Source organism: Rutidosis leptorrhynchoides, chromosome 3, assembly GCF_046630445.1.
Source record: "Rutidosis leptorrhynchoides isolate AG116_Rl617_1_P2 chromosome 3, CSIRO_AGI_Rlap_v1, whole genome shotgun sequence".
Lineage (NCBI taxonomy): Eukaryota > Viridiplantae > Streptophyta > Magnoliopsida > Asterales > Asteraceae > Rutidosis > Rutidosis leptorrhynchoides.
In genome coordinates, this window is record NC_092335.1 from 194,065,404 (window position 1) to 194,209,582 (window position 144,179).

General features: G+C 33.0%; 2 protein-coding genes and 1 non-coding gene across 4 annotated transcripts; 2 read left to right on the top strand and 1 right to left on the bottom strand.

Annotated features, from left to right (window-relative positions):
* The first annotated feature begins 9,655 nt into the window (after positions 1 to 9,655).
* On the top strand, positions 9,656 to 10,905 carry LOC139897137 (uncharacterized). Its single transcript, XM_071879792.1, has 4 exons — positions 9,656 to 9,793; positions 10,142 to 10,280; positions 10,362 to 10,455; positions 10,548 to 10,905. The coding sequence occupies exons 2-4, from the start codon at positions 10,167 to 10,169 to the stop codon at positions 10,670 to 10,672; spliced, it is 333 nt and encodes a 110-aa protein (XP_071735893.1). The 5' UTR covers positions 9,656 to 9,793; positions 10,142 to 10,166; the 3' UTR covers positions 10,673 to 10,905.
* Positions 10,906 to 12,323: 1,418 nt separating this feature from the next.
* TRNAF-GAA (transfer RNA phenylalanine (anticodon GAA)) lies at positions 12,324 to 12,396 on the bottom strand. Its single transcript has one exon. It is a non-coding gene; the product is annotated as a tRNA-Phe (tRNA).
* A 2,983-nt stretch (positions 12,397 to 15,379) lies between these two features.
* Positions 15,380 to 72,485, top strand: LOC139897138 (pyridoxine/pyridoxamine 5'-phosphate oxidase 2). 2 transcript variants are annotated; one of them, XM_071879794.1, is made up of 8 exons: positions 15,380 to 15,397; positions 70,438 to 70,541; positions 70,621 to 70,670; positions 70,769 to 70,826; positions 70,905 to 70,937; positions 71,045 to 71,140; positions 71,970 to 72,140; positions 72,225 to 72,485. In XM_071879794.1, exons 2-8 carry the CDS (start codon positions 70,452 to 70,454, stop codon positions 72,321 to 72,323), a joined length of 597 nt encoding a protein of 198 aa, XP_071735895.1. In that variant the 5' UTR covers positions 15,380 to 15,397; positions 70,438 to 70,451; the 3' UTR covers positions 72,324 to 72,485. The 2 variants fall into 2 exon arrangements, with proteins under 2 accessions (XP_071735895.1, XP_071735894.1); XM_071879793.1 differs by having other exon boundaries at positions 15,388 to 15,397; positions 70,435 to 70,541.
* Positions 72,486 to 144,179: the final 71,694 nt, after the last annotated feature.

Consider the following 144,179-nt stretch of genomic DNA (forward strand, 5'->3'; position numbering starts at 1 on the left):
GTAACTATTTCCGGCTAATCTTTCCAACATTTGATCTATGAAAGGTAAGGGAAAGTGATCTTTTCTGGTGGCGTCATTTAATTTTCTATAATCAATACATACATGCCATCCTATTACAGTCCTAGTAGGAATAAGCTCATTTTTCTCATTTGTAATGACAGTCATGCCACCCTTCTTAGGCACGCATTGAACTGGGCTTACCCATGGACTATCAGAGATTGGATAAATTAAACCTGCATCTAGCAGTTTAATAATCTCTTTCTTAACTACATCTTGCATATTAGGATTTAGTCTTCGTTGGCGTTGCACATACGTTTTATGACCTTCTTCCATAAGGATTTTATGTGTGCAATACGAAGGACTTATTCCTTTAATATCATGAATCTTCCATGCAATGGCTGGTTTATGAGCTTTCAACACAGAAATGAGTTGTGATTTCTCATTTTCAGTAAGAGAAGACGATATTATTACAGGTAATTCAGATTCACCATGTAAATAAGCGTATTCTAAATGGTTTGGAAGTGGCTTTAACTCTAATTTCGGAGGTTCTTCTATCGATGATTTGTATCGATATCTATCTTCTTCTTTTAGCATTTGAATTTCTTCTGTTGTTGGTTCATATCCATTAGCTATAAGTGTAGCTAACATTTCAGCTTCATCAATTGGTTCATTACCTTCTCCTAAAGAACATTCTCCTGTTCCTTGTAATTCTGGAAATTCTTCTAATAATTCTGCATGTGCATCTATAGTTTGAATATAATAACATGTATCATCTGCAGATTGCGGTTGTTACATTGCTCTATCAACTGAAAAGGTAACACTCTCATCCTCTATACTTAGGGTCAATTTCTTACCGAACACGTCTATCATTGCTTTAGCCGTGTTCAAGAATGGTCTTCCTAATATGAGAGGAACTTGAGAATCTTCTTCCATGTCCAGAACAACAAAATCTACTGGAAATACTAAAGTACCAACTTTAACTAGCATGTTCTCCATTATCCCTCTAGGATATTTTATTGATCTATCGGCTAGTTGTATGCTTATTCTGGTTGGTTTCAATTCTCCAAGGTCTAGTTTAGTGTATAGTGAATACGGCATTAAATTTATACTAGCACCTAAGTCTGCCAATGCTTCTATTGAACTAAGACTACCCAGAAAACATGGAATTGTGAAACTTCCTGGATCAGATAATTTTTCTGGTATCTTATTCAACAGCACTGCTGAACAATTAGCATTCATAGTAACAGCCGAGAGTTCTTCCATTTTCTTTCTATTTGAGATTAGATCTTTCAAGAATTTAGCATATCTAGGCATTCCTGAAATCACATCAATGAAAGGAAGATTTACATTTATCTGTTTAAACATATCCAAGAATTTAGATTGCTCGGCTTCAAGTTTCTCTTTCTTCATTTTACTCGGGTAAGGAAGTGGTGGTTGGTATGGTTTAACATAAGGTTTATCCTTAACTGTGTTATCTTCATTAACCTTTTCAACTACCGGTTCTTTTTCCTTATCTTGATCAGGTTGTGGTTCTTGTGGAGTAGGAATAGCTTTATCAGAAGCTACAGGTATTTCAGGTGGTTTAAGTGTTGTACCACTTCTTGTGGTAATGGCTTTAGCTGTTTCATTCCGGGGGTTAGCATTTGTATCACTAGGTAGACTTCCCGGTTTTCTTTCACCTATTAACCTTGCTAGGTTACTTACTTCTTGTTCCAGATTTTGAATAGAAGCTTGTTGATTTCTAAATGCTTGAGCATTTTGTTCATTGGTTTGTTTCTGAGATGTGAAAAACTGTGTTTGAGTTTCAACTAGCTTTGTCATCATATATTCTAAATTCGGCTTTTTATCATCGGTTTGTTGTGGTGGCTTGTTTTGAAAATTCGGTCTTTGCTGGTTGTAAGTATTATTGGATACTTGTTGATTGCTAGGACCTTGTTGGTTGTTGTATGGAATATTTCGGTTATAATTCTGGTTTTAATTGTAACTCGGTCTTGGCGGTTGATAATTATTCTGATAATTATTTCCAGGCCTTTGGTTTATGTATGAAATATTCTCTCTTTGTTCCATTGTTAATTCAATACTGAGACAATCTTTTGTCAAATGTGGTCCTCCACACTGCTCACAACTAATTCGTATTGAGTGAATATCCTTAGTCATCTTTTCCATTCGTCTTTCCACAGCATCTATCTTTGCGAAAATGGAATCTAAGTCATGGCTAGAATCGGCTCTAGCTGCTTTAGATGATCTAATGATATCTTTTTCTTGGTGCCACTCATGTGAGTGGGAAGCAGTGTTATCAATAATTTTGTAAGCATCAGTTTCGGTTTTCTTCATAATAGAACCACCAGCTGCTATATCTATGTCTTTCCTTGTAGTGATGTCGCATCCTTGGTAGAATATTTGTACTATTTGACAGGTGTCTAAACCATGTTGCGGACATCCTCTTAACAACTTTCCATATCTTGTCCATGCCTCATATAGAGTTTCATTCGGTTTTTGTGTGAACGTAACAATTTCTGTTTGAAGTCTTACGGCTTTAGATGCAGGAAAGAATTGTTTAAGAAATTTGTCAACTAAAACATCCCATGTATCAATCGCCCCTTCAGGTAACGATTCCAACCAATCTTTGGCTTCTCCCTTTAAAGTCCAGGGAAATAACATGAGATATATCTGTTCATCCTCCACTTCTCGGATTTTAAATAGTGTGCAGATCCTATTAAAGGTACGTAGATGTTCATTTGGATCTTCCTTCGGCGCACCACTAAATTGGCATTGATTTGTCACCATGTGTAGAATTTGTCCTTTGATTTCATAATCTGGCGCATTAATGTCTGGATGAGTAATTGCGTGACCTTGGCCAGTGCGTTTAGCTCTCATTCGGTCTTCCATACTTAAAGGTTCCAGATTCTCCATAATTGAATTTGTTGAATCGGAATCACTAGAGGATTCTGATTTAATGGTTCGTTCCTCAACAATCTCTATTTGAATGATTGGTGGTTCCGGAGGAAAGTTTAATGGTTCAGAATCTACGAACCGTTCCTGAATATTCTCCGGATTCTCAATTGTGAGGTCGGGTTCAAAAAAATGGATTATCGGAAATTTGAACTGAATTACTTGGTCGACTGGATGACGATTTTAAAGAGAAATCAACGGTGGTTATATTTGCTAAATGTCTTGATCTAGTTACAGGTGGTGAACGTACAAAAGGTGGTGAACGTCTTGCTCGGTGCATTCACTGAATATCCTATTAGTTTTTAAAAGGAAAGAAAAATTATAATAAGTTATCCAACCAATAGACTTTTCTGATTTTGCCCACGTTTCAAATAGCCAAAAGATGCAGCAGAGGGGCAGGATTCGTTTGGTCTCAATATAATTGAGGACTGTTTGGCTCCAATAACCCGGTCCACGTACAAATCCAACTATTACTACGAACCAGAAAATTTTGATGTCTATTAATTTAACCACTTAAAATAAATTTTTGTAATTTTAAGAAATTTAGATAAGAAGTAGAATAAAAATCTATGTCCTAAAACTAGAATAGCGAGAAATAAGAAAGAAAAAGAGTTCGTCGAAAAAGGTCGAAAAAGAAAAATGGTTGAAAAATAAAAGGTGACGGAAAAATAAAAGAAACTTATAAAACTTAAAAATACTTGACTAACCTAACCTTATTACTACAACTAACTTAAAATTATAATCGCAAATTGAAATTACTAATTGGAATGATAATTGATACATAGTAAAAGGTGTCTAAAAATATTAAAGCTTACAGGAAAAACTAAATCCCAAATGGAAATAACTTAAAAAGAAACTAAAACTTAAAAAGGCGTCGCAAAATTCTAAAGCACTTAAATCTTAGTCTAAAGAAAAAGCACTTAAGGGATTTTACGGCAAAGCCTAAAAATCTAGAAGTAAAAATAACTATGGCAAAAACTAAGTTTAAAATTAAATATGAGCTAAAAATACAAATATTACGCTAAAACAATTAAAAAGGGACAAAATATATAAATATACAAAGAGTTGTAAAAATTACAATTTTTATAAAAATATTATTTTTATATTATTTATTTATTAAAACTATTAATTTAATATTTTAATTAAACTAATTAAACAAAATAATAATAAAAACTAAAATTAATAATTAATTAAAACCTAATTAGGGTTTTATATTAATAATTATAATATAATCCGTAATTAATGTGAAATTAGGGTTCTGTCAGCGTGTCAGAGCAGCTCCGCGAGTTGCGGTATTTAATGCATCAAACCCCGCGAGTCGCGGGGTTCAGAAATTCAGATGACAGGTTTAATCTTCGACGCGTTTTTCTTTATTTATTTATTTTTTTTTTTTCTGTTTTCTGTTTTTATATAAATAAAAGATATTTAAATAAAACTTATATTTTTATAAACTAAAATAAAAATAAAGAAACTTATAAAACTTAAATATTTAACAAAATCTTAAAAATACTTATATTTTTGTTTTTCTTTTTATATTTTCGAATATTTAAAACGTTTTTTTACAAAAACGAATTTTAATAAAAGTTAACTAAAAATTTTTATTTTTTTTTATATATTAGCGTTGCGCTTCCGGCGTTTAGAAAGTTCCCCGGCAGCGGCGCCAAAAATACTTGATGTGCAGCGGGGTAGTATATAAAATAGCTTATATTTTTGCAGAAAATACTATTAAATACGATACAATTTTATACAAGATATTTATTTATTTAGAGAACGGATATACTTAAACCTTGCTACAACACTTATAGGCAGTGTACCTAATCGTACAGTAGTGTAGTTTTTAGTAAGTCCGGTTCGTTCCACATGGAATCTTTTTTTTAAACAAAGCTCAACGCTATATTAGTTTACTTCTATAAAAATACAAATATATATATAAGTAATATTATTATTATAAAGGGGGATTTTTACCGTTTAATGACCGGTTTGTCGATTTTAAAACTTTAGTCGCAGTTAAAACCAAATGTAAAATAATAAATAAATACAAGACTTAATTTTAAGCGTAAAGTAAATAACGATAATGAAATTGCGAATAATAAAAGTGCGATAAAATAAACTTGCGATAATTAAAAAGTACGATAATTAAAAGTGCAATTAAATAACAATAAATAAAAGTGCGATAATTAAAAGTGCAATTAAATATAAAATAAAGGAAATTAAATATGAAATAAAAGAATTATGCTTATTTAAACTTTCGTAATCATGATGTTTGACGTGTTGATTTTAGTTTTATGCCCATGGGTTAATTGTCCTTTGTCCTGGATTATTTAATATGTCCGTCTGGTTTTTGTCCATAACAGTCCATCAGTCATAAATATAAAGTGCGAGTGTCCTCGTCAAATTATTCTTATACCCGAAGTTAAATATTCCAACTAATTGGGGATTTAAACTGTAACAAGATTTTAATACTTTGTTTAATAATTACACCAGGATGTCTACTGAGTGTAACCCAAGATTTTAATATTTTGTTATCAATTATACCAAGTGTCCTTGTACATAATTTCACCCCTGTTTTAATTATTCTAGTGGCTATTAATCCATTCCCGTGTCCGGTTAAATGAACGATTATTCGTACATAAAAATACCCCGCCCATCGTGTCCGATTGAGTGTATATGGTAATTTATAGGGACGCCCAATTGTAAATCTTTATATTAACATTAACAAACTATCATTTAGTTAAGCAAATATAAAGTCCATTAATAGCCCATAGTCTAATTTCCACAAGTGCCGTTCTTTTGTCCAAACCCCAATTATGGTACAAAGCCCAATTACCCAATTTTAGTAATTAGCCCAACATCATGATTACTTCGTTTTAAATAAGCATAATAATAACTTAGCTACGAGACATTAATATAAAAAGGTTGAACATAACTTACAATGATTAAAAATAGCGTAGCGTTACACGGACAGAATTTCGACTTACACCCTTACAATATTCGCTAACATACCCTTATTATTAGAATTATAATTAAAATTAAAATTAAAATATAAATTATAAATATAAATATATCGTATGAATGAGGAGAAAAAAAGATGATGATTTGCGATCAGAATTCGGTTGCTTTTATAGGGATTTTCGACTTTTGGGGCTCCGTGACTCGCGGAATTTTTGCCTTCAAACTCCGCGAGTCGCGGAGAATGAAATAACAGCTCACAACTTTGGAGTCTTTCTCTGCCGACGGTTTTTATTTATAAATATAATATATAAATAATTATAAGAATTATTTAAATATTATATTATATTTATGTGCATAGTTGACTTGTAATTTTTAGTCCGTTGCGTCGAGCGTTGAGAGTTGACTCTGGTCCAGGTTCCGGATTTTCGAACGTCCTTGCGTACAATTTTATATTTTGTACTTTGCGTTTTGAATCTTGTACTCTTGTAATTTCGAGACGTTTCTTATCAATAATTGGAACCTCTTTGATTGTCTTTTGTACTTTTGAGCTTTTTGGTCGTTTGCGTCTTCAATTCGTCGAATCTGTCTTTTGTCTTCACCTTTTATTATTTAAACGAATATCACTTGTAAATAGAACAATTGCAACTAAAAGCTTGTCTTTCTTGAGGAAAAATGCTATGAAATATATGTTCGTTTTTAGCATTATCAGTTATGTGTTTGGTTTGAACGACAAGTAGAAACAGACGGTTAGTAGCGGTTAATCTTGGGTTTGGTTTGAAGTGGGTTTAAAATGATGAAAGGTGGGGGTCTTTAGGTGGTTATTCGTGTGAGGTTCTTGGTCAAGACATCAAGTAAAAACAACAGCCGAAATGGTTTTGAGTTTGGTGATTTCATTCAAAACAAGAAGATGTAGCAGGTGAAGAGTTTGAAATAGGTGTTGATGGTTTAGTGATCGAGTACGAGTGTATACATGTAATATATATATATATATAGAATTGAATTTTAGATAGAAACAAAACACTAAACTTATTCAATTTAATAATAATAATAATAATAATAATAATAATAATAATAATAATAATAATAATAATAATAATAATAATAATAATAATAATAATAATAATAATAATAATAATAATAATAATAAATATCCTAATCGTATGAGAATAAGAAACAGTAATAAGGCATAGTAATCTCCAATTTCATCAATTAGACACAGTACCAAATAGTTAGCAGCCATTAATAATTGTAATTACTCTACCGACAGTTTATTAGAGATATTATATCGTACCCCGTTGTAAATCAGTGATGGATAAAAGTCCACCGAAAAATCCCATATTTTTAAATTAAATTCCTTTATTTATTTCGGTCATTAAACGCTTACAATCATTCATAAAAAGTTGAGCGATTTTTAGCGCTCAATCCCAAGTAAAATGTACGGAGTGTTAGAACTCAACTTAAGATATTTAAATATATTTTTAGAACTCTAAAATTTATATAACTTAATTACAGACCAACGTTTATTATTAAATTTTCATAATTTCGTATTTTTGCTTGTTTAATATCAATCGAATGACAACCAAGTGCTACTATAGTTCACTAAATAAATTTGAAATCATATATATATATATATATATATATATATATATATATATATATATATATATATATATATATATATATATATATATATATATATATATATTCATTTTAATAATAAAATTTATTATATCTCATTATTTTACATATTTATTTCTAACAATTAAATCGTATTATATTTCAAATTATTATATATATTTAAATATATATGTATCTATTTACAATTAATTGTTCGTGAATCGTCGAGAACAGTCGAAGGTCAAATGGATATATGAAAACAGTTCAAAATTTTTGAGACTCAACCTAACAGACTTTTCTTATCGTGTCAAAAATATTAAATCGTATCAAGAGTTTGTTTTAAAATTAGTCGAACTTTTCCGGATCGTGACATTTTGCTCTAGTTTGTAGTTCATCAGTGTGACTTGGGGTTTATGCAAATTTAATCCACATTCGAACGCTGCCGCCAATGATGTGTTAAGTTACAAATCACGTTTGTATGCAATTTTAACTTAATTCAAAATGTGTGTTAAAGTAAACAAAATGTGATCGATTATTTGTTGGACCGGTAAAATTTATTATGTTCTATTTATTTTTTTAACTTTTTAAGAAGATTAATAGGTAGAAGAAGAGAAATAAGGGGGAAAAAAGAGAATGATTTGTTAAAGATAAATATAACTATTCAATGTTAAAAACTTATAATAATATAATTTGATAAAAAGAAAGTGTTTAAAATTTAATTTATTTTTTTATTTTTACTTAATAAAAAATTTATAACTTTAACAAATTTTAACAATTAAATTGAATTATAACTTTACCAAATTATAACAAATATTAACAATTAAATTAAATTATAACTTTAACAAATTTTAATAATAGTAAATATTATTTTTTTAATCCTAGTAGGTAATAAACTTACATAAAGATGTCACTTTTTTTTTTTTTTTACTAAAATAACCATAACATTAAAAACATAGTCTTTTCATCAATAGATGAAATAGACAAACAAAGATACAAACTCAACAAAAGCGCCACAAGGCTCGAAGGTAGTAAACGATCCCTAACACTAATCAAAGATAGCTAACTAAGTCCGAGCCTTGAGCAACTAGATCTCTAAACTGATTCCGTATCACCATTAAAAACAAGAACCAAAACAATAAACCACATCTAACTAAAAATGTCAAACAACGTAAAGATGTCACTTATGTGCTAATTTGACATAAATTTTTAATGTCAAAATTTTATTTATATATATATATATATATATATATATATATATATATATATATATATATATATATATATATATATATATATATATATATATATATATATTATAGATAGATTCATTTGAAAAACACAAAACGACAAGAAAATGGAACTATTTATTTGAATTTTTTTTACAATTTTGTCACCTTACACCCTCGGTCTTTACATTATGTTACATTTCACCCCCTTTTGATTACCTTTTTAATTTTGCCCAACCCTCTAATTGTAAGGGATATATATTAAACACTGTAAAATAATAACACAAAGACATAAGTGGCTGGGTAGCTTGGTGGCCTTTATTGTTTCCAGATGGGTGCAGGTTCGATTCTTGCAGGGGGCGTTTTTTTTTTTCTTCTTCTAGGCTAGCGATTTTGGGTCCAGCGTAGCGGGCCGACCCGAATACTTGTTATACATAGATTCAAATAGAAAACACAAAAGGACAAAAAAATGACACTATTCATTTGAAACTTTTTTGCAATTTTGTCACCTTACACCCCAAGTTTTTACATTATGTTAAATTTCACCCCTTTTGACTTTTTTTGCAATTTTGTCACCTTACACTCCCGATTTTTACATTATGTTAAATTTCACCCCTTTTGACTACCTTTTTAACTTTGACCAACCTTCTAATTTTAAGGGATATATGTTTAAACAAGCTATAAATTTATTAGAATGAATATGTAGATTAGTTGGTAAGGATATTTGTTGAAATTTGAAGGGACGCAGGTTCGAAACTTAAAGTTGGCCTTTTTTTTTTCTTCTTTCTTTCAGACTAGCGATCTTGGACCCAGCGAAGCGGGCCGACCCGAATACTTGTATTAGTAATGACACATGAAATAAATAGAATGAACAGTTTTGGGCCAAAACTTAAAATACGGCACAATATATATGAACAAATTTCACGTTTTATGCAATTTTAATCCACATTCGAACGCCGCCGCCAAAATAACCACCGGAATCACTGCCACCGCCCCTGCGTCGCCGTGCTTTTGTTACATTCAATTTGTAAAATAATCATATACAGGTAACTGACACAAAGAGACTAAAATTTGTGTGTTTGTACGCCAACCACTTACTGTAATTCATTCAACCTGTATACAGTATATGTTTATGTGTATTAATTTTTGATTTTTGCCTATTCGATATCTCTAATGATCGTATCACAGTCGTATAACATTATGCTATATATCCGATTCTATGAATTTCATGAATTATGATTATGCACTCATGGTGTTTGATAATATGTCAACGAGACTGATCAATGTTAATAACATTTATATTCATTTATATGACTTCTGATTGATCGATTTTAATTGTAATCTTGATTAGTACATGATAAAGCACATTTAATAACTGAATTATGTCTATGTAGAGCATAAGTTACAAGGATTATAGTGATGGAATTTTGTCCAACTTGTGGGCTGCTGTTGAAGTATGAGTTGCCAAAAACGTCTCATCCTGCTCGATTTTTCTGCCCGATGTGTCCTTACGTTAGCCAAATCGAGCCAAAGGTAGGTTACTTATAAAGGTTACACTATAGTCCATTGATTCACATTGTAGTTAAATGCATTGCTTTTTTAATCTATAAACAGGTTCAGATTAAAAGAAAGCAAAAATTGGTTAAAAAAGCGGTAGATCCTATCATCACAAAGGATGATATGACTAATGCACCGAAAACCGAACAAGGTATCTATATGGTTAACAGATTGCTGCCATTTACTTATTTGATCTGTTTTGGATGTTTTATATCTTAAATTTGATTTTTGTTTGTTTTGTAGCACATTGCCCTAATTGTGGTCATAATAAGGCTGCATACATTCAGTTTCAAACAAGGTCGGCTGATGAGCCGATGACTATAAACTTCACCTGCGAGAAATGTAGTCACTGCTGGCGTGAGGATTAACTTTCGTCACTTATGATTTTGTATCGTGCGTGCTCAGAGTTTGCGTACTTTGGGTTCTGGTCTTCTTATCATAGAACGGTTAGTTCTGATATAGAAAAGTTGATTAAGGATTCACTTCGATGGTGTTATAAGTACCGAATTTATTGATTTTGGCTAAGCTTATAAACGTTTTTGTATGTCACACAAGCAGACATATAACTTGTGATTGATTATCTGGAAAATAAAACAGTACATTGTACCAAAGGTTAATCCTTTCTACTTCAATTCAATATGTTAAATTGTTCACTGTTCGAGTCAGCAGTTTGCATGTTCAAATTGATCGAGTATTTGTTAATGGGTCGCCGGTTGGTTGTATCAGAATCTTAGGCTTTAGAAATAGATCTTCTAGAAGCTCTCTTGTAGACACTTAATTTTAGGATCAGTGACTTTGTTAAGAGAAGCAGGCTTAATACCCTGTTGATTTGATTAACCCATCATTTAAGAAGTTCAACGATCGTTATATTTTTTGGAACGGCAAATTATAGTGTAAAAAAGTTCAACAGTCTTTATACACTAATGAATTGACCAAGGGAAGTTAACTCGCAGCAGAATCTTGTAGATTTGAGCTGTAATCTTCCGCTCGCCATATGTGTACTCAAAAGTTGTTGCCTGTTGTATTACAGTTGCTAATCCAAGGTCCCCAATCTCGATTTCACCATCGCTTTCATTAACAAATATGTTCTCACCTTTAATGTCATGATGAATTACTGGAGGGCTTTAACGGTGAACGTAGTCAAGACCATGAAGAATCTGTCTTGCGCAATTCTGATAGCATTCATATCGACACTTTTATGTTTGTTTCGGTATAAAATGATGCATAATATGTACGTGTGAGTACCGTTTTTTTTAAGAGACGCGTCTTTTATCCCAACAAAAACATATATATACAAAGACACAGTTAACAGATCTATTGTTAGGGCTGGGTTATGCAATTTTGTTTTGAAAGGATTATGTGAAGTAACACACTCGAATGGATGTGTTTTGTTGTGAAGTTGTGATAATTAAATAAACATCTGTTTGACTGAATAACAATTATTTGAGTGGTCATTCCGAAATGTGCTTGCATCTATAGTCATAAAATTACATAATCACCGATAATTTTTTATAACTATTTTAAAGCAATCTGTTTCACACTACCCTCAAGTTGATTATGCAATGATTAGATAAATCACTTTTAAAACATAATACACAAAACCCAAATTCAAAATAATCCTTTTTCTGCGCGCGTGTAGCAAAACTGGTAATGGAACTTTAGCAAAATGAGCCCAAAGTTTAAACATTAGATGTCAGATTATTGTTGAAGATGAATAGACAAAAAATAATGCGGTGAGTGGTCATTCCGAAATGTGCTTGCATCTATAGTCATAAAATTACATAATCACCGATAATTTTTTATAACTATTTTAAAGCAATCTGTTTCACACTACCCTCAAGTTGATTATGCAATGATTAGATAAATCACTTTTAAAACATAATACACAAAACCCAAATTCAAAATAATCCTTTTTCTGCGCGCGTGTAGCAAAACTGGTAATGGAACTTTAGCAAAATGAGCCCAAAGTTTAAACATTAGATGTCAGATTATTGTTGAAGATGAATAGACAAAAAATAATGCGGTGAACGTGGATCGAACACGTGACCTTAAGATCTTCAGTCTGACGCTCTCCCAACTGAGCTATCCCCGCAGATATGACACTTTATATAATTTGAAATATATTTTAAGAATAAATTTTAGGTTTAACAAAACTGTAACCAAGCCTGTTTTAGCATGTTTGATGTACACTGTAATCGCGATATCACTTATATTGTGATTAATTGGTAAACATTTGTTGTAGGTGTCACTCTCATAGTACTTTACTCCTTTTCATAAAAAAAAACTCCGTAATAATAAAAATACCATTATTTAGCATAAAAAATTTACAAGTGAGATTCAAATTTGTAAAAAATTGTTCCATTGTGGACTCACCGAAAACTTTTGTTTTGGATTTTGATTCAAAAGATTGTATTTTGGAATGTCAAATAAGTTTGTAAAGTGATTTTTTATAATAGATAATGGTTATATTCGAAATAACTTGCTTATATTTATGATAGGTGAAGTTAGGCAAGTTACAAAGTCTTCATGTGAGCAAAATATACATGTTCATTTTGAGTTTCAGTTACATCCATAGCGCCGGTCAAGTTATTATTTCACTTTTTCATCCCTTGAAGTACAAAATCGAACAAAAATACATTGTACGCAAAGAAAAATGATTTCTTTATAATATATAAGATAATATAAGATAATGAACTATCGATACATGACTTGAACCCCTATAATATGTACATGACATTTGAAATGGCAACTGTAACTGAAAAACGCTGACATTTTTGATCAAACTATAAATATATACTAGGTCAAGTTAATTGGCGGTGACATAGACGGTAATAAATAATATTCATACATAAACAATTTATTTATCAAATTGTGACATTCAAAATAGAATAATAAACAATAGATTTGGAACGAGAGGATTATTCTTTAAAATTGTCACAACTCTCCCGTAACATTGGAAAAGTTAGGTTATTTATTTATTTATTTATTTTTTATGTTTTTGTCTGAAAATTTGCATGTTTGTATAGAAAATGTGGCCTAAATATCTGTATACCAAATAATAAACACCTTTTATTTTTATGTTTGCAAAATAAATGTCTGTAGCAATAACAATTCATAACACATTATTTTATCTTATGTCTTCAGAAAAATAAACAGTTTGTAGTAAAAACGTCCACGGAGACATATGACATACTCCCTTCATCCTAAATTTATTGTCCAATAGTCCATTTTGAGATGTCCCAAATTAATTGTTCACTTCCATAAATATATAATAATAAAGAGATAAATAAATTTTCTCGAAAAGCAAATTTATATTAAACACGAAACGGGCCAAGAAGAGGGACCAACCCAATAACAGCGTAGCCGCTTGGGCTGAGATAAAATCAATCGAAAGGACTAGTTGCCGAGAGTGCAGCTGCGATGCTAGAAATTTAAGATACAAACATAGAATTCTAACATACTACACGATATATGAAGATGGCCTAGTAAGTCATTCGAGCCATTCGATCTTTAGATCTTTTGCTTTATTCGATATTCATTTGAACGATTTTAGTTGAATATCCATAATAGGCGTAGGTCAATTCCAACATTTGTTTGAGAAGACTTTTGAATTTCATTTTCGCTAAGTTAAATAGGCGCACGTCCGTTCCAAAGCTTGCCAAACTTTCAAACCCATCGTTGACATTGACATATAACTCGATCCTCGAAAAGCCTCGTTAATACTCAAATTTGACACTGGACCCAATCCTCACCACATGTATATTCTTTCGCAAACATTTAAGGAGTGTCGACAAAGAAACAAGGAGTGGTCAATTGTTTTCAAGTCATCATCGCATAGTGGGCAACGAAGATATCGGGATCTACCCCTCTTTTGTCGAAATCTATACGCGTAGGTATACGTTTCTTTAAACCCTCTAAATGAAGACTTCGACTTTGCTTCGTACCAAATTGGTCTTGCGTGTTTCTTGTATTGTGTTGTTGCTTGTGAAGATTCGGTCGTCAATGAGACTTGCTAACTTTTTTGTTGTAAAAATCCCGCTTGAAGCCAAGTTCCAAATCCATGCATCTTTGCTCCTGTCACATTTAACATAAGAATTCAAAGCATTAGATAGCTGAACTAGATCGTCTTGTAAGAATCCCGCTTGAAGCCAAGTCCCAAATCCAAACTTGCACGAACGATGTTTGACCAAACGCTACTTCTTCCTTGCGGTTTGTTATGACCTAAAGGAATAAGCAGCCCATTTGGCCCATAAATACTTTTTAAAACCGAAATCCATTAGGAATTGGGTTCCAATTTTTCCCACCAAAACTATTTTCCAAATAGAGCTAGGTTTTTAGCCCGAATCGATCCAATGAGACCTCCTTCATCGTAAGGTAGAAGAGAGTCATCCCATTTGACCCATGTCAATTTTGAACTCTCACCCGACCCACCTCAAAAGAAGTTACAACTACTACGCTCAAGACAAATCATAACACTCAAGGGATCACGAAAGAGGGAGAAATAATATATCAGTAAACTATTAAGGATCGATTTAACAAGCGTTAACCTTCCACCAAAAGAAACCATGTTTGCTTTTCAATCCGTTAGCCTTGAATTGAATTTGTCAACTACGGGCTTCCAACTTTCAACACAGTCCATATTACGCTCAATCGGCAGTCCTAGGTAAGTGAAGGAAAATTCAGCAACGTTACAACCTACTTGAGCCGCTAGTATATCAACTTCTTCTTTATTAACACCCAAGTCAAAGAGATGACTCTTATGAATATTTATTCTATGCCCCAAAATTTTCTCAAAACAACTAAGAAACTTCACAAGATTGCAAAACTTTTACCTACTTCATTTCTCGGAAAAAAATGGTATCATCCGTATATTACAAAAGGTCAAAAGTTTTATACCTTTATAGTCTTTATATAAGCCAAAAAAATAAGTGTAAAATAAGGGGTAAAACCAGAAAATAAACCAAAAATACACTAAAAAAAATATATGATCATTTTTTATTTTTATTTTTAGATATGGGACGAAGCAGTAATAAGAAACATTTTTTGTACACTTCACCTTAGTTAATTAAGGCATTTCCGAGAAAACAGTAATCAGGAGGAGGAGCAAATGGGCACCGTAACAGCGCCATGGAAACAGCTTCTTCTCAACTCACTTCACTCCAATTCCAACATTTGTTTGAGAAAACTTTTGAATTTCGTTTTCACTAAATTAAATAAGCGACGTCCGTTTCAAAGCTTGCCAAACTTTCAAACCCATCGTTGACATTAACATATTACTCGATCCTCGAAAAGCCTTGTTAATACTCAAATTTGACACTGCACCCAATCCTCACCACATGCATATTCTTTCCCAAACATTTAAGGAGTGTCGAAAAGGAAACAAGGAGTGGTCAATTTTTTCCAAGTCGTCATCATATAGTGGGCAACGATAAAATTGGGATCTACCCCTCTTTTGTCGAAATCTATACGCGTAGGTATATGATTCTTTAAACCCTCTAAATGAAGACTTCGACTTTGCTTCGTACCAAATTGTTCTTGCGTGTTTCTTGTCTTGTATTGTTGCTTGTGAAGAGTCGGTCGTCAATGAGACTTGCTAACCTCTGTGTTGTAAAAATCCCGCTTGAAGCCAAGTTTCAAATCCATGCATCTTTGCTCCTGTCACATTTAACATAAGAATTCAAAGCATTAGATATGTAATGACCCGGAAATTTTCGACTAATTTTAAACCAAACTCTCGATACGATATAATATTTTGACACGATAAGCTAAGTCTGTTATCCTGAGTCTCAAAATTTTTGAACTATTTTTATACATTCATTGGACCTTCGACTGTTCCCGACGATTCATGAATAACTATTTGTAAATAGATATGTATGTATATATATAAATAAATATATTTAAATAATAAATATTATTAATCATTTGTATGAGATTATTATTATAAATAAAATGTAAAACAATATATAGAATAGTTAAGTTATTATTAGAATAAATACATATATATGTATGACTTCTATAATATATGTATATTGTATTATATTTAACACATATAAATATTAAATAAATAAAAAAAATGTTATCATATAACATAAATATTATATAATTAATAGTATGTAAGGTTAATATACGAAATCTTATTACAAATTGAAATATAGTTGTTATAGTAATATTATTATTACTTTCATTATTATAATACTAATATTAATATTAATATTAATATCAGTATTAGTTATATTATTCTTTTCAATAGATAATATATAGACATGAAATTTAGTACGTTTAACTTATTATCTTTACTAATCTTATTATTATTACTTTCATTATTATTATTAAAATAAATATTAAATATTAATATTAGTGTAATTATATAAATATGAAATTTAATATAATTAGTTACTAATATTATTGTTATAATTATTAGTAGTAAAATTATAATCTTAATTATTATTATGAATATTATTGTTATTATTACTGAAAAATTATTATTTTTATTTAAAATTTTCATTATCAGGATTTTTATTACTTTTATCATTATTATTAATATTACAAGTATTATTTTAATATTAATAATATTATTTTTACTAATAAAATTAAAAGTATTATTATTAATAAATATCTTTTAATTAATACTTATTAATATCAAATATGATAGAAAAATAATTACGTGAACCTGTTAACAACCCATTCAACTTTTATATAATTTTGTTTCTGTCTACAATCTGTTACCTGTCGAATTCATATCACAATACATCCAAAAGCATCAACTTCAACTATATAATTTTTTATTAATATTATCTGCTTTAATTCTTTCTACTACTGCACAAATTAGATTCCCGTCTATAATTTGTTACACGTCGACTTCATAAATCATTTGGGATTTACCTCAAGTCTTCAATCCCTCTATATATGATACTGACTGTAAATGTAAATGAAAAGAGAGAAAAAGAAAAGAGAAGACAGTTACAAAATTTGTTATACATTCAAATCAATCATACAAATCAAACCCCTATCAATATCAATTAAGCGTACAATTTTGTTACAGGACATTAACTGTTTTGAATCTTTTTCCTGTCCTTCCTTCCCCTGCTCAAGATTCTTGGACGACTTCAATGAACACTACAAGACAATCTCGATCAAATTCTGTTAGCCATCCTTATCTAATTTATCTTTTTATATTACTAATTAAAAATCTCATGTACTTGTTGTCGGATCTTGTTACTAGTCGACCTCAATAAGCACTACACAATAAACTGATCAAGTATAAGTAATAACATTCATTCATTTACTCAAAAGGAGAAAATCAAATAGAAATATTAATATACATATACAAATATTACACATATAAAAGCCCACCATAAAATCCTTTTTCCACTGCTCGTTCCTGAGTTGAACCGGAGACAAACAACCATTGAAAATCACTATAACCATCACCAAAAATCGAGTTAACTGCTACTGCTATGATCATGTACTCCAGTTGCACGATACCTCCTGTTTCTCTTGATTATCAAACACCATCTTTGTTGATGATAATCATCACCACCTTTCGTGTTTCTTTTCACGATCAAACCACTATCTCCAACACACACACCCCATCGGCCAACCATATCAACAATGTAAAAAACCACAACCACTTCCTTTTTATTTTATTTTCTTTTCGTTCTTGCTTCCTGACCAAATAGCAGTGTATGTTGCCTAATTTCTGATCGAACTAAATATAGCCAAACCTTGCTGCTACTGCGTTTTGCAGCTATCCAACACCACCACCACAGACTCCTGTTTAACTGCTGTAACCTAGATAATTGCTCCAGCTACAAGCCAACTGCCATTACACCACTTCTTCTATTTCTTTCGCTATAAAACACGCCACAACAGCCTTTATTAAACCACTCCTGTTGCTGCAATTGTGTGTCTATTTCAGCCAGAAAACAATCACCAAACACCGTTGGAATTCTGAACAAAATCGATGAATATTGATCGCTATTATAACTGGGCCGTTTTATTTTCTTCTTTCCATTTGAAAACACCACGCAACCAATATATATATTCAAACCAAAGTTGCAATTAATGATTCAAATTGCTTTGACGTATACTTTTTTCATTGATGGCCGACATCCACTAACAAAACAAAACCCCACATTTTGTCTCCCATTAAACATCGATTTAATCATGTATGTTAAAGGCGAATTGAACTTGATCGATTTGCTTTTCTTGGACTACAATGTTTCGAATGGGCTCTTCTTTTATATTTGGATTACTTGGGCTTACAAGGTAAAATGGGCCACGAATCTCAAAGCCATCGATTCTGTTTAAACTGATTCATACTCGACTGCAAAATAAACACACATGCATTAGTAAGGCAATTATGATGATGATTAGGGTGAAATAATGATATTGATGATAGTGATTAGGATTATGAAGTAATGGAAATGATATTAACGGTGTTAAAATGGATAATGATAGTTATGATCATGGCACATAGATTGATTACGATTATGATATAGACAATGATAGGATTATAGTATTGGTTGATGATAATGATGATATTGATTTGAATATGATGATGATTATTTACGTGAACTGATAAGATGATTAGGATTAGGATATTATAGAATGATGATTATGATCACAAGATTGATGATGATCGTGATTCATGGAAGGGATGATAATTAACAAAAGATGATGAAGACCGAGAGATCGATGATCCATAATGATGTTAGATTAGGTAAAGATTGATGTTTAGTTTTGGATAATGATTATGATTATGATTATGATTAGAGGACGATTATGATTAAGACTAATGAGATGATGAAGTGATAATGAAGGTTATTATGTTATTAATGATGAAAGATGAAGATGAAATCACATAAAATAACAAGGAGTTATGAGCATTTAAATTACTAGGGAAATCAGAAAGCAACCATCAGAGGAATGGTTTGGACGTGCGATTCTTGAACAAGAGGTCTTGGGTTTGAGCTCGGGCTCGGACATTTTTTTTAGAAAAAGAAGAAGAAGGATGTAAAAGTAAAGGTTAAAACAAGTTGGGGATTATTTCAGAATTGAAACACATAGCGTGATGGTTAAGGATATTATCGGGTTAGCGGGACGTCGCAGGTTCAAACCCGGACTTGGGCATTTTTTTAAGGGCTACTTCTTTGAGGTTCGTGAATCCAAGGCTAACCCTGCATTATTCGATTCCGTCGTATGCATATTTTTACTACAAAATATCATATTGTGAGTTCATTTGCTCCCTTTTTACTCTTTACATTTTTGGGACTGAGAATACATGCGCTGCTTTATAACTGTTTTACAACTGCTTTATTAAATGCTTTGAAATCTATATTTTTGAACTGAGATGCTTTTATAAATGTTTGACCAGATAGACACAAGCGAAACATTCCTCGAATGAATTATTATACAGACAGAAGTTCTGTTGATTATTATTGAATTAGGTGGACATGATAATTGCCACCAATTGATGAATATATTTTCTCCTGATTATTATTGCTTGGTAACCTAAGAATTAGAATCGGGTATGACCCTAATTCACGCGAATTCTAAAGGTAGCTACCGGGTTTCACACCCCCACCCAGAATGTTCACTAGACGGAAGAGCTAGTGGGCGTGGTGTTTAGTACTTCGAAGTTTATATATTATATAGACGAGATGTTATGTTTTGGGGATATTATTGATGCGCATTATATGTTAAGGTCGGTTACCATGTTGAGCAATGAAATCGAAAAGAATGTTATGTATCGAGAGAATGATTTTTATACACAGGTTATGTGTATTAGTTTTATGCACGAGATATGTGCACGATTATTTAAAAATTGCGAGGTGAAACAACCCAACCCGTACTCCGTACGATAAATTTTTTTATATTTAAAATATAATACACATTTACGCGCCAATTAAATATGTAACCCATTTCACACGATTCGTCAAAACATATTATGAGTTTAATGTTTACAAAAAGGCACAAAGGCCATTAACGAATGTGATACAAGTTTGACCAACAACAAATGATAGTTTATAATCCAAACGACACTCGAGCATGGTTTGGGGCTAAACTACCCAAAACGTTTGGCCAATTCAAAAGCTATCCCAAAAGCATCCCCTGTCAACACAAACGGGAGACAACTAATCCAACCATATGCCCTTACCCTTGTCCAAGCCGGAACCTATAAAATGGTAAACAACGAGAGGGTAAGCAATGCTTAGTGAGTGCAACAATTATACATACATATATATAACCAATCCATTTGCAATCACAATACCAAATACCTCATACGAACTTGTAACTCAAATAGCATGTCAACATACCCGTAACACTAACAAGTCGTACATTATCACACCACCTCATTAGCATATACTCAACTCAATATATTTTATATGCTAAACAAACAACAATCTCAATATGGTTAACCAATAACGCTATGGTGCTACCGGCTCGTGGTTCACACCATATGCTTTTGAGTCATACTCGTTTATAGTGCTACCGGCTCGTGGTTCACACTCGATGCTACCGGCTCGTGGTTCACATCTTAGTTTATAGTGCTACCGGCTCGTGGTTCACACTCGATGCTACCGGCTCGTGGTTCACATCCTATCCCACACATGTTATGGCACTACCGGCTCGGTGGTTCATACCATAACATTCACAAATAAATACGCTATATACACATACGTATAATTACTCCACTCACCTTGTCACAAGGATGATGATTTAGTACTTCCAAGCTTCAATGCAATGTACCTAAATCATTAAGTGCAAATTCAATTTCACAACTAGTGGGATTAACCACAATACTCTCACTTGAGCATTTAATGACCTAATTTGCATTAAATGACTCAACTACTCACAACCGCCCATAAATGACCAAGACTCGACTTTAATCACTAAGACTAGTGAATTAAAGTCTATTAACTTCAATTAACACAAAACTTAGGGTAATCCATACCCATTTCATCTAATTAGGCCAACTAGTACATTTTGACCCATTTTATATCACTTAAACTCACAATCGTGTCAAACTTACCCATTAACACTTATTTCATAAATCTTAAAGTGCATTAGTGACTAACAACACCAATTGACACTTACAACCTCAAATCACAAGGCCAAAACCCTAGATTGTGGTTATTAGGGTTTCATTACAACAACATAATCCAACTCACCCATTTTACCCTCAAATGGGTCATACAAATCTCTAGTAACCCAAACCCTAGCCATTACCCAATCAAAACTTAAAACATAAAGTTAGAACTTACCAAGACTATCTTCTTGTAGCTAGTAACAAGGAGAACAACTTTAAATCTCGCTCCTAGGTTTGATTCACAAATCTCTAACTCCAAATCTCAAGATTAAACTAAGTAGGTTTTGTGTTTTGGGAGAGAAATAGGAAAGAAAAAGGAAAAGGAAATGAAATAAATGGATGTGTGGTGGAGAGTTAATGCCCCCATCAGATTTACATGTCAAATTACCATTTTGTCCCTTAAAGTCATTTAATTTAAGCTAAAACCGGAATCAGAACTGCAGAATTGCCGCGGCGCGACGCTAAATGTCGCGGCGCGACGTTACAAAGGAAAAACCACCACTCTTAACTCATGTTCTGATCCAGATTTGCTTTGCTTGTCGCGTCGCGGACCCATTTCTCGCGGAGCGGCAGTGGCCTGATCCTGATCCCTTCGACAAGTTAGCATAAAATGATGGCTCAAACCACTAACACACCTCGTTCACTCTTCTTATGCTCGTCTAAGCTTCAACCTTAAGCCTCATACGACTCAATACCAATGCGACACATATACATATGTATATACATATACATATATATATATATATATATATATATATATATATATATATATATATATATATATATATATATATATATATATATATACTCGTTAACTAACACTAGGCTCATTTACAAACGTGCTAATAATTAAGTTTGTACCTTTAGACGTGCACAGGAAAACGGGGTGTTACAACTCTCCCCCACTTAAATCGGAGCGCGTCCTCGCGATCCAAGCCGCTTGACAAGAAGGAAGATAAACTAATACAAACTCTTCGGGCTCCCAAGTAAACTCGGAACCCTTACTACGATGCCATTGAACTTTAAAAGTCCTAACCTCTTTATGTCTCAACCTTTTGACCTTCTCATCAAGTATGGCAATCGGTTCCTCGATATACTCTAACTTATTATTTAGCTCAATCTCGTCTAATGGCACCCAAGAAGAATCATCCGCAAGACACTTACGGAGGTGGGAAACATGAAATGTATTATGGATCCTCGCAAGCTCTTCGGGTAATTCCAAGCGATACGCGACTTCACCAACACGAGCTAAAACCTTAAACGGCCCAATAAACCGAGGAGCTAACTTTCCTCGTTTTCGGAATCGAATAATACCTTTCCATGGCGAAACCTTAAGCATCGCCATGTCACCTTCCTGAAATTCGATCGTTCATCTACGTTTGTCAGCATACGACTTTTGCCTATCTTGAGCCTTTTTCAAATGCTCTCGAATCACATCAATCTTGCTATTCGTCTCTAAAACCAAATCGGTACTCCCGATTTCCTTTTGTCCCACTTCACCCCAACAAATCGGGGTTCGACACCTACGCCCATAAAGCATCTCATAAGGTGGCATTCCAATACTAGTATGATAACTATTATTGTACGAGAATTCCACCAAAGGTAAGTGCTCGTCCCAACTACCACCAAAATCGATAATGCACGCTCGTAACATATCTTCCAAAGTTTGATTCGTACGTTCGGTTTGACCGTCCGTTTGAGGATGATACGCCGTGCTCAACTTCAATTGAGTACCCATATCTTCATGAAATTTCTCCCAAAACCGAGGCCTAAAACGGGTATCTCGATCCGAAATAATAGATATAGGAACACCGTGTCGAGAGATGACTTCCTTGATAAACAACTTAGCCAACGTCTCCGACGATATCGCTTCCTTAATGGGAAGAAACAAAGCACTCTTCGTGAATCGATCTACTATAACCCAAATCGAATCAAATTGGGTTCTCGCCGTTTTAGGTAACTTTGTGATGAAGTCCATGGTAACGTGCTCCCATTTCCATTTCGGGATTTCTAATAATTGTAACTTACCATAAGGCTTTTGGTGCTCGGCTTTAACTTGCAAACATGTGACGCATTGCTCAACATACTTCACAACATCACGTTTCATGCCCGGCCACCAATAATCTTTCCTTAAATCAAGATACATTTTTGTCGCGCCCGGATGAATGGAATACTTTGACTTATGTGCTTCATCGAGTAGCACTTGTCGGTAATCACCCATCTTAGGCACCCACACTCTTCCTTGAAAAGACAACAAATCACGCGAGCCCATAGTAATGAACTCCGATTGTCCCACAATTCGCTCCGCATGCTTGTTGTGAACGTAAGCCTCTATTTGAATCACACCGAGTTTTTCAAGAAAATCGTTAGTAACAATCATACGTAACAATCCCAATCGTAACGCCGGGTGATGACTCTTTTGACTTAACGCATCCGCGACCACATTCGCCTTACCCGGATGATAAAGTATTTCACAATCATAATCTTTCACCACATCCATCCACCTACGTTGACGATAATTCAAATCTCATTGATTAAAGAGGTGTTTCAAACTCTTATGATCCGAATAAATCGTACACTTGACACCATACAAGTAATTGCGCCAAATTTTTAACGCATGCACAACCGCCGCCAACTCAAGATCATGAGTCGGATATCTGGTCTCGTGTTCCTTTAATTGTCGAGAGGCATAAGTGATGACTTTACCTCTTTGCATTAGAACACACCCGAGTCCATTTAACGAAGCATCACAATAAACCGTCATGTCTCCACTCCTTCCGGCAACACTAACACCGGAGCTTGACATAACTTCTCCTTTAACAATTGAAAGGCAACTTCTTGCTCGTTCTCCCAAACAAACCTCGCGTTCTTCCTCATCAATTTCGTCAATGAAGAAGCGATCTTAGAAAAGTCTTGGATAAACCGACGATAATAACCGGCCAATCCGAGAAAACTTCGGACCTCCGTAGGCGTAGTCGGTTGTCTCCAACTCTTCACCGTCTCTATTTTCCCCGGATCCACTTGAATACCGTCTTTGTTCACAATGTGACCAAGGAATTGAACTTCCCTTAGCCAAAATTCACATTTGGAGAACTTAGCATACAACTTCTCCTTTCGTAACGTCTTTAATACTTCACGCAAATGACGTTCATGCTCGTCCATACTTTTCGAGTAGACTAGTATGTCGTCAATGAACACAATCACCGACTTGTCCAATATAGGTTGGCACACCCGGTTCATAAGATCCATGAATGCCGCTGGTGCATTCGTAAGACCAAAAGGCATAACTACGAACTCAAAATGCCCATAACGCGTTCGAAAAGCCGTTTTCTCAATGTCTTCCTCACGGACCCGCATTTGGTGATAGCCGGACCGTAGGTCAATCTTTGAGAAGTACGTCGCACCTTGGAGTTGGTCAAACAAATCGTCAATCCGAGGCAATGGATAACGATTCTTAATCATCACTTTATTCAACTCCCGGTAATCGATGCACATCCGCATACTACCATCCTTCTTTTTCACGAATAATACCGGAGCGCCCCATGGCGAAGCACTCGGTCGAATAAAACCCTTCTCAAGCAACTCTTGGGTTTGATTTAACAACTCTTGCATTTCCGTTGGTGCTAAACGATAAGGAGTTTTAGCAATGGGAGTAGCTCCCGGAACCAACTCAATGCGAAATTCAACTTGTCTTTCCACCGGAACACCCGGTAACTCGTCCGGAAAAACGTCTTCGAATTCGCTAACCACCGGAATTTCACGAATAGGTGGTGACTCATCACGAGAATCAACAACATGGGCAAGAAAAGCCAAGCCACCACTAACAAGAAAACGACGTGCCCGTGCAAAAGAACATATCGGCACAAGTCTTCTTCGTCTATCGCCATGAATAATCAACTCTCCCCCACTTGGGGTCTTCACACGTATAAACTTTTCATGGCATGCAATATCGGCTCTATTTCGATCAAGCCAATCCATACCAACAACGATATTAAAATCGCCCAAAGTCATAGGGATGAGATCAATTTTAAAGTTTTCGGCACCAAAAACGACATCACAATTCTTACACACATCAACCACTAGCACCGTCTTGCCGTCAGCTATTTCGACTTCTACCGGATGACTTAACTTAGCTAACGGTCTATCAAGTTTAGGCACAAATTTTGGAGACACAAACGACAAATTTGCACCGCTATCAAATAAAATCCTTGCCGGATTAGAATTAACCATGAAAGTACCTGAGACTACTTCGTTTGATTGTTTGGCTTCGTCATTGGTCATCAAATAGTTGCGACCCCTAGCCGTGCCTGCCGCTTTCTCTAACCGCTTAACGTTATCATTATTCAAATCGGGGCATTCCTGCCTCTTGTGCCCCTCTTTACCACAATTAAAGCAAGTGACTTTGGTTGACGCCTTGGTGCAATCACGGGCCATGTGTCCTCTTTGATTACAATTATAACACGTGGGCCCGAAACCTCCGGAAGCACCCTTCTTCACACTATTAACGCTTTCGAAGCCTTTCTTGTTCTTTTTATTGGAAAAGTTCGAATGACTCGAACCTTCAAACTTTCTTTTAGAAAAAGTGAAATCACTCTTCCTTGGAACCTCCGACTCAAAACCCCGAGCCAACTCAAATAGCTCTTCGAAAGTCTTAGCCATTCCCCGGCTAATCTTACCCTTTAACTCGTCGCTCAAGGTAAGGTAGAAATCTTTCATTAGTTTGTGATCGTCACCAACATATTCCGGGCAAAAACGAGTCTTTGCCAAAAAGGTAGACTTGAGAGTAACCAAGTCCATTGAACCTTGTTGCAAATGATGCAACTCGTCCCGGATTCTATCAAGGTCGGAAGAAGTTCGGTATTCTTGGAAGAATTCCTTCTTAAACTCCTCCCATGTCAAGCTCATGCATTGCTCTTCACCATATAAATTGATTTTATCGTCCCACCACAACTTGTCTTCTTCACGTAACATGCTAGACCCATATCTCGTCTTCTTCTCGGGAGGACATTCCGCGGTACGGAAAGCTCCCTCGATATCGGAAATTCAACAAGTGCTTTTCAATGGATCCCTCACCCCATTAAACATCGGAGGTTGAGTATCCTTGAAATTTTTGTAGTGGAAGTCCCGCCTTCCACCCCCACCATTACCTTCACCCCCTTCGCCTCGAGGATAAATGTTTCTAGCCTCTAAAGCCTCCTCTATTTTGGCTTTCATTCGATCGTTGATCATTTCGGTCACTTGCCCATCGACCGACTCTTGGAAGACCTTTCGAACATCGTCAAGAAAATCCTTCTTTAACTTTTTAAAGATGGCCTCAACCTTGGCCGTGAGTTCAACATCCTCACTCGTACCACCGTTATCATTATCGTGTCCATTTCTCATCTTCATTCTATAAAACGGAAAGGATTAAACAAAGAACGAAAAGACATAACATGTAAGTATATACATGTACACCACACTACTCCATCTTGCTCGACAATCGTCGTACATTACTTGTTTGACACGATTTGCACCCGTAACAATGGTAGCTAATCGTTGTTGCGCGAGCACGTCGCATTAACTCGCTAGTACAACGTCCGTCTTGCTTGATGATTGCTAAACACAATACAAAACAATTAGCACAAGGTTAATTCACATAAACCAAAGCACTAACAATTCCTGATTAGACCCAAAGTTCTACAAGTCCCGCATAAAGCGCTCACACAATAAAGTCCAAGTCTAGGCACCTATCTCAAGTCGCCTAAATCCTTAGACCATGCTCTGATACCACTTGAAACAACCCAACCCGTACTCCGTACGATAAATTTTTTTTTTATTTAAAATATAATACACATTTACGCGCCAATTAAATATGTAACCCATTCCACACGATTCGTCAAAACATATTACGAGTTTAATGTTTTCAAAAAGGCACAAAGGCCATTAACGAATGTGATACAAGTTTGACCAACAACAAATGATAGTTTATAATCCAAACGACACTCGAGCATGGTTTGTGTCTTACCCCGTCCAAAATCTTTCTGAACGAATACAATAACATCTGGTACCATTGCGATGAACGGACCTCTATATGCCATGAATGACTCCCAGTAATGTCTCTTAAATGAGCAAATGCACAGCGGAAGATTTCTTTCATACCTGAGAATAAACATGCTTTAAAGTGTCAACCAAAAGGTTGGTGAGTTCATAAGTTTATCATAAAACAATAAAATTCATCATTTTGATAGACCACAAGATTTAAATGCTGCATGGTACAAATGGGCCCGAATCCTATACCCACCTGTAATGTACATGCGATATCTTTTAAATACAGTACACCTTTCTCGTGTACGAAATCATTTTTCATAAATCTTAGTAACCGTACACATATCTCGTGCACAAAATAACATACACATAACCTGTGTATAAAATCATTCTCTCGATACATAACATTCACTTTTCATTTCTTTCATAGCTTGGCTTGGTAACCGACCTTAACATATAATGCGCATAATAATATCCCCAAAACAGAACATCTCGTCTGTATAATAATCATATAAACTTCGAAGTACTAAACACCACGCCCACTAGCCCTTCCGTCTAGTGAACATTCTGGGTGGGGGTGTTAAACCCGGTAGCTACCTTTAGGATTCGCGTCAATTAGGCGTGCACTAATTCTCAAAATTAGTGATGTTCCCTAATTATTAGGTTACCAAGCAATAATAATCAGGAGAAAAATATTCATATCAATTGTGGCAATTATTGTAGTGACCCGAACTTTTCCATGTATATATATATTAATTGAGATTGATATTTACATGATTAAATGTTTCCAACATGTTAAGCAATCAAACTTGTTAAGACTTGATTAATTGAAATATGTTTCATATAGACAATTGACCACCCAAGTTGATCGGTGATTCACGAACGTTAAAACTTGTAAAAACTATATGATGACATATATATGGATATATATATATAGTTAACATGATAATATGATAAGAAAACATATCATAAAGTATATTAACAATGAACTACATATGTAAAAACAATACTACTAACTTAATGATTTTTAAACGAGACATATATGTAACGATTATCGTTGTAAAGACATTTAATGTATATATATCATATTAAGAGATATTCATACATGATAATATCATGATAATATAATAATTTAAAATCTCATTTGATATTATAAACATTGGGTTAACAACATTTAACAAGATCGTTAACCTAAAGGTTTCAAAACAACACTTACATGTAACGACTAACGATGACTTAACGACTCAGTTAAAATGTATATACATGTAGTGTTTTAATATGTATTTATACACTTTTGAAAGACTTCAATACACTTATCAAAATACTTCTACTTAACAAAAATGCTTACAATTACATCCTCGTTCAGTTTCATCAACAATTCTACTCGTATGCACCCGTATTCGTACTCGTACAATACACAGCTTTTAGATGTATGTACTATTGGTATATACACTCCAATGATCAGCTCTTAGCAGCCCATGTGAGTCACCTAACACATGTGGGAACCATCATTTGGCAACTAGCATGAAATATCTCATAAAATTACAAAAATATGAGTAATCATTCATGACTTATTTACATGAAAACAAAATTACATATCCTTTATATCTAATCCATACACCAACGACCAAAAACACCTACAAACACTTTCATTCTTCAATTTTCTTCATCTAATTGATCTCTCTCAAGTTCTATCTTCAAGTTCTAAGTGTTCTTCATAAATTCCAAAAGTTCTAGTTTCATAAAATCAAGAATACTTTCAAGTTTGCTAGCTCACTTCCAATCTTGTAAGGTGATCATCTGTAAAGACCTCGACCTTATCCTCCCGGACGAAGTCTTCAACAGTTGATTCCATTGCGATGATCGACTCCAAAATATCTTTAATTTGAGCTAATGCACAGCGGAAGACTCTACCCGTACCTGAGAATAAACATGCTTTAAAAAGTCAACATAAAGTTGGTGAGATATAGGTTTAATGCTAACAACGTTATAACTATGGACCACAAGATTTCATATTCAAAAACATAATACACTCGCAAGTGTATGAAAAGCATTCCAAGCAATGGGCACCCGGTAACTAGCCTTAACAAGAGTGTGTACCCCTGAGTCATAATAATATGTGCACCGAATCAAGTGCGTTCCGTTAACCTCGAAGTACTAAACACCCGTTCTTCTAGTTTACTAGAACAACATCTGGGTGGGGGTGTAAAACCCGATAGATCTATCTTTAGGATTCGCGCCTACCAGTTCATAAACCAATAGTTAAAGTTACCAAGCTAGGGGATTTTTGATTCAAACCCATGTAGAACGTAATTTAAGTCACTTGTGTCCATAACGTAAATCATTTATAAAAAAAATAGCGCATGTATTCTCAGCCCAAAAATATTTAAAGTTTAAAAGGGGACTATATACTCACCATACTGTATTTTGTAGTAAAAATACATATAACATCATTGAACAGGTGTAAAGTCGGCCTCGGATTCACGAACCTATATTAATTATTTCTATATTAACACATATAATGGGAATCGAACAAAAATTTATATTATTAGTGATATATTGGTTATTTTAGCAAATTATATGTTATATGTATTAAATATTATTTTAGATAACTAATTGTTATTTGGTAAATTAGTATTAATAAAGAGTTGTGTTAACTTATAATAATAATAATAATAATAATAATAATAATAATAATAATAATAATAATAAAAATATTTTTACAATAATAATAATTATATTTGTAATAATAATATTATTATTGGAAAATCAAAATAATGATAATAAAAAATATTGTCAGTAAAAATAATAATGATGATTATAAAATAAAGATACATATATTAATAGTAGTAGTTTTTAAATAAAATACTAAGTTTAATAATAACAATTAATGAAAATATTAATTTTGAATATACTACTTAATACTTAATAGTAATGATAATAATAATATTAATACAAATAATAATGATAATAATTAAAATCATGATGATATTAATAATAATAATTTTATATATTAAAATAATAACAATAATAACAATAATAAAAATTTGGTTTAGAAAAGCTACCTCAAAGAGCTTTTTTTTAAAAAAAAAGGTTGACATCAACTGGACTCGAACCCGTGACCTCTCGATTACCCAACAACGCATCAAACCATCTATCACTCTTAATACTTTCTGTAGTACTTTTTATCTTAAATATATTTAACCCGATATTGCATCTGTTGCTAGAGCCTGCTACAACCCACTATCAAACTTCACGGCCCAACTAGTTTCAGCCCAACAGAATAATATAACTCGGCCCAACATTAACAGCTTCTAGTGTGGCTAAAAAAAAAAATATATACGCTGTAGCTTGGTTTCGAACACACGACCTCACGTTACTCACAAACACCCTTAACCAATCGACTCACTTAGTTTTTCTGATTTAAAACATTCCTTAATTATTTTAACTCCCTTTTTAGTTATCACCTTCTTCTTCATAGATTTCAATCGACCATGACTCCAACACAAATAACAACGATTTCCAAAACTTAAATTATATTAGCAATCGAAACAGAAACAATTATCAAATGCCTAATTGGATTAAAAGGGTAAAAAAAATATATATATATAAATTGCTATTGCTGTTCGGAATAAAATGAAAACAGAAATCAAAATAAGAAATTTATACTTGAAAAATTTACAGAGAATATCATTAAATCGTTCCTAACCACACTATATTTACAGATTTTTTTCTAATTGATTCGGAATTGAACCTTTGTAAAGAAAAAGAGTCGCGTACAGGGTGTTTGGTTTTGTTCGATATCCCTCTCTGTTTTTCCTCACAAATAGATTAGGATGTATATATATTAAACGCGTTTGTAATCAATCACATACAGCATCAGATTCGATTAATTGTCTTATTGCTAAAACTCGTCGACAGAAACCTCACGGGTCAACAGCAATTGTTTTGTCAGATAGGTAATGAATTAAATAAATATCCAGTATTCCTTATCCTATATATATCTGTGTATTACCTAATTTGATTTTTATACTTATCTGTTATATGTATGCGTATCTATGATGTATATATCTAATATATCTGTAATTTATTGTTTATCTATTATACAAGACTGTCTTTGCTTATACCTATGTTTCTAAAATATATACTCAATATTTATAATAATTATTTATATAAGAAACAATAATAATCTTATATAAAATAATAATAATAATACTTATAATCATAAAAATTCTAATTATATTAATAATAGTAATTATTATTTATAAAAGTATTAATATCAATAACAATAAGTTGTATTATATTAACATTTATTTTAACAAATTTAAATTAAAAAAAAATATGTTGGTAATAATATTAATAATAATAATAATAATAATAATTAATATTTACACATTATAACATAGTACAATACACATATAATTATCTTTTAATTCCGTCAATAACTATATCGATCAATTATTAAAACAAACGCGTTTATGTAAAGTATCAAATATCTAATATCTTGTTAACATTTTTAATTATCAAGAATATAATATATAAACGTATTAGGATACACATAAATGTTCGTGAATCGCCAGGCATGGTCAAAAGGGTAACTAGTCATCCAAATATAAATTTTAGACTTTCTAAACTCAACATTGAGGTTTTTGCTTATCGTGTCGGAAATATATAGAGTTTAAGGTTTAAATTTGGTCGGAAATTTCCGGGTCGTTACAGTACCCACCTGTTAAAGAAATTTCGTCCCCGAAATTTGATAGAGGTTGTCATAGATAACAATAGGAATGTTTTCATGACGAATATGAATTGATAACTAGAGTTTTATCACCATTTAGTAATAGTGGTAAAACAATTCGATTATGTGAAACGTACGAATGAAGCTATCACAAAAGAGTGAAATGAATAATTTGGAATTGTTTTAACCGATGACGTAGCTACTATTGACTTCCGGATTTTAAGGGACTTAAAGAAAATCTTACGTAATAAGATTTGGTTCTTCGGCGATCAGGATCTTCTTTGATTTAATGCGGCAATCTGTTTCGATTTCTTTGTCGGATATTTCAATATAAATCCACTTCCTTCCCTTTCTTACTTCCATACCTCCCATCTTCTATCCTTTCTTCCTCAATTCATACCTTAGAATATTCTTTAAAATGCTTCATCCCATTCTGATCCTTGATATGCTCTTAATTTTCACATTTGTCATTCTTCTTTTTAATTTACCACCAGAAGAATCTATTTACTTCTACTATTTTCTTGGGATTATAGTGTTATTAGTTCTCCCGTGCCTTTACGTGGCAATATATATTGATATGCACGGTTTGTAGTTTCAGGGTTGCTATTGGGTTTTATATCTTCACTTATATTTCAATGTCCCTACTTCTGTTTTCTATAATCATTGTCATCCATAGTTAATATCTCCTCCTATTTGCTGCGATTTTTGTCCTAATTTCTATTTCGGGGCCTTGTCCCTTTTGTTTCTTCTTCCCGTCCTCGAGTCAAGCGAGTAATGGTCCGGAATTTGTAGGTATGAAATTTCGGAATGAACATAGCTGATGCTCTTAGAAAGAAATGGAAATGGCACGATTTTGATTTGTCAAATTACCAAAATATCCAGAAAGATAGAACTATCAAGATGATATGTTCTTGATATGTCTGGAGATTGGATAGAATGTAAGAGCCGTGTAACATGGCACATGATGATGGTACTGTGAATCATCACATTCCATTAGAAACTTAACATAACTTACTGTAATATAATGAAGTTGATCAAGTTTCATTATATTATACTAATTCATGCATCAGTTCCTAACACTACTTCAAAACATTCTTATTTTTAATTCGGAGGTTTCAGAATTTAGAAACTATCACAGTTTCTTTTATGATGTGATACAGATAGCGCGAGAAGATAGATGATTTCCGATAAGAATAGTTATAAAAATATCTTCAGAAACATTGAGGATATTTATAATGAAAGATATGATAATATCTTGGAACTTCTAATGCCGAAGGATGATGATGAAGAATAGTGTCAGCAAAGGTTTTAGAGTAAGGAGCAGGGTTTGTACTAAGGATTTCAGCAGGCACTGAATCTTTTAAATTCTTTGAAGTCAAACTTATTCTTTGTGGTTTGTCCACGGCTTACTTCATAGTTTCGCATAATCCGCTTTTCGGTACTAAATTTTCTATTGAGTGTTTTCAATACTCCGTTCTTTATCATCAACTTTTGGCTATTAAGACCATCTACAACATGCTGCTTCGTCAGCATTCTCAAAGTTAACGGATCTGGGTCATCGGTTATCCAACTGAGGTAGTTTCAGGAGAATTGTATTTTTTTAGATGGTTAAACGCTGAGTATGGAATATAAAAGATTCTCCGGTAACGACAGCGAAAGAATAACGTGTATATATATCGAAACTAACTTTTCTGAGAAGTCGAGGTTAACTTGCTGGAGCTGTAACAAAATTGGCTAATTTGAAAAGGGATTGCAAAGTTATTTTGGGTAATAATAACACTAAAGAAATTAACACTGCTGCGTGTTAAACGTTGACTCAGTCTTCGAGAGTTTTCGAGTGCATAACTATATGCAAGAATCTTTTCTTCCAGAGATGAGGTGCGGTTGATTCATTCTATCGATCGAAATGTTTTCAAGAATTATGAAAGTTTTAAACGCGAATTGTAATTGTCGAGGTATAAATGAGGTTTAGAATGAAATCAAGTGGCAAACTTGAAGAATTGTTTAGTTTCATATGTTATAATCAATATTTTAATTTAATTCATTTTAATTGTCCAAAGTTAGCAGTCCAATAGTCCGATGGTTCAATGATTCATATATAATTTAATATATAATATTCGAATTAAATAATACGTATCGTGACCCGTGTACCGGTCTCGGTGTCGATCACAACTCAAACAATATATATATTTTGGAATCCACCTCAACCCTGTATAGTCAACTATAGAGTGTCTATGGTCATTCCGAAATATATATATAGATGGGTCGATATGATAGGTCGAAACCTTGTATACGTGTCCCGTTATTTAAAGGGCGTAAAAGTAAATGACAGAAATTAAATGACGATAAATAAAATTGCGAGAATGTAAATTGCGAAAATGTAAAGTGCGAGAATATAAATTGCGATAAATTAAATGTTAATCAGTTAGCTGGGAACAGTTAGCCGGAACAGTTAGCGTGTAATCCTATCTCAATTTCAATTAATTAATTCGTTTGTTTCTAACACTTTTTATTTTTGTCCAATGTTTTCTTCGTTATGCCACTTGTTGGATTCTGATAGGTCAAAATCCAAATAAGAAATTTGAATAGAAAAGGTTATTCTGTGGTGAACGGATACGTATATCGGTAGTTGTAAGTAGGATAGTAAATGATCGTTGAATCAGATTCGAAGAATGTACAGTGTAACTTATTAATGTGAGTTCTAAATATTCCTCGGGTACTACCCACCCGTTAAAATATTTTCATCATTAACAGTTTGTACAAAAGAATTTTTAATTACAATCTTTATGAAAATATACTTGCATATATATTTTCGTCAGATGAAATTATGGATTTAATGAGTCAAAAACTCATCTGATTTATCGTTAATACTAGTTTACATAATCTCTAAAACTTTAGAAATTACATAATTACCATGTCGAACGAGGAAAAATGAGGTAGAACAATACGTAGAACGAAATTAATCGATGTAGAACGATATGTAGAACGAAGATCATACTCGAAGTACAGATGGTGATATGGATGCGTGTAATGTTGATATTCGAGGTACAGGTTACTATGTTGAGGTTGACAACGCGGTTATGGTATAGGGATAATAAGGGTACTATCGACGTCGATGATGGTGGTACTAATTATGCTACTGGTGCTGCTGCTGGTATTCGTAACCTTCGCACCAGATTCTCCAAAGTCGTCACACGAGCGCGTAGTTCGTTAATTTCTTCTAGTACTACGGAATGATTGACGGTTGTGACGAGCGGTTGAGTAAGATTCGAAATATAGAATATTATATAATCGTGACGGGATATTCTAGAAATGAGAGGGTAAATGGTTTCTCGAACAGGTTCGCCGATAAGTGCTTCAGGTTCATCGCCAAGGGGTAAATGGATGGATGGAAAGGATCTTCAATGTGAGATGATTTCCGGATATCAGATGATATTCTAACTATATAGAATATCTTTATGTAATACTAAAGATTTCGTAGGCTACAAAGGATGTTACGGCATATATCAGGCAAATCTACAGATACGCCAAGATAGGAATTATCAGATACGCTAAGATATGAATTTCGTCTATACACTATCGATGCACTAAATGCAGTAGAACGTGTCTAGACTTGAGAATGATAGGCAAGCAATTTCCTAAGGATGATAAGCAGGTGGTTTCCGACTAGAAATGATAAGCAAAACTTTTTGACAGGTAGACACGGTCAAAGTCCAGACCCACTAATGCATCTATACAACTAACAGTCAGACACACTAATGCAAGACCTGGTTCACTAAGACCAACGCTCTGATACCACCTGTAAAGACCTCGACCTTATCCTCCCGGACGAAGTCTTCAACAGTTGATTCCATTGCGATGATCGACTCCAAAATATCTTTAATTTGAGCTAATGCACAGCGGAAGACTCTACCCGTACCTGAGAATAAACATGCTTTAAAAAGTCAACATAAAGTTGGTGAGATATAGGTTTAATGCTAACAACGTTATAACTATGGACCACAAGATTTCATATTCAAAAACATAATACACTCGCAAGTGTATGAAAAGCATTCCAAGCAATGGGCACCCGGTAACTAGCCTTAACAAGAGTGTGTACCCCTGAGTCATAATAATATGTGCACCGAATCAAGTGCGTTCCGTTAACCTCGAAGTACTAAACACCCGTTCTTCTAGTTTACTAGAACAACATCTGGGTGGGGGTGTAAAACCCGATAGATCTATCTTTAGGATTCGCGCCTACCAGTTCATAAACCAATAGTTAAAGTTACCAAGCTAGGGGATTTTTGATTCAAACCCATGTAGAACGTAATTTAAGTCACTTGTGTCCATAACGTAAATCATTTATAAAAAAAATAGCGCATGTATTCTCAGCCCAAAAATATTTAAAGTTTAAAAGGGGACTATATACTCACCATACTGTATTTTGTAGTAAAAATACATATAACATCATTGAACAGGTGTAAAGTCGGCCTCGGATTCACGAACCTATATTAATTATTTCTATATTAACACATATAATGGGAATCGAACAAAAATTTATATTATTAGTGATATATTGGTTATTTTAGCAAATTATATGTTATATGTATTAAATATTATTTTAGATAACTAATTGTTATTTGGTAAATTAGTATTAATAAAGAGTTGTGTTAACTTATAATAATAATAATAATAATAATAATAATAATAATAAAAATATTTTTACAATAATAATAATTATATTTGTAATAATAATATTATTATTGGAAAATCAAAATAATGATAATAAAAAATATTGTCAGTAAAAATAATAATGATGATTATAAAATAAAGATACATACATTAATAGTAGTAGTTTTTAAATAAAATACTAAGTTTAATAATAACAATTAATGAAAATATTAATTTTGAATATACTACTTAATACTTAATAGTAATGATAATAATAATATTAATACAAATAATAATGATAATAATTAAAATCATGATGATATTAATAATAATAATTTTATATATTAAAATAATAACAATAATAACAATAATAAAAATTTGGTTTAGAAAAGCTACCTCAAAGAGCTTTTTTTTAAAAAAAAAGGTTGACATCAACTGGACTCGAACCCGTGACCTCTCGATTACCCAACAACGCATCAAACCATCTATCACTCTTAATACTTTCTGTAGTACTTTTTATCTTAAATATATTTAACCCGATATTGCATCTGTTGCTAGAGCCTGCTACAACCCACTATCAAACTTCACGGCCCAACTAGTTTCAGCCCAACAGAATAATATAACTCGGCCCAACATTAACAGCTTCTAGTGTGGCTAAAAAAAAAAAAATATATACGCTGTAGCTTGGTTTCGAACACACGACCTCACGTTACTCACAAACACCCTTAACCAATCGACTCACTTAGTTTTTCTGATTTAAAACATTCCTTAATTATTTTAACTCCCTTTTTAGTTATCACCTTCTTCTTCATAGATTTCAATCGACCATGACTCCAACACAAATAACAACGATTTCCAAAACTTAAATTATATTAGCAATCGAAACAGAAACAATTATCAAATGCCTAATTGGATTAAAAGGGTAAAAAAAATATATATATATAAATTGCTATTGCTGTTCGGAATAAAATGAAAACAGAAATCAAAATAAGAAATTTATACTTGAAAAATTTACAGAGAATATCATTAAATCGTTCCTAACCACACTATATTTACAGATTTTTTTCTAATTGATTCGGAATTGAACCTTTGTAAAGAAAAAGAGTCGCGTACAGGGTGTTTGGTTTTGTTTGATATCCCTCTCTGTTTTTCCTCACAAATAGATTAGGATGTATATATATTAAACGCGTTTGTAATCAATCACATACAGCATCAGATTCGATTAATTGTCTTATTGCTAAAACTCGTCGACAGAAACCTCACGGGTCAACAGCAATTGTTTTGTCAGATAGGTAATGAATTAAATAAATATCCAGTATTCCTTATCCTATATATATCTGTGTATTACCTAATTTGATTTTTATACTTATCTGTTATATGTATGCGTATCTATGATGTATGTATCTAATATATCTGTAATTTATTGTTTATCTATTATACAAGACTGTCTTTGCTTATACCTATGTTTCTAAAATATATACTCAATATTTATAATAATTATTTATATAAGAAACAATAATAATCTTATATAAAATAATAATAATAATACTTATAATCATAAAAATTCTAATTATATTAATAATAGTAATTATTATTTATAAAAGTATTAATATCAATAACAATAAGTTGTATTATATTAACATTTATTTTAACAAATTTAAATTAAAAAAAAATATGTTGGTAATAATATTAATAATAATAATAATAATAATAATTAATATTTACACATTATAACATAGTACAATACACATATAATTATCTTTTAATTCCGTCAATAACTATATCGATCAATTATTAAAACAAACGCGTTTATGTAAAGTATCAAATATCTAATATCTTGTTAACATTTTTAATTATCAAGAATATAATATATAAACGTATTAGGATACACATAAATGTTCGTGAATCGCCAGGCATGGTCAAAAGGGTAACTAGTCATCCAAATATAAATTTTAGACTTTCTAAACTCAACATTGAGGTTTTTGCTTATCGTGTCGGAAATATATAGAGTTTAAGGTTTAAATTTGGTCGGAAATTTCCGGGTCGTTACATCATCCAACCTCAAGAAATCTTTGTTTATTACAGTAGGTTATCATTCTAATACAAGGTAATAATCATATTCAAACTTTGGTTCAATTTCTATAACTATAACAATCTTATTTCAAGTGATGATCTTACTTGAACTTGTTTTCGTGTCATGATTCTGCTTCAAGAACTTCGAGCCATCCAAGGATCCATTGAAGCTAGATCCATTTTTCTCTTTTCCAGTAGGTTTATCCAAGGAAATTAAGGTAGTAATGATGTTCATAACATCATTCGATTCATACATATAAAGCTATCTTATTCGAAGGTTTAAACTTGTAATCACTAGAACATAGTTTAGTTAATTCTAAACTTGTTCGCAAACAAAAGTTAATCCTTCTAACTTGACTTTTAAAATCAACTAAACACATGTTCTATATCTATATGATATGCTAACTTAATGATTTAAAACCTGGAAACACGAAAAACACGGTAAAACCGGATTTACGCCGTCGTAGTAACACCGCGGGCTGTTTTGGGTTAGTTAATTAAAAACTATGATAAACTTTGATTTAAAAGTTGTTATTCTGAGAAAATGATTTTTATTATGAACATGAAACTATATCCAAAAATTATGGTTAAACTCAAAGTGGAAGTATGTTTTCTAAAATGGTCATCTAGACGTCGTTCTTTCGACTGAAATGACTACCTTTACAAAAACGACTTGTAACTTATTTTTCCGACTATAAACCTATACTTTTTCTGCTTAGATTCATAAAATAGAGTTCAATATGAAATCATAGCAATTTGATTCACTCAAAACGGATTTAAAATGAAGAAGTTATGGGTAAAACAAGATTGGATAATTTTTCTCATTTTAGCTACGTGAAAATTGGTAACAAATCTATTCCAACCATAACTTAATCAACTTGTATTGTATATTATGTAATCTTGAGATACCATAGACACGTATACAATGTTTCGACCTATCATGTCGACACATCTATATATATTTCGGAACAACCATAGACACTCTATATGTGAATGTTGGAGTTAGCTATACAGGGTTGAGGTTGATTCCAAAATATATATAGTTTGAGTTGTGATCAATACTGAGATACGTATACACTGGGTCGTGGATTGATTCAAGATAATATTTATCGATTTATTTCTGTACATCTAACTGTGGACAACTAGTTATAGGTTACTAACGAGGACAGCTGACTTAATAAACTTAAAACATCAAAATATATTAAAAGTGTTGTAAATATATTTTGAACATACTTTAATATATATGTATATATTGTTATAGGTTCGTGAATCAACAGTGGCCAAGTCTTACTTCCCGACGAAGTAAAAATCTGTGAAAGTGAGTTATAGTCCCACTTTTAAAATCTAATGTTTTTGGGATGAGAATACATGCAGGTTTTATAAATGATTTACAAAATAGACACAAGTACGTGAAACTACATTCTATGGTTGAATTATCGAAATCGAATATGCCCCTTTTTATTAAGTCTGGTAATCTAAGAATTAGGGAACAGACACCCTAATTGACGCGAATCCTAAAGATAGATCTATTGGGCCTAACAAACCCCATCCAAAGTACCGGATGCTTTAGTACTTCGAAATTTATATCATATCCGAAGGGTGTCCCGGAATGATGGGGATATTCTTATATATGCATCTTGTTAATGTCGGTTACCAGGTGTTCACCATATGAATGATTTTTATCTCTATGTATGGGATGTGTATTGAAATATGAAATCTTGTGGTCTATTGTTACGATTTGATATATATAGGTTAAACCTATAACTCACCAACATTTTCGTTGACGTTTAAAGCATGTTTATTCTCAGGTGAATATTAAGAGCTTCCGCTGTTGCATACTAAAATAAGGACAAGATTTGGAGTCCATGTTTGTATGATATTGTGTAAAATCTGCATTCAAGAAACTGATTTCGATGTAACATATTTGTATTGTAAACCATTATGTAATGGTCGTGTGTAAACAGGATATTTTAGATTATCATTATTTGATAATCTACGTAAAGCTTTTTAAACCTTTATTTATGAAATAAAGGTTATGGTTTGTTTTAAAAATGAATGCAATCTTTGAAAAACGTCTCATATAGAGGCCAAAACCTCGCAACGAAATCAATTAATATGGAACGTTTTTAATCAATAAGAACGGGACATTTCAGTTGGTATCCGAGCGTTGGTCTTAGAGAACCAGAAAATTTGCATTAGTGTGTCTTATCGAGTTTGTTAGGATGCATTAGTGAGTCTGGACTTCGACCGTGTTTTATTTAAAAATGATTGCTTAACATTTTTGTTGGAAACTATATATTTTTAACATATGAATATTATGTGATATATTAATCTCTTAACGTGTTTGATATTATGTGATAGATGTCTACCTCTAGAACAAGTCCCATTGACTCACCTAATAATAATGAAGAGTCAAATGTAAATTGGAATGATTTGTGGACTGATTCACAAATTCCCGAAGAGGAACCGGAAGAAGAGTCGGAACCGGAAGAAGAATCGGAACCGGAAGAAGAATCGGAAACGGATGAAGAAATAGAACCGGTGGGGGAAATAATAAAACGGTTAAGTAAAAGAAAATCCTCAACCAACCGACCAAAGTAATTATGGTCAATGGTGTTTCCGCCAAGGAAGCAAAATATTGGGAGGATTACCAATTCTCCGATGAATCGGATTCCGACGAGAATTCCGATGATGTTATAGAAATTACCCCAACTGAATTTAAAAAGGCAAAAGAAAATAATAAGGGAAAGGGCATAAAAATAGAGAAATCTAATTCCAACCCCGATGAACTTTATATGTATCGTCAACCCCCGAAGTCCTTAAGTTGTAACAATGACCCGGGAACCTCTAAACCACCAGGTTTTTCTAAACCAATGTGGACAACGACGGCTCGTATTAGGGGAACATCATATATCCCTAGAAACTTGGCAAAACGAACCAAAACCGAAGAAGAAGAAACGAGCGAGTCGGAATAAGATAGTTGTATTCGTGTGGTGTAATATATGTAATATAGTGTTCTTATGCTTTATGATATATGTAAAAATTGCTTGTATTAATAAGTATTTTTTTATGAAACTAACTCTTGTCTATTTTACAGTTTAAAAACACAAAATGGATAGACAACCCAATATTTTAAGAGACCTACCCGGAGACATGATTGATGAAATCTTGTCTAGAGTCGGCCAGAATTCTTCGGCACAACTATTTAAGGCGAGATCAGTTTGTAAGACATTCGAAGAACGTTCCAAGAATGTCTTGGTTTATAAGAGACTTTCGTTTGAAAGATGGGGGATATCACATTGGGAAACCCATAAGTTACGATGTGTTTACTTTGACGCATATATTGCAGGGAACCCAAATGCTATTTTACGCAACGGGTTAAGAAATTATTTTGACTCAATATATCCGAATATTGGACTTCGTGATTTAGAAAAAGCGGCTAACATGCAACATAAAGAAGCATGTTATGCTTACGGATTAGTAATGTTCGCTTCTCACCAAAGTGAGAACAAGAACATCGGGCTACAACTATTAAACAAAACGTTTCCACAAGTGACGGAGTCGGTAATTGGGGTAAGAAATGAGGTTTTTAGATTATTACGGGACTGTTGGACATTACGTAACCCTCGTCCCTTTGATGACGTTACAACACGCTGTCTTATCAACGGCCATAACGGTTATGTTGCACAAGACCAAGGATGGGAAGTAGTCCTAGTAAAACCAGAATGCATGACTTGTTTCTGGACGTATGAATTACGTGTCTTTATTGCCTTTGCCGAACGACTTGTGTACTAGCTAGAATTGTCTTCACAACTATCTTGTATCAAAGTTATTGTGTGCTATATTTCATGCTTTATGTAAAATAAGCGGTATTGTAAGTTTGTAAAATATTGTATAAAAGTTTGAACGCGAAATATTATTACAATCAGTTTTTCATATAGAATTGTAGTAGTTGAATTGTATATTAGCTACTAAGTATGAACTTAACGGGTAGGTACTACCCGAATTTAAACTTATAAAACGCTAATATGAAGAAAAAGCTTTTATAAATGAGTTCATATTATGCTACGAAATACTATTAACTACTCTTAATATTCTGTATGATTAACTTGTTCCATTTAACTATTTTGAAGGAAATGGCACCGACTACTCGACACACCGTGAATATGAATGAAGAGGAATTCCGTACTTTTCTAGCTTCAAACATAGCCGCAGTACAGGCTGCGCTACATACCAACAATAACCTTGGATCTAGCAGTACAGGAAATCGTGTAGGATGCACCTACAAAGAATTCACTGCCTGCAAACCTTTGGAATTTGATGGAACCGAAGGACCGATCGGATTGAAACGGTGGACCGAGAAGGTCGAATCGGTGTTTGCCATAAGTAAGTGTACTGAAGAGGACAAAGTAAAGTACGCTACGCATACCTTCACAGGTTCTGCGTTAACATGGTGGAATACCTATCTAGAGCAAGTGGGACAAGACGATGCGTACGCACTACCGTGGTCAGCATTCAAGCACTTGATGAACGAGAAGTACCGTCCCAGAACCGAGGTCAATAAGCTCAAGATAGAACTTAGAGGGTTACGAACCCAAGGATTTGATATTACCACGTACGAAAGACGATTCACAGAATTGTGCCTATTGTGTCCGGGAGCATTCGAAGATGAGGAAGAGAAGATCGACGCGTTTGTGAAAGGATTACCGGAAAGAATCCAAGAAGATATAAGTTCACACGAGCCCGCCTCCATATAACAGGCATGTAGAATGGCTCACAAACTAGTGAACCAGATTGAAGAAAGAATTAAAGAACAGACGGCTGAAGAGGCCAATGTGAAGCAAGTCAAAAGAAAGTGGGAGGAAAACGGTGATAAGAATCACCAATACAACAACAACAGCAATTACAACAATAATCGCAACAATTATCCCAACAATCGCAACATCAATCGCAACTACAACAAACGGCCCAACAACAACAACAACAACAACAACAGCAACTACAACAATCATCCCAACAACAATAATAACCGCAACAACAACAACAATCAGAAGCAGCTATGCCAAAGGTGTGAAAAGAATCACTCGGGGTTCTGCACCAAATTTTGCAACAAGTGTAAAAGAAATGGTCATAGCGCGGCGAAGTGTGAGGTCTACGGACCAGGGGTTAATAGAACGAAAGGAACAAATGGTGTCGGAACGAGTAATGGCGGAGCAAGTAGTGTCGGAGCAAGTTATGCCAATGTAGTTTGTTATAAATGTGGAAAACCAGGCCACATTATTAGAAATTGCCCGAACCAAGAGAACACGAATGGACAAGGCCGTGGAAGAGTTTTCAATATTAATGCGGTAGAGGCACAGGAAGACCCGGAGCTTGTTACGGGTACGTTTCTTATTGACAATAAATCTGCTTACGTTTTATTTGATTCGGGTGCGGATAGAAGCTATATGAGTAGAGATTTTTGTGCTAAATTAAGTTGTCCATTGACGCCTTTGGATAGTAAATTTTTACTCGAATTAGCAAATGGTAAATTAATTTCAGCAGATAATATATGTCGGAATCGAGAAATTAAACTGGTTAGCGAAACATTTAAGATTGATTTGATACCAGTAGAGTTAGGGAGTTTTGATGTGATAATCGGTATGGACTGGTTGAAAGAAGTGAAAGCGGAGATCGTTTGTTACAAAAATGCAATTCGCATTATACGAGAAAAAGGAAAACCCTTAATGGTGTACGGAGAAAAGGGCAACACGAAGCTACATCTTATTAGTAATTTGAAGGCACAAAAACTAATAAGAAAAGGTTGCTATGCTGTTCTAGCACACGTCGAGAAAGTACAAACTGAAGAAAAGAGCATCAATGATGTTCCCATTGCAAAAGAATTTCCCGATGTATTTCCGAAAGAATTACCGGGATTACCCCCACATCGATCCGTTGAATTTCAAATAGATCTTGTACCAGGAGCTGCACCAATAGCTCGTGCTCCTTACAGACTCGCACCCAGCGAGATGAAAGAACTGCAAAGCCAATTACAAGAACTTTTAGAGCGTGGTTTCATTCGACCAAGCACATCACCGTGGGGAGCTCCTGTTTTGTTTGTCAAGAAGAAAGATGGTACATTCAGGTTGTGTATCGACTACCGAGAGTTGAACAAACTTACCATCAAGAACCGCTACCCACTACCGAGAATCGACGACTTATTTGATCAACTACAAGGCTCGTCTGTTTATTCAAAGATTGACTTACGTTCCGGGTATCATCAAATGCGGGTGAAAGAAGATGATATTCCAAAGACTGCTTTCAGAACACGTTACGGTCATTACGAGTTTATGGTCATGCCGTTTGGTTTAACTAATGCACCAGCTGTGTTCATGGACCTTATGAACCGAGTGTGTGGACCATACCTTGACAAGTTTGTCATTGTTTTCATTGATGACATACTTATTTACTCAAAGAATGACCAAGAACACGGTGAACATTTGAGAAAGGTGTTAGAAGTATTGAGGAAGGAAGAATTGTACGCAAAGTTTTCAAAGTGTGCATTTTGGTTGGAAGAAGTTCAATTCCTCGGTCACATAGTGAACAAAGAAGGTATTAAGGTGGATCCGGCAAAGATAGAAACTGTTGAAAAGTGGGAAACCCCGAAAACTCCGAAACACATACGCCAGTTTTTAGGACTAGCAGGTTACTACAGAAGGTTCATCCAAGACTTTTCCAGAATAGCAAAACCCTTGACTGCATTAACGCATAAAGGGAAGAAATTTGAATGGAATGATGAACAAGAGAAAGCGTTTCAGTTATTGAAGAAAAAGCTAACTACGGCACCTATATTGTCATTGCCTGAAGGGAATGATGATTTTGTGATTTATTGTGATGCATCAAAGCAAGGTCTCGGTTGTGTATTAATGCAACGAACGAAGGTGATTGCTTATGCGTCTAGACAATTGAAGATTCACGAACAAAATTATACGACGCATGATTTGGAATTAGGCGCGGTTGTTTTTGCATTAAAGACTTGGAGGCACTACTTATATGGGGTCAAAAGTATTATATATACCGACCACAAAAGTCTTCAACACATATTTAATCAGAAACAACTGAATATGAGGCAGCGTAGGTGGATTGAATTATTGAATGATTACGACTTTGAGATTCGTTACCACCCGGGGAAGGCAAATGTGGTAGCCGATGCCTTGAGCAGGAAGGACAGAGAACCCATTCGAGTAAAATCTATGAATATAATGATTCATAATAACATTACTACTCAAATAAAGGAGGCGCAACAAGGAGTTTTAAAAGAGGGAAATTTAAAGGATGAAATACCCAAAGGATCGGAGAAGCATCTTAATATTCGGGAAGACGGAACCCGGTATAGGGCTGAAAGGATTTGGGTACCAAAATTTGGAGATATGAGAGAAATGGTACTTAGAGAAGCTCATAAAACCAGATACTCAATACATCCTGGAACGGGGAAGATGTACAAGGATCTCAAGAAACATTTTTGGTGGCCGGGTATGAAAGCCGATGTTGCTAAATACGTAGGAGAATGTTTAACGTGTTCTAAGGTCAAAGCTGAGCATCAGAAACCATCAGGTCTACTTCAACAACCCGAAATCCCGGAATGGAAATGGGAAAACATTACCATGGATTTCATCACTAAATTGCCAAGGACTGCAAGTGGTTTTGATACTATTTGGGTAATAGTTGATCGTCTCACCAAATCAGCACACTTCCTACCAATAAGAGAAGATGACAAGATGGAGAAGTTAGCACGACTGTATTTGAAGGAAGTCGTCTCCAGACATGGAATACCAATCTCTATTATCTCTGATAGGGATGGCAGATTTATTTCAAGATTCTGGCAGACATTACAGCAAGCATTAGGAACTCGTCTAGACATGAGTACTGCCTATCATCCACAAACTGATGGGCAGAGCGAAAGGACGATACAAACGCTTGAAGACATGCTACGAGCATGTGTTATTGATTTCGGAAACAGTTGGGATCGACATCTACCGTTAGCAGAATTTTCCTACAACAACAGCTACCATTCAAGCATTGAGATGGCGCCGTTTGAAGCACTTTATGGTAGAAAGTGCAGGTCTCCGATTTGTTGGAGTGAAGTGGGGGATAGACAGATTACGGGTCCGGAGATTATACAAGAAACTACCGAGAAGATCATCCAAATTCAACAACGGTTGAAAACCGCCCAAAGTCGACAAAAGAGCTACGCTGACATTAAAAGAAAAGATATAGAATTTGAAATTGGAGAGATGGTCATGCTTAAAGTTGCACCTTGGAAAGGCGTTGTTCGATTTGGTAAACGAGGGAAATTAAATCCAAGGTATATTGGACCATTCAAGATTATTGATCGTGTCGGACCAGTAGCTTACCGACTAGAGTTACCTCAACAACTCGCAGCTGTACATAACACTTTCCACGTCTCGAATTTAAAGAAATGTTTTGCTAAAGAAGATCTCACTATTCCGTTAGATGAAATCCAAATCAACGAAAAACTTCAATTCATCGAAGAACCCGTCGAAATAATGGATCGTGAGGTTAAAAGACTTAAGCAAAACAAGATACCAATTGTTAAGGTTCGATGGAATGCTCGTAGAGGACCCGAGTTCACCTGGGAGCGTGAAGATCAGATGAAGAAGAAATACCCGCATCTATTTCCAGAAGATTCGTCAACACCTTCAACAGCTTAAAATTTCGGGACGAAATTTATTTAACGGGTAGGTACTGTAGTGACCCGAACTTTTCCATGTATATATATATTAATTGAGATTGATATTTACATGATTAAATGTTTCCAACATGTTAAGCAATCAAACTTGTTAAGACTTGATTAATTGAAATATGTTTCATATAGACAATTGACCACCCAAGTTGATCGGTGATTCACGAACGTTAAAACTTGTAAAAACTATATGATGACATATATATGGATATATATATATAGTTAACATGATACTATGATAAGAAAACATATCATAAAGTATATTAACAATGAACTACATATGTAAAAACAAGACTACTAACTTAATGATTTTTAAACGAGACATATATGTAACGATTATCGTTGTAAAGACATTTAATGTATATATATCATATTAAGAGATATTCATACATGATAATATCATGATAATATAATAATTTAAAATCTCATTTGATATTATAAACATTGGGTTAACAACATTTAACAAGATCGTTAACCTAAAGGTTTCAAAACAACACTTACATGTAACGACTAACGATGACTTAACGACTCAGTTAAAATGTATATACATGTAGTGTTTTAATATGTATTTATACACTTTTGAAAGACTTCAATACACTTATCAAAATACTTCTACTTAACAAAAATGCTTACAATTACATCCTCGTTCAGTTTCATCAACAATTCTACTCGTATGCACCCGTATTCGTACTCGTACAATACACAGCTTTTAGATGTATGTACTATTGGTATATACACTCCAATGATCAGCTCTTAGCAGCCCATGTGAGTCACCTAACACATGTGGGAACCATCATTTGGCAACTAGCATGAAATATCTCATAAAATTACAAAAATATGAGTAATCATTCATGACTTATTTACATGAAAACAAAATTACATATCCTTTATATCTAATCCATACACCAACGACCAAAAACACCTACAAACACTTTCATTCTTCAATTTTCTTCATCTAATTGATCTCTCTCAAGTTCTATCTTCAAGTTCTAAGTGTTCTTCATAAATTCCAAAAGTTCTAGTTTCATAAAATCAAGAATACTTTCAAGTTTGCTAGCTCACTTCCAATCTTGTAAGGTGATCATCCAACCTCAAGAAATCTTTGTTTATTACAGTAGGTTATCATTCTAATACAAGGTAATAATCATATTCAAACTTTGGTTCAATTTCTATAACTATAACAATCTTATTTCAAGTGATGATCTTACTTGAACTTGTTTTCGTGTCATGATTCTGCTTCAAGAACTTCGAGCCATCCAAGGATCCATTGAAGCTAGATCCATTTTTCTCTTTTCCAGTAGGTTTATCCAAGGAAATTAAGGTAGTAATGATGTTCATAACATCATTCGATTCATACATATAAAGCTATCTTATTCGAAGGTTTAAACTTGTAATCACTAGAACATAGTTTAGTTAATTCTAAACTTGTTCGCAAACAAAAGTTAATCCTTCTAACTTGACTTTTAAAATCAACTAAACACATGTTCTATATCTATATGATATGCTAACTTAATGATTTAAAACCTGGAAACACGAAAAACACGGTAAAACCGGATTTACGCCGTCGTAGTAACACCGCGGGCTGTTTTGGGTTAGTTAATTAAAAACTATGATAAACTTTGATTTAAAAGTTGTTATTCTGAGAAAATGATTTTTATTATGAACATGAAACTATATCCAAAAATTATGGTTAAACTCAAAGTGGAAGTATGTTTTCTAAAATGGTCATCTAGACGTCGTTCTTTCGACTGAAATGACTACCTTTACAAAAACGACTTGTAACTTATTTTTCCGACTATAAACCTATACTTTTTCTGCTTAGATTCATAAAATAGAGTTCAATATGAAATCATAGCAATTTGATTCACTCAAAACGGATTTAAAATGAAGAAGTTATGGGTAAAACAAGATTGGATAATTTTTCTCATTTTAGCTACGTGAAAATTGGTAACAAATCTATTCCAACCATAACTTAATCAACTTGTATTGTATATTATGTAATCTTGAGATACCATAGACACGTATACAATGTTTCGACCTATCATGTCGACACATCTATATATATTTCGGAACAACCATAGACACTCTATATGTGAATGTTGGAGTTAGCTATACAGGGTTGAGGTTGATTCCAAAATATATATAGTTTGAGTTGTGATCAATACTGAGATACGTATACACTGGGTCGTGGATTGATTCAAGATAATATTTATCGATTTATTTCTGTACATCTAACTGTGGACAACTAGTTATAGGTTACTAACGAGGACAGCTGACTTAATAAACTTAAAACATCAAAATATATTAAAAGTGTTGTAAATATATTTTGAACATACTTTAATATATATGTATATATTGTTATAGGTTCGTGAATCAACAGTGGCCAAGTCTTACTTCCCGACGAAGTAAAAATCTGTGAAAGTGAGTTATAGTCCCACTTTTAAAATCTAATGTTTTTGGGATGAGAATACATGCAGGTTTTATAAATGATTTACAAAATAGACACAAGTACGTGAAACTACATTCTATGGTTGAATTATCGAAATCGAATATGCCCCTTTTTATTAAGTCTGGTAATCTAAGAATTAGGGAACAGACACCCTAATTGACGCGAATCCTAAAGATAGATCTATTGGGCCTAACAAACCCCATCCAAAGTACCGGATGCTTTAGTACTTCGAAATTTATATCATATCCGAAGGGTGTCCCGGAATGATGGGGATATTCTTATATATGCATCTTGTTAATGTCGGTTACCAGGTGTTCACCATATGAATGATTTTTATCTCTATGTATGGGATGTGTATTGAAATATGAAATCTTGTGGTCTATTGTTACGATTTGATATATATAGGTTAAACCTATAACTCACCAACATTTTCGTTGACGTTTAAAGCATGTTTATTCTCAGGTGAATATTAAGAGCTTCCGCTGTTGCATACTAAAATAAGGACAAGATTTGGAGTCCATGTTTGTATGATATTGTGTAAAATCTGCATTCAAGAAACTGATTTCGATGTAACATATTTGTATTGTAAACCATTATGTAATGGTCGTGTGTAAACAGGATATTTTAGATTATCATTATTTGATAATCTACGTAAAGCTTTTTAAACCTTTATTTATGAAATAAAGGTTATGGTTTGTTTTAAAAATGAATGCAATCTTTGAAAAACGTCTCATATAGAGGTCAAAACCTCGCAACGAAATCAATTAATATGGAACGTTTTTAATCAATAAGAACGGGACATTTCAATTATCACGTCCACATAATTCAATGATGGCAATTATCACGTCCACATAATTCATTCAAGGAATGTTTTGCTTGTGTCTATCTCGTCAAACATTTATAAAAGCATTTCATGTGTTCACAGTTCAAAATGTATTTCAAAAGCATTTAATAAAGCAGTTGTAAAAGTAGCGCATGTATTCTCAGTCCCAAAAATGAAAAGAGTAAAAGAGAATCAAATGAACTCACGCATATAAATATTGTAAAACAGTTATTAAAACAGTGCATGTATTCTCAGCCCAAAAATGTAATGAGAAAAAGGGAGCAAATGAACTCACACATATAATTATTGTAAAACAGTTAATAAAACATTTGCATGTATTCTCAGCCCCAAAAATGTAAAGAGTAAAGAGGGGAGTAAATGAAACTCACGCATATAAATATTGTAAAATAGTTATTAAAACATTGCATGTATTCTCAGTCCCAAAAATGTAAAGAGTAAGAGGGAATCAAATGAACTCACAATACGATATTTTGTAGTAAAAATATGCATACGACGGAACTGAACAATGCAAGGTTGGCCTCGGATTCACGAACCTATATCATTTATATATATATATATATATGTATATATATATATATATATATATATATATATATATATATATATTAACACATATAATTGTGATCGAGCAAATTTATATATACTATTATTAATGATATAATTTTTTTTATTAATAAATTATATGTTATTTTATCTATTTAAATAAATAACAATTTTAATATAGTTAAGTGTTATATTATATACCTTTTTATATAAACAATCTTTTGTTTACATAATATAGTTATAATAATACTAGAATAAATATAATGATAAAAATAATAATTTTCTTAATAATAATAATGGTAGTATTAATAATAGTTTTTAAAAAAATACATATATAAAGAAATGATACTTTTTAGTGATGATTATATTAACTTTTATTAATAACAGTACTGGTTAATGATAATTATTTTAATAAAAGTGATAACATTAATAATAATACTTATGTCAATACTAATAATACTAATAATTATAAAATGATACTAATATTAATAATATACTTATGTTAATAATAAAAGTTGTAATGTTTATAAAATGATAATAATGATAAAAATTTTAATACTAATAATATTACAACAATAATAATAATAATAACAATAATAATAACATAATAATAACTAATAATAGTAATGATAGGAAAAAAAAATAAAATTAAGAGTGTATACCCTCATAAAAGCTTTTCCTAAAAAAAATGCCCTGGACCAGGCTCAAACTCGCGACCTCCCGCTAACTCAACACCCTCATGAACCGTCCCTCTATTCTTGTATATCTGTTTATTATTAGAGCTTTAATTTAGTTAACCCGATACTAGTCTGTTTCCTTTTCTCTCCTACTTAATAGAACTCGTTAACCAGGCCCAACAAACATGTGGCTGCCCAACGTATGTTTTTAATGGATTAATCGGCCAAGAGTACAGTTCATGACCCAATACAAATTGGGGTTTTCGTTTTTTTTTTTAAATCATAATCGCGTCACCATCATTCATGTATCATCATCCTCATCATACTCTACGGCAATCATCATCATCCCTATATCATGATCATCTCTATTATCATGATATCATAATCATCATGTTCATTTTATCATTTCTTGTTTTGTCCACAATATCGTCACCTATTTTAACATCATCATTTCTATATTCTTGGCCCAAGCAAGAAATTCTTCAATTCATTTATATCCTAACAAATCATGGCCCCACTTTTAAATAACTACATGGCTCGTATTAGAAAGGTGGCATAACTAAAATACAGTAACTTTTGATTTCCTTTTTCTTTAATATGTCAACTAGTGTGCAATCATTATCAAGTGGGGTTAATTTAGTGGTAAATGTTGGCCAATAAGTAAAACAGAAAAAAAGAAACACGCACCATAACTGTATTGTTTGTTTATTAGTAAGTGGATTGTGAAGGTGGTGTTTGGATTTTTGGTTTGCAACCGATTAGAAAATAGAAGAAAAGGTTTATGATGGTGTTTGATGAATGATCGAGTAACAAGAAACCGTAAACAGCAGTAGCAGTAGATATTTATGTCGAGCAGAAACAGTGGTAATTAGTTTATGAATTGGTGTTGTTCAATCCACAAAATAGAAACGTATTCGTAGTAGTAACATAGGTGATTGCAAGTTCATAGCGACGGGCTGCAGTAGAATAGCAGCTCACAAGCAGCGGTTTTGAAGTTGGTTTCAAATAAAGAGAGAGGAGAGAGAGAAATAGGAGGTGGTGATCGACTTACAATGGTGGTGAGGTGATCAAGGTGAAAAGGGTGGTGGTTGCTTCAGTTTGCCAGAGAAACAAGAAAAAAAAATGGTGCATTCGATGTATATGTATATGTATAATAGCTAGAGAGATAGGGAGATAGATGTGGTTTGAATGAAGATGGTGGTGTGGGTCGTGGTGATTGAATATGATGGTGGAGTCTTGTACTCGATGGTGTCTGATCAATAAATAGAAAAACCGTAGTAGAAGGGGTGGTGTTAGTGATGATTTTAGTTGATGGTTGTTATGGTTCTAAGTGGTTATGGTGTGTATTGTTTATGGGTTGCAACTGAAAATAGTAGCGGTTTTTCATGATGGGTGTTTGATTAGGTTATGGTGGTTACAAACATAAAACACGAAATTGGTGTTGGATAGTTGTTTTTGTGGTGTTCTTCGAATATACAAAACCAAGGCTGGGTTTGTGTTGCAACTGAAAGTAAACAAGTATGATGATGGTCTAATGGAATGATCAATGGGTGATTCAAGGGGTGACGATTCAAGTAGACGAGGGTGGTAGTGGTGATCATGGATATATATATGCATATATATCTTGTATGCATAAGAATATATATATATATATATATATATATATATATATATATATATATATATATATATATATATATATATATATATATATATATATATATATATATAGGATAGAGAAGTAGATAGATGATTTAGTAAAAAAAAATAGTGATTTTAAATAGTAATCAAATAGTAATCAAATAGTAATCTCATAATTCATTTGCACACAGTACTGGCATCGAAATTCTTTTGGGACAGAGATGTTAAACCGAGAGTGGTTTTGGAATTTACGCACATATAATTAAATCATATAATAATCAACTTAGTGAAAGACAATTAACACATGTGAGTCGATAGTAATTAGATGGCTACTCTTTAAATTTATCTGCCGACGGTTTTATTAAGAATAGTATTTTGTACTCCGTTGTTAATTAGTGACGGATAAAAGTCCTCTGAAATATCCCAAATTTTTAAATTAAATGTCTTTATTTATTTAGGTCATTATGATATAAAATTTAGTCATTAATTTAATAAATAAAAAGTACATCAACTGTCTCTCTCATTTATGAGTAAAATATAAAAAGTGTTAAAATTAAATAATTAGATCCTAAATATACTTTTAATAAGACTATAACTTATATAACTCATTTTCGGATCACTGTTTATTTTAAAATCATATAAGTTTGAATTAAACTCGCTTAATATTAATCGGGACATCAAACGAGTATTACAATTATTAAATATTTATTTTCAACATACTTTATTTATATATATAGATATATTTTAAATAATAATTATTATTATACTCTATTTTTATTTTATTAAATTCTAATAACAACAACATATAATACTTTAAATTATATTTTGAATTATTATTTATATATACATACACACATATCTATTTACAATTAATTGTTCGTGAATCGTCGAGAGCAGTCGAAGGTCAATTGAATATATGAACATCGTTCTAATGTTTTCTAGACTCAACATTACATACTTTGCTTATCGTATCGAAATCATATAAAGATTAAGTTTAAATTTGGTCAGAAATTCCCGGGTCATCACAGTTTGGGGCTAAACTACCCAAAACGTTCGGCTACTTTAAAAGCTATCCCAAAGGCATCCACTGTCAACACAAACGGGAGACAACTAATCCAACCGTATGCCCTTACCCTTGTCCAAGCCGGAACCTATAAAATGGTAAACAACGAGAGGGTAAGCAATGCTTAGTGAGTGCAACAATTATACATACATATATATAACCTATCCATTTGCAATCACAATACCAAATACCTCATACGAACTTGTAACTCAAATAGCATGTCAACATACCTGTAACACTAACAAGTCGTACATTATCACACCACCTCATTAGCATATGTGACGACCCGGGAATTTCCGACCAAATTTAAACTTAATCTTTATATGTTTCCGACACGATAAGCAGAATCTGTAATGTTGAGTCTAGAAAGTTTGAAATCTATATTCGGATAATCAATTACCCTTTGACCATGCCTGACGATTCACGAACAAGTGTTACAAATATATATATATATATATATATATATATATATATATATATATATATATATATATATATATATATATATATATATATATAGGTACTGTGACGACCCGGGAATTTCTGACCAAATTAAAACTTAATCTTTATATGTTTCCGACACGATAAGGAGAATCTGTAATGTTGAGTCTAGAAAGTTTGAAATCTATATTCGGATAATCAATTACCCTTTGACCATGCCTGACGATTCACGAACAAGTGTTGCAAATATATATATATATATATATATATATATATATATATATATATATATATATATATATATATATATATATATATATATATATATATATATATATATATATATAATTTGAGTTGTGTTATTATATTATTAATGTTATTATCATCACTAATAATAGTAATATTATTGTAATTAGCATTATTATTAGATATTATTAAAATTAGTAATATAATCATATCTGTATTATTATTGAAATTTATTTTGATATTATTATTATTATTATTATTATTATTATTAATATAATATTTAGTATTATTATTTGTATTTCGATAGTATTATTAATAACTCATTAGTTCTATTATTAGTATTAATATTTTATAACATTATCAATAATAAAAATTTATGAACTAAATGTATTTAATCAAAAATATAAATAGATATATATATAATTACATATATATACTTATAATACAAATATACATATGTAAATGAATATATATATATAGATTGTATATATATATATATATATATGAATATAATTATAACTAAATATATATATATATATATATATATATATATATATATATATATATATATATATATATATATATATATATATATATATATATATATATATAAATACAAAGGATTTTACTTTAAGCCTCAAATCACTTCCTAAACTGTGGAAGATTTGGAGTCTTTCCCTAATTTGGTACGAGTCTTTATCTAATCCAGTACAGAAATATTCGATTCCATCAGATAGGTTAAAATCAGTTGAAGGTCACGATCTATTTTATTTATATATTTTTTTTCTTCTGTTGCTGATTGATGCTTCTGTCGATGAGCTGGCAGTATAAACAAACAAGTTATTCAGTGGATTAGTACATTCAACCAACTCCACTGATATATTTTTATAAATGCAAGCGTTTTTTTTTAAACATATCGATACCTCTGTTATGGTAACTTTAATGCCAAAACTCAAACTCGAAAACCATTTCAAAATCCATGAATACAATTTTGTTAGAAATCAACCACTTAAACTATCTGCAAATTCTGAGCCTCCAATTCTTCTTCTTGATTTCGAATTTGGGAGTCAAAGTTTAAAAATCTAAAAGTCAACTGATTTGTTCATCCTAAAATTTTAATTCATTTTGATGTTATTGGATAAATTGATGATTTCTAAAAGTTTCAGCGAACGATTTAAAACCTTTTTCGTGTTGAAGTCATGATCCAAAACAGTATAGAAATCGGATTTTTGAGATTGAAGTTGTTTTTTTTTCTCTCGTCGCTAATAACAGCTACTGCTGTTGTATTTGTATTTTTTTTCCAATTAATTCATGAACTATTATTGGGTTATTAATTTCGTTTAAATGTTTTAAAATCGAACAAATAATCTTCTGGATGGATGAATTGGGTTTCATCGATTGATTATTGGGAAGAAGATGAAGTTAAATAGAAAACCTGTTAAATAAAATAAAATCGTAATAAGAATCAGATAAGCAAAGATAGATGGGTGGTGAAAGGTGTTAGCGTTTAATGAGAGGTCGCGGGTTCGAGTCCCGGCCTGGGCAGTTTACTTATTTTTTTGAGCCATAAAAGGTAGTTCCACTTTCAATTCATTTATATTATTATTATTATTATTATTATTATTATTATTATTATTATTATTATTATTATTATTATTATTATTGTTGTTATTGTTATTGTTATCATTAATTATTGTTATTATTATTATGTAACATAAATATTATGGTTAATAATATTAACATTTTTGTTATTAAGAAATATCACTAAGTATTATTATTAGCGTAATTATTAGTATTAATATTAATATAATTATTATTATAAGTAGGATTATTATTATTATTGTTAGTATGAAACTAATACAAATTTGTATCATTAATAATATTATTCGTATTATTTTTGAATTATTATTATTACTATTAACAAAAGTATTATCATTAAGATTAACATTAGTAATAAGATTGATACAATTATTATTGTTTTTGTGGTTAAGTTATGTATTACTATAACTATCATACTATAAATTATTATTATTATCATTAAAAATTAATTTTAAGATTTCTATTACTACTACCACTAATATAATTATAAGAATCATCATTGATATTATCATGTGTAATAACATTATATAATTACAAAAATCGTTATCATAAATATCATTAACAATGAAATTCATATTTTACAGTTATAATTACGATATTCATTATCATTACCATAACCATTAAAATAATTATTAACATTATTATCTTTATTAGGAATAATAAGTATTATCATTATCATCATTTTACCATTACCAACATTATTATAGGTACTACATTATTTTTAACAAACAAATTATATAAAAATATACTCAATACATATAACATAATGAAATTTATATTTTTCTATACAAAATGAATATATGAAATATATATATATATATATATATATATATATATATATATATATATATATATATATATATATATATATATATATATATATATATTATTAATATAAAAATGATATAATTAATAAAATTATATATATATTTATTCGATTACAATTATGCATATTAATAAATATACCAATGATATAGGTTCGTGAATCCGAGGCCAACCCTGTATTGTTCAGTTGTTCAATGTCGCCATATGTATTTTTACTACAAAATACATTAGGTGAGTTCATTTTCCCTTTTTACTCTTTACGTTTTGGGACTGAGAATACATGCGCTGCTTTTATAAATGTTTTACGAAATAGACACAAGTAATTGAAGCTGCATTATATGGTTGGATTATCGAATCGAATATCACCTTATTTAGTCTGGTAATCTAAGAATTAGGGAACAGAAACCCTAATTGACGCGAACTCTAAAGATAGATCTATCGGGCCCAACAAGCCCCATCCAAAGTACCGGATGCTTTAGTACTTCGAAATTTATATCATGTCCGATGGAGGATCCCGGAATGATGGGGATATTCTTATATACATATTGTGAATGTCGGTTACCAGGTGTTCAATCCATATGAATGATATTTTGTCTCTATACATGGGACGTTTATTTATGAGAAATGAAAATCTTGTGGTCTATTAAAATGATGGAAATGATTATTTATGTTAAACTAATGAACTCACCAACCTTTTGGTTGACACTTGAAAGCATGTTTATTCTCAGGTACGAAAGAAATCTTCCGCTGTGCATTTGATCATTTTAAAGATATTACTTGGAGTCATTCATGACATATTTCAAAAGACGTTGCATTCGATTCGTTGAGTTTATCAAGATTATTATTAAGTCAATTATAGTTGGATTTATTATGAAATGGTATGCATGTCTGTCAACTTTAGATGTAATGAAAGATTGTCTTTTCAAAACGAATGCAATGTTTGTAAAATGTATCATATAGAGGTCAAGTACCTCGCCATGTAATCAACTATTGTGAATCGTTTATAATCAATATGGACTTCGTCCGGATGGATTAGGACGGGTCATTTCAGTTGGTATCAGAGCGATGGTCATAGCGAACCAGGTCTGCAATAGTGTGTCTAACTGATAAGTCGTTAGAATGCATTAGTGAGTCTGGACTTCGACCGTGTCTGCATGTCAAAAGTTTTGCTTATCATTTAGTGTCGAAAAATTAATTGCTCATCATCCTTAAATTCTAGACACGTCTTACTGCCTCTATTGCATAGACAGTGTATAGATAAATTCATATCTTAGCGTATCTGTTATTGTTACCTTTGCCTGACAGATTCTGTAGATTCCTCCGTAACTTATGGGATTTTAGTATTATATAAGCATATGTAAACTATGTATTGCAGGGTACTAATCTACATCCTATAATCTATTTCTTATCGAAAATCCTTCATCCGATCGTACGAGATGAATCCTTAACTAGATCGAGTCCCTCAGATTCCGACATCTATTCCTATAGTTATTCCGACAATTATTCAGTATGGATAGTCATCTAAGCTCCGGAAGCAACGACATCAGAATGAATCAACCAATCATCCATCCCCAATTCATCTGATGGATTCATAGTCGACATAATCAATGGAGACGCGAAGAAGACGAGCCTTTCCATCCACCAAATTGCCCTCGTGGTGAAGAACCTGAAGCACCTACCGGCGAATCTATCCGAAACACCATTTTCAGCGTCATATCAGAGTAGTTCGACACGATTATATTCTATCCACAATTCTAAACCTTATTCATCCGCTCGTTCCGACCGACAATCATCCCGGAATAATAGAAGAAGTTAGCGAACTTCCCACTCGAGTAATCAATTTGGAGAATATGGTACAAAACGTACCAGCTTCAGCAACGGCATCAGCATCAACGGTACCATCAGTAACAGCACCAGTACCATCAACAATCCATGCCTCAACATCTCATTCTGTACCTCAAGTATAATCATCGTTCTACATATAGTTCTACATCGATTATCTTCGTTCTTATGAAGATTTAGTAATCTCTAAATGTTTTAGAGATTATGTATTCCAGTTCTAACGGTAAACCAAATGAGTTTAATATCATATTAACTCAATGAATCCATGATTACATCTGAAGAAAATATATATGTATATATATGTTTTCATAAGGATTGTAATTAAAAATTCTTTCGTACAAAGTGTTAATTGTGAAAATATTTTAACGGGTAGGTAATACCCGAGGAATATTCAGATTTCACATTAATAAGTTACAATGTACATCCTTCGAAGCTGATTCAATAGTCGTTTATTATCCTAATTATATTCATCGATATACAAATCCGTTCACCACAGAATAATCATATTAATCCAATTTCATATTTGGATTTTTATTTATCAGAATCCAACAAGTGGCATAATGAAGAAAACATTTGACAAAATAAAATTTGTTAGAAACAAAAAAATTAACCATGAGAATTTTGTTAAGAATCCACGCTAACTAATCCTAGCTAACGGTTACTAGCTAACAGTTAATTCCGTATTACATTTTATTTATAGCAATTTAATTATCGCAATTTATTTTATCGCAATTTAATTCTCGCAATTTTATTTATTGTTATTTAATTTCTGTTATTTACTTTACGCACTTTATTTATCGTTATTTAATTTCTGTTATTTATTTTACGCACTTTAAATATCGGGACACGTATTCAAGGTTTTGACATATCATATCGACGCATCTATATATATTATTTGGAATCACCATAGACACTCTATATGTAGTAATGATCGAGTTCTCTATACAGGGTTGAGGTTGATTCTATAATAATATATATACTTTGAGTTGTGATCGAGTCTGAGACGAATACGGGTCACGTTACGTATTAATTAATTCGAGTATTATATATTAAACTATATATGAATTATTGAATTGCTAACTGTGGACTACCAACATTGGACAATTAAAATGAATTAAAATATTGATTAAAACTTATGAAACTAAACAATACTTCAAGTTTGCCACTTGATTTTCATCTTAAACCTCATTTGTATCTTGACGATTACAATCTGCGTTCAAACCTTTCATGATTCTTGAAAACACCTCAAACGTTAGGATGAATCAACTGCACTTCATTAACGGAAGGAAAGATTTATGCATATAGTTATGCACCTGAGAAACTCTCGGAAACTGAGTAAAAGTTTAACACGTAGCTGCGTCAGATCCTTTGACATTTATTAACAAAAATAACTTTGCGATTCCTCTTTTTAAAGTAGCCAATTTTGTCACAGCTCCAGCAAGTCAGCTTCGACTTTTCATTCGAAGTAACCTTACTATAATCCTGATATATACAATTACCCTTTTGATACCGGAGAATTCTTTTATATTCCACCATATTACCAGCAGACGTACCAGCAACCTCATTGCTTTTGGGCTTAAATCTCTCTGATAAATCATTATATTTATTCATTGAAATCCTATCATATACTCATCCGCATCTTATAACGAGAACTGCAATAACAATTACCGGGAATCAGCAATCAGTACTTTGAAAACTCACGGCATATCTACATCAACAGTTATATATATGACATTTATCTCTTAGAACTATGATCTCTCATTCTGAAATTCTGAAAAGCACTCAGTCACAAATCAATACTCTGAATGTTGAAAAAGCTGAATGAAGCAGCAGAAACTGTAGATAACTGTAAACGACCATAATCATCGAAAGTTTGATGATAAAGATTAGTATGTTGGAAAAGCTCAGAAAAGTTGGAACTGGAAAGCGGATTGAGCTAACCATAAAGGAAACCAAGGAGAAATACAAGTAACATACCCTAAATTCATAGAATCCAGATAAATCTAGATCCGTTGAAATCTTTAGAGAATATCTTGCTCCGAAGTCATGTTAAAATCTTGCGGAAAAATCTTTCTCCATCAACCATCGAACTTAGAAATTCCAAAATATAATCATCAATATCTTCGATATTTCTGAGGATATTTTCATAAATATTCTCGTCCGAAATTATATACCTCTTCGTGCTTCTTGCGTATCATTATATTGGAAACATTCAATAGAAAATTTAGTACCAAAAAGCAGATTATGCGAAACTATGAAGAACGCCGTGGACAAATCGCAAAGAATAAGTTTGACTTCAAAGAATCCAAATGATTCTGTTTCTGATGAAATCTTTAGCGAATACCTTGCTTCCGAATCTAAACCTTTACGGATAAATCTTCTTCATCATTCATCGATATTAGAAATTTCAAGATATCATCGTATCTTCCATTATAAATATCCTTCATATTTCTGAAGATATTTTCATAACTATTCTTATCTGAAATCATTAATCCCTTCGTGCTATCAGTGTTACATCATATAGAAACTGTTAGTTTCTATATTCTGTAAACTTTCGAGCTTAAAATATGAATGTTATTGAAGTAGTGTTGGAAACTGATGCATGAGTTAGTATAATATAATGACACTTGATCAACGTGATTATATTACAAAAAGTCATGCTGAGTTTTTAAATGGAACATGATGATTCACAGATTATAACATCATCATGTGTCATGTTACATAACTCTTTCATTCTGATTAACTTCTGAACACATCAAGAAAATATATTCTTGATAGTTCTATTCTCATTGATTCTGGTAATTTGACAAATCAAATCGTGCTATTACGTTCCTTCTTATTTAGAACATTAACAATGTTCATTCTGAAACTTATATCTGCGAATTCTGGACCATTACAAGAGATGCCAAATCGCCAGAAGAAGAAACGAAGGGACAAAGCTCTGAAATAGAAATTGGAGTATAAATCGCAGCAAATAGGAGGGAGTAATAACTGTGGATGACAATGATTATAGGAAACATAAATATGGACATTAAAATATAAGGGGAGATATAAAGCCCGATAACAACACATAAATTACAAACCGTGTATATCAATGTTTATCGCAACATAAAGACACAGGAGAATTATAAGTACTATAACCCCAAGGGCAAAGTAGAAGTAAGCAAATTTCTCTGGTGGAAGTTGGAAAAGAAGAATAATTGTTGCGATAGTAAGAATGAGGACAAGGATCAGAACCGGATTAAGCATTATTATAATCTTTTGGATATATGAACTGAGAAAGAAGGCATAAAAGTGGTGGAAACTAATGGAACGGAAAAGGTAAATTTATAATGGAAATATCAGACAGAGCAATCGAGGCAGATCACCGTATTTAATTAGAGAGATCTTAACTTCCATAAATCCCGAAGAATCAGATCTTACAGATCTTTAAGATTTTCTTTAAATCCCTTGAATTCCGGAATTCAATCGCGAATACGTCAAAAGTTATGGAAAATCTCCATTTCTTTATCTCGATCTTTTGTGATAGCTTCATTCGTGCTCTTCGAATAATCGAATTATTTTATCTGTATTATTCAATAATGATAAAACTCTATTTGTCAGCTCATATTCGTCAGGAAAACATATTTATTGTTAGCCATGACGACCTCACTCAAATTTCGGGACGAAATTTCTTTAACGGGTAGGTACTGTGACGACCCGGGAATTTCCGACCAAATTTAAACTTAATCTTTATATGTTTCCGACACGATAAGCAGAATCTGTAATGTTGAGTCTAGAAAGTTTGAAATCTATATTCGGATAATCAATTACCCTTTGACCATGCCTGACGATTCACGAACAAGTGTTGCAATATATATATATATATATATATATATATATATATATATATATATATATATATATATATATAGGTACTGTGATGACCCGGGAATTTCCGACCAAATTTAAACTTAATCTTTATATGTTTCCGACACGATAAGCAGAATCTGTAATGTTGAGTCTAGAAAGTTTGAAATCTATATTCGGGTAATCAATTACCTTTTGACCATGCCTGACGATTCACGAACAAGTGTTGCAAATAAATAAATAATATATATATATATATATATATATATATATATATATATATATATATATATATATATATATATATATATATATATATATATATATATAATTTGAGTTGTGTTATTATATTATTAATGTTATTATCATCACTAATAATAGTAATATTATTGTAATTAGCATTATTATTAGATATTATTAAAATTAGTAATATAATCATATCTGTATTATTATTGAAATTTATTTTGATATTATTATTATTATTATTATTATTATTATTATTATTATAATATTTAGTATTATTATTTGTATTTCGATAGCATTATTAATAACTCATTATTTCTATTATTAGTATTAATATTTTATAACATTATCAATAATAAAAATTTATGAACTAAATGTATTTAATCAAAAATATAAATAGATATATATAATTACATATATATACTTATAATACAGATATACATATGTAAATGAATATATATATATAGATTGTATATATATATATGAATATAATTACAACTAAATATATATATAAATACAAAGGATTTTACTTTAAGCCTCAAATCACTTTCTAAACTGTGGAAGATTTGGAGTCTTTCCCTAATTTTTGTACGAGTCTTTATCTAATCCAGTACAGAAATATTCGATTCCATCAGATAGGTTAAAATCAGTTGAAGGTCACGATCTATTTTATTTATATATATTTTTTTCTTCTGTTGCTGATTGATGCTTCTGTCGACGAGCTGGCAGTATAAACAAACAAGTTATTCAGTGGATTAGTACATTCAACCAACTCCACTGATATATTTTTATAAATGCAAGCGTTTTTTTTTTAAACATATCGATACCTCTGTTATGGTAACTTTAATGCCAAAACTCAAACTCGAAAACCATTTCAAAATCCATGAATACATTTTTGTTAGAAATCAACCACTTAAACTATCTGCAAATTCTGAGCCTCCAATTCTTCTTCTTGATTTCGAATTTGTGAGTCAAAGTTTAAAAATCTAAAAGTCAACTGATTTGTTCATCCTAAAATTTTAATTCGTTTTGATGTTATTGGATAAATTGATGATTTCTAAAAGTTTCAGTGAACGATTTAAAACCTTTTTCGTGTTGAAGTCATGATCCAAAACATGATCCAAAACAGTATAGAAATCGGATTTTTGAGATTGAAGTTGTTTTTTTTTTTCTCTCGTCGCTAATAACAGCTACTGCTGTTGTATTTGTATTTTTTTTCAATTAATTCATGAACTATTATTGGGTTATTTATTTCGTTTAAATGTTTTAAAATCGAACAAATAATCTTCTGGATGGATGAATTGGGTTTGATCGATTGATTATTGGGAAGAAGATGAAGTTAAATAGAAAACCTGTTAAATAAAATTAAATCATAATAAGAATCAGATAAGCAAAGATAGATGGGTGGTGAAAGGTGTTGGCGTTTAATGAGAGGTCACGGGTTCGAGTCCCGGCCTGGGCAGTTTACTTATTTTTTTTGAGCCATAAAAGGTAGTTCCACTTTCAATTCATTTATATTATTATTATTATTATTATTATTATTATTATTATTATTATTATTATTATTATTATTATTATTATTATTATTATTATTATTATTATTATTATTATTATTATTATTATTATTATTATTATTATTATTATTATTATTATTATTATTATTGTTGTTGTTGTTGTTGTTATTGTTATTGTTATCATTAATTATTGTTATTATTATTATGTAACATAAATATTATGGTTAATAATATTAACATTTTTGTTATTAAGAAATATCACTAAGTATTATTATTAGCGTAATTATTAGTATTAATATTAATATAATTATTATTATAAGTAGGATTATTATTATTATTGTTAGTATGAAACTAATACAAATTTGTATCATTAATAATATTATTCGTATTATTTTTGAATTATTATTATTACTATTAACAAAAGTATTATCATTAAGATTAACATTAGTAATAAGATTGATACAATTATTATTGTTTTTGTGGTTAAGTTATGTATTACTATAACTATCATACTATAAATTATTATTATTATCATTAAAAATTAATTTTAAGATTTCTATTACTACTACCACTAATATAATTATAAGAATCATCATTGATATTATCATGTGTAATAACATTATATAATTACAAAAATCGTTATCATAAATATCATTAACAATGAAATTCATATTTTACAGTTATAATTACGATATTCATTATCATTACCATAACCATTAAAATAATTATTAACATTATTATCTTTATTAGGAATAATAAGTATTATCATTATCATCGTTTTACCATTACCAACATTATTATAGGTACTACATTATTTTTAACAAACAAATTATATAAAAATATATTCAATACATATAACATAATGAAATTTATATTTTTCTATACAAAATGAATATATGAAATAAATAAATATATATATATATATATATATATATATATATATATATATATATATTATTAATATAAAAATGATATAATTAATAAAATTATATATATATTTATTCGATTACAATTATGCATATTAATAAATATACCAATGATATAGGTTCGTGAATCCGAGGCCAACCCTGTATTGTTCAGTTGTTCAATGTCGCCATATGTATTTTTACTACAAAATACATTAGGTGAGTTCATTTTCCCTTTTTACTCTTTACGTTTTGGGACTGAGAATACATGCGCTGCTTTTATAAATGTTTTACGAAATAGACACAAGTAATCGAAACTGCATTATATGGTTGGATTATCGAATCGAATATCACCCTATTTAGTCTGGTAATCTAAGAATTAGGGAACATAAACCCTAATTGACGCGAACTCTAAAGATAGATCTATCGGGCCCAACAAGCCCCATCCAAAGTACCGGATGCTTTAGTACTTCGAAATTTATATCATGTCCGATGGAGGATCACGGAATGATGGGGATATTCTTATATACATATTGTGAATGTCGGTTACCAGGTGTTCAATCCATATGAATGATATTTTGTCTCTATGCATGCGACGTTTATTTATGAGAAATGAAAATCTTGTGGTCTATTAAAATGATGGAAATGATTATTTATGTTAAACTAATGAACTCACCAACCTTTTGGTTGACACTTGAAAGCATGTTTATTCTCAGATACGAAAGAAATCTTCCGCTGTGCATTTGATCATTTTAAAGATATTACTTGGAGTCATTCATGACATATTTCAAAAGACGTTGCATTCGAGTCGTTGAGTTTATCAAGATTATTATTAAGTCAATTATAGTTGGATTTATTATGAAATGGTATGCATGTCTGTCAACTTTAGATGTAATGAAAGATTGTCTTTTCAAAACGAACGCAATGTTTGTAAAATGTATCATATAGAGGTCAAGTACCTCGCGATGTAATCAACTGTTGTGAATCGTTTATAATCGATATGGACTTCGTCCGGATGGATTAGGACGGGTCATTTCAGCATATACTCAACTCAATATATTTTATATGCTAAACAAACAACAATCTCAATATGGTTAACCAATAACGCTATGGTGCTACCGGCTCGTGGTTCACACCATACGCTTTTGAGTCATACTCGTTTATAGTGCTACCGGCTCGTGGTTCACACTCGATGCTACCGGCTCGTGGTTCACATCTTAGTTTATAGTGCTACCTGCTCGTGGTTCACACTCGATGCTACCGGATCGTGGTTCACATCCTATCCCACACATGTTATGGCACTACCCGCTCGGTGGTTCATACCATAACATTCACAAATAAATACGCTATATACACATACGTATAATTACTCCACTCACCTTGTCACAAGGATGATGATTTAGCACTTCCAAGCTTCAATGCAATGTACCTAAATCATTAAGTGCACATTCAATTTCACAACTAGTGGGATTAACCACAATACTCTCACTTGAGCATTTAATGACCCAATTTGCATTAAATGACTCAACTACTCACAACCGCCCATAAATGACCAAGACTCGACTTTAATCACTAAGACTTGTAAATTAAAGTCTATTAACTTCAATTAACACAAAACTTAGGGTAATCCATACCCATTTCATCTAATTAGGCCAACTAGTACATTTTGACCCATTTTATATCACTTAAACTCACAATCGTGTCAAACTTACTCATTAACACTTATTTCATAAATCTTAAAGTGCATTAGTGACTAACAACACCAATTGACACTTACAACCTCAAATCACAAGGCCAAAACCCTAGATTGTGGTTATTAGGGTTTCATTACAACAACATAATCCAACTCACCCATTTTACCCTCAAATGGGTCATACAAATCTCTAGTAACCCAAACCCTAGCCATTACCCAATCAAAACTTAAAACATAAAGTTAAAACTTACCAAGACTATCTTCTTGTAGCTAGTAACAAGGAGAACAACTTTAAATCTCGCTCCTAGGTTTGATTCACAAATCTCCAACTCCAAATCTTAAGATTAAACTAAGTAGGTTTTGTGTTTTGGGAGAGAAATAGGAAAGAAAAAGGAAAAGGAAATGAAATAAATGGATGTGTGGTGGAGAGTTAATGCCCCCATCAGATTTACATGTCAAATTACCATTTTGTCCCTTAAAGTCATTTAATTTAAGCTAAAACCGGAATCAGAACTGCAGAATTGCCGCGGCGCGGCGCTAAATGTCGCGGCGCGACGTTACAAAGGAAAAACCACCACTCTTAACTCATGTTCTGATCCAGATTTGCTTTGCTTGTCGCGTCGCGGACCCATTTCTCGCGGCGCGGCAGTGGCCTGATCCTGATCCCTTCGACAAGTTAGCATAAAATGATGGCTCAAACCACTAACACACCTCGTTCACTCTTCTTATGCTCGTCTAAGCTTCGACCTTAAGCCTCATACGACTCAATACCAATGCGACACATATATATATATATATATATATATATATATATATATATATATATATATATATATATATATATATATATATACTCATTAACTAACACTAGGCTCATTTACAAACGTGCTAATAATTAAGTTTGTACCTTTAGACGTGCACGGGAAAACGGGGTGTTACACGAGTCAACCTACGGGGAAGAAAAGGATACGAACCTACTATGCTAAGCATTATGAAAAATGGTTTCGTATACGAGATAGGTGTACTGTATTTGAATCTTATGGTCTATCAAAATGATGAATTTTATTGTTTACGATAAACTTATGAACTCACCAACCTTTTGGTTGACACTTTAAAGCATGTTTATTCTCAGGTATGAAAGAAATCTTCCGCTGTGCATTTGCCCACTTTAGAGATATTACTTGGAGTCATTCATGACATATTTCAAAAGACGTTGCATTCGAGTCGTTGAGTTCATCAAGATTATTATTAAGTCAATTATAGTTGGATATATTATGAAATTGTATGCATGCCGTCAACTTTCGATGTAATAAAAGTTTGTTTTTTAAAAACGAATGCAATGTTTGTAAAATGTATCATATAGAGGTCAAGTACCTCGCGATGTAACCAACTATTGTGAATCGTTTATAATCGGTATGAACGGGTCCTTTCAAGATAGCTGAACTCGATCGTCTTGTAAAAATCCCGCTTGAAACCAAGTTCCAAATCCAAACTTGCACGAACGATGTTTGACCAAACGCTACTTCTTCGTTGCGGTTTGTTAGGACCTAAAGGAATAAGCAGTCCATTTGGCCCATAAATACTTTTTAAAACCGAAACCCATTAGGAATTGAGTTCCAGTTTTTGTCCACCAAAACCATTTTCCAAATAGAGCTAGGTTTTTACCCCGAATCGATCCAATGAGACCTGTTTAACCGTAAGGTAGAAGATAGTCATCCCATTTGACCCATGTCAATTTTGAACCCTCACCCGACCCACCCCAAAAGAAGTTACACCTACTACGCTTAAGACAAATCATAACACTCAAGGGATCACGAAAGAGGGAGAAATAATATATCAGTAAACTATTAAGGACCGATTTAACAAGCGTTAACCTTCCACCAAAAGAAACCGTGTTTGCTTTTCAATCCGCTAGCCTTGACTTTTATTTGTCAACTACGGGCTTCCAACTTTCAACACGGTTAATATTACGCTCAATCGGCGATCCTAGGTAAGTGAAGGAAAATTCAGCAACGTTACAACCTACTCGAGCCACTAGTCTATCAATTTCTTCTTTATTAATACCCCAGTCAAAGAGATGACTCTTATGAATATTTATTCTAAGCCCCAATAACTTTCTCAAAACAAGATTCAAAACTTTTACTTACTCCATTTCTAAAAAAATAAAAAATAGTATCACCGTATATTACAAAAGGTCAAACATTTTATACCTTTATACTCTTTATATAAGCCAAAAAAATAAAAAAAAAATAAAAATATAAGTGTAAAATAAAGGGTAAAACCAGAAATAAAACCAAAAGTACACTAAAAAAAATATATGTGATCATATTTTATTTTTATTTTTAGGTATGTGACGAAGCAGTAATAAGAAACATTTTTTGTACACTTGACCTTAATTAAGGCATTTCCGAGAAAACAGTAATCAGGAGGAGGAGGAGGAGGAGGAGGAGGAGATGGGCACCGTAACAGCCCCATGGAAACAGCTTCTTCTCAACTCACTTCACTCCAATTCCCACCTTAGACACTCTACCTATTTTCAACTTGTATGTATTTATATATAAGTTTTATTTATTTATCTATAAATCTATGCGCTCTATAATTTGGGGTTTTATGAAATTACAGGCGACAATATCACCCAATGGCATGCCTGCAAATCGGACAGTCGTTTTCAGGTTTTATATTTCACACTTAAAGTTACTGTATTTGTTAATTTCATAGTACAAATTTATTTTATGGTTTTTTTTTTTAATATCTGTTAATGTTATGCCAGGGGATTTCAAGATGAAACAAATAAAATTCTAATTAACACGGATTGCAGAACTCAAAAGGTTTAATCTTTTAGTTGCTACATACCAATCCTCTAATAAAATTCGAATCTTGATTTTGGATATAAATTTTGATTGCAGATTGATGATCTAAATCATTGGCCATTTGCTGAAGTATGTATATAGTTTGAAGCCTAAATAATAAAGTTTTTTTTTTATTTATTTATTTATTTATTTTTTTAGCATTGTTCAACATTTGAAATTGTTTGGTTATGATTTAGATTTGTTGGTATTTCACGGATTCATGGGAACAGTTTCGGATAAATGGTGCAGTTGATGTTGTTGATGGATCAAACTCTGATCCCTTCAAACTTCAGGTAGTCCTAATTTTTAAGTGTTTCTAAATATATATATATATATATATATATATATATATATATATATTCCATAATACCATTGGCTGTTTGGGATTATAAATGTGCTTGGTGTTTTAAGCGTCAAGCGTCTTAGAAAAGAGTACTTTTGCCCTATTATCAGTCAATGTTTTGCCAGTCTAAGGGTGTGATTCATAAAATAGAATGGCTAAGCGTTGAATGGTTCAAAATCTGAATGGTGTTTGAACAAAAACAATAACTTGTTTGATAATCATTCTGAATGAACTTTGTGAATGATGTAAAATTACTCTATTAAAAAAAGATTATAAGTGTTTGATAAACGTTTTAGATATTATTTAAGGAGTATATCATAGGAAATGATTGTGCTGAATGGTTAAGAGATGAATGATTAAGAGAGTATTTCATATCTAACATATTGCTGAACGGTTCAACATCATATGTCATTCATATTCATACAGTGAATGCTAAACTCAACATTTAGTGAATATTGAACCAAAGAGGTAATCAAACGCGCCTTAAAATAAGCTATTTTGCAGGTATCTTAACACTTCAAAGTGTGTGTGTGTTTTTTTTTTTTTTTTTTTTTTTTTTTTTTTTTTTTTTTTATACAAAAAAATTGAAATATGCAATACCAAACCCATACATTGATGTAAACTTGAGAATGTCATTGCCCAATGTGATTTTTGTTTCAACTTTTCATATTTAATTTAAAAAGTATTGCTGAACGTTACATGTGTTTCTGAACGATCCTTCAATATAAACTTTAGCAAATATGTTCTTTTTATGGTGTTTTGAATCTATCTATGGGCAGCAAAGAGAGAAAGCTTGGTTTGATAGTTCACCAAAATCCAGGCTCCAGTACTTGGGACCGAACCCGAGGACTCCATCTCTAGGGGACCAACTAACTCAAGTTCCAAGCTCATTGGACCCGTCATCTGGCCCAGTGGAAGCTTTTTGCTTGTTGGTTCTAGACCCTGATCAGGTCCATATCCTTTCCTGGTTTTAATTTTTATAATACTGAGTAGTTGTTTAGTTATTATAATTGTAGGATGTACTCTGCACACAGGTTGACTACTTAAATTTGAAAAGTAATGAAAGGATAACCTTTACGAGGAAGATTGTGAATGAAGAGATCTCTTGGATTTCAGAAAAAGTCAACCCGTGATCCTTTTTCCGTTGTTGGTTAAGCTATAAATTACTATAAAAAATTTCATTAATTAAATAATTCCTTATTGGCGTTACTTTTTAATTGTCGCTACGATCTGTATTTAGTTACTTGTACCTTTTTGATTATGAGATTTTATTTTTATAATACTATATAAATATATAAATATAAATATAATGTTTAGGTACAGTAAGCACTAGCTTACACTAACTACAGTACTTAAATTCATTTCTCTACCTGTAAATGTCACATAACAGAATACTTGAAATATTATTAGAACTTTCAATTTATTTTACTGAAAGCTAATAGATGAACCAGGTGGTTTTCAGTTTTAGTTCACTGAAAGTTAAAAAATGCCGTTTGCGGGTTGTAGTTTTGCTGCCATACCCAACCACACAGAAGCCATACCCATTAAGATGAATCAGCTGGTTTTTAGCTGTCAATGTTCACGTGTCCTGCATTATAAGTTGCAACCGGCTCCCGTAATTAATAACTTTTGTTTTAGTTCTGCTCGTTGAACCTGTATTATTATGAGAGGTGTATTTGGTGCCCTGTTAACAAAGTCGTAAAACTTTAGTGGATACCCAGGAAATCGTCCGTGAAATGTCCATTAATATGATTGTAATAAGCTTGTCGGAGTGTAATTTTAGGTCTAACAAATCTATTGTTGAAACCATAGTGTCAATATATCGTTTATGTTGTGAAGAACAGAAGAAGGCTTTGAGAACGTTGAGATCAATATGTGGTTGCATTGTGGCTTTGGTTCAAGTTTTTGTTTTTCGAAAGAAAACTATGAAGCTTTCAAAATTTTTAGTTTGCAACCTTTCTTGCTTTAAACCCGTAACAAAAGAGTTCTAGGTAGACGAACGACTCAGTGGAAATTGTTGGTTTACCCCTATGTGCTTGGGGATCATCCGCTTACAAAAAAGTAGCTACGTTGGTGGGTCGTTTTATTTCTTTTATGAAAAGATGGCATGTTACCTTTGAGCAATGGTAGAGTATGTGTGACGACTAAGTCACTGTCTCGTATCTCCAATATCGAAAGAATCAAGGTTGGTGGTGGCATCCATGAGGTTTCGATTCAAGAATTAGGCACATGGCATCCATGTACGTTTGCAGCATTTAAGTCGAAAAATTAGTCTCCTGGTTACTTGAAGGAAACTGGCGTAAAGGTTAATAATGATTCGTCCATTCAAGTGAATAGGTGATCACTCTTTGATCTTACTGACACAACAAAAGGTGGAATTCGGTCCTTTACCTTTTAAGTTATTTAACTCTTGGTTCATAAGAATTGGTTTTAAAGATACTGTAAAAAATGTTTTTCCAGATTATAATGCACAGGTTCATCGACATTCTTTCAAGTCAACACCGAAATTTACGAAGGACAAATTTGAAATAATGGATTCGTAACACTCGTGCTAGGGAATTGAGTAGAAAACAATAGATTGAGATTCAACTTGTTTAATTGGACGATACAATTGATGAGGGTTCAGCTAGCAAAGATGAGCTTTCTGAACATGCTAATTTGGTTGAAAAAGGGATGTTTTTGATAGTATTGAAGCTGCTAACCTTTTGAAAAAAAATCTAGAACTACTTGAATTAAATCAGGTGATGAAAACTCTAGTCTTCTTCATTTCTTGTTGAAACATCAACGAACAAAAAATGTTATTAACGGCATCATGTCTGATGGATAATGGCATACTGACCCTATTGCTGTCAAAAATAAGTTCTTCGAGTTTTTTTTTTTTTTTTTTTTTTTTTTTAAAAGGCAAGCTTGCATCAGTCCGGACCGAAGCCTAGTCATCATTTGCACACACACGCGCGCTTTCGGGCAGGAAACCCGAACCACACTCTGAGGATCCGACCCTTTAACCATCCCGAGGGGCAGGCGGGCCGGATCTTAGTCCCGGAGCGGGTCGGTAAAACCTTCCCTTTGGGCCACCTTCAAGGAATATATTTCAATTCCTAGAGCGGGTAACGAGGCTCGAACCCGAGACCTCTAGCCCTGCGAGTACACAAGTGTAACCGCGGTACCATTGAAGCAATGCTTCGTTGGTAGTTCTTCGAGTTTTATGAGGCGAAATTTGATGAAGTCGACTCTGGTGCAGTCTTGGATTTTATTCAGCCGAACAATGTTTTTTGTAGTGAAGATATGGCTTGGTCGGAGGCTGAGATTCATGTTAAGAAGTTAAGAATGTTGTGTAAGGGTGCGGTAGTGATAAGCCCCGGGGCCGACGGTTTTCCATTTTGGTTTATTAAAACTTCTTGGGATTTACTCGAGTCTGACATTTTTCGGGCCGTGAAAGAGTTCTTCGATACAACTCCACTTACAGGTGGTGCCATCTCCGCTTTTGTTGTCACTTATTCTAAAGTTACATAATCCGACTCATGTTACAGATTTCCGACCAATATCTCTTATTGGTGTTCTGTACAAGATCATACATAAGATATTATCCAACCGGCTAGCTCGAGTAATTTAAAAAATAATTGGCCCGAAACAATCAGCGTTTTTAGGAGGGAGACAAATGTTGTATGAGCCATTGGTTTTACTGAAGTAATTTCGTGGTTCAAGAAACATAAAAGTAAGTTGATGCTTTTCAAGATAGACTTCAAGAAAGTATACGGTTTAGTAAACTGAGACTTTATCGCTCACATGCTAACTGTATTGGGTTTTGGTGTTACGTAGAGAGGTTGAATCAAAGGTTGTCTCAGCTCGGCCAAGACGACCAGTTCTCATCGATGGTAGCCCTACTCGTGAGTTTCGAATCAAAAGAGGTATTCGGTAAGGAGATCCGTTGAGTCCATTCTTGTTTATCATTCTCATCACTCATGGAGGGTTTAAACTTAGCTTTAAACAAGTCTGTTGGTAATAATCTTTTCAATGGAATATGTTTAAATTCTCCGTGCCATGAATTACGCCCTCTTGTTCAAATGGATATGGAGGTTTTCAAATTCTCCTAATGCGATATGGGTTTCGGTTTTGCAAGCCTTGTATGGTACAAAAGCGGGTTTGGACGGTACACCAATTTCATGTAAAGGCAATTGGTACAATATCATAGTGTCTTTTTCCAAAGTGAAAAACAAAGGGCTTTTACCGAATAATGTCCTTAGAGTGAAAGTTGGAAACGGGAGATCCTATCCTTTTTTGGAAGGATAATTGGATTGGTAATGGTCCGTTACGTGAACAATTTGGGAGATTATTTCATTTGGATTGGGATGAAAATTGTACCCTTGCGGACCGATGCAATTCCGAGGGGTGGAGATGGTCGTGGAAACGAGATATTGGCACGAGGAATTCAGGTAAACTAGCCGAATTAATAACGCATGTAGGTGACTTGGTGATGTCGGATGAAGTTGATTGTTGGCAATGGTCACTTGACAATGCGTCAAATTTTACAGTTAGCGATACTAGATTATTTATAGATGATCGGTTACTGCCTACTCATGATATTGCTACTAGATGGTGTAAGTGTATCCCTCGTAAGGTAAACATTTTTCTTTGGCGGGTGGCGATAGATAGACTCCCTACTCGAGATAACTTATTGAAAAGACAGGTAAATGTTGCGGCTGTCAATGTGGGTTAGAGTCGTCGAATCACGTTTTTTTTATGTGATCTTGCATTGGAGCTATGGCGTAATTGCAGAATATGGTCCGATGTTCAAATTATGATGTTTTCTAATTGGTTTGAGTTTGTGGATTGGTTTGATGCATGGAGTGTTAATGAAGAATATAGGTGCAAGTTGTATTCGATTGTTGCTGCTCTAATTTGGCTACTATGGAGATTCAGAAATAGTGTCGTGTTCCCCGGCGAAGATATGAAGAAATCTTGTTTATTTGATTCGTTGCGTAGTTTTTCATTTTTGTGGTATTCTTGTAGAGTAAAATGTAAAATTTCTTGGAACGATTAACTTGTAAAGCCCTTGTAATGTTTGAGGTTTTGTGCTCTCTAGCTGCTTGCTAGAGAGTAGTTTTTTTAATAAAAAGTTTGATGTTCCAAAAAAATGGAATATGTTTAAATAATTTAGGAGTCAAGCTTTCTCACCTCATATATGTGAATGATGTGATTATATTGAGTGAACGGAACCAGAAAGAGGCCAATATCATTCGTACGTATGTTTGACATTTTTCATTTTTTTTTTTTAACGACGATTTTTTGGCATCAGTAGATCATTTATTTCAACGACCCTCATCATTTACACGTAACACACACGTTCGGGCGGAAACCCGAACCCAATCGACGTTGCCCGGGGAACACATCCATTCGGGCAGTGGTCCGGGTAGAGGTCCGTGAACGAATCCGGTAAAACCTCCCTATATGGTCAATATATAACACCATTATTGGTGTTCAATTGGTTTAAAGAAAATCATGTCATCCCTAAGGATCGAATCCGTGACCTCTCCCTATCCCATGACACAAAGTACATGGGGGGAACCATTGAGACTCAATATGGGAAAGTCACACATGTTCGGTCAAGGGGTCACATATATGAGAGCTGCTACAGAATTTGGATGTCGAGTTGGTCATTTCGCATCGAAATACTTGGGTGTCTCGATCGGTGCCAACGTGAACTTATCTTAGAAATTAGAAGGATCTATTATCAAGGTTTCGCAAAAAGTTTGCCCCTTGAATATGAAATTTATCCATTGTGTAATACCGTGATTATTGGCCAAAATCAAATTGATGACTTTGTATTATTTTAATTTTATAACTTAAATATGATATTCAAATTATGTATATTACGTTTCAAAAAGAATACACGGTATACACCACACGGTTTAATGTTACGATTAATATTTAAGAGTTACTACATCAGTTTAACGTTACGATTAAAATTTAAGTTACTAATTCATACGCAATGTGAATAATACACGTCCATATTTTATGGAATTTAGAGAAATACTAGTAAAATGACTTGTGGAACCACAAGTTTGTTTAAACGAAACAGTTTAATGATATGTTTTAGGTATTAAGTGAACGTAAATGCTAAAGTTATTTAGTTTAATGATCCGTGGAACCACAGAGTCCGACTAAGAAACTCTTCAGCTGAACATTTCATCAAACACCTAAAATGCGTAATAAACAATCCACATCCAATTTTAAGAGATAATATTAGTTGTTATTTTATTTTAAAGGTGTAAATTAAAATATAAATTTTGAATTGGTTTCATTCTGCCTAACTTTAAACCTTCTCGTAATCAATTTAAAATAATTATTTAAAATTATTTAATTTTAATAATTAAACTAATTATTAATAAGATTTGATAATAATAATAATTAATTAATAAAATTTAATTTTAATTTAAAATTATTTAGATTAATAACATCACTCATCATGTTTAGATTTTTTTTTTAATTTTTTCTTAACAAAGAAATTAGCTTAATAATGACATCATTATTATAATATTTTAATATTAAAATATAGAAGATAAAAAAAACTTTCGTTTTCTTGAATTCAATGCCAATTTGCCCGATTCATATCCTCAAATATTTGTTTGGGTCCCCATAAGATCTAGTGAAAGACTATATATTTGAAATTCCACCTGCCATTGAACAGAATTTTCTTTCAAAAAATAAATAAAAAATGAAGTCAATAAACACTTTTGACCATGAAGTTGTATATGAAAAACTCATTTTTTTTAACGGCAAGATTAGAGTGATTGACGAGGATTATCAAAAGAGTTCTCAGCACATGATCATATATATTTCACGTGTTAAAGGATGTTCCATCGAACAATTGCAATACGACAGGCTCTTCAGGCTCTTGAAATTCGTTACAGAACTAACACCCACCCTTGGAAAGCACCCCATTAACAACTATCATTAAACAGAGTCAGACAACAATGTCTCTAGAGGGCTCCATAACCAACTACAAAGCAAATTGCATTATGAAATCCCAGGTGATACTGGAACTTGAGACATTAAGCTAGACTTATGCTTTCAGATGTTTCTGCAACCGTTTAATAAATTTATGCTTACCAAGCAGGCTTGCTTGAGTGGCAACGAATTGCCCAATGAAGCACACCACCCGGGTTCAATTCCTAGCTATGCTAAATTGTTCAAAAATGGAGTGTAACTAGAGGGTGCGCATAATGCGCAATTCACCAGGTACCAGATCTTGCGCTCGTGGGCTTAATTACCCGAGGTTTTACCTTCTATGAGGGAGCCAATGTGCTCGTTCGTAGGAGGGTTTCCTCACTTACAAAAAAAAAAAAAATATAGAAAGACGGTAACCACTCAGCTAAATGAAAAATAGTTAGATGAAAAACTCGTTATCTTTTATACTATTACTCAAGGTTGAAAAAGACGCGAGACGGAGCTGAAACGGTAGCGACCTTCGCAACGGAAAAAAGGGGCCGAGACGGGGTCGAAACGGGGTCGAAACGGATGTTGACTTATATATATATATATATATATATATATATATATATATATATATATATATATATATATATATATATATAAATATTTACACATATTTTAGAGCTAAAAACCTTCGTTGACAAGTTTGTACCTATAATTGCCATTAGCGTGAATATAATACAAAATGGAATACTAAAATAAGTCAATTTTGATTGATTTTACCGACTTATTACCTATTTTAACAGAATTTATGACTTTTGAACGGCGTTGACCCAATTTTTCCTGCATTTGACCTGACTTTTGACCGTTGATCGGCTTATAAGAAAACGGGACGGGGTCGAAACTGTTTAGTCACCAAAACGGCGCAACGGGCGTCGCCACGGACGCAACGGACGCGGGGTGAATAATAGCCCTATAATTCCTTTAAACATTTTAACCTTTTCTTTTTATTTTTTGAAATAATAATTAAAAATTTTCTAATAAACTTTAGAAGAATATACATGTCTTTCTTAGCTACTCCGTATTAGACTAGTTAAGGGGCTAAGGGGTGAATAGTAACTACAATAATTTTTCAAAACATTTTTATACTCTTTTTCGTTTGTTACTATTAGTTTTCTTTTTATTTTTTTAAACTTTTTTTATTTTAAAAATAATACTTTTTAAAAAAAGTTTTTTAAACTTTAGAAAAATATATATGTATTTCTTAACTTTTAATTTAATAAAAGATTTATACAAATCGTATTTAAATTGTAATTATATGTATATTGAAATCATTTTTCATAGAATTGTGTGGGTTATTTATTATGAAGCTATTTATTTAATTACAAAATTACATAGTCGTTTCATTAATGATCTAGCATAAAATATTCGGATTGAATTTGGTCCATGTTTGACATCAAAGAAGGGGGATTTAAGGGTTCACTGAGTTTAACTCTCCGGTCAGGAGTACAGTGAATAACCCCTTGCGAGATGAGGATCTCAGCGGGGGTGGTTAAACATAGACCCACCATCGACAGGAAGTCCGGTTAACGATGGCTCGCGCTGGGTTATAGGGTTTATGTTCAGAGAACGCTAGCTGTATATCAAGAATGTCTAGTGGAATGCTATAAGTCCGGTAGCGCGGGTATAATCGCGCTATATAGATAGCGCGGTTAGTTCGTACCTTAATACCTAAAATAGTATGTGTGTAAATCCCAGAAATGGAATGCCCCTGCATTGTGATTCGAGTCCGTTATTTATAGCTACAATGTCGTTTGTTTATTGGTGCCACGTGTTCCCTGTTGCTTTCTTGTCTGTACTGCCTGAACGCTTAGGAGAGGGGACCAGGGAACAGTACTATTACTTTTTATGCTGGCTGTCTGTAATTTGCAGAGATCGTAGTAAGTACAGGACACGTCATCCGCTTTCAGCGTGCGCTAGACGCACGTCATCCTATTTCAGAGCGCGCTAGACGTAACTAGCGCACATTTACTTGCGCCTGGAGTGCCATAGCGCGAGGGCTGTGCACACATGGTGCAAGTGTGATGCGCAACACGAGCTAATCGGGTATGCGTATCATTAAGTCCCCCCCAGTTCGATATTATGCGTAAGTATTGCGCATGGTGTCGAACTCAGCTATTGTTAACTCTATAGCAGATGTGACGTGACAGCCGTCACATCACCTGTTTTACTGCATTAAATTCTAACATGTTCTGACACGTGTACGGTAAGGATGATTTACAGTCATCCTTTCTTCTTCTATAAATAGACCTTCCCCTTTCATTTTTCACTTTCCCTTTACTTTCAACTTTCGACATGTCTTCTTGCGCGAATCTTTGCAATGTTGCTTTCATTCCTTCATCCATCACGCCTCAATACGTAGCGCATCTATCGAAGCGCTATCCTCCAATGGGGTCGTTATCACCCCTTGTTCTTGGCCGTGTAGATCGAGCCAACCGCTCTCCTGTTGGGAAGGTGGCTGTATATAGCGTAGACTAAGGTGAATTTCTTTATGCGTAGTTTTTGAGCGAGGGAATCTGCGCATTCCGCCAACAAATTTCTTTATGCGCGTTCTTTCACATTTTAACATAGGTATGAGTCAGCTAGACCCTGATAGCGCCTGTCGTCTTATCATTTTCCAAATGTGGTGTAGATCGCATGACTTTATTCCGACGGTGAATTTGTTTAAGAACATATTTCTATTTGAACGACTCGATACTGGCTGGTTCGCTTTTCGTGACAACGTTCGTTTTACCGCTGGACCAGTGGAGGAAACTCCGCCAAACTGGAAAGAATGCTACTTCTTCGTGGATGATACGTTTATCCCACTGGAGTTTTCAAATGTGGGTTCTTGGCAATATGGTTTTGACGAGAGTTTAAATTCAGCGCCATCTCTAAGTTCCAGCGAGCAGTCGCTGGGTAAGTGTGTAGGTCGCGCCATACCGTTGCTTGCGTTCAAAAATAACGTTTTATACGCGGGTGGTATATCCAAGCATTGGCCAGACCCCAATTACGATCCTCACTTTAGCCGTCATCTTCAAGGTATACAAGGCTTTCAACTTACCTTATCTAATTCTTCTCCTTAATGACTTCGTTTATTTTTACAGCGATATCATTTGCTGAGTATCTTGAGTTCTCATTATGCGCATCTGTGGCTGTGGATCGTATGCCTGTGGGGAAAGGTTTTTCGGCTAAATTCCCGGTTACGGCAGCTTCTACTTCTAGTTCTTCGCGCAAGAAAAAGAAGAAGAAGAAGGCTTCAGCGCAGTACGCTGATCTCCCAAAACAATGTTCTCGCGGGAAATTTGTCCCGCCGTGATTCCACGCATGTTCAGAAAAGACGAAAGAGATTGACCGCTCATTCTTCATCAAAACGCGCTCGTACTGGTATGTATTGTGTCTCTATCTTTATGTGATCGTTCATCCATTTACGTTATTGATCCTTGTTTTTTCGATCAGATGGTGGTGGACCTAGCGCAAAAGAGAGCGCCGATGGACCTCATCCGTCCCATATTCAGGTGGATAGCGATTCTTCTTGGGAAGCAGGGCGCACCAGCCCCACGGGTTACCCGAAGGGTAAGAATGTCCAAAGTCCTGGTCCCTGTGATGGGTCTTCTGGCGATGAGATGTCCATAATGAGGGACACGATGATGCGCCTTTGTGGAAAGCTTGAGAAGGCGCAACAGGCCAACGAAAAAATACAGATAGAGCTAGATTGCGTGAATCGCCAGAGTAACGATCAAGACTTCAAGAGGAAACTATTCGCGTGCTGAAGGCTCAGTATGCCGATCTAGAGCAGCGAGTATGCAATTGACTAGTCTTGAGTTTGGGGTGCTAAAGGCAGGTCTCCCTCGCATAGTGGACAATGCTTTGAACAGCGATACCGTGAGTGATCGTTATGAAGACGCCTTGAAAGCCATCCAGGATGTTGAGCGTCTCTACTTCTGGGATATTATAAAGGAGCATATTCATATGCCTGCCATTCTCCCTAAAGCTATTCAAGATTGCCTCATACCCGAGGCGCACGAGAAGGCTAGGAAAGCTTGTATGGCCCTGCACCACATTCCTATTCCTCACCTGGAAGAGTTGCCGCGTGATCCGTGTGTGACGGCACGAGATTTAGTGAATTCAAAATTGTAGGCTTATCTTGTAATGTAATAATGCGTTATGGCGCGTGTAATATTTTGTAACATGTATTTTTTGAAAATAAAAAATATACAATTGTGATGTAACTTTGTGATACATTGATTGCTCATATTATTGCTTTGTTATCTATGACGTTGTTATTTTTACCCTTGGCGTGCTATCGCTAATCTTTATGTGCATTAATGTGCACTCAACGCACACTCAGATCGCATGCTCATAATCGCGTCTAATAGTGTTCCAAACGTAAGTTTGGGACTGTGGTCAAGCGCGACCAACGCTTTTTGTTTATAGTCATGACTTGCAGATCCCTAGGACTGCTCGGGTAGAACTAGATCAACCCAATGACCATCGCTCTCTGGTAAATAGTCTAGTCTGTCGCCAAACAGACTTCTGCCGCACGGGAGCTAGGGAAAGTCATCCCTTGAAGAGGCAGGAACGCGCTAGTATATTACTGTGCGCGTTCAGTTTAAGTCGTATATCTATTCTTCTTTTAAAGGTACGAGAAATAATTGACTGAAAATGACTTGTTGCTTTAATATAATCGAAAATACGATTTTATAATAACGCAGTACACGGTCGACCTAAAAGGCGCATTGTTTTAGTAATTACATGTAAATCTAGACAAAGTAGGTGAGTGATCAATTCTCCTAATTTCTATATTACATGTAACATTTCTTAAGAGCGGTAGCATGCCAGGTCCGCTTAATTGGATTACCCTTGAGCTCTGCCAGTTTGTAAGTTCCGGTGTTTCTGATCCCAATGACCTTGTAAGATCCCTCCCAGTTTGGCCCCAACTTTCCATTGTTTTAGGCCCTGCTCGCTTGATTGTCGCGCCACACAAGATCTCCTACTTTGTATACTCTTGCCTGTACACGCTTATCGTAATATTTTGCGATGCGCTGTTTGTTGGCTGCTTCACAAATCGCCGCCATTTCTCTGCGCTCTTCCGAGTAGTCTAAATTGGTGCGCAGCTTTTCATCATTTCCTTCTTCACTGTATGACAACATTCTTTCAGTTGGGACGGTTATCTCTGCTGGGATCACCGCTTCAGAGCTGTATACCAAACTAAACGGCGTTTCTCATGTGCTGTTCTTGTGCGTTGTTCTATGCGCCCACAAGACTTTTGGCAATTTGTCCACCCATCCTTTGCGCTTCATTCCTAGCCTTGCTTTGATAGCGTGCATGATATCTCGGTTCGTAACCTCGCATTGGCCCGTGGGTGCGCGACGGAGGTGAAACTCTGCTTAATGTTTAAGTCTTGACACCAGCTGCGGAAGGGGTTACCTTCGATTTGCTTACCATAGTCGCTGACGATTCTGTTAGGTATTCCAAACCTACATACAATGCTTTCCCAGAAAAAGTCTCTGACCCGCTTACTGGTTATGGTGCGCAGGGGCATCGCTTCTACCCATTTGGTGAAGAAGTCAATAGCGACCACCAAATACTCCGCATTGCCTGCGGCTTTTGGGAAGGGTCCCACTATATCGATAGCCCATTTGCAAAATGGCCATGGTGATGTGATCGGAATCATAGGATACTGGGGCGCCCTGCTAACTGGCGCGTGTAATTGGCATTCTTGACAAATCATTATCCTTTCTGCTGTGTTTGCGTACATCCTTGGCCAGTAATACCCTAACCGCTTAATCTTTTTGGTGACTGTCCTGAAGCCTTAGTGTAACTCGCATGATCCTTTATTGTGATGACCCCTCCAAATCCATTTGGACGAATACATCATTCATTGATTTCATAGTGAGGTTTTGACGTCTATATGATACGTTTTGTAAACATTGCATTCTTTTGAAAAGGTACACCATAAATGAATATATAAATCCAAGGTTTTCGACGTCTGATGATTTCTACGTATAGACAATCATTGTATATAATAGTTTCTAACAATGCATCCGTTAACAATACAGTCAAATAAGATACATGGTGATGATTTTGTGAATGCAAAGTTTTCTCGAATAAAGCATGTATGACTCCATGCACATAGCTTGTATAACGTATAAGCAAAAAGTGGAAGACTTCTAGGAACCTGAGAATAAACATGCTTAAAAGTGTCAACAAAAAGGTTGGTGAGTTCATAGTTTTAATGTTGCGCATAATCTGTATATAAAGGTGGATCACAAGATTTCAGTTGTTTCATCCAGAAACGTTTATCAAAATATTCTACAAGATTGAGCACCCTGGTAACTAAACTTTAACGTTATAATAAGTACCCCTGTTTTAACATACATGCAACCAACATGTACAATACAAGCAAACCAACGTGTACTAATCTCAAATAGTATACGTCTGTTTTATAGTTCAGGCTAGGGTTTCTATACCTGGAACAGACGGGGATGTCAAGCCCTATGGATCCATATACAACTACTCGCGCCCACCACTTCTTATAACTAGCAGTTACTAGTTACCAAAGCTAAGGGATTTTCGGTTCAAAATCAGTGTAGAATTTAGTATGTACTTGTATCCATTGCATTTAAAATAAAGTGCATGTATTCTCAGACTAAAAATATAGATTGCAAAAGCATTTAAAAAGGGAGTAATGAAACTCACCTTAGCAGAACATAAGGTCATTCACCGAAATGTGACCGAAACTCGGAATGCAAAATAACCGTAGATCTCAACCTAGAGAACATATGTTGGTCAATACATGTCTAACAAGCTAGGTCAGGTCATAGTGTATCACAATCCTAATGCTCGAGACCGACATACAAAAGTTAACAAAAGTCATCTCAAAAGTTAACCTGACCCAATATGATCTTTAAATCTCTACATGTTTATTAACATAGTATAAGTCTTGATAATTGAACGAATTTATAGTTTTCAAACTCAAAATATTATTTATTTCAGGAGTTGTATTATATTTGAATTATCATGGCAATAGAAAATATTTTATTATTTCACATAGTTTTCCAATACTTGTAAAATCAGATCATAGTGTTTATAAAGCTTTAAAACATGATAAGACAGTAAACCCTGACAATTGTTCAACAAAACGAGACGTGCTTTATATAGAAATTCATTTACTTGATTAGTAATATTTGAAAATCCAATTTATCAATCTCATAAACAAGTTGTTTAAATATTAATTTATAATTTCAAACACAATTTCAATTAACGTTAACCATAATTCAGTTGACCATATCTTTTAATCCGTTCATCGAAATCACGCGATTTCTAAATGAAAAGTTAATAATTTTTCGCCAGATTTTCAAAAACATGCATATCATATACTTTATATCAGTAGCATATGTATCAAATTCGCGATTCATCATAAACTATCTAACGACAAATTAAAGCATACAAGCATGCATAAACATATATACTCGAACACTAGACATGGATACACTATTAATATATAAAAGATAAGATGTGAATGCTCACGTATCAATATTGTGATTCAATATTGTAGGAAAGTACGTAGACGCAACGGAGAAGATAAACATTAGTTTGATCTCACGAGCAATACCCCCGAACCATACCCATCACCTCCTTAGCTATAACCCATAATTTCCTTAGTTCTATCCCGCTCGAAAAAACCCGTTTTGAAATAATACGCTCATGACCTCGTCGTAGTATTTTATGTATAATACTAATAATAACGGTAACGATATCTGATAATACTAATAATAATAAGATTAATATTATTAATCTTAATATTAATAATAATAATAATAATAATAATAATCATAAAAATAATAATAATAATATAAATAATAATAATACAGAGAGAATGAGATAAGAATATGTGTGTGTGCCTGCAACCAGAAATCGACGAGCTTTATAGACTTGTCCTGAAAATCAACCCCATACGATCGCATGGGTTTCATACCCATTTGCCATGCGATCGCATGGCCAGCTGGTACGCACCCAATATATTTTGTTTTCTTGTTTTCCGACATATTTTTCACTGTAGCAAATAGTTTTTTACTCTAGCAAATAGTGTTTTACTGTAGCAAATAGTGATTTTCGAAAACACTGTAGCTTTTCGGGTACTGTAGTAATTCGAAAATACTGTAGTAAATTAGTGTTTTACTTGTTCATCTTAAACATTTTAGTTAACTTATCTAAATATCAATCGAATCAATAAACGAATGTTACTATCGTTTACTAAATAACTTGAAATTATATATATGTATATATCTTTATTTAATATACATATTTCAGTTTTTAAATACACATTGCAAGTTATTTATGAATAATTAATATTCCAACTTATTGTGTCTATATATATATATATATATATATATATATATATATATATATATATATATATCTACAAATAGATGTTCGTGAATCGTCGGTCAATAGTCAAAGGTTAACTGAATATATAACATTAGTTCAAAAAGTTTGAGAATCAATATTACAGACTTTGCTTATCGTGTCGGAAGCATATAAAGATTAAGTTTAAATTTGGTCGGAAATTTCCAGGTTGTCACAGTACCTACCCATTAAAGAAATTTCGTCCAGAAATTTGACTGGGTTGGTCATGGCTGACAATAAGTATGTTTTCATGACGCATACGAGCTGAAAGAGTTTTATCATCATTGAGTAATATAGATAAAACAATTCGATTTTGTGAAGAGTACGAGTGAAGTTATCACAAAAGTGTGAAATGAATAAATGTAGATTCGTCATATCTTTTGACGTAGATAGGATTGATTTCCGGAGTTCAAGGGATTTAGAGAAAATCCTCGTAATAAGATTTGATTCTTCGATAATTAAGGAAATTAGGATCTTCTTTGATTAAATGCGATAACCTGTCACGATTGCTCTGTCAGATTTTTCGCTATAAATCCACTCCATTCGTTTCTTTATTTCCACAGCTCACCTTCTATTCTTCCTCCCTCAACTCATACTTTAAAGTATTCGTCAATATGCTCCATCCAGTTCTGGTTCTTGATATACTCCTAACTTTCATATATATCATTCTTCTTTTTCATCTGCCGCCGGAAGAATCTATTCACTTCTACTATATTCTTGGTTTTATAGTGTTTTTAGTCCTCCCGTATCTTTATATTACTATATGCATCGATATATACGGTTTGTAATTTCTGGGTTGTTGTTGGGTTTTATATCTTCCCTTATATTTCGATGTTTCTGCTTTTATCTTTCTATAATCATTGACATCCACAGTTAATGCTCTCTCCTATTTGCTGCGATTTATACTCCCATTTTTATTTCGGAGCTTCATGCTTTTGTTTTCTTCTTCTTCCCGACTTCAAGTCAAGCGAATAATGGTCCAGAATTCGTAGGTATGGAGTTTCAAATGATCATAATATACAAAGCAGAAAGGAAAGGTAATAGCATGATTTGATTTGTCAAATTACCAGAATATCTGGAAAAGACCGAATCATCAAGAAAAATATTTTCTTGATATGTTTAGAGGTTAAATAGAATGAAAGAGTTATGTAACATGGTTCATGATGAGGATATGATCTGTGAATCTTTATCACGTTCCATTAGAAACTCCGCATGACTTACTGTAATATAATCACGTTGATCAAGTGTCATTATATTATACTAACTCATGCTTCAGTTCCCAACACTACTTCAAAACATTCATATTTTAAATTAGAATTTTTCAGAATTTAGAAACTAAAATAGTTTCCTTTATGATGTAACGCAGATATCACGAAGAGATAAATGATTTCAGACAAGAATAGTTATGAAAATATCTTCAGAAATATCGAGGATATTTATAATGAAAGATATGATGATATCTTAGAATTTCTAATATCAAAGGACAATAAAGAAGATTTGTTCGTAAAGATTTAGAGTCAGAAGCAAGGTATTCGTTATGACTTCAGCAGATACCGAATCATTTGGATTCTTTGAAGGCAGGTTTAGTCTTTGTGATTTGTCCACAGTCTCCTTCTTGGTTTGCTTAATCCGTTTTTTCAGTACCAAATCTTCTCTTTTTCTGAGCTTTTTCAACATACCACTCTTTATTATCAAACTTTTGGCCATTAAGACCATTTACAGTTTTTCTGCTTCATCAACATTCAAAGTTATCATAACCGAATCTTCGTTATCAATATGAGGTGTTTCCAAGAGTTCGAAGGGTTTGAATGAAGATTGTAATTGTCAATATACATATGATGTTTAATAGTCTTGAATGATACGGATATTTTTCTGGGTTTTATGAATATAAGTGATGTTCTAGCATAGTTTAGAAGTCAAAGTATAGCTTTGAAAGATATAGGAATCTAAGAGTGATATTTTCTGTTAAATCTTAACTAGGATTCTGATTTTTCAAAATCAGAATATGTAATCAAATTTGGATGCGAATGGTTATTTTGATTTCTAGGAATGAATGTATATCGTGGTGAAAGTAGTGACTATAGTTGATGATTTGCTGAATCAGAATCGAAGAATGTAAGATATTAATTGTGAATTTATATATCTTTCGGGTATTACCTACCCGTTAAAAGTTTCACAAGTAATATTTTGTACCAGAGAATTTTATTATAGTCTTTATGAAAATATATATATGTATATTTTCTTCAGATGTAATACAAATTTAATGAGTTAATATCATATTAAGCTCATTTGATTTTCGGCTGGATTAGAAATGAATAAACTCTAAAACATTAAAGATTTCATAATCTTCGCGGAGTATTTCACTAATGTAATCAATACTTCGTTATTCAGTTTTATTGATATTTCCTCAGTGAATCATGTTGGTGCTTATGGAACTCTTGCTAACTTCGCAAGGTACGAATGGTGTTTTCTGGAATGTTTCAAGTACATCGAAAATAAAAGTGTAAAATCAAACATTTATTTGAATAATACACTTGATTTATTATGAAATGGAATCTATTAAGTCGAAGCAGAGATTATAGTTAACGATTGTTAAGTCATTAACGAAGGATGTACATCATAGCATATTAATAACATGAACTAACCTAGTAGTTAATATTCACACGTAATAGCTTAGTACGAAAAGATTTATTTTGATCTTAAAATTCATATATATATATAAAATATACATATAACATATAATTTCTTCAGAGGGAATGAGTTAATACTTCATAACTCGTTGATACGATATACGTGTTGTTGATTAGTGATGATGTTTGCGGTGATTATGGATCTAGTGGAGCTTGTGATGTTGTAGATGATGCTGATGCTAACGATGCTGACGGTACTGATGGTGCTGGTGATGCTGACGGTACTGTTGATGCTGCTAGTAAAATAGATCTAGCTTGTAAATCGTGCACCATTCCGATCAGGGTTTTATTTCATCATTTCTATTCGGTCACTCATCTGGTTTACAATTAGAACTAGAATAAGTATTCTCTAAAACTTTTAGAAACTACATATTCTCTCCAGAATATTTCTTCGATGAAGTTATGAATCAATACTTCATCGTTTGTTGTTGTTGGTATTCCTTAGTATCTATGGAGCGTATCACGTTTATGTTCGAGGTACAGATTGTGATGTTGAGGTGCGGGATGCGGATGTTGTTGTTGGTAGTGGTAATGATACTGTTGGTGTTGATGATGGTGGTACTATTGATGCCGGTGATGCTGCTGGTGCTTGTAATCTTTGCACCGTATTCTCCAAAGTCACTACCCGAACGCGAAGCTCGTTGACTTCTTCTACTACACCGGGATGATTGGCGGTTCGGAGGAGCGGATGAATAAGATCCAGAATTTGAGATAGTATATAATCATGATGAAATACTCTGGAGATGAGAGAGAAAATGGTATTACGAACAGGTTCGCCGGTAAGTGCTTCAGGTTCTTTGCCAATAGGGGAATGTGGTGGATGGAAGGGATCACCTTCTTCTTGTCTCCAATGACTAAGTAGGCTGCGAACCCATCCCCAATTCATTCAGAATAGGTGATGGCTAATGAAATGTCCCGTTCATATCGATTATAAACGTTTCATATTAATTGATCTCTTTGCGAGGTTTTGACCTCTACATGAGACGTTTTTCAAAGACTACATTCGTTTTTAAAACAAACCATAACCTTTATTTTATCGACAAGGTTAAAAAGACACCACCTAGATTATCAAGAAATGATAATCTAAAAATATCACACTTACACACTACCAATACATATTGGTTTACAATATTAATATGTTACAACAAAGTAAATCTCGAATGCAGTTTTAAACAATATTATACAATCATGCTGACACCGAATCTTGTCCATATTTTAGCATGCAACAGCGGAAGCTCTTAATAATCACCTGAGAATAAACATGCTTTAAATGTCAACAAAAATGTTGGTGAGTTATAGGTTTAACCTACATATTTATCAAATCGTAATAATAGACCACAAGATTTCATATTTCAATATACATCCCATACATAGAGATAAAAATCATTCATATGGTGAACACCTGGTGACCTACATTAACAAGATGCATATAAGAATATACCCTATCATTCCGGGAAATCCATCGGACATGATAAAAAACAAATTCGAAGTACTAAAGCATCCGGTATTTTGGATGAGGTTCGTTAGGCCCAATAGATCTATCTTTAGGATTCGCGTCAATTAGTAGATCGGTTTACTAATTCTTAGGCTACCAAGCAAAAGGGGCATATTCGGCTTCGATCATTCACCCATATAATGTATTTTCAATTACTTGTGTCTATTTCGTAAAACATTTATAAAACTGCATGTATTCTCATCCCAAAAATATTAGATTTTAAAAGTGGGACTATAACTCACTTTCACAGATTTTTACTTCGTCGGGAAGTAAGACTTGGCCACTGGTCGATTCACGAACCTATAACAAATATGTACAAATATATCAAAGTATGTTCAAAATATATTTACAACATTTTTATTACGTTTTAATGACTTGAGTTTATTAAGTCAGCTGTCCTCGTTAGTAACCTACAACTAGTTGTCCACAGTTAGATGTACAGAAATAAATCGATATATATATTATCTTGAATCAATCAACGACCCAGTGTATACACGTCTCAGGCTAGATCACAACTCAAAGTATATATATTTTTGGAATCAACCTCAACCCTGTATAGCTAACTCAAACATTACTGCATATAGAGTGTCTATGGTTGTTCCAAATAATATATATACATGGGTCGATATGATATGTCAAAACATTTGTATACGTGTCTATGGTATCCCAAAATTACATAATATATTAGAATATATGTATTATACAATATAAGTTAGCTAGGATATGATTAATATAGATTTGTTACCAATTTTCACGTAGCTACAACAAGCAAAATTATCCAATCTTGTTTTACCCATAACTTCTTCGTTTTAAATCCATTTTGAGTGATTCAAGTTGCTATGGTTTCATATTGAACTTAAGTTTATGAATCTAAACAAAAAAAGTATAAGTTTATAGTCGGAAATACAGGTTACAATTCAATATTATAAGAGGTAGTCATTTCAGTCGAAAGAACGACGTCTTGATGACCATTTTGAAAAACATACTTCCACTTTGAGTTTAACCATGATTTTTGGATATAGTTTCATGTTCATAAGAAAAATAATTTTCCCAGAAGAACAACTTTTAAATCAAAGTTTATCATAGTTTTTAATTAACTAACCCAAAACAGCCCGCGGTGTTACTACGATGGCGTATATCCAGTTTTACGGTATTTTTTGTGTTTTCAAGTTTTAAATCATTAAGTTAGCATATCATATAGATATAGAACATGTGTCTAGTTGATTTTAAAAGTCAAGTTAGAAGGATTAACTTTTGTTTGTGAACAAGTTTAGAATTAACTAAACTATGTTCTAGTGATTACAAGTTTAAACCTTTGAATAAGATAGTTTTATATATATGATTCAAATGATGTTACGAACATCATTAATACCTCAAGTTTTGTGGATAAAATTACTGGAAATGAGAAAAATAGATCTAGCTTCAAAGGATCCTTGGATGGCTTGAAAGTTCTTGATGCAAAATCATGACACGAAAATAAGTTCAAGTAAGATTTCCACTCGAAATAAGATTGTTATAGTTATATAAATTGAATCAAAGTTTGAGTATGAGTATTACTTTGAATTAAAAAGATATCTTACTGTAAATAATAAAGATTTCTTGAGATTGGATGATCACTTGAAATGGATTTGCAAGATTGAAAGTAAGCTAGCAAACTTGGAAGTGTTGTTGGTGTGTTCTTGAGTAGTTGTTTTGTAACTTGGTTTTTGTATAGATTTATGAACTAGATTGAGCTATATTTTGATGAAGATGATGAAGAACACTTAGAACAATGGAATAACACTTGAGAGAGTTTAGTTTGATGCATAAAAATTGAAAAATGAAAGTGTTTATGGTGATGATTGAAAATGTGATGTAGGTACTCCATATAAGGTCACATTAGTTTGTAATTTTGTGTAATCATTCATGCTAGTTGCCAAATGATGGTTCCCACATGGTTTGGTGACTCACATGGGCTACTAAGAGCTGATCATTGGAGTATATATACCAATAGTACATACATTTAGAAGCTGGGTATTGTACGAGTACGAATACGGGTGCATACGAGTAGAATTTTTGATGAAAATGAACGAGGATGTAATTGTAAGCATTATTATTAAGTAGAAGTATTTTGATAAGTGTCTTGAAGTCTTTAAAAAGTGTATGAATACATATTAAAACACTACATGTATATACATTTTAACTGAGTCGTTAAGTCATCGTTAGTCGTTACATGTAAGTGTTGTTTTGAAACCTTTAAGTTAACGATCTTGTTAAATGTTGTTAACCCATTGTTTATTATATCTAATGAGATGTTAAATTATTACATTATCATGATATTATGATGTATTAATATATCTTAATATGATATATATACATTTAAATTTCGTTACAACGATAATCGTTACATATATGTCTCGTTTCGAAATCCTTAAGTTAGTAGTCATGTTTTTACACATGTAGTTCATTGTTAATACACTTAATGATATGTTGAATTATCATTTATAATGTTTAAATATAGTGTATCAATATCTTAATATGATTCATATGTATTTAATAAGACGTTGTAATAACGATAATCGTTTTATATATCGTTTTCGAGTTTCTTAATTCAATAGTCTCATTTTTATGTATATACCTCATTGTTAAAATACCTAATGAGATACTTACTTATCATAATATCATGTTAACTATATATATATCCATATATATGTCATCATATAGTTTTTTACAAGTTTTAACGTTCGTGAATCGCTGGTCAACTTGGGTGGTCAATTGTCTATATGAAACCTATTTCAATTAATCAAGTCTTAACAAGTTTGATTGCTTAACATGTTGGAAACACTTAATTATGTAAATATAAATTTCATTTAATATATATAAACATGGAAAAGTTCTGGTCACTACAGTACCTACCCGTTAAATAAATTTCGTCCTGAAATTTTAAGCAGTTAGAGGTGTTGACGTATCTTCTGGAAATAAGTGCGGGTATTTCTTCTTCATCTGATCTTCTCATTCCCAGGTGAACTCGGGTCCTCTACAAGCATTCCATCGAACCTTAACAATTGGTATCTTGTTTTGCTTATGTCTTTTAACTTCACGATCCATTATTTCGACGGGTTCTTCGATGAATTGAAGTTTTTCGTTGATTTGGATTTCGTCTAACGGAATAGTGAGATTTTCTTTAGCAAAACATTTCTTCAAATTCGAGATGTGGAAAGTGTTATGTACAGTCGCGAGTTGTTGAGGTAACTCAAGTCGGTAAGCTACTGGTCCGACACGATCAATAATCTTGAATGGTCCAATTGTAACACCGTACTTTTTTTTATAACACAGCGGAAGTCATACTTACAAAACAAGCCCTTATGTACACACATAAACATAATTACTACAAATTCATTTATAAATACATATTTAACAAACAACCGGTGTTACTTTAATATCCGATTTTATATAGAAAACATCAGAGTTCTAGACTTGTCGAACACAACCCAACACGCCCATCTTCTCCCATGTCTACAAAAGCAAAAGACCTACAACCTGTAAGGGGGAAAGTGGAGGGGTTAGCACGAAGCTAAGTGAATGGACTAATCTAACAGCTAAAACACATAGGTACAATCACTAGAACATGCATCATCAAATTAATCGGACGGTTAATCACATAACCACTAGAACATACAGAAACAGAGCAATCTACCCTTAGCATATAACATAAAAAGCAATATCATACAATAGTCAACAATCAACTAAATCCAAAGACCACCAAAGCAATAAAACATCTACAAGAACGGTCAATCCAAAGCAACCGTGATGACTACAAGCAATGGTCAATTGGAAGCAACCATATGGGTAATCTGAAGCAACCCATTGAGAGACTCGGCAGTCTGGCCGGGCCAACGACCCCAGTTGATCAGTCTAGAGTCTACCGAAAACTCATTACTTTGTATCACTAGTATAAGTCTTCCACAAGCGACGGACGCGTGATTCCGACTTATATTTATCATACAACATCAATGAGCCCAACCTGATCAGAAGCAAGGTTGATCTCTCCCGACCTGATCAGAAGCAAGGTCGGTCCAACTAACGCGCGAGGCCACAGTCCACATCACTTAACAATATAATTCAAATCATAGTAACTAGGTCAACGGCCTAGGTCATGTCACTATATGCCTTAACGGCTAGATTAACCCACTCACCGAATACCAGCACGAGAAGAACTCAGAGGTCTTATATTTATGAGTCTTCACTTCTCCTGATCACCTGGAAAAGATACAAATAAAGTCAGTAATTGTATCCTGATAATATTCTATCAACAAGACAGACACAAAAATGAGATAGAAATAAAACAATCATACATGCTCAGTCAACCGTACGAGTAACACCATCACACGCACGTTTGAGAACACTCAACCGTGCGGTTGACAACTCACTCGTGCGTTTGGTCTATGACCAAACATCCAACAATGACTCACCTGATCCGTACGGTTCACTACACGAGTGACCAGTGACTCGTACGAGTCACATCTCAACCGTACGTATCATCACAAACAAAACATAAGTTCCCATCACCACTCACTCGCACGGTTCACCACACGGTTGACTATTTCAACCGTACGAGTGAAGGCTCACTCGTGCGAGTGATGAAGAACAGTAGCAACAGCTAAATATATGGGTTTCAACCCAAAAACACAATATCAAACTTCAATACATACACTAAATCAACACCTACAAACATGTAATTACTGTATGATAAGTCTACATTATAAATTCAACCCATAACGACACTCTACAGCGTGTAAAACAAGGCATACACCCTAAAACCCCTTTCTTTGACCAAAATAAAGTTTTATCTAGATTCTTAAAAGTTTACCATTGGAAAGGATTTTTCATTACAATTCCAACGATACTTGATTCATCAAAAACGGAGTTACGGTTTGAAAGTTATGACCAAAACAAGTTTCCACAAATCTGACCCTGTGCTCACACGTGTGACAGAGGTCTCACTCGTGCGAGTGAGTCCTCACACGTGTAGTTGACCCTCAAAAGTGTGGTCACTCGTATGAGTGACCTGTCAAAAGTGTGGGTGCTGATGAACACCTACAGCTCGTTGTTTTCGTGTTTTTTGACCCCAAAACATGATTTTTGCTCAATCTGATCATGAAACCACTTCAAAAACATCATATAACAACTATAGAACATATATCTAACAACAATTAACACTAACAAACACAATTCATCAAGATTCAAGCATCAAAACTCACTTTTGCTCAAGAACACAAAAACCCATTTAATCAAGAATTCAAGCAACAATTCAAGCAAGCTAACCTGGATTATTGATCACAAGGATGATAATAATCACTCCTTAAAGCTTCTTGATCCAATTCTAGCTTAGATTAAATTAGGGTTTCAAGTAGTGAGAAATTAGGTACGGGGTGTTTGTTTGGAAGGTTCAAGAAAATGATAGAAAAGGCTAGTCTCAAGCTTATATATTTAAGTTAATACACAATACCCCATCACACACGGGTATTTATCAGTTATTTGAATTCTTTCGTACTTCGTTAGGCGGCCCTAACGGAGTTCAAATTAAACAAACGAACCTATTCTGTGACCCTTGCCACAAACTGGTCTTAACCAGACAATCAGATACTTAAAAACATACAATTATAAAAATCACTTTTAATAACGCTTAAGGGCAAAATAGTCTATTTTAACTAGGCCCAAAACGCGGGTGTTACAAATCTACCCTCCTTCAAGAGATTTCGTCCTCGAAATCTGGTCAAAGTCAAAAGTCACAGTAACAAAATCTCATCAATTATTCATCAAGCAACACATATTAACAATAATTTAAGCAGTCAACTATCCTACTTCTCTTCTTAACTTACTGAAACTTCCGCATGATCTACCAAAATGTGCTTATGTTGGCCAGACGTAATACATTATTATAGATCACGTCTTCATTTCAGTTAAGAAAATCCGAGAAACCTAAATCCAAGTCATCTCTATCACTACAGCCAACACTACCTCAAAGTACCTATTATTAAACAGAATACATCATCTACATAACATACTAAACACGTGATCCTGAAATCAAAAGCAATAACAAGGTTAGTCTGAACATACCAGTATTTAAGTCTTCTGATACAACATCAGTATCCGCTACCATCTGATAAGCTCTAGCTATAGCCGTGGGAGGACCTTTTCTTTTCTGTCCTACTGATGCGGTAGATCCACCAACAAATGCCGACTGCACCCCGGACCCTGCCCCGGAACCCCCTCTACCCGCTGCCGGACACTGTGCTGACCTATGACCTTCCTTATGACAATTCCAACATACATTGCTTCCGAAAGAACATTATTGAACATCATGTCCCACTATACCACACCTTAGACACCTTTTCGTACCTGGAAAACACTGTCCACTGTGGTAAGATTTGCACGAGTTACACCACTCTTTCTGTAAGGAACCCGACCCACTCGTATTCGAAACTTCCCTCGTACTGGACCCGATTGACTTTCTTGATTTCGGACTGGACTGATAACTAGATTGACCTTCCGACCTCTTCCCATAAGAACCACTCCCCACTCCCGCACTCCTTATGGCTTTAACATCACCCTCTATCACTTTGGCCATCTCAAAAGCTTGCGATAAAGAAGAAGCAAATCTAACCATTGACCGATACTCCGGCTTAATTACTCTAATAAAATGCTGAATTTTATCGTTCTCATGCGGTACCCACTGTTGGCAAAACCTTAACTTAGAGGTAAAGTCCAAAATAACATCATCAATCGTCATATCATCAGTCATTCTTATCCCCAAAAACTCGGTTTTCAATTTCTCGAAATCATATTCTGAACAATACTACTCGCGAACCTTAGCATGAAACTGCTCCCATGATACTTGACTTAGTTGTTCCTTTGATAAATGACCTGTGATGGAGTCCCACCACTCCATAGCTCGTCCCTTGAACAATCGACTAGCATATAACACTCTCAACTCTGACTCGCACTGACAAGCATCTAATGCTCTTTCCACTTCCCTAAGCCAATTTAGAGTCTCAGTCGGGTCGGTTTTACCAGTATACTCTGAAGGTTGACAATTAAGAAAGTCCTTATACGAGCACTTCTTCTTTTCAAATATTGGTGGTTGGAAGAATGGCGTCTGAAATGGGTACATCACTTGATTCGGAAATTGTGGATTGAACTGAGATGGTATCTGATACTGAGGTGGCACATACTGTCATTGAGAAATGTTTCCAAACTGTGGGTAAGCACTCAGAGGTAAGCTTTGATTCATTGTTGTGGTGTTAGAATGCGACATCACTTGTTGTTCAAGTTCTTTGATCCTATCTTGAGCATCTTTCAATTGACTCTGAAGCTCTAACACTTCTTCTGATACTTCTTCCTCTGATACATGACCGTCTTCACCAGGAGCTCTAAAGGTTCAGGAGGCATTGGGGGCAGCGTCTTGATTACCTGACATATCTGCACTACCACAACATCTCACACAAACTCTTAGTAGATAACCGGTTAGTGCCTATCAACTAACACATAAATGCTCCTACATTCACTTAACCCGTCCCCTTTGTGTTATGTTCGACAAGATCCTCTCAAGGTTTGGGAACATGACATTCAAGTACAATGTCGATGCGGCCAAACCTATGCTCTGATACCAACTTGTAACACCATACTTTTTTTTATAACATAGCGGAAGTCATACTTACAAAACGTGCCCTTATGTACACACATAAACATAATTACTACAAATTCATTTATGAATACATATTTAACAAACAACCGGTGTTACTTTAATATCCGATTTTATATAGAAAACATCAGAGTTCTAGACTCGTCGAACACAACCCAACACGCCCATCTTCTCCCATGTCTACAAAAGCAAAAGACCTACAACCTGTAAGGCGGAAGGTGGAGGGGTTAGCACGAAGCTAAGTGAATGGACTAATCTAACAGCTAAAACACATAGGTACAATCACTAGAACACGCATCATCAAATTAATCGAACGGTTAATCACATAACCACTAGAACATGCAGAAATAGAGCAATCTACCCTTAGCATACAACATAAAAAGCAATATCATACAATAGTCAACAATCAACTAAATCCAAAGACCACCAAAGCAATAAAACATCTACAACAACGGTCAATCCAAAGCAACCGTGATGACTACAAGCAATGGTCAATCGGAAGCAACCATCTGGGTAATCTGAAGCAACCCATTGAGAGACTCGGCGGCCTAGCCGGGCCAACGACCCCAGTTGATCAGTCTAGAGTCTACTGAAAACTCATAACTCTGTATCACTAGTATAAGTCTTCCACACATGACGGACGCGTGATTCCGACTTATATTTATCATACAACATCAATGAGCCCATCCTGATCAGAAGCAAGGTAGATCTCTCCCAACCTGATCAGAAACAATGTCGGTCCAACTAACGCGCGAGGCCACAGTCCACATCACTTAACAATATAATTCAAATCATAGTAACTAGGTCAACGGCCTAGGTTATGTTACTATATGCCTTAACGGCTAGATTAACCCACTCACCGAATACTAGCACGAGAAGAACTCAGAGGTCTTATATTTCCGAGTCTTCACTTCTCCTGATCACCTGGAAAAGATACAAATAAAGTTAGTAATTGTATCCTGATAATATTCTATCAACAAAACAGACACAAAAAATAGATAGAAACAAAACAATCATACATGCTCAGTTAACCGTAAGAGTAACACCATCACACGCACGTTTGAGAACACTCAACCGTGCGGTTGACAACTCACTCGTACGTTTGGTCTATGACCAAACATCCAACAATGACTCACCTGATCCGTACGGTTCACTACACGAGTGACCAGTGACTCGTACGAGTCACATCTCAACCGTACGTATCATCACAATCAAAACATAAGTTCCCATCACCACTCACTCGCACGGTTCACCACACGGTTGACTACCTCAACCGTACGAGTGAAGGCTCACTCGTGCGAGTGATGAAGAACAGTAGCAACAGCTAAATATATGGGTTTCAACCCAAAAACACAACATCAAACATCAATACATACACTAAATCAACACCTACAAACATATAATCGCTGTATGATAAGTCTACATTATAAATTCAACCCATAACGACACTCTACAGCGTGTAAAACAAGGCATACACCCTAAAACCCCTTTTTCTGACCAAAATAAAGTTTGATCCAGATTCTTAAAAGTTTACCATTGGAAAGGATTTTTCATTACGATTCCAATGATACTTGATTCATCAAAACGGAGTTACGGTTTGAAAGTTATGACCAAAACAAGTTTCCACATGATGTTTTCGCGAATGTTAAGCGATTGTAGTAGTTTTCAGATGTCGTGTACTTTGCATGTCTCGAAATGCGTGCACGTGTGTAATTGGTAAGTGGTTTAATCTTCGAGTTTATGATAATTGTGGTAGAGGTCGGTTTGGAACGCATGTTTGAGGACCGTGGAATGTGGTCCGTTTGGTTAAGTGATGAGGATCACGAGGACGTGATCGATTCTAAGTGGGGGAGAGTTGTAAGACCCCAATATTTATGGCACATAGAGTTTTAAATTATGTACGTTTAGTGTAAAAGTTAAAAGGTCAGAATCTGCCCAGACATGGGTGCGCGCCGCGCACATGCCCAGCGACAGAATTCTGCCTTTTTCTATTTTAAGTTTAATGAAGTGCTTTTTGGTCTTTTCATTTGAGGGCAGATCTCAGGCCTTATCAGCTGGTTTAGATCTACTTTTGGATCATTTTCACATCCATTCATCACTCTCAACTATTCTAGAGAGAGAGGGAGAATTCTAGAGAGAGATTTGGGGTTTTGGAGAAGAAGAAGCTTGGTTTGATCAAAAGCTCAAGTGTTAAAGTTGTTCACCTCGTTCCTAGCTTCGTTTTGATTGTTGTGGTAAGTTCTAACTCCGAATTTCATTAATTGATTTTGATATTCGAGTTAGGGTTTGAACTTAAATTGTCGAGAAACCCATTTTAACTCATGAAGTGAGTTTAGTGAAGCTTGTAATCGGGTTTATTGTTATTGTTGGTGGATTTTGAGTTGGTGAACAAATTGGCCATGATTAGAACTTTTATTTAGGTTTAATCACTAGGTTTAGCGATTATGGAAGTGTTGGAACCTATTTTGAGTGTTTGAAAGACTAATTTTGAAATGAGTCAAAATTAGGGTTTATGGGTGATTTTGAGAATTTTAAGTGTTTTACACTTATGATTGGGTTAATTTGGCATATTAGGACCATTGTCATGTGATTAGTGATTAGTGGTTAGTTTGGACGCGTTTGGTGTTTGTAAGTGCAATTGGTCGAATTTGCACTAAGTGTCGAATTGAGTTGGTTTGTAAATCCACTCTAAGTGTGTTATTGTATTTGTGATGAATTGATTAGGTATTTTCCATTGACGTGTTGCGGATTACTTGGAAGCATTCATCAAGGCGACAAGGTGAGTGTTAATATTCTATGTGCATATGTATGTGTAGGATGGGTGTGGGTCGGGTGAAGTGGTTCTCGGTTATAGAGCTCACTTCACATATAGGTGGATTTTTATGGACTTGTAATAGGTCCAATTGGCATGGTTGTGCATTTTGGTTGACCACTATTGGTGAGTTGCACACTTGTGTGTACGATATCACATGGATTGTGATTTGGAGTTATAACCCCGACGGCGTGGGTTATGGAGTGGGAAATGAATATCGGTTTGCTCGTTTTCATAATATTTTGGGTAGTGAATCTCGGGTAGTGCGGATTCATGATGACTCGGGTTGTTCGGTTATCTTGTGATGAGGTAGTGAATTTCGGGTTGTGCGAATTCACTAAGGCTCGGGTAGTTCGGCCAACCTCGGTTGTTGAATTGGTGAAGAAGTGAATATCGGGTTGTGCGAATTCACTAAGGCTCGGGTTGTTCGGCCAATCTTCGTTGTGGTATTTGGTTTTCGGTATTGGGTTAAGGGGTTAACCTTGGGCGTTTATATATAAATTGTTATATATATATTGATGTATTGTTGTGATGTAGCTAACCCTCCGGATGTAGCTATTTGGCATTGTTCGCATCGTCGTTGGTGAACTTATGTTTGTTGTTGTATTTTAGCTTGTTGCTTAGTGATCGTACGGTATGATTTGATTAGCTTGCCTTTATGCTTGGATGCTCCGGTATGCGGTATTTGATTATTTGTGTGGCGTGTCCATTTTATGCATATATATGCATGTAGTATATTTTCACTCACTAAGCGTTAGCTTACCCTCTCGTTGTTTATATTTTTATAGATTTGCATGGATGCGGTGGCTCGGGTAAGCGTGGGAACTAGTGGACTTGCGTAGTTTCTTAGAAGATCTTGCTTTTGGATTTGATTAGGATTGGGTAGCATATTCCCAATCGCCATGCTCGATCTTTATTTTGTGTTAAAAATAATGTGGTTGAAAATTTGTATTTTGTACGAAAGTCGTAAAATGGCCGATGTGGGCCCGGTCTCGTAAAACTCATTTTATTATTGGAACATGTTATTTTTAACTATTATAACATGTTGTTAAAAGCCTTTGGTCTAAATGTGTCTGAAAGTTGAAGATCTTTTCGTGTAAAATGGAAAAAGTGGACAGAAGCTGCCAGGCACCAGTGCGCGCCGCGTACCTGGTGTGGTGCGCTCGGCGCACCCTCCTGCCCAGTTTTAATTTTTTTTTTATTTCCGCGTTTTTGGTTGGTTAACGGGTTGGGATGTTGCAGGGTGTTTGTTTGGAAGGTTCAAGAAAATGATAGAAAAGGCTAGTCTCAAGGTTATATATTTAAGTTAATACACAATACCCCATCACACACGGGTATTTATCAGTTATCTGAATTCTTTCGTACTTCGTTAGGCAGCCCTAACGGAGTCCAAATTAAACAAACGAACCTATTCGGTGACCCTTTCCACAAAATCGTCTTAACCAAACGATCAGATACTTAAAAACATACAATTATAAAAATCACTTTTAATAACACTTAAGGGCAAAATAGTCTATTTTAACTAGGCCCAAAACGCGTGTGTTACACCAATATACCTTGGATTTAATTTCCCTCGTTTACCAAATCGAACAACGCCTTTCCAAGGTGCAACTTTAAGCATGACCATCTCTCCAATTTCAAATTCTATATCTTTTCTTTTAATGTCAGCGTAGCTCTTTTTTCGACTTTGGGCGGTTTTCAACCGTTGTTGAATTTGATGATCTTCTCGGTAGTTTCTTGTATTATCTCCGGACCCGTAATCTGTCTATCCCCCACTTCACTCCAACAAATTGGAGACCTGCACTTTCTACCATAAAGTGCTTCAAACGACGCCATCTCAATGCTTGAATGGTAGCTGTTGTTGTAGGAAAATTCTGCTAACGGTAGGTGTCGATCCCAACTGTTTCCGAAATCAATAACACAGGCTCGTAGAATGTCTTCAAGCGTTTGTATCGTGCTTTCGCTCTGCCCATCAGCATGTGGATGATAGGCAGTACTCATATCTAGACGAGTTCCTAATGCTTGCTGTAATGTCTGCCAGAATCTTGAAATAAATCTGGCATCCCTATCAGAGATAATAGAGATTGGTATTCCATGTCTAGAGATGACTTCCTTCAAATACAGTCGTGCTAACTTCTCCATCTTGTCATCTTCTCTTATTGGCAGGAAATGTGCTGATTTGGTGAGACGATCAACTATTACCCAAATAGTATCAAAACCACTTGCAGTCCTTGGCAATTTAGTGATGAAATCCATGGTAATGTTTTCCCATTTCCATTTCGGGATTTCGGGTTGTTGAAGTAGACCTGATGGTTTCTGATGCTCAGCTTTGACCTTAGAACACGTCAAACATTCTCCTACGTATTTAGCAACATCGGCTTTCATACCTGACCACCAAAAATGTTTCTTGAGATCCTTGTACATCTTCCCCGCTCTAGGATGTATTGAGTATCTGATTTTATGAGCTTCTCTAAGTACCATTTCTCTCATATCTCCAAATTTTGGTACCCAAATTCTTTCAGCCCTATACCGGGTTCCGTCTTCTAGAATATTAAGATGCTTCTCCGATCCTTTGGGTATTTCATCTTTTAAATTTCTCTCTTTTAAAACTCCTTGTTGCGCCTCCTTTATTTGAGTAGTAAGGTATATGTGAATCATTATATTCATAGCTTTTACTCGAATGGGTTCTCTGTCTTTTCTGTTCAAGGCGTTGGCTACCACATTTGCCTTCCCCGGGTGGTAACGAATCTCAAAGTCGTAATCATTCAACAATTCAATCCACCTGCGCTGCCTCATGTTCAGTTGTTTCTGATTAAATATGTGTTGAAGACTTTTGTGGTCGGTATATATAATACTTTTAAACCCATATAAGTAGTGCCTCCAAGTCTTTAATGCAAAAACAACCACGCCTAATTCTAAATCATGCGTCGTATAATTCTGCTCGTGAATCTTCAATTGTCTAGACGCATAAGCAATTACCTTCGTTCGTTGCATTAATACACAACCGAGACCTTGCTTTGAGGCGTCACAATATATCACAAAATCATCATTCCCTCCGGGTAATGACAATATAGGTGCCGTAGTTAACTTTTTCTTTAACAATTGAAACGCTTTCTCTTGTTCATCCTTCCATTCAAATTTCTTCCCTTTATGCGTTAATGCAGTCAAGGGTTTTGCTATTTTGGAAAAATCTTGGATGAATCTCCTGTAATAACCAGCCAGCCCTAAAAATTTGCGTATGTGTTTCGGAGTTTTCGGGGTTTCCCACTTTTCAACAGTTTCAATCTTTGCTGGATCCAACTGAATACCTTCTTTGTTCACTATGTGACCGAGAAATTGAACTTCTTCCAACCAAAATGCACACTTTGAAAACTTAACGTACAAATTTTCTTTTCTTAGCAACTCTAGCACTTTTCTCAAATGTTCTTCGTGCTCTTGATCATTCTTCGAGTAAATAAGTATGTCATCATTGAAAACAATGACAAACTTGTTAAGATATGGCCCACACACTAGGTTCATGAGGTCCATGAACACAGCTGGTGCGTTATGTGAAGACCCGTCCTAATCCATTCGGATGAAGTCCATATCGATTCTAAACGATTCACAACAGTTGATTACATTGCGAGGTACTTGACCTTTATATGATACATTTTACAAACATTGCATTCGATTTTAAAAGACAATCTCTCTTTACAACGAAAGTTAACGACATGCATACCATTTCATAATATATCCAACTATAATTGACTTAATAATAATCTTGATGAACTCGACGACTCGAATGCAACGTCTTTTGAAATATACCATGAATGACTCCAAGTAATGTCCTTAAAATGAGCAAATGCACAGCGGAAGATTTATTGCATACCTGAAAATAAACATGCTTTCAAGTGTCAACCAAAAGGTTGGTGAGTTCATTAGTTTAACATAAATAATCATTTCATAATTTTAATAGACCACAAGATTTCATATTTCCATTTCTCATAAGCATACGTCCCATGCATAGAGACAAAATTATCATTCATATGGATTGAACACCTGGTAACCGACATTCACAATATGCATATAAGAATATCCCCATCATTCCGGGATCCTCCTTCGGACATGATATAAATTTCGAAGTACTAAAGCATCCGGTACTTTGGATGGGGCTTGTTGGGCCCGATAGATCTATCTTTAGAGTTCGCATCAATTAGGGTGTCTGTTCCCTAATTCTTAGATTACCAGACTTAATAAAAAGGGGCATATTCGATTTCGATCATTCAACCATATAATGTAGTTTCGATTACTTGTGTCTATTTCGTAAAACAGTTATAAAAGTTGCGCATGTATTCTCAGCCCAAAAATATAAAGGGTAAAAAGGCAAATGAACTCACCAAATGTATTTTGTAGTAAAAATACATATGACGACATTGACAAACTGAACAATTCAGGGTTGGCCTCGGATTCACGAACCTATATCATTTGTATATTTATTAACACACGTAATTATAATCGAACAAGTATATATATATTGTCATTATTAGTGATGTAATATATATATATATATATATATATAATAAATTAATAAGTTTCATTATATATATTTTCAATATATATATAGAATTATTGATATAGTTAGGTTATATATATATATTACATATGTTTTTGTATGTGTAACATTTGTCTGTTGAAATTAGTAATTAATAATACTAAATAATATTTGTGATGATAAAATGATAATACTTAATAGTACTAATAAAAATAATAATGTTAATAATTTTGTTAGTGACAAATGTAATGATGTTGATAAAAATATTAGTTTTACTTTTAATAATAGTTTTAATGATAAATCTTATAATATTGATAATAAAAAAATTAGTATTGATGGTAAATAAAATAATTATTTTGATAATAATATTTAATAATATTAATTTTTAACAATTTTATTATTAATAATAATATTAACAATAGTACTTATGTTTATAATAACAATTCTAATGTTTATAGTTTAATACTAATACTACCATTAATGAAAATAATAATAAATTCTATTATCCTCATAATAATAATCATAATCATGATAATAATATTAAAATGAGAACATTAGTAATAATAGTAATATTAATAATACTTATAATAACTTATGATAATAACAATACTAATAATACTTAAGGATGATACTAAAATGGTAATAATATTCATGTTATATATATTAATACTATACTAATAATTACAAATAACTAATAATAACAATAATCATAATAATAATAATAATAACAATAATAATAATAATAATAATAATAATAATAATAATAATAATAATAATAATAATAATAATAATAATAATAATAATAATGGTAATGAAAACTACCTCATGTTAATTGGATTAAAAAAAATGGCACAGCCGGGTCTCGAACCCGAGACCTCTCGAATAACGCTAACTCCCTTCACCAATCCAGCTATTTATGTTTTCTGATTAAAACCCTTTTCAAATTATTATAACCCGTACCATTTAATCCTCCCTCCTTCTTCTTCTTTAACTCAGATTTCAATCAGAGATTGAATCCCCATTAACACCAATTTAATCGTTGTATTCAGAATCTTGACACCAAACAGAAACGATACATAATTATTGTTTGACTCAATTAATTTGAATAAACAGAAAAATTGATGTAGCAGACCCGTTAAACTCTTTTATGAACTCAAAATTAAATTCGATAATAGAGGCTGTTAGAGGCCACGATTGCTTCATGAAAAAGGTTTCAAATCATCATTAGAAACTATAGAAATTATCAATTTATCTCAAATTACAACAGAAACTTCGAATTTATCTGAAGAACAAAAGTTGACTTTTTAGAAATTAAAATTTGACTCAAGAATTGGAACTCGATAAGGAAATTTAGACTTTGAAACTTTCCAGTTAATTTGAATACAAGATTTCTAACATCTTGGCTTTAATACATTTTAAAATTTGATTAGGATTAGAGTGTTGATAAAATTGAATGAAGAACAAAGCATAAGCTGTGTTCTTCAGCTCTTTCTATTTCAATTCGATCCCTTGAGGTATATTAAAAGTGTTTGTAAGGTATAACTGATAATGTGAAGTCATTTGTTAACCTTTACAACTGGATCCTACTATGTTTTATAAAAGTCTTCCTTGACAGCTTGAATAATTCAGAAAAAAATAAATAAATAAAAATAAAAATAAAAAAAGTCGTGACTTATAACTGAATTTGGATATATCTGGACTCAGATTTGATGTGTAACAGATTTAGAGACAAAAAATAAAACAGATTAAAGTGAGATGGATACGTGAAACAGAATTACATTATAATTCATGTGGTTTTATATAAATAATAATATTAATTAATAATTATAATTATATTAATACTTTAAATAGAACTAATACTGATTTTCTATATTTCTATGTATATAATCGTGTATGTATATATATATATATATTATATATATCTGTATATATCTATCTCTATATATGTATATCTATTATATCTATAAATTTGTTTTTATAGATTATAATTAATATTATTAATAAATATAAATATAACTATACTAATAGTACTCTTACTATTATATATAATAATAATACAAATTTATAGTGATATAATAATAATAATAATAATAATAATAATAATAATAATAATAATAATAATAATAATAATAATAATATTTCTAATGATAATGATAATAATTATCTTAATTTTATAGCAATAATATTGTTATTAACTAATTTTATTAATAATAACAATAATATTAATAATAACAATAATATATCAAATCACATGTATTAAATTTCATTAATAATATTAATAGTACCGATATTGTTATTATTGATAATAAAAGCAATTATAACAAATATATATATATATATATATATATATATATATATATATATATATATATATATATATATATATATATATATATTTATATATATTTAATCATAAATTTATAATAACATATACATATTTATATATAATAATAGCATTTAATTATCCTAACTATTATTTTATATTTTAAATTTTAAATATTTAGAGTATACTTTATTAAATCAAAATATTATATATTCTAATATTTATATTTATATAATATATACATTTTTACTTACACACAGTTGTTCGTGAATCGTTGAGAGTAGTCGAAGAGTAATTGATTACATAAATATAATTCCACAACATTTTGAGATTCAACTTTACAGACTTTGCTTATCGTATCGGAATTAAATAAGATTTAGTTTAAATTTGGTCGGAAATTCCCGGGTCATCACAGTACCTACCCGTTAAAGAAATTTCGTCCTGAAATTTGAGTGTGGTCATAATGGCTAACAATAAGAATGTTTTTCTGACGAATAGGAGCTGATAAATAGAGTTTTATCGTTATTGGTTAATATAGATAAAACTATTCGAGTACTCGAAGCGTACGAGTGAAGCTATCACAAAAGATTGAAATGAGAAACAAAGATTTGTTTTTAACTTTTGACGTAGACAGGTTTGAATTTAGAAAATAAGGCGCGTCTTAACTTTCGACATTGCCTTGGTTGAATTCCGGAATTCAAGGGATTTAAAGAAAATCTTGAAGATCTGATTCTTCGGGATTTATGGAAATTAATATCTCTTTAATTAAATACGGTGATCTGCCCCGATTACTACGTCTGATATTTCCTTTATAAATTTACCTTTTTTGTTCCATTTATTTCCACCACTTCTATACTCAATTCCCAAATTCAAAGGATTTATGAAAATGCTTAACCCTGTTCTGATCCTTGTTCTTATTCTAACTATCGCAATGATCGTTCTTCTTTTCCAACTCCCACCTGAAGAATCTGTTTATTTCTATTATGCTCTAGGGATTATTGTATTTATAATCCTCCCGTGTCTTTATATTGCTATAAACATTGATATACACGGTTTGTAATTTATGCGTTGTTATCGGGATTTATATCTCTCCTTATATTTCAATGTCCCCATTTCTGTTTCCTATAATCATTGTCATCCACAGTTAATACTCCCTCCTATTTGCTGCAATTTATACTCCAATTTCTATTTCAGAGCTTTGTCCCTTCGTTTCTTCTTCTGGCGATTTGGCATCTCTTGTAATGGTCCAGAATTCACAGATATAAGTTTCAGAATGAACATTATTAATGTTCTAAATAAGAAGGAACGTAATAGCACGATTTGATTTGTAAAATTACCAGATTCACTGAGAATAGAACTATCAAGAATATACTTTCTTGATATGTTCAGAAGTTAAGCAGAATGACAGAGTTATGTAACATGGTGCATGATGACGTTATGATTTGTGAATCATCACGTCCCATTAGAAACTCAGCATGACTTACTGTAATATAATCACGTTGATCAAGTGTCATTATATTATACTAACTCATGCATCAATTCCCAACATTACTTCAATAACATTCATATTTTAAGCTCGAAAGTTTACAGAATATAGAAACTAACAGTTTCTATATGATGTAATACTGATAGCACGAAGAGATTAATGATTTCAGATAAGAATAGTTATAAAAATATCTCCAGAAATATGGAAGATATTTATAATGAAAGATACGATGATATTTTGGAATTTCTAATATCGATGGGTGATAAAAAAGATTTATCCGTAAGGGTTTAGATTCGGAAGCAAGGTATTCACTAAAGATTTCATCTGAAACAGAATCATTTGGATTCTTTGAAGTCAAACTTATTCTTTGTGATTTGTCCATGGCTTCCTTCATAGTTTAGCATAATTCGCTTTTTGGTACTAAATTTTCTATTGAATGTTTCCAATATAATGATACACAGGAAGTACGAGGAGGTATATAATTTCGGACGAGAATATTTATGAAAATATCCTCAGAAATATCGAAGATATTGATGATGATATTTTGAAATTTCTAAGTTCGATGGTTGATGGAGAAAGATTTTCCGTAAGATTTTAACATGACTTCGGAGCAAGATATTCTCTTAAGATTTCAACGGTTCCAGAATTACCTGAATCCTTTGAATATAGGGTTTGGTCCTTGTATTTGTCCTTGGTCTCCTTCATGGGTAGTTCAATCTCTTTTTCAATACCCAATTTTCTATCGAGCGTTCCTACCACTCATTTCTTTATCATCAAACTTTTGGTCGTTTAGACCATCTACCATTTTTCTATTTCCTCTGCATTTAATGCTATGATATCTGAATCATCGGTTATTAATCCGAGGTGGTTTCAGAAAAATTGTGTTTTTAGATGATTAAACGCTGATGATAATATGGTGGAATATGAAAGGTTCCCTGGTAACAATAAAAGAGCACGCGTATATATCAACATTATAATAAGGTAGTTTCATACGAAAAGTCGAAGTTGTCTTGCTAGAGCTGTGAGAAAACTGGCTATCTCGAACAGCAGATGCAAAGTTATTTTCGGTAATAATAACGCTAAAGGAATTAGCACAACTACGAGTTAAACGTTTACTCAGGTTCCGAGTGTTTTCAGGTGTATAACTATATGCATCACTCTTTCCTTCCGTAGATGAAGTGCGGTTGATTCATCCTTTCGATTGAGGTGTTTTCAAGAATCATGAAAGGTTTGAACGCAAATTAGAATTGTCAAGATACAAATGAGGTTTAAGATGAAATCAAGTGGCAAACTTGAAGAATTATTTAGTTTCATATGTTATAATTAATATTTTAATTCATTTTAATTGTCCAATGTTGATAGCCCACCGTTAGCAGTGTACAAATAATAATTCATATATAAGTTACTATATAATATTCGAATTAATTAATACGTATCGTGACCCGTATACGTCTCAGACTCGATCACAACTCAAAGTATATATATTATTTGAGAATCAACCTCAACCCTGTATAGAGAACTCGATCATTACTTCATATAGAGTGTCTATGGTGATTCTAAATAATATATATAGATGCATCGATATGATATGTCAAAACCTTGTATACGTGTCCCGATATTTAAAGTGCGTAAAATAAATACAGAAATTAAATGACGATAAATAAAATGTGTAAAGTAAATAACAGAATTTAAATGACGATAATTAAAAATTGCGATAATTAAATTGCAATAAAATAAATTGCGATAAATAAATTGCGATAATTAAATGGTAATACGAAAATAACAGTTAGCTTGGAACAGTTAGCTAGGATTTTGTTAGCGTGGATTCTTAACAAAATTTCTCATAGTTAATTAGTCTGTTTCTAATAAATTTTATTTTGTCAAATGTTTTCTTCATTATGCCACTTGTTGGATTCTGATATGTCAAAATTCAAATATGAAATTGAACTTGGATGAAAATAGTTGTTCTTTGGTGAACAGATACATATATGTGTGAATTTGAGCAGTGTTGTTAATGACTGCTGGATCTGAATTGAAGAATGTACAATGTAACTTATTAACATGAGATCTAAATATTCCTCGGGTATTACCTACCCGTTAAAATATTTTCACCATTAACAGTTTGTACAAGAGAATTTTTAAATCACAATCTTTATGAAAGTATATATATATATATATTTTCTTTAGATGTAATTATGGATTTAATGAGTCAATATAATATTAAACTCATTTGCTTTTCGGTTGGAACTAGAATAAATAATCTCTAAAACTTTAGAGATTACATATTCGCCATGTCGAACGAAGATAAGTGAGGTAGAACGATACGTAGAACGAAGATCATACTCAAAGTACAGATGATGATATTGAAGCATGGATTGTTGATGGTACTGGTGCTGTTATTGATTGTACTGTTGGTGCCGGTGATGTTGCTGAAGCTGGTACATTTTGCACCATATTCTCCGAATTGATTATTCGAGCACGAAGTTCGTTAACTTATTACTCCAGGATGATTGTCGGTCGGAACGAGAGGATGAATAAGATTCAGAATTGTGGATAGAATATAATCTTGTCGAGTTACCCTGGAAATGAGACTGAAAATGGTGTCTCGAACAGGTTCGCCGGTAAACGCTTCAGGTTCATTGTCAAGAGGTGAATTCGGTTGGTGGAAGGGACTGCCTTCTGCGCGTTTCCATTAATTAAGTTGACTATGAATCCATCAGATGAATTGGGGATGGATGATTGGTTGTTTCATTCTAGTGTCGTTGCTTTCGGAGCTTAGATGACTATCCATTCTGAATAACTGTCGGGATAACTATCGGAATAGCTGTCGGAATCCAAGGAACTCGATCTAGTTGAGGGATTCATCTCGTACAATCAGATGAAGGATTTTCGATAAGAAATAGATTATAGGATGTAGATTAGTATCCTGCAATACATAATTTACATATACATATATAATACTAAAATCTCATAAGTTACGGAGGAATCTGCGGAAGCTGTCAGGCAAAGATAACAATAACAGATACGCTAAGATATGAATTAGCAGATACGCTAAGATATGAATTTTTGTCTATACACTTTTCATGCAGTCAATGCAATAAGATGTGTCTAGACTAAGAATAATGAGCAGGTAATTTACTAAGGATGATAAGCAAATGGTTTCCGATTAGAAATGATAAGCAAAACTTATGACATGCAGACACGGTCAAAGTCCAGACTCACTAATGCCTCCTAACGACTTATCAGTTAGACACACTAATGCAGACCTGGTTCGCTAAGACCTCTGCTCTGATACCAACTGTGAAGACCCGTCCTAATCCATCCGGACGAAGTCCATATCGATTCTAAACGATTCACAACAGTTGATTACATCGCGAGGTACTTGACCTTTATATGATACATTTTACAAACATTGCATTCGATTTTAAAAGACAATCTCTCTTTACAACGAAAGTTGACGACATGCATACCATTTCATAATATATCCAACTATAATTGACTTAATAATAATCTTGATGAACTCGACGACTCGAATGCAACGTCTTTTGAAATATACCATGAATGACTCCAGGTAATGTCCTTAAAATGAGCAAATGCACAGCGGAAGATTTATTGCATGCCTGAGAATAAACATGCTTTCAAGTGTCAACCAAAAGGTTGGTGAGTTCATTAGTTTAACATAAATAATCATTTCATAATTTTAATAGACCACAAGATTTCATATTTCCATTTCTCATAAGCATACGTCCCATGCATAGAGACAAAATTATCATTCATATGGATTGAACACCTGGTAACTGACATTCACAATATGCATATAAGAATATCCCCATCATTCTGGGATCCTCCTTCGGACATGATATAAATTTCGAAGTACTAAAGCATCCGGTACTTTGGATGGGGCTTGTTGGGCCCGATAGATCTATCTTTAGAGTTCGCGTCAATTAGGGTGTCTGTTCCCTAATTCTTAGATTACCAGACTTAATAAAAAGGGGCATATTCGATTTCGATCATTCAACCATATAATGTAGTTTCGATTACTTGTGTCTATTTCGTAAAACAGTTATAAAAGTTGCGCATGTATTCTCAGCCCAAAAATATAAAGGGTAAAAAGGCAAATGAACTCACCAAATGTATTTTGTAGTAAAAATACATATGACGACATTGACAAACTGAACAATGCAGGGTTGGCCTCGGATTCACGAACCTATATCATTTGTATATTTATTAACACACGTAATTATAATCGAACAAGTATATATATATTGTCATTATTAGTGATGTAATATATATATATATATATATATATATATATATATATATATATATATATATATATATATATATATATATATATATATATATATAATAAATTAATAAGTTTCATTATATATATTTTTAATATATATATAGAATTATTGATATAGTTAGGTTATATATATATTACATATGTTTTTGTATGTGTAACATTTGTCTGTTGAAATTAGTAATTAATAATACTAAATAATATTTGTGATGATAAAATGATAATACTTAATAGTACTAATAAAAATAATAATGTTAATAATTTTGTTAGTGACAAATGTAATGATGTTGATAAAAATATTAGTTTTACTGTTAATAATAGTTTTAATGATAAATCTTATAATATTGATAATAAAAAAATTAGTATTGATGGTAAATAAAATAATTATTTTGATAATAATATTTAATAATATTAATTTTTAACAATTTTATTATTAATAATAATATTAACAATAGTACTTATGTTTATAATAACAATTCTAATGTTTATAGTTTAATACTAATACTACCATTAATGAAAATAATAATAAATTCTATTATCCTCATAATAATAATCATAATCATGATAATAATATTAAAATGAGAACATTAGTAATAATAGTAATATTAATAATACTTATAATAACTTATGATAATAACAATACTAATAATACTTAAGGATGATACTAAAATGGTAATAATATTCATGTTATATATATTAATACTATACTAATAATTACAATAACTAATAATAACAATAATCATAATAATAATAATAATAATAATAATAATAATAATAATAATAATAATAATAATAATAATAATAATAATAATAATAATAATAATAATGGTAATGAAAACTACCTCATGTTAATTGGATTAAAAAAAATGGCACAGCCGGGTCTCGAACCCGAGACCTCTCGAATAACGCTAAATCCCTTCACCAATCCAGCTATTTATGTTTTCTGATTAAAACCCTTTTTAAATTATTATAACCCGTACCATTTAATCCTCCCTCCTTCTTCTTCTTTAACTCAGATTTCAATCAGAGATTGAATCCCCATTAACACCAATTTAATCGTTGTATTCAGAATCTTGACACCAAACAGAAACGATACATAATTATTGTTTGACTCAATTAATTTGAATAAACAGAAAAATTGATGTAGCAGACCCGTTAAACTCTTTTATAAACTTAAAATTAAATTCGATAATAGAGGCTGTTAGAGGCCACGATTGCTTCATGAAAAAGGTTTCAAATCATCATTAGAAACTATAGAAATTATCAATTTATCTCAAATTACAACAGAAACTTCGAATTTATCTGAAGAACAAAAGTTGACTTTTTAGAAATTAAAATTTGACTCAAGAATTGGAACTCGATACGGAAATTTAGACTTTGAAACTTTCCAGTTAATTTGAATACAAGATTTCTAACATCTTGGCTTTAATACATTTTGAAATTTGATTAGGATTCGAGTGTTGATAAAATTGAATGAAGAACAGAGCATAAGCTGTGTTCTTCAGCTCTTTCTATTTCAATTCGATCCCTTGAGGTATATTAAAAGTGTTTGTAAGGTATAACTGATAATGTGAAGTCATTTGTTAACCTTTACAACTGGATCCTACTATGTTTTATAAAAGTCTTCCTTGACAGCTTGAATAATTCAGAAAAAAAATAAATAAATAAAAATAAAAATAAAAAAAAGTCGTGACTTATAACTGAATTTGGATATATCTGGACTCAGATTCGATGTGTAACAGATTTAGAGACAAAAAACAAAACAGATTAAAGTGGGATGGATACGTGAAACAGAATTACATTATAATTCATGTGGTTTTATATAAATAATAATATTTATTAATAATTATAATTATATTAATACTTTAAATAGAACTAATACTGATTTTCTATATTTCTATGTATATAATCGTGTATGTATATATATATTATATATATCTGTATATATCTATCTCTATATATGTATATCTATTATATCTATAAATTTGTTTTTATAGATTATAATTAATATTATTAATAAATATAAATATAACTATACTAATAGTACTCTTACTATTATATATAATAATAATACAAATTTATAATGATATAATAATAATAATAATATTTCTAATGATAATGATAATAATTATCATAATTGTATAGCAATAATATTGTTATTAACTAATTTTATTAATAATAACAATAATATTAATAATAACAATAATATATCAAATCACATGTATTAAATTTCATTAATAATATTAATAGTACCGATATTGTTATTATTGATAATAAAAGCAATTATAACAAATATATATATATATATATATATATATATATATATATATATATATATATATATATATATATATATATATATATATATATATATATAATCATAAATTTATAATAACATATACATATTTATATATAATAATAGCATTTAATTATCCTAACTATTATTTTATATTTTAAATTTCAAATATTTAGAGTATACTTTATTAAATCAAAATATTATATATTCTAATATTTATATAATATATACATTTTTACTTACACACAGTTGTTCGTGAATCGTTGAGAGCAGTCGAAGAGTAATTGATTACATAAATATAATTCCACAACATTTTGAGATTCAACTTTACAGACTTTGCTTATCGTATCGGAATTAAATAAGATTTAAGTTTAAATTTGGTCAGAAATTCCCGGGTCATCACACGTTAGTCAATCCAAACGGCATAACCATAAACTCGTAATGATCGTAACGCGTCCTAAAAGCAGTCTTCGGAATGTCATCCTCCTTCACCCGCATTTGGTGATATCCAGAACGTAAATCGATCTTCGAATAAACCGACGAGCCTTGTAGTTGATCAAATAAGTCGTCGATTCTCGGTAATGGGTAACGATTCTTGATGGTAAGTTTGTTCAACTCTCGGTAGTCGGTACACAACCTAAATGTACCATCTTTCTTCTTGACAAACAGAATAGGAGCTCCCCATGGTGATGTACTTGGTTGAATGAAACCACGCTCTAAAAGTTCCTGTAACTGACTTTGTAATTCTTTCATTTCACTAGGTGCGAGTCTGTATGGAGCACGAGCTATTCGCGTTGTTCTTTTCTCCGTACACCATTAAAGGTTTTCCTTTTTCACGCCTAATGCGAATCGCATTTTTGTAACAAACGACCTCCGCTCTCACCTTTTTTAACTAGTCCATGCCAATTATTACATCAAAACTCCCTAACTCGACTGGTATTAAATCAATCTTAAACGTTTCATCCCCCAGTTTAATTTCTCTATCCCGACATATATTATCTGCTGAAATTAATTTACCATTTGCTAATTCGAGTAAAAATTTATTATTCAAAGGCATCAATGGGCAATTTAATTTAGCACCAAAATCTCTACTCATATAGCTTCTATCCGCACCCGAATCAAATAAAACATAAGCAGATTTATCGTTAATAAGAAACGTACCCGTTACAAGCTCCGGGTCTTCCTGTGCTTTTGCCGCATTAATATTGAAAACTCTTCCACGGCCCTGCCCATTAGTATTCCCCTGATTCGGGCAATTTCTAATAATGTGGCCCTGTTTTCCACATTTATAAAAAACAGCGTTGGTATTACTTTCTCTGACACTATTCGTTCCGGCATTACTTGTTCCGACACTATTTGTTCCTTTAGTTCTGTTAAACCTTGGTCCATAGACCTCACACTTTGTCGCGCTATGACCATTTCTTTAACACCTGTTGCAAAATGTTGTACAAAACCCCGGGTGATTTTCTTCACACCTATGACATGGCTGATTTTGGTTTTTGTTGCCGTTGTTGTTATTGAGGTTGTTGTTGGTATTGTTATTATCGTTGAAACGGTTGTTGTAGTTGTTGTTGTTGTTGGGACGTTTGTTGTAGTTATTATTAGAATTGCGGTTATTGTTGCGATTGTGGTTGCGGTTGTTGGGATAGTTGTTGCGATTGTGGTTGTAATTGTTATTGTTGTTGTACTGGTGACTCTTTTCACCATTTTCCTCCCACTTCCTCTTGAGTTGTTTCGTGTTGGCTTCTTCGGCCGCCTGCTCTTTAATTCTTCCCTCAATCTGATTTATGAGTTTATGAGCCATTCGACTTGCCTTTTGTATGGAAGCGGGCTCGTGTGAACTCACATCTTCTTGAATCCTTACTGGTAACCCTTTTACAAATGCGTCGATCTTCTCTTCTTCATCTTCGAACGCTCCCGGACACAATAGGCACAACTCTGTGAATCGTTGTTCATACGTGGTAATGTCGAACCCTTGTGTTCGTAACTCTCTAAGCTCTACCTTGAGCTTATTGACCTCATTTCTAGAACGGTATTTGTGACGACCCGGAAATTTCCGACCAAATTTAAACTTAATCTGTATATGTTTCCGACACGATAAGCAAAGTCTGTAATGTTGAGTCTCAAAAATGTTGGAACTATATTCATGAATTCATTTACCTTTCGACTAATCCCGATGATTCATGAACAATTATTGTAAATAAATATGTATATATATAACTGTGAGTATATATAATAAATAGAAATTATAAAAATATAATTTAAACATTAAAATTAAATAAGTACAATAAGATATAAAGTAAGTAACTTGTATATATTAAATATAAATACAAGTTAAAAATATAGTTAACATAATAACTTTCATTATTAATTACTAATACAATACTAATCTCAATACTTATATCAGTTTATTGAATATATTATAATTGTAATTTATGTATTATCAGTTATTATAATTGTTGTTATTAAGTATTAGTATTATAATTATTGTTAATATAATTATTATTAAGAGTTATAAATATTATGATTATTATCATTCTTATTATTAAACTTATTAATTAACATTAATGTGATTATTAGTATCTTATTAGTATCATTGTTATTTATTGTTAATAAAATTAGTGATATTATTTTTATTATTATTACTAGTATTTATATTTTTATTAATATAATTATAATTATTAATTATTAATATATCCTTTATATAAAATCATATATATATATATATATATATATATATATATATATATATATATATATATATATATATATATATATATATATATAGATTTAAGATCAGAATTTGTTTAAAGTAACCATCAAACTTTATGTAATTTTGTTTACATCCCAAAAATTCGTTGCATAACAGCACCAATCGTGCCAATATGTTGTTTTCAACTATTTGATTACTAACTTTATTTATCTAAAGGGATTTTTTTCTGTCTCTACACATATTTACTGACGAATTCAATTACATAAACATACAAATATAGTTACCAATCAAGATCAAATCACAGATATGATTCCAAATTCAGTTTGATGTCCCTATCTAAATTCTATAGTTTCTGCTTTATCTTTTTCCTCTGGAACGAATATCCTGTTGACATATTTCTGTATTTACTCGATCAACATACATGTTGTAATTCGGACATTTCCCTCTCTCACCACTTTTATTTTGTTTACGCTCAGGAAACCAAAACAATCACCTTCATTAATCATCGATCATCATCCCTTCTGTTTTCAGGATAATTTAAAACCAAAGCTTGATAACCATCGGCCTCTTAGCAACAATCACCACTACCTTTATCCTCTTCTTGATCAACCACCTCGTTACCACTCCTCCTTCTTTCATGAAACAACCATAACACCACCTTTCTCTCTTCTCTCTTTCACCAAAACCATGACTTTTTCTCCTGTTTAATCAGCTGCAAAACATTCTATTTTGTTCGAATATGGTTGCTGTGTAAAAACTGCACATTGATACATAATATATATGAACCGCACCCTTTGTTGTGATTATAAAGTGAGTGAATTTTGTGGAAATAAGAAAAGTTACTAATGATTATTATAAGGCATCCAAGAATAACGAGTGTAGCCAGCTGCACCTCCACAGATTCTATATCTCTAAGCAACGTTTATATTTTTAACTGGTATTAACAATTGAAAGCAAGATGAAAGGTACGGTACTAGAATATTGGGTTGAGCAAAGTTTAAAGTGGCAAAAAGGGTTATAAATATATTCATAATTTAAGTTATGGATTGAATATATTAAAGCTCCTTTATAAATTGTATGGCCGACCACACATGCTGTGTTAGATGTTTACAAATTGCTGTTTGAAAACGAGACCCATCCATGGACCCATACTCGATTATTCTAATGGATTAGGTAATTAAACTTTTGAACTACCCTTTCTTTTGACTTGGGACGTGTAGTAATGCTGTTAGGGATTGAATCTCTTTCATACTCTATGGATTAAATAATTGAGGGACATAAATAAAGAATGGAAATTGTTTATGATGATTAGAAGGAATACGGTGTTGACAAACACAATGATATAGATGATAACATGAATCGTATATATCGTTAATGATGTTAACATATTATTGATGATAAGGTTGATCCTGATTATGATCATGATTAGGGAAATAGAATAATGATAATTAGTGATTATGGTTATGAGGAATAAGAGATGATGATTAGATAAAGTTGAGGGTTTATAAAAGGAGGTTGCAGCTGCGTTATTATTTGGTGTTTCTGTTATTCGAAAATCTTCAAGATACAAACCCAGATACGCAATTTAAATTCTTTTCCAAACTACAAAACCCGACAACCATTGATTGTTTGAGTAAATTAGGTGATTGGGCCGAATTCTTTTGTGATGTTTAGTGGACCGAAACCTTTTAATTTTCCATTGGGCTTTTGCAAATCACTTGGGTCGAAATGAAACTTGGCCAGGAGATAATAACACGGGTTAAATATCATTAGGTCTGAGATTAAATCAGAAAAATAATCCTGGATTGTTGGTTAAGTGTGTTAGCAAGGGAGTAAAAGTTCCTGAGTTCGAGCCCGGGCAAGGGTACTATTTTATGGAACTTATTTCTTTGAGGTAGTTTTCTATTATTATTATTATTATTATTATTATTATTATTATTATTATTATTATTATTATTATTATTATTATTATTATTATTATTATTATTATTATTATTATTATTATTATTATTATTATTATTATTATTATTATTATTATTATTATGATTATGATTATGATTATGATTATTATTATTATTATTATTATTATTATTATTATTATTATTATTATTATTATTATTATTATTATTATTATTATTATTATTATTATTATTATTATTATCATTATTATTATTATTATTATTAGGAATATAAATATTAGCAGGCTTGTTAAAATTAATATTTTTAGTAAAATTAATATTTTTAGTAAAATTATTATTAACATTTTTATTATTATTATGATTATAAATACAAATATTATTATAGAAACAACTAAGTTGCAAATTAAATAAATTAGTAATCTTATTATTACTATCATTACTATATTATTATTATAATAACAAACAAATATTTTTATCTATAAATAACTACATTTAATATATGTAACATAACTATATTAATATTTTTACTAAATATTTATCTAAAGTATATAAAATAGATATAATGAAACCTATACATTATTAAATATAACAATTATAACTACTAATAATAATATATAAATCCGTTCGATTACAATAATATGTGTTAATATATATATAAATGATATAGGTTCGTGAATCCGAGGCCAACACTCCACTTGTTAAATGACGTCACATGTATTTTTACTACAAAATACATTATAGTGAGTTCATTTGATTCCCTTTTACTCTTTACATTTTTGGGACTGAGAATACATGCGCTATTTTTACAACTGCTTTATTAAATGCTTTTTGAAATATATTTTGAACTGCGAATACATGAAATGCATTTTATAAATGTTTGACGAGATAGACACAAGCAAAACCTTCCTCGAATGAATTATTATGCAGATAGAAGTTCTGCGGATTATTATTGAATTATGTGGACATGATAATTACCACCATTGAATTATGTGGACATGATAATTGCCACCATTGAATTATGTGGACATGATAATTGCCACCATTGAATTATGTGGACATGATAATTGCCACCAATTGATGTGAATGTTATGTATCGAGAGAATGATGTTTATACACAGGTTATGTGCATTAGTTTTTGTGCACGAGATATGTGTACGGTTACTAAGATTTATGAAAAATGATTTCGTACACAAGATAGGTGTACTGTATTTAAAAGATATAGCATGTACATTACATGTGGGTATATGATTCGGGCCCATTTGTACCATGCAGCATTTAAATCTTGTGGTCTATAAAAATGATGAATTTTATTGTTTTTTGATAAACCTATGAACTCACCAACCTTTTGGTTGACACTTTAAAGCATGTTTATTCTCAGGTATGAAAGAAATCTTCCGCTGTGCATTTGATCATTTAAGAGACATTACTTGGAGTCATTCATGGCATATTTCAAACGACGTTGCATTCGAGTCATTGAGTTCATCAAGATTATTATTAAGTCAATTATAGTTGGATATATTATGAGATGGTATGCATGTCGTCAACTTTCGATGTAATGAAAGATTGTCTTTTCAAAAACGAATGCAATGTTTGTAAAAATGTATCATATAGAGGTCCAGTACCTCGCGATGTAATCAACTATTATGAATCGTTTATAATTGATATGGACTTCGTCCGGATGGATTAGGATGGGTCATTTCAGTTGGTATCAGAGCGGTGGTCTTAGCGAACCAGGTCATGCATTAGTGTATCTAACTGATAGTTGTTTAGATGCATTAGTGAGTCTGGACTTCGACCGTGCCTGCATGTCAAAAGTTTTGCTTATCATTTCTAGTCAGAAATCATCCGCTTATCATCCTTAGGAAATTACCTGCTTATCATTCTTAGTCTAGACATGTCTTACTGTCTCTATTGCATAGACAGTGTATAGATAAATTCATATCTTAGCGTATCTGTTATTGTTACCTTTGCCTGATAGTTTTCGTAGATTCCTCCGTAACTTATGAGATTTTAGTATTATATATGCATATGTAAATTATGTATTGCATGGTACTAATCTACATCCTATAATCTATTTCTTATCGAAAATCCTTCATCTGATCATACGAGATGAATCCCTCAACCAGTTCGAGTCCCTCAGATTTCGATAACTATTCCAATAGTTATTCCGACAACTATTCCGACATGGATGTTCATCTAAGCTCCAAAAGCAGTGTCACCAGAATGAATCAACCAATTCATCTGATGGGTTTGTAGTCGACTTAATCAATGGAGATGCAAAGAAGGCGATCCCTTCCATCAACCGAAGTCACCTCTTGGTGAAGAACTCGAAGCACTTACCGGCGAATCTATTTGAAACACCATTTTCTCTCTCATTTCCAAAGTACCACTTCATGATTATATACTATCTTGAATTCTAGATTTTATTCATCCGCTCGTTCCGACCGACAATCATCCCAGAATAATAGAAGAAGTCAACGAACTTCGCGCTGGAGTAATCAATTTGGAGAATATGGTGCAAAATTTACCAGCTTCAGCAACATCACCGACACCAACAGTACCATCAGTAACAGCACCTGTATCATTAACAATCCTTGCCTCAACATCTCGTTCTGTACCTCGAGCATAATCATCGTTCTACATGACGTTCTACATTATTTATCTTCGTTCGACATGGCAATTATGTAATCTCTATTGTTTTAGAGATTATATATTCTTGTTATAACGATAACTCAAATGAGTTTAATATCATATTGACTCATTAAATCCATGATTACATCTGAAGAAAATATATATGTAAGTATATTTTCATAAAGATTGTAATTAAAAATTCTTTTGTACAAACTGTTAATGGTGAAAATATTTTAACGGGTAGGTAATACCCGAGGAATATTTAGATTTCACATTAATAAGTTACACTGTACAATCTTCGAATCTGATTCGACAGTCAATTACTATCCTACTTACATTCACAGATATATGTATTCGTTCACCGCAAAATAACCATTTTCATTCAATTTCATATTTGAATTTTGACCTCTCAGAATCCAACAAGTGGCATAATGAAGAACACATTTGACGAAATAAAAATTTGATAGAAACAAACAAATTAACTATGAAAATTTTTGTTAAGAATCCACGCTAACTGTTTCCAGCTAACTGTTCCTAGCTAACTGTTAATTCCGTATTACATTTTATTTATCGCAATTTATTTTATCGCAATTTAATTCTCGCAATTTTATTTATCGTCATTTAATTTCTGTTATTTACTTTACGCATTTTATTTATCGTCATTAATTTCTGTATTTACTTTACGCATTTTAAATATCGGGACACGTATACAAGGTTTTGACATATCATATCGACGCATATATATATATTATTTGGAATAACCATAGACACTCTATATGCAGTAATGATCGAGTTCTCTATACAGGGTTGAGGTTGATTCTACAATAATATATATACTTTGAGTTGTGATCGAGTCTGAGACATGTACACGGGTCACGATACGTATTAATTAATTCGAATATTATATATTAAATTATATATGAATATTGGACTGTTAACTGTGGACTATTGACTGTGGACTAATGACATTGGACAATTAAAATGAATTAAAATATTGATTATAACATATGAAACAAAACAATTCTTCAAGTTTGCCACTTGATTTCATCTTAAACTTCATTGTATCTGGACGAATACAATCTGCGTTCAAACCTTTCACGATTTTTGAAAACACCTCAATCGAGAGGATGAACCAACCGCACTTCATCTACGGAAGAAAAGATTGATGCATATAGTTATGCACTTGCAAACTCTCGGAAATTGAGTAAACGTTTAACAAGTAGCTGTGCTAATTCCTTTAGTGTTATTATTACCCAAAATAATTTGGTAATCCCTTTCAAAATAGCAAATTTTGTCACAGCTCCAGCAAATCAATTTCGACTTTTCATTCAAAACAACCCTATTATAACCTTGATATATATGCGTGCTCATTTGTTGTTACCGGAGAACCTTTTATATTCCACCATACTACCATCAGCGTTTAATCATCTAAAAACACAATTCTCCTGAAACCACCTTGGATTGATAACCGACAGTTCAGATATGGCTAATCGGCCAAGAGGTTGAGTAGTCGGTGCCATTTCCTTCAAAATAGCCAACTGAATCAAGTTAATCATACAGAATATTAAGAGTAGTCAATAGTATTTCGTAGCATAATATGAACTCATTTATAAAAGTTTTTTCTTCATATTAGTGTTTTATAAGTTTAAATTCGGGTACTACCTACCCGTTAAGTTCATACTTAGTAGCTAATATACAATTCAACTACTACAATTCCATATGAAAAACTGATTATAATAATATATCACATTCAAATATTCTTCAAACTTACAATTCGGCTATATTACATATAACATGAAATATAGCACACTATGATACACGACAGTTTTGAAGATAAATCTAGTTAATACGCAAGTCGTTCAGTAAAGGCAATAAAAATGCGCAATTCATAAGTCCGAAAACAAGTAATGCATTCTGGTTTTACTAAGATGACTTCCCATCCTTTGTCTTTTGGGAAGTAACCGTTATGACCGTTGGCTAGACAACATGTTGTAATGTCGTCAAAAGGACGAGGGTTACGTAATGCCCAACAGCCTCGTAACAATCTAAAAACCTTATTTCTCACCCCAACTACTGAGTCCGTCACTTGTGGGAATGTTTCATTTAATAGTTGTAATCTGATGTTCTTTTTCTCACTTTGGTGAGAAGCGAACATCACTAACCCGTAAGCATAACATGCTTCTTTATGTTGCATGTTAGAAGCTCTTTCTAATTCACGAAATCCTATGTTGGGATATGTTGAGTCAAAATAGGTTCTTAACCCGTAGCATAAAATTGCATTTGGGTTCCCCGCATTTAACGCTTTAAAGAAAACACGGCGTAACTTACGGTCTCCCCAATGTGATATACCCCACCTATCAAAGGAAAGCCTTTTATAAACTAAGGCATTTCTGGAAAGTCTTTCAAATGTTAGACAAGTTAATTTCGCCATAACTAATTGTGCCGATGAATTCTGACCGACTCTAGATAAGATTTCATCAATCATATCCCCTGGTAGGTCTTCTAAAATATTTGGTCGTCTATCCTTAACGTCCATTTTGTGTTTTTATACTGTAAAAATAGACGAGGGTTAGATTCATAAAAGATAATTAACAAACAATACAAGCAATTTTTACATTTATCATAAAAGCACAAGCACACTATATTACATATATTACACAACATGATTACAACTCTTTAATCCGACTCACTCATTTCTTCTTCTTCGGACTTGGTTCGTTTTACTAATTTTCTAGGGATATATGGTGCTCCCCTAATACGAGCTATCGTTTTCCACAATGGTTTAGAAAAACCTGGTGGTTTAGAGGTTCTCGGGTTATTGTTACAATTTAGGAAATACGGATGTTACCGATACATATAAAGTTCATCGGGGTTGGAATCAGGTTTCTCTATTTTTACACCTTTTCCCTTATTATTTTCTTTTGCTTTATTAAATTGGGTCGAGGTAATTTCTATAACATCATCGGAATCCTCATCGGGATCCGATTCATCCGAAAATTGGTAATCTTCCCAATATTTTGCTTCCTCGGCGGAAACACCATTGACCATTATTAACTTTGGTCCGTTGGTTGAGGATTTTCTTTTATTTAATCGATTTACTATAGGTATCAATATTTCTTCGTCCGAAATCTATTCTTCTTCCGGTTCCTCTTCTTCCGATTCCTCCTCTTCCAGTTGCTCTTCTTCCGGTTCTTCCTCTTCCGGTTCCTCTTCGAGAATTTGAGAATCTTCCCAAAATATATTCGACTCTTCATTATTATTAGGTGAGTCGATGAGATTTGTACTAGAGGTAGACATCTATCACACAATATCAAACACGTTAAGAGATTAATATATCACATAATATTTACATTTTACAATTTGTAGTTTCCAACAAAAAAATATTAAGCAATCATTTTTAAAGAAAACACGGTCGAAGTCCAGACTCACTAATGCATCCTAACAAACTCGATAAGACACACTAATGCAAATTTTCTGGTTCTCTAAGACCAACGCTCGGATACCAACTGAAATGTCCCGTTCATATCGATTATAAACGTTTCATATTAATTGATCTCTTTGCGAGGTTTTGACCTCTACATGAGACGTTTTTCAAAGACTGCATTCGTTTTTAAAACAAACCATAACCTTTATTTTATCGACAAGGTTAAAAAGACACCACCTAGATTATAAAGTAATGATAATCTAAAAATATCACACTTACACACTACCAATACATATTGGTTTACAATATTAATATGTTACAACAAAGTAAATCTCGAATGCAGTTTTAAACAATATTATACAATCATGCTGACACCGAATCTTGTCCATATTTTAGCATGCAACGGCGGAAGCTCTTAATAATCACCTGAGAATAAACATGCTTTAAACGTCAACAAAAATGTTGGTGAGTTATAGGTTTAACCTACATATTTATCAAATCGTAATAATAGACAACAAGATTTCATATTTCAATATACATCCCATACATAGAGATAAAAATCATTCAAATGGTGAACACCTGGTGACCTACATTAACAAGATGCATATAAGAATATCTCCTATCATTCCGGGAAATCCATCGGACATGATAAAAAACAAATTCGAAGTACTAAAGCATCCGGTATTTTGGATGGGGTTCGTTTGGCCCAATAGATCTATCTTTAGGATTCGCGTCAATTAGTAGATCGGTTTACTAATTCTTAGGCTACCAAGCAAAAGGGGCATATTCGGCTTCGATCATTCACCCATATAATGTATTTTCAATTACTTGTGTCTATTTCGTAAAACATTTATAAAAGTGCATGTATTCTCATCCCAAAAATATTAGATTTTAAAAGTGGGACTATAACTCACTTTCACAGATTTTTACTTCGTCGGGAAGTAAGACTTGGTCACTGGTCGATTCACGAACCTATAACAAATATGTACAAATATATCAAAGTATGTTCAAAATATATTTACAACATTTTTATTACGTTTTAATGACTTGAGTTTATTAAGTCAGCTGTCCTCGTTAGTAACCTACAACTAGTTGTCCACAGTTAGATGTACAGAAATAAATCGATATATATATATATATATATATATATATATATATATATATATATATATATATATATATATATATATTATCTTGAATCAATCAACGACCCAGTGTATACACGTCTCAGGCTAGATCACAACTCAAAGTATATATATTTTTAGAATCAACCTCAACCATGTATAGCTAACTCAAACATTACTGCATATAGAGTGTCTATGGTTGTTCCAAATAATATATATACATGGGTCGATATGATATGTCAAAACATTTGTATACGTGTCTATGGTATCCCAAGATTACATAATATATTAGAATATATGTATTATACAATATAAGTTAGCTAGGATATGATTAATATAGATTTGTTACCAATTTTCACGTAGCTACAACAAGCAAAATTATCCAATCTTGTTTTACCCATAACTTCTTCGTTTTAAATCCGTTTTGAGTGATTCAAGTTGCTATGGTTTCATATTGAACTTAAGTTTATGAATCTAAACAGAAAAAGTATAAGTTTATAGTCGGAAATACAGGTTACAATTCAATATTATAAGAGGTAGTTATTTCAGTCGAAAGAACGACGTCTTGATGACCACTTTGAAAAACATACTTCCACTTTGAGTTTAACCATGATTTTTGGATATAGTTTCATGTTCATAAGAAAAATAATTTTCCCAGAAGAACAACTTTTAAATCAAAGTTTATCATAGTTTTTAATTAACTAACCCAAAACAGCCCGCGGTGTTACTACGACGGCGTATATCCAGTTTTACGGTGTTTTTCGTGTTTTCAGGTTTTAAATCATTAAGTTAGCATATCATATAGATATAGAACATGTGTCTAGTTTATTTTAAAAGTCAAGTTAGAAGGATTAACTTTTGTTTGCGAATAAGTTTAGAATTAACTAAACTATGTTCTAGTGATTACAAGTTTAAACCTTCGAATAAGATAGTTTTATATATATGATTCGAATGATGTTATGAACATCATTACTACCTCAAGTTTTGTGGATAAACCTACTGGAAATGAGAAAAATAGATCTAGCTTCAAAGGATCCTTGGATGGCTTGAAAGTTCTTGAAGCAAAATCATGACACGAAAACAAGTTCAAGTAAGATTTTCACTCGAAATAAGATTGTTATAGTTATAGAAATTGAATCAAAGTTTGAGTATGATTATTACCTTGAATTAGAAAGATATCTTACTGTAAATAATAAAGATTTCTTGAGATTGGATGATCACTTGAAATGGATTTGCAAGATTGAAATTAAGCTAGCAAACTTGGAAGTGTTGTTGGTGTGTTCTTGAGTAGTTATTTTGTAACTTGGTTTATGTATGGATTTATGAACTAGATTGAGCTAGATTTTGATGAAGATGATGAAGAACACTTAGAACAATGGAAGAACACTTTAGAGAGTTTAGTTTGATGCATAAAAATTGAAAAATGAAAGTGTTTATGGTGATGATTGAAACTGTGATGTAGGTACTCCATATAAGGTCACATTAGTTTGTAATTTTGTGTAATCATTCCTGATAGTTGCCAAATTATGGTTCCCATATGGTTAGGTGACTCACATGGGCTGCTAAGAGCTGATCATTGGAGTGTATATACTAATAGTACATACATTTAGAAGCTGGGTATTGTACAAGTACGAATACAGGTGCATACGAGTAGAATTTTTGATGAAAATGAACGAGGATGTAATTTTAAGAATTTTTGTTAAGTAGAAGTATTTTTATAAGTGTCTTGAAGTCTTTCAAAAGTGTATGAATACATATTAAAACACTACATGTATATACATTTTAACTGAGTCGTTAAGTCATCGTTAGTCGTTACATGTAAGTGTTGTTTTGAAACCTTTAAGTTAACGATCTTGTTAAATGTTGTTAACCCATTGTTTATTATATCTAATGAGATGTTAAATTATTACATTATCATGATATTATGATGTATTAATATATCTTAATATGATATATATACATTTAAATGTTGTTACAACGATAATCGTTACATATATGTCTCGTTTCGAAAACCTTAAGTTAGTAGTCTTGTTTTTACACATGTAGTTCATTGTTAATACACTCAATGATATGTTTACTTATCATTTATCATGTTTAAATATAGTGTATCAATATCTTAATATGATTCATATGTATTTAATAAGACGTTGTTATAACGATAATCGTTATATATATCTTTTTCGAGTTTCTTAATTCAATAGTCTCATTTTTATGTATATAACTCATTGTTAAAATACCTAATGAGATACTTACTTATCATAATATCATGTTAACTATATATATATATATATATATATATATATATATATATATATATATATATATATATATATATATATATATATATATATAGTTAACATGATATTATGATAAGTATATATATATATATATCCATATATATGTCATCATATAGTTTTTACAAGTTTTAACGTTCGTGAATCGCTGGTCAACTTGGGTGGTCAATTGTCTACATGAAACCTATTTCAATTAATCAAGTCTTAACAAGTTTGATTGCTTAACATGTTGGAAACACTTAATCATGTAAATATCAATTTCATTTAATATATATAAACATGGAAAAGTTCGGGTCACTACAGCTAATTGGTTGATCCATTCCGGTTACACTGTCTTCGGAGTTCAGGGGAATATCCATATCGGAATAGCTGTCGGAGTTTAAGGAATTTGAACTAGATACAGGATCCATTTTGTGTAATCAGGGAAATGATTTTTGATGTGAAATAGATTATAAGACTTAGATTTAGTATTCTTCAATACATAATTTACATATGTATATATAATACCAAAATCCCATAAATTACGGAGAAATTTTCGGAAGATGTTAGGAAAAGTTTAAAGTAATAGATACGCTAAGATATGAATTTTGTCGATATACTATCTATGCAATAAATGCAGTAAGATATGTCTAGGCTTAGCAATGATAAGGAAGTAATTTCCGACAATAAATGGTAAGCAAAACTCGGTAAAAATAGATACGGTCATAGTCCAGACTCACTAATGCATCCTAACAATTACCAGTTAAACACACTAATGAAAATTATGGTTCCCTATGACCTCAAGCTCTGATGCCAACTGTGATGACCCGTCCAAATCCATTTGGACGAATACATCATTCATTGATTTCATAGTGAGGTTTTGACCTATATATAATACGTTTTGTAAACATTGCATTCTTTTGACAAAGGTACACCATAAATGAATATATAAATCCAAGGTTTTCGACGTCTGATGATTTCTACGTATAGACAATCATTGTATATAATAGTTTCTAACAATACATCCGTTGACAATATAGTCAAATAAGATACATGGTGATGATTTTGTGAATGCAAAGTTTTCTCAAATAAAGCATGTATGAATCCATGCACACATAGCTTGTATAACGTATAAGCAAACAGTGGAAGACTTCTAGGAACCTGAGAATAAACATGCTTAAAAGTGTCAACACAAAGGTTGGTGAGTTCATAGTTTTAATGTTGCGCATAATCTGTATATAAAGGTGGATCACAAGATTTCAGTTGTTTCATCCAGAAACGTTTATCAAAATATTCTACAAGATTGAGCACCCTGGTAACTAAACTTTAACATTATTATAAGTACCCCTGTTTTAACATACATGCAACCAGCATGTACAATACCCGCAAACCAACGTGTACTAATCTCAAATAGTATACGTCTGTTTTATAGTTCAGGCTAGGGTTTCTATACCTAGAACAGACGGGGATGTCAAGCCCTATGGATCCATATACAACTACTCACGCCCACCAGTTCTTATAACTGGCAGTTACTAGTTACCAAAGCTAAGGGATTTTCGGTTTAAACTCAGTGTAGAATTTAGTATGTACTTGTATCCATTGCGTTTAAAATAAAGTGCATGTATTCTCAGCCCAAAAATATAGATTGCAAAAGCATTTAAAAAGGAAGTAATGAAACTCACCTTAGCGACACATAAGGTCATTCACCGAAATGTGACCGAAACTCGGAATGCAAAATAACCGTAGATCTCAACCTAGAGAACATATGTTGGTCAATACATGTCTAACAAGCTAGGTCGGGTCATAGTGTATCACAATCCTAATGCTCGAGACCGACATATAAAAGTTAATAAAAGTCATCTCAAAAGTTAACCTGACCCAATATGATCTTTAAATCTCTACATGTTTATTAACATAGTATAAGTCTTGATAATTGAACGAATTTATAGTTTATCAAACTCAAAATATTATTTATTTCAGGAGCTGTATTATATTTGAATTATCATGGCAATATAAAATATTTTATTATTTCACATAGTTTTTCAATACTTGTAAAATCAGATTATAGTATTTATAAAGCTTTAAAATATGATAAGACAGTAATCTTTGACAATTGTTCAACAAAACGAGACGTGCTTTATATAGAAATTCATTTACTCGATTAGTAATATTTGAAAATCCAAATTATCAATCTCATAGACAAGTTGTTTAAATATTAATTTACAGTTTCAAACACAATTTCAATTAACGTTAACCATAATTCAGTTGACCATATCTTTTAATCCGTTCATCAAAATCACGCGATTTCTAAATGAAAAGTTAATAATTTTTTGTCAGCTTTCCAAAAACATGCATATCATATACTTTATATCAGTAGCATATGTATCAAATTCGCGATTCATCATAAACTATCTAACGACAAATTAAAGCATACAAGCATGCATAAACATATATACTCGAGCACTAGACATGGATACACTATTAATATATAAAAGATAAGATGTGAATGCTCACGTATCAATATTGTGATTCAATATTGTAGGAAAGTACGTAGATGCAATGGAGATGATAAACATTAGTTTGATCTCACGAGAAATACCCGCGAACCATACCCATCACCTCCTTAGCTATAACCCAAAATTTCCTTAGTTCTATCCCGCTCGAAAAAACCCGTTTTGAAATAATACGCTCATGACCTCGTCGTAGTATTTTATGTATAATACTAATAATAACGGTAACGATATCTAATAATACTAATACTAACAATAATAAGATTAATATTATTAATCTTAATAATAATAATAATAATAATAATAATAATAATAATAATAATAATAATAATAATAATAATAATAATAATAATAATAATAATAATAATAATAATATAAATAATAATAATACAGAGAGAATGAGATAAGAATATGTGTGTGTGCCTGCAACCAGAAATCGACGAGCTTTATAGACTTGTCCGGAAAATCAACCCCATGTGATCGCATGAGTTTCATGACCATTTGCCATACGATAGCATGGCCAGCTGGTACGCACCCGATATGTTTTGTTTTCTTGTTTGTCGACATATTTTTCACTGTAGCAAATAGTTTTACTGTAGCAAAGTCGTTTTTATTGTAGCAAATAGTGTTTTACTGTAGCAAAGTTGTTTTTACTGTAGAAAAAAGTGTTTTACTGTAGCAAATATTGATTTTCGAAAACACTGTAGCTTTTCGGGTACTGTAGCAATTCGAAAATACTGTAGTAAATTAGTGTTTTACTTGTTCATCTTAAACGTTTTAGTTAACTTATCTAAATATCAATCGAATCAATTAATGAATGTTACTATCGTTTACTAAATAACTTGAAATTATATATATGTATATATCTTTATTTAATATACATAAATCAGTTTTTAAATATACATTGCAAGTTATTTATGAATAGTTAATATTCCAACTTATTGTGTATATATATATATACATATATATATACATATATATATATATACATATATATATATACATATATATATATGTATATATATATATATATATGTATATATATATATATATATATATATATATATATATATATATATATATATAGATGTTCGTGAATCGTCGGTCAATAGTCAAAGGTTAACTGAATATATAACATTAGTTCAAAAAGTTTGAGAATCAATATTACAGACTTTGCTTATCGTGTCGGAAACATATAAAGATTAAGTTTAAATTTGGTCGGAAATTTTCGGGTGGTCACATTTATGAATTTCATCGATGATTGTCGCGGCTTCCTTTGGCCCCACGCATCGCAGGGTTGCGCTGAGATAGGATTTCCAGTACAGGATATCTCCTTGTAGCTCATAATTGGGTGCCTTCACTCTAACCTTTGTTGCTTCTTTCTCGTTTTCCGGCAGGGATCCGGTCCGAAGTAATTCGATAATATCCGTCATCCAAGTCTTTTGTTCCTCTTCGACCGACGCAATCGTCACATCTGGCTCGGTATACTTCTAGAAAATTTGTTCTACCTGTATCTTTTTTTCCAAATGGTTGAACGTATGAGCTGCCAGCTTGCTGAGTACGTCTGCTTGTTTGTTTTGACTTCTCGGTATTTGGCTGATCCTGAAATCGGTGAACGTATCCGCCAAAGAGTGAACCAGAGCTAAGTATGACTGCATGGATTTGTCGTTAGCATCGAACGTGCCATTTATCTGATTAGCTACCAATTGTAAATCCACATAAGCTTGTAGTTTCTTTACTCCTATTTCCTGGCTATCTGCATTCCTGCGAGTAGCGCTTCCTATTCTGCCTCGTTGTTTGTTACTTTGAAATTGAATCGCAGCGCATACGTGTGCTCTTCTTGATGTGGGCCAGTGAGGATTAAACCTGCTCCGGCGCCTTCAGAGCTTGCGGCGCCATCGGTATATAGTTCCCACAATTCAGGAGAGGTCGCGGGGAGTTGTTCGGGATCGCAGATTGTTGGTATATCAGCGGCTGTCTCGGCTAGATAATCTGCCATCACCTGACCCTTAATAGCGTTTCTAGCGCAATACGCGATTTCATGATCGCCAGCTCTATTACCCATTTAGTCAATTTCCCCGATATTTCTGGCTTATAAAGTAGTTGCCGGATAGGTTGATCAGTGAGTACCGTAATCGGATGTGCTTGAAAATACATGCGCAGTCGACGGGAAGTGATGACCAGCACGTACACCAGCTTTTCTATGGGGAGGTAGTTTAGCTCACTCCCCAACATCGTTTTGCTAACGAAGTATATGGGCATTTGCACATCTCCTCGTTCGGCGACAAAGATGGAACTAACAGCTTCTTTAGATACAGCAAGGTAAAGTATCAAAGTTTCGCCCGTGATAGGGCTGTTAGCGTAGGGAGATTTTTGAGGAGCGCTTTCATTTCTTGGAATGCCTTTTCTGCTTCATCAGTCCATTTAAAATTTGACTTCTTGACGCAGTCTTTCAAAGTATGAATGAACAGGAGTGATCTTTTCGCGACCTTGGATAGGAATCGCGTTAATGCGGCTAACTTTCCATTGAGGCTTTGAACTTGCTTTTTTGTTTTAGGAGAGGGCATCTTTTCAATCGCTTCTATTTTCTTTGGATTCACTTTGATTCCTCGCGGGGTTACGATGTGCCTTAAAAAGTTTCCTTCTTCTTCCCCGAAGCTACACTTAGCGGGTTTAAGCTTCATATTGATGCTCCATAGTGTGTCAAATGTTTCAAGGATGTCAGCTAGCAACTGCTCTTCAGTGTTGCTTTTGATGACGAGGTCCTCAACATATGCTTCAAGGTTGCGCCCAATTTGCTTAGCGAATGCTGTATCTATAGTGCGCTGATAGGTAGCACCCGCATTTTTCAATCCGAAGGGCATCTTGGTGCAGCAGTATATCCCCTGGTCTGTGTGAAACGCGGTCTTTTCTTCGTCTCCTCATCCATTTGTATTTGGTGATATACTTTGTAGGCATCCAAGAAGCACTTAAACTGAAAACTGGCGAGCGATTCGACTTTCTAGTCTATCTCTGGTAGCGGATAATTGTCTTTGAGACAGGCTTTGTTAATATCATTAAAATCGATACAAAGTCACCACGTTCTGTCGGATTTGGCCACTAAGACGGGGTTATCCACCCACATCTGGTAGTTCACTTTGCGTAGTGATTAAACCAAAATCGTCAGGTATGAATAGATTTCGGGTTTGAGTGCTGGATTTGAGAAAAAGAGTGGGTCGAATGTTTTAACTCCAATAATTGTGCAAACCCTGATTTGAAATCTGGATTCCAAGGGCGTAAAACAATCGATTAGATTAACCTTATTAGATCAGAATCGAATAAGTTAATATCTAAAAGTGAGGATTAATTCTGATGACGATCGGAGTATTAATCGGAATTGTGTTAACGACTGGAGAAATGCTACCACAATTAATTTGGGCAGAGTAACATTAATGCATCCAGTGTTGTTGAATAAATGATCTTGTTCGTGTATTTATAGATGTTATGAGGGAATGGTGACGTGGCACATGTCCCTTTCATGGTTGTAACAAACTTTGCCAATCCCGAGGGGTGACGTGGCACATGTCCCTTTCATGGGAATAATCGAGCAGATCCTAACAAACTTTCCTAGATTTGTGGGCTGACGTGGTGTGCAACTTGCTTATATGTTTGTTCGGGGATCGAGTACTCGTTCCGGTATGAAGTGTCTGTTTCGGGACAATGCTTGTCCCGGGAAGGTATCTTTATACCGGGTTGGAATATTGGACCGGTAAGTAGTGAGTACCGGCAGCATGTTGGTCCCAGCTAAGATGTCACGGAGCACTTAGTTCAATCGAGAAGATTTTGCTTTCTATTTACTCCAAGTGTTTCTTCACGGTGCTAGTCATGACCGGGCAAATTGTTGTCGGCTTATCAACAGGCTTATTTGTGATGATATAATCATTATCTTCTTAATGCCTCTGCATCCGGCTAGGTGATGCCTGTAGTGACCCGAACTTTTCCATGTTTATATATATTAATTGAGATTGATATTTACATAATTAAATGTTTCCAACATGTTAAGCAATCAAACTTGTTAAGACTTGATTAATTGAAATATGTTTCATATAGACAATTGACCACCCAAGTTGACCGGTGATTCACGAACGTTAAAACTTGTAAAAACTATATGATGACATATATATGGATATATATATATATATAGTTAACATTATACTATGATAAGTAAACATATCATTAAGTATATTAACAATGAACTACATATGTAAAAATAAGACTACTAACTTAATGATTTTTAAACGAGACATATATGTAACGATTATCGTTGTAAAGACATTTAATGTATATATATCATATTAAGAGATATTCATACATGATAATATCATGATAATATAATAATTTAAAATATCATTTGATATTATAAACATTGGGTTAACAACATTTAACAAGATCGTTAACCTAAAGGTTTCAAAACAACACTTACATGTAACGACTAACGATGACTTAACGACTCAGTTAAAATGTATATACATGTAGTGTTTTAATATGTATTTATACACTTTTGAAAGACTTTAATACACTTATCAAAATACTTCTACTTAACAAAAATGCTTACAATTACATCCTCGTTCAGTTTCATCAACAATTCTACTCGTATGCACCCGTATTCGTACTCGTACAATACACAGCTTTTAGATGTATGTACTATTGGTATATACACTCCAATGATCAGCTCTTAGCAGCCCATGTGAGTCACCTAACACATGTGGGAACCATCATTTGGCAACTAGCATGAAATATCTCATAAAATTACAAAAATATGAGTAATCATTCATGACTTATTTACATGAAAACAAAATTACATATCCTTTATATTTAATCCATATACCAACGACCAAAAACACCTACAAACACTTTCATTCTTCAATTTTCTTCATCTAATTGATCTCTCTCAAGTTCTATCTTCAAGTTCTAAGTGTTCTTCATATATTCTACAAGTTCTAGTTACATAAAATCAAGAATACTTTCAAGTTTGCTAGCTCACTTCCAATCTTGTAAGGTGATCATCCAACCTTAAGAAATCTTTGTTTCTTACAGTAAGTTATCATTCTAATACAAGGTAATAATCATATTCAAACTTTGGTTCAATTTCTATAACTATAACAATCTTATTTCAAGTGATGATCTTACTTGAACTTGTTTTCGTGTCATGATTCTGCTTCAAGAACTTCGAGCCATCCAAGGATCCGTTGAAGCTAGATCCATTTTTCTCTTTTCCAGTAGGTTTATCCAAGGAACTTAAGGTAGTAATGATGTTCATAACATCATTCGATTCATACATATAAAGCTATCTTATTCGAAGGTTTAAACTTGTAATCACTAGAACAAAGTTTAGTTAATTCTAAACTTGTTCGCAAACAAAAGTTAATCCTTCTAACTTGACTTTTAAAATCAACTAAACACATGTTCTATATCTATATGATATGCTAACTTAATGATTTAAAACCTGGAAACACGAAAAACACCGTAAAACCGGATTTACGCCGTCGTAGTAACACCGCGGGCTGTTTTGGGTTAGTTAATTAAAAACTATGATAAACTTTGATTTAAAAGTTGTTATTCTGAGAAAATGATTTTTATTATGAACATGAAACTATATCCAAAAATTATGGTTAAACTCAAAGTGGAAGTATGTTTTCTAAAATGGTCATCTAGACGTCGTTCTTTCGACTGAAATGACTACCTTTACAAAAACGACTTGTAACTTATTTTTCCGACTATAAACCTATACTTTTCTGTTTAGATTCATAAAATAGAGTTCAATATGAAACCATAGCAATTTGATTCACTCAAAACGGATTTAAAATGAAGAAGTTATGGGTAAAACAAGATTGGATAATTTTTCTCATTTTAGCTACGTGAAAATTGGTAACAAATCTATTCCAACCATAACTTAATCAACTTGTATTGTATATTATGTAATCTTGAGATACCATAGACACGTATACAATGTTTCGACCTATCATGTCGACACATCTATATATATTTCGGAACAACCATAGACACTCTATATGTGAATGTTGGAGTTAGCTATACAGGGTTGAGGTTGATTCCAAAATATATATAGTTTGAGTTGTGATCAATACTGAGATACGTATACACTGGGTCGTGGATTGATTCAAGATAATATTTATCGATTTATTTCTGTACATCTAACTGTGGACAACTAGTTGTAGGTTACTAACGAGGACAGCTGACTTAATAAACTTAAAACATCAAAATATATTAAAAGTGTTGTAAATATATTTTGAACATACTTTGATATATATGTATATATTGTTATAGGTTCGTGAATCAACCAGTGGCCAAGTCTTACTTCCTGACGAAGTAAAAATCTGTGAAAGTGAGTTATAGTCCCACTTTTAAAATCTAATATTTTTGGGATGAGAATACATGCAGGTTTTATAAATGATTTACAAAATAGACACAAGTACGTGAAACTACATTCTATGGTTGAATTATCGAAATCGAATATGCCCTTTTTATTAAGTCTGGTAATCTAAGAATTAGGGAACAGACACCCTAATTGACGCGAATCCTAAAGATAGATCTATTGGGCTTAACAAACCCCATCCAAAGTACCGGATGCTTTAGTACTTCAAAATTTATATCATATCCGAAGGGTGTCCCGGAATGATGGGGATATTCTTATATATGCATCTTGTTAATGTTGGTTACCAGGTGTTCACCATATGAATGATTTTTATCTCTATGTATGGGATGTGTATTGAAATATGAAATCTTGTGGTCTATTATTATGATTTGATATATATAGGTTAAACCTATAACTCACCAACATTTTTGTTGACGTTTTAAGCATGTTTATTCTCAGGTGATTATTAAGAGCTTCCGCTGTCGCATACTTAAATAAGGACGAGATTTGGAGTCCATGCTTGTATGATATTGTATAAAAACTGCATTCAAGAAACTTATTTTGTTGTAACATATTTGTATTGTAAACCATTATGTAATGGTTGTGTGTAAACAGGATATTTTAGATTATCATTATTTGATAATCTACGTAAAGCTTTTTAAACCTTTATTGATGAAATAAAGGTTATGGTTTGTTTTAAAATGAATGCAGTCTTTGAAAAACGTCTCATATAGAGGTCAAAACCTCGCAACGAAATCAATTAATATGGAACGTTTTTAATCAATAAGAACGGGACATTTCAGTTGGTATCCGAGCGTTGGTCTTAGAGAACCAGAATTTTGCATTAGTGTGTCTTATCGAGTTGTTAGGATGCATTAGTGAGTCTGGACTTCGACCGTGTTTACTTGAAAAATGATTGCTTAACAAATTTTGTTGGAAACTATATATTTTTAACATGTGAATATTATGTGATATATTAATCTCTTAACGCGTTTGATATTATGTGATAGATGTCTACCTCTAGAACAAGTCCCATTGACTCACCTAATAATAATGAAGAGTCAAATGTAAATTGGAATGATTCGTGGACTGATTCACAAGTTCCCGAAGAGGAACCGGAAGAAGAGTCGGAACCGGAAGAAGAATCGGAACCGGAAGAAGAATCGGAACCGGATGAAGAAATAGAACCGGTGGGGGAAATAATAAAACGGTTAAGTAAAAGAAAATCCTCAACCAACCGACCAAGGTTAATTATGGTCAATGGTGTTTCCGCCAAGGAAGCAAAATATTGGGAGGATTACCAATTCTCCGATGAATCGGATTCCGACGAGAATTCCGATGATGTTATAGAAATTACCCCAACTGAATTTAAAAAGGCAAAAGAAAATAATAAGGGAAAGGGCATAAAAATAGAGAAATCTAATTCCAACCCCGATGAACTTTATATGTATCGTCAACCCCCGAAGTCCTTAAGTTGTAACAATGACCCGGGAACCTCTAAACCACCAGGTTTTTCTAAACCAATGTGGATAATGACGGCTCGTATTAGGGGAACATCATATATCCCTAGAAACTTGTCAAAACGAACCAAAACCGAAGAAGAAGAAACGAGCGAGTCGGAATAAGATAGTTGTATTCGTGTGGTGTAATATATGTAATATAGTGTTCTTATGCTTTATGATATATGTAAAAATTGCTTGTATTAATAAGTATTTTTTTTATGAATCTAACTCTTGTCTATTTTACAGTTTAAAAACACAAAATGGATAGACAACCCAATATTTTAAGAGACCTACCCGGAGACATGATTGATGAAATCTTGTCTAGAGTCGGCCAGAATTCCTCGGCACAACTATTTAAGGCGAGATCAGTTTGTAAGACATTCGAAGAACGTTCCAAGAATGTCTTGGTTTATAAGAGACTTTCGTTTGAAAGATGGGGGATATCACATTGGGAAACCCATAAGTTACGATGTGTTTACTTTGACGCATATATTGCGGGGAACCCAAATGCTATTTTACGCAACGGGTTAAGAAATTATTTTGACTCAATATATCCGAATATTGGACTTCGTGATTTAGAAAAAGCGGCTAACATGCAACATAAAGAAGCATGTTATGCTTACGGATTAGTAATGTTCGCTTCTCACCAAAGTGAGAACAAGAACATCGGGCTACAACTATTAAACAAAACGTTTCCACAAGTGACAGAGTCGGTAATTGGGGTAAGAAATGAAGTTTTTAGATTTTTACGGGACTGTTGGACATTACGTAACCCTCGTCCCTTTGACGACGTTACAACACGCTGTCTTATCAACGGCCATAACGGTTATGTTCCACAAGACCAAGGATGGGAAGTAATCCTAGTAAAACCAGAATGCATGACTTGTTTCTGGACGTATGAATTACGTGTCTTTATTGCCTTTGCTGAATGACTTGTGTACTAGCTAGAATTATCTTCACAACTATCTTGTATCAAAGTTATTGAGTGCTATATTTCATGCTTTATGTAAAATAAGCGGTATTGTAAGTTTGTAAAATATTGTATAAAAGTTTGAACGCGAAATATTATTATAATCAGTTTTTCATATAGAATTGTAGTAGTTGAATTGTATATTAGCTACTAAGTATGAACTTAACGGGTAGGTACTACCCGAATTTAAACTTATAAAACGCTAATATGAAGAAAAAGCTTTTATAAATGAGTTCATATTATGCTACGAAATACTATTAACTACTCTTAATATTCTGTATGATTAACTTGTTCCATTTGACTATTTTGAAGGAAATGGCACCGACTACTCGACACACCGTGAATATGAATGAAGAGGAATTCCGTACTTTTCTAGCTTCAAACATAGCCACAGTACAGGCTGCGCTACATACCAACAATAACCTTGGATCTAGCAGTACAGGAAATCGTGTAGGATGCACCTATAAAGAATTCACTGCCTGCAAACCTTTGGAATTTGATGGAACCGAAGGACCGATCGGATTGAAACGGTGGACCGAGAAGGTCGAATCGGTGTTTGCCATAAGTAAGTGTACTGAAGAGGACAAAGTGAAGTACGCTACGCATACCTTCACAGGTTCTGCGTTAACATGGTGGAATACCTATCTAGAGCAAGTGGGACAAGACGATGCGTACGCACTACCGTGGTCAGCATTCAAGCACTTGATGAACGAGAAGTACCGTCCCAGAACCGAGGTCAATAAGCTCAAGACAGAACTTAGAGGGTTACGAACCCAAGGATTTGATATTACCACGTACGAAAGACGATTCACAGAATTGTGCCTATTGTGTCCGGGAGCATTCGAAGATGAGGAAGAGAAGATCGACGCGTTTGTGAAAGGATTACCGGAAAGAATCCAAGAAGATATAAGTTCACACGAGCCCGCCTCCATAAAACAGGCATGTAGAATGGCTCACAAACTAGTGAACCAGATTGAAGAAAGAATTAAAGAACAGACTGCTGAAGAGGCCAATGTGAAGCAAGTCAAAAGAAAGTGGGAGGAAAACGGTGATAAGAATCACCAATACAACAACAATAGCAATTACAACAATAATCGCAACAATTATCCCAACAATCGCAACATCAATCGCAACTACAACAAACGGCCCAACAACAACAACAACAACAACAGCAACTACAACAATCATCCCAACAACAATAATAACCGCAACAACAACAACAATCAGAAGCAGCTATGCCAAAGGTGTGAAAAGAATCACTCGGGGTTCTGCACCAAATTTTGCAACAAGTGTAAAAGAAATGGTCATAGCGCGGCGAAGTGTGAGGTCTACGGACCAGGGGTTAGTAGAACGAAAGGAACAAATGGTGTCGGAACGAGTAATGGCGGAGCAAGTAGTGTCAGAGCAAGTTATGCCAATGTAGTTTGTTATAAATGTGGAAAACCGGGCCACATTATTAGGAATTGCCCGAACCAGGAGAACACGAATGGACAAGGTCGCGGAAGAGTTTTCAATATTAATGCGGCAGAGGCACAGGAAGACCCGGAGCTTGTTACGGGTGCGTTTCTTATTGACAATAAACCTGCTTACGTTTTATTTGATTCGGGTGCGGATAGAAGCTATATGAGTAGAGATTTTTGTGCTAAATTAAGTTGTCCATTGACGCCTTTGGATAGTAAATTTTTACTCGAATTAGCAAATGGTAAATTAATTTCAGCAGATAAAATATGTCGGAATCAAGAAATTAAACTGGTTAGCGAAACATTTAAGATTGATTTGATACCAGTAGAGTTAGGGAGTTTTGATGTGATAATCGGTATGGACTGGTTGAAAGAAGTGAAAGCAGAGATCGTTTGTTACAAAAATGCAATTCGCATTATACGAGAAAAAGGAAAACCCTTAATGGTGTACGGAGAAAAGGGCAACACGAAGCTACATCTTATTAGTAATTTGAAGGCACAAAAACTAATAAAAAAAGGTTGCTATGCTGTTCTAGCACACGTCGAGAAAGTACAAACTGAAGAAAAGAGCATCAATGATGTTCCCATTGCAAAAGAATTTCCCGATGTATTTCCGAAAGAATTACCGGGATTACCCCCACATCGATCCGTTGAATTTCAAATAGATCTTGTACCAGGAGCTGCACCAATAGCTCGTGCTCCTTACAGACTCGCACCCAGCGAGATGAAAGAACTGCAAAGCCAATTACAAGAACTTTTAGAGCGTGGTTTCATTCGACCAAGCACATCACCGTGGGGAGCTCCTGTTTTGTTTGTCAAGAAGAAAGATGGTACATTCAGGTTGTGTATCGACTACCGAGAGTTGAACAAACTTACCATCAAGAACCGCTACCCACTACCGAGAATCGACGACTTATTTGATCAACTACAAGGCTCGTCTATTTATTCAAAGATTGACTTACGTTCCGGGTATCATCAAATGCGGGTGAAAGAAGATGATATTCCAAAGACTGCTTTCAGAACACGTTACGGTCATTACGAGTT

What these genes read in the sequence shown, in the direction of transcription:
- LOC139897137 (XM_071879792.1), top strand. Translation starts at nt 10,167, where the DNA reads ATGGAATTTTGTCCAACTTGTGGGCTGCTGTTGAAGTATGAGTTGCCA. An exon ending in TTAGCCAAATCGAGCCAAAG is followed by an intron (nt 10,281 to 10,361) that starts GTAGGTTACTTA and finishes ATCTATAAACAG; the next exon opens with GTTCAGATTAAAAGAAAGCA. An exon ending in TGCACCGAAAACCGAACAAG is followed by an intron (nt 10,456 to 10,547) that starts GTATCTATATGG and finishes TTTGTTTTGTAG; the next exon opens with CACATTGCCCTAATTGTGGT.
- LOC139897138 (XM_071879794.1), top strand. Translation starts at nt 70,452, where the DNA reads ATGGGCACCGTAACAGCCCCATGGAAACAGCTTCTTCTCAACTCACTT. An exon ending in ACTCTACCTATTTTCAACTT is followed by an intron (nt 70,542 to 70,620) that starts GTATGTATTTAT and finishes ATGAAATTACAG; the next exon opens with GCGACAATATCACCCAATGG. An exon ending in ATCATTGGCCATTTGCTGAA is followed by an intron (nt 70,938 to 71,044) that starts GTATGTATATAG and finishes GTTATGATTTAG; the next exon opens with ATTTGTTGGTATTTCACGGA.